We start from the raw sequence: 140,099 nt of genomic DNA on the forward strand, positions 1-140,099 counted from the left end.
TAAATTGAGTCCTCTTCTTGGGGTCTACCTGGTGGGTAAGTTGGCACATTCTGCTTTGGCGGCCCAGGGTTCACCAGTTTGGATCCAGGGTGTGGACCTATGTACCGCTTGGCAAGCCATGCTTTGGCAGGCACCTCACATATAAAGTAGAGGAGGATGGGCATGGATGTTAGCTCAGGGCCAGTCTTCCGCAGCAAAAAGAGGAGGATTGGTGGTGGATGTTAGCTCAGGGCTAATCTTCCTTAAAAAAAAAAAAAAGAGTCCTCTGCTTCAAGGAGGCATCAGTGCTCTCTGGCAGTGTGGAGGAGGAATCTGGGAGGCTCTCATCAGAGATCAGAACAAGCGGAATGGATGTTATTTACCAGGAAGACCTTGTAGAACAAGAAGACAGTTGGCTAAGGATATAGACTTAGGAATCAACATTTAAAAAACAGGAAAGTCAAGGGGGCTGGCCCCGTGGCCAAGTGATTAAGTTCGTGCGCTCCGCTGCAGGCAGCCCGGTGTTTCCTTGGTTCGAGTCCTGTGTGCAGACATGGCGCTGCTCATTGGGCCATGCTGAGGTGGCATCCCACATGCCACAACTAGAAGGACCCACAACAAAGCATATACAACTATGTAACGGGGGGCTTTGGGGAGAAAAAGGAAAAAAATAAAATCTTTAAAAAACAAAACAAAACAGGAAAGTCAAGATAAACCATGAAAGATATCAGCAATCTAGATGAGTATGGCATCACAGAAGTAAGAGAGGAGAGGCAAGGAGGGCAGAAGAGAGGAGAAAATGCGATAAAGATGATAAAAATGTGATAAAGTAGAGGAAGATGGGGGTGGATGTTAGCTCAGGGCCAGTCTTCCTCAGCAAAAAGAGGAAGACTGGCAGCAGATGTTAACTCAGGGCTAATCTTTCTCAAAAAAAAAAAAAAGAAAAAGAAAAAATGTGACAAAGAACGCAGTGCAGAACTTGGTCTCAGACTTCTTTTCATTGTAATGTGATAGCAAGTTTGTAAGATCAGAACTGAGAGTATCTTGTAGTTTTGTCAATGAATGATTTTACTGAAAGTAGTTTTAAAACCTGTAGTGGGGCTGGCTATAATATTGCAGTACAGAGACAGTGTAGGGGAGGTGAGAAAGTGGAAAAAGCAACTATAGTTCATATTTTTAGAAGTTTGGATGAAAATGAAATCAATACTTTATAAGGATGGAAAGACTTGATCATGTTCATGAATTGAAAACAAGGAGGCAGTATTGACGGTGGGGTTGAAGACACAGAAAAAGATATGTAAGCTGCTGGCTCAAGGTGTAAGGTTTTCTTAATTTGAGTAAAGGCTAAGTTTTCACTAAAAAAGAAAGGACCCTAAAATATAGTAGCTTAAATAAGACAGAAGTTTATTTCTCTGCCATGTAACAGTCTGGCCAGTTTAGACTGACACGCAGCTCTGCACCATGAAGTCTCTCGGGGGCTCATATTCCTTCCATATGTTGTGTCACCAGCACTACATGTTGAAGCTGGGTCAACGGCACAGCCCTGTTCCAGCACGTAGGAAAGAAAGGCAAGAACGAATTAGGTGGAAGTTGTACGCGTTACCTCTGCTCATGTTCTTTTGGTGAGAATTTAGTCATGGAACTACCCCTAAGTGTTAAAATTTTGGTAATTTAGTTTAAAATACTGTATTTCAGCATAGTTAATATGATATGAGGGGCTGGCCCAGTGGCGCAGCGGTTAAGTTCGCATGTTCCGCTTCTCGGCGGCCCGGGGTTCGCCGGTTCGGATTCCGGGTGTGGACATGGCACCGCTTGGCATGCCATGCTGTGGTAGGCGTCCCGTGTATAAAGTAGAGGAATATGGGCACGGATGTTAGCTCAGGGCCAGGCTTCCTCAGCAAAAAAAGAGGAGGACTGGCAGTAGTTAGCTCAGGGCTAATCTTCCTCAAAAAAAAAAAATGATATGATGTATGTGCCAAGAATGTAAGCTTTGATTCTATAAAGGGTCAACTAACATGCTAAAGGAACAAAGGCCAGTCCAGTTCAGCAGTCTTCAGCTAGCTTTAGATCAGAAAGCAACATACTTGGGGGCCAGCCCCATGGCTGAGTGGTTAAGTTCGCACACTTAGCTTCAGTGGCCCAGGGTTTCGCTGGTTTGGATCCTGGGCACAGACCTAGGAACGTTCATCAAGCCATGCTGAGGTGGCGACCCACATAGCAGAGCCAGAAGGACCTACAACTAGAATATACAACTATGTTCTGGGGGGCTTTGTGGAGAAGAAGAAGAAAAAAAGATTGGTGACAGACGTTAGCTCAGGGCCAATCTTTAACGAGGAAAAAAAAAAAGAAAAAGATGAGATATTAAAAAAAAAAGAAAAGAACATATTCCAAAGGTTGCTGGTAGCACAATTTTCTACTGTCACGATCTCCATAAACCCTTGCTAATTGTCATAATGAATATAAAAATGGATTTTGTATTGAGGAAGCTAGTGATTTGTTAAATAGTATGATGAACCTTAGAAACAGTGAAATTAAAGTTACTCAGGGTATGGGGATGTCTGCAGTAGTTAGGAGACTTTTCTTATGTTTGCACGAATAGCAAGTTTTGTTATCTGATAACTTAAGGATGCCTCCTGATTCCTAAGCTGACGTGTGTTAAGCCATTGGGATTTCTGATTCCATCTTGGTGACTAGAGGGCACAGAATCCTGTGTCTGAAATGTTTTTGTATGTCTTGAGCATATCTTTCATTCAGCATGTCAGCAGAGCACCTAAAAGGACAAAGAGAGCTAGAATTTCACTCAACTTCCAGAACTGGTCATATGTACATTTCTTTGGTAGCTACTGTTCTCTATCCAAAAGAATCCAACACTTGGATTGACCAAATATGCTTAGGTTTATTAGCTGAGTGTAAGGGCGCTTAAAGGAGGCTGGGAAATGTGGTCTCCAGCTGGGCAGCCACGTGCCCAAGAAGAAGAGGAGGAAAAAAATAGAACATATGTGGTCTCCCCCACCCCCTTTTTAGGACACGTAAGAGTTGGCCACAGTAGAAAGCTTAGCTTGCATAGGGAAAAAAAAAATGCGCGAGGATACAGATAAGTTTATAGATGTAGGGGCAGGACATTGAAGGACCTGAAGCCCTCCGATTTCTGGGAGATAGGAAACCATGTTTGTATGTTTGTTTATTTTACCTGCATTAATTAGGATATTGTTTTGGCTGGTTTAGAAGAGAGAAACTAGATAAAAGATTTCTTTCTCACTCATAAAAAGTCTGAGTTGTTAGTCCGTAGGGGTGAGTGGCATTGCAAAATGAGGTCATCTGGAAACCCAGGCTTGCTCTCTCTGTGGCTCTGTCATCCTAGGGTGTGGTCGTGGTATGTGTGGTTGAGGCTGGCTCACTCCCACCATCATGTCTGTGTCCCAGCCCACGCACAGGGCAGAGGAAGAGTGAGAGAAGAGAGGGCAAGCAGCTTCCTTAGGAAGATGTGATCTCTTGTGCTCACAACTCATCGGCCGGAACTTAGCCACATGGCCAAACCTAGCTTTACGTGTTGCTGGGAGGTCATGCGCTCAGCAGAAACACGTGGTGGGAGTGAGTGGGGAGACAGCTTAGCAGATTCTGCAAAACCAAAAACAAAACAACCCAACAAAAGTCACTTAAAAAAAATAGTTTGAAGTAATTTACCAATATGTACAAAGGACTACAAAGTAGATATAAAAGTAAATAATAAAATTAGGGAGAAAGGGAAGAGAAGGAAAAAAAGAGGATATGAATACGTTTAGTAGTCAAACAGATGCCATATATATTTCAGGTGAAAGAAGGGAGTGGGGGGCCTTTTCTTGGCTTGAAGCCAAGGTAATTCATCCAAACTGCTGATACACTTTTTCTTTTTCTTGAGGAAGATTAGCTCTGAACTAACTGCTGCCAATTCTTTTCGCTGAGGAAGCCTGGCCCTGAGCTAACATTATATGCCCATCTTCCTCCACTTTATATGTGGGACGCCTACCACAGCATGGTGTGCCAAGTTGTGCCATGTCTGCATCTGGGGTCTGAACTGGTGAATCCTGGGCTGGCGAAATGGAACGTGTGCACTTAACCGCTGCGCCACCCAGCCAGCCCAGGATACACTATTTTTATATTTCACCAATTAAATATTTTGTTTAGATTCTTTCCTGCCTTCTCAGAGATTTGAGGGATAAAGTACTAAGTGGTATTGTAACTTGTGTGCTACAATAACTAACCCATCAAATTCAACTTTAATAATTGACAGAGTTTTGAACGTTGCATTATTTGGTTAGCAAGTTAGACACAAAATATATGAAAGGACAAAAAATGTGGTGTTTATGTTATTCAACTTTCACATTTTACCTACCCTTTCATAGATAGTTTGTAGGAAAAGCATTTTACTAAATTCAAATGGGAAACTATTCAAAATACCAGACATGTGGACAATGTTCTTATTGTAGCAAGTTGCCAGCCAAAGCAGTTATGACTCAAAATGGCTATCCTTCCAGAAATTTTAACTCAAAAACTATCATCATTATTCGGTTGGGTTTTCGTTGGATTACAGTCTACAGATTGGGGAAGCTTTCATCAAACTTCTAGTTCTTTCCAGCTTACCTTTTTTAGATTCCAAGTCAATCAGAGAATGAGGTCATCAGGCTGCTATTGATCTTGCTCACTATGGCAGTATCAACACGCAGAATGAAGAACCTGAAACAAAGGTGGAAAACATGTGATAGCTGCGTATTTGAGAGAGATTTTCAGAAGTATGTCACGGGTGGCGTAGCAGGAATCTCAGCTTGAATCTAAGCTGAGTCTGTTGCTGGGGTTCAAGCATGTCTGGGCATGTCTAGCCAACTGGTGAGGCAGGGCTGAAAGAAACCTGCTGACATGGGGGCTGAGACTGCTTCCTAGAACAGGCTCATTTTAATGAAAGAGAGAATTAGACAGAGAAGCCCTATAAGAAAGACTTAGTCATTGGATGGGGAGTAATAAATACAGCTTGGGGTAGCTGTTACTCAAAGCTGTCGCCAATCTAGGCCCATGAAAGCATGTCTGGGTCCCTAAGAGAAACAGAGCTTTGAGTGAAAACATAAAGAGGTGTTTCATTGAAAACCATATATGATATTGGGCAAAGCAGTCTGCTTCGGGGTTTCCCTAAAAGAGGTCAACATAATGATCTCCATTTCTTCAGGCTACACAATGGCTTTGGCTGTTTAGTTTGTATCACAGGTCCTGGTAGGAGGCGGCAGTGCCCGGAAGAGCAGAGCAGGGGAGGGGGCACTGGGAGAGGAATGTGTGAGCAGAGGAGAGACCCTCACCCCGTGGCTCCCAGAAAGCTGGAGGTGTCCTACGTTAGTAGGCTTGGCAGGTAGAAGAATCAGAGAAATTCAAGTTAGTGTTGCTAATCTGACCCCATTAGTACTGTGGTGGATGAGTTTGAATATCTTTCCTAATCAAATAGCTCTTATGCAGTGGGGGGTTATAGGGTACCTTATAATTATGCATAGAATCACACATTCTCCAAGCAGGAAGGAGAACTATAGAACAGTGATTCTCAATCTATGAAGGACCTATATATATATATATATATAAATATTTTTTTTTACATTTCCAGTGGATTGATATTTTTGCAAAATACAGTAAAAGTGCATTACCAGAATAATAAAAGAAACTGATGGCATCAAAAGCAGAGCCCCAATTTTTTATTATTAGATTCAACAGACGTAAAATTACTCTGGCAAGTTGTTATAAAAGTTTCTAGAAGCTAAAGTTAGTACTTATCTAGCTGCAGATCAGTAAGAAACAGTTTGTGGATGGGCACTGGTCTGCAGATGATGCTTCTTGCAGTTTCATCCAACCTCTCACCTGAAGGAACTCCGTTACCCAGAGGTCCTGCCTCTAGTCACGCACTTCAGTGAGTGGGATAACGACACTATGATACTGTGCTGATGTGGGCGAGTGACCTTGCTCCAAGGGGATGCGTGCAGAGTCACGATGTCCACGACTAAACCAAGAGAGAAAGGGAGAGGTGGTAGAAGTAGGGGTAATAGGAGAGTGAGGGGGAGAAGGAGTGGCAGGGAAAGAGCGGAAGGAAAGAGACAGGGAGAAGAAGGACACAGCATTGGCAAATGTGGCAAAATATTATTAACTGATGAATCTAGGCAGGTGTATAGGTGTTTTTAAAAATTATTTTATTTATTTAGAGGAAGACTGGCCCTGAGCTAACATCCGTGCCCATCTTCCTCTACTTTATATGTGGGATGCCTGCCACAGCATGGCTTGCCAAGCGGTGTGGAGGTCCCCATCCAGGATCCAAACTGGAGAACCCTGGGCTGCCAAAGCAGAACATGAGAACTTAATCGCTATGCCTTCGGCCAGCCCCTGTACAGGTGTTTATTATTTAATTCTTTCAAATTTTCAGAAAATATTTCAGTTAAAAAAAAGAACTCTTCAGTGATGGAAAATGCACTATTTGTCCAAAAAGTCAATTCCAAGATAGCGCATTTTCGTCTTTAAGTATAAATACTGCAGCTAGAGCATTCATTTTTGGCTTTGATACCTGCCATTTCCATATGTCTAATCTCCATCAATTTTCACCCTATCTCCTATACATTAGATACCCTTACAATATATTTTTAATCATATCACACCTTTCAAAAAAATATCTGAGTCTATATCATTGTCTTTCAAAGTTAAACTTTTTATTCAAGATTTTCTGGAATCTAGGGGGCTGGCCACATGGTGTAGTGGTTAAGTTTGTGTGCTCTACTTTGGTGGCCTGGAGTTCACAGGTTTGGATCCTGGGCCTGGACCTACACCTCTCGTCAGCCATGCTGTGGTGGCAACCCACATCTAAAGTATAGGAAGATTGGTGCAGATGTTAGTTCAGGGCTAATCTTCCTCAGCAAAAAAGAAAAAAAAAAGAAAAAAGATTTTTTCTGCAATCTAATCTTTAACTCTTTTTGAGCTTTCTAGCTTTGCTTTCTCATGGCTAATTAACACTGCCATGAATAAATTTTTATGCTTTTCCATGTTATTGTGTCTCAGTTCTAGAATTCCCCCTTGTACAGAGTTCTAGTCTAGGCTTTCTTCAAGATGCAGCTGGAACTAATTAAATTTAGATATAGTTATATATCTTACTATACACATCTGTTCAAATCCTACATTCTTCATGAAGTTTTCTTTGATAAACCTAGCTAAATGTTAATCCTAATCTCCAGGGTTTAATACAGTTAAGCACATACACTTAATATGCATTTTTCAGTTAAACTCTGATAGTTCTTAATTTACAATACAGGATGCTAATACATTCCTTGTTTATTTCAAAGAGTGGCTTTGAGGTTAAAATGTTTGAGGTTAGTATTCTGCATTGTATGTGTGCGTGTGAAGGTATCTGTAAACCATAATGCCCCATACTATTATATATTGCTTTTGTTTCTGCTTTCCCTTGAGGCACCATAAGGAATATATGATAGCTACTCAAAGACCTAAGGCAGCAGACATAAAATACTGGGGTACTCATGGCAGATGAAGATTGTCCAAAATATGTATGAGCACAGACTCTGTTCTAAGGCAATCAGTTCTTTGATCCTCACTCCCCTTAGCAGCCATTCCTAAAATTGACCTGTCTGAAAACCTGCCCTGGGGTCATGTGGGCTTCTTTGCAGCCTGATTTATCCCAATGGTCCGTCCCCTACTTTACAAAAGAAAGGCATAATTCTTCCCCATCCCAAATCTTACTAGGGTGCAATACCCTGGGGATGCAAAAACCTCCACCACACCAGAAAAGGAACAATCGGCTGGTGAATGAGAATGGGTAACACATCCTTTTACAAGTCAGGTGGTTGTCAGTTACTTGCTTTCAACAAAGTTGAAAGAGAACCTAATCAGAGTTGTCAGCTGATAGATCATTAGAAGTATTTTTTCTTTGTTAGATCTCTATGTGATTTTTTGGCATATAATTTGGAAGGAGTTCAAAGAACTGAGTGGCATTACTCTAACAAAACTCCATTCATTCTCATCTACTTATTTATGCGAACAAGTTTTCTTCATGCTTATATCCATGGAATTGAAAACTTGGAATAGAATGCATTCTATTAATACTCATCCACTGATAAAACAAACTAGTTGAAAAAAATTCATCCAATTCCTTCTCTGAAAGATGCATTTCCAACAAAATTTTACTTTTGTGATTAATATCTATTTATAAATATTTGAAATATATTTGTTGGTGATCAGTTGAAATAATTTATGATCACAGGAAATTTAAAAATACTTAAATTTCAATTTATATACACATTTTTATTACAGTGAAATAGATGATCAAGAAGGCAGTTCAAATATAAAATATATTATTGGGATAAAATTCCAGAGGGGATCTGGAATGTAAATATGAGTTCCAGAAGATAAAGGAAGGATGTAAATTGTCCAAGTATAAAAAAGATTGTATTTTAAAAGGTGAATATCGGTGAGTATTAAATCCCAATGGTACTCTGAGTTCACTGGTTACATTTAAAAAAAGTGACAGTTACAAAGTATTTATAACAAGCGGGAAAAAAATGTAGATGGTACTTTAAACTGGATAAGAACATACAAAACTGAGAGCTTCTGAGCAAAAAAGTTTGAAGATCTTGAACGTAAGAGATGTTTGCTCTGAGACTGTCACTGAACCATTTTTGGGGGTATTCAAACGCAGGTTGGACGAAAACCTGTAGCTTTATGGTGCTTATATGGATTTAGGACCTTGCATTGTATTATTTATTTTCATTCATTTTCATCTCCTCTCCGCGGCGACTGCAAGCTCTCAGAAGACCAGGGACTTCGATTCCTGGCTCAGCGCCTGTACACAGGGGACACTCCCCAAACACCCCCGGGATGAATGACTTCATCGTGAGAACGCTACGGGTTAAAATCCCCGGCCCGCACTCTGCTTTTCGCTCGGCGTGGCTCGCCCGCCGCGAGGCCGGGGAAGGCGTGGGAAGCCCCCGAGGAAACTCTGAGCACTCGCTGCTGCGGGCGGGGCCGGGCGGGGGCCGGGGCGCGGAGCCCACGGCCCGGGGGAGGTGCCACCGCGTGCCGCCGCGCAGGCGCGCAGCCGTCTCCGCGTGAGTGCGCGCAGCGGCGCGCCTGTCCCCGCGCGGGCTCCGTAGCGCGTGTGCAGGCTGACGCAGCTCGCGGGCCCTCCTCCTGCTCTGCAGCGGCGTCGGAGGAGTTTTGGGCGTTCGGGAGGGGGCGAGGGAGCGAGAGTCGAGAGAGGGAGGCGGCGGCGGCCGGGAGGAGGAGGAGGAGGAGGAGGAGCAGGCGCCGCCATGGCCGCCGCTATCACCGACATGGCCGACCTGGAGGAGCTCTCCCGCCTGAGCCCCCTGCCCCCTGGCAGCCCCGGGCCGGCGGCGCGGGGCCGGGCTGAGCCCCCCGAGGAGGAGGAGGAAGAGGAGGAAGAGGAAGAGGAGGCGGAGGCCGAGGCGGTGGCGGCGCTGCTGCTGAACGGCGGCGGTAGTGGGGGCGGCGGCGGCGGCGGAGTGGGGGGCGGCGAGGCGGAGACGATGTCGGAGCCGAGCCCCGAGAGCGCCAGCCAGGCCGGGGAGGACGAGGACGAGGAGGAGGACGAGGAGGAGGAAGACGAGAGCAGCAGCAGCGGCGGGGGCGAGGAGGAGAGCAGCGCCGAGAGCCTGGTGGGCAGCAGCGGCGGGAGCAGCAGCGACGAGACGCGCTCGCTGAGCCCGGGCGCCGCCAGCAGCAGCAGCGGGGATGGGGACGGCAAGGAGGGCCTGGAGGAGCCCAAGGGACCGCGGGGCAGCCAGGGCGGCGGCGGGGGCGGCAGCAGTAGCAGCAGCGTCGTCTCCAGCGGCGGCGACGAGGGCTACGGGACCGGGGGAGGCGGAAGCAGCGCGACCTCGGGGGGCCGGCGAGGCAGCTTGGAGATGTCGTCGGATGGGGAACCCCTGAGCCGCATGGACTCGGAGGACAGGTCAGTGCACTGAAGCGTTTCCCCTTCCCTCCCTCCTCTGGCACTCCGGGGCCCCTCCGAGGGGACCAGGGGGACTTTTTGCTGAGATCCCCCTGCTCCCCGCATCCTCGGCCCCTCCCCCAAGCTCTCAACTCGGAAATCGCTCCCGGCCGCCGCGCCCCTCTCGCAGCGGATAGCGGCTTCCAACTCTCAAACCGTTTCCCCCCCAACTCTCCTTACCCCGCCCTCTTTCTCCTGGGCTCGGCACTCCTGGCGGACCTGAGGACAGCTCTAACTCGGAAACGATCCCCGAAGTAGGCCCACGTCCTCGGGCGGAGCGAAGAGGGCCTTGATGTACACGCCTCGGTACACAAGGTTAGCTTCCTCCCGCCGTGTTCGCGAACACTTGTCAGAGCTGTAATTGACAAGTGTTTTCCAACATGGCTGGTCTCGCCTGGATTTAAGAGAACTTCCTTGTTCAGGGAGGAGACCCCCAACTATCACTTTCCTCTGCTTAAAAAAGAAAAGACTTTTTAAAAATATTTAATCACTGCTTCCAAAATTCCTCTTGTAGTCATTAATGTGGTCTCCAGCGTGATTGGAATAGCTTCTCTTGTTTTGTGGTCGAATCTGGGAGAAAGTTTAAAACGTGTATAAATCATTGTAGAAAACAATCATGAATTGGTGTCCTTTACAATAACTTTGCGGAATCAAAGGGAGTTGGAATCGTGACAAAATACAGTCTAGAAGGTACAGTAGTATGCGGTTTAAAATCTATAGAGTAATGCTTCAACGTGAGAGTCATGATTTTAGGTGATAATATTTCAAGTCGTGTATTGGAGAGGTCTGAAGGAATTAGTAGCATTTTCCGAAAGCTTGTTAGAAATAACGTGGAGACTGGCAAAACTGCGCTTCGTTTTTTCGGGACGTTACAAAAAATTTATTGTGCTAGTATGTTTCAGTTGTTACTGTCATTACTTTTTATTTCTTTGGAAAGCTTCGTATTTTAACTAATTGGTTTTTAATGTACTTTTTTAAACAGAACCACGTTACGTATTTTCAACTGCTTCTAAAGTGTATTAGCGTTTATTTCGATCATTTGCTAATGCTTTGATGAACAGTAGAATTTTTTAACAGTCGATACTGACTTGGACTTAAAAGTTTAAGTATTCTGAAGTTCTAGGAATTCGGATTGTTCACTGATGAAGATAAGTACTTTGGTTTCTGTTTAATGGTATAAGAAGCGTAAAGCCCTAAATGTTTTGAAAACATAGCATTAGATTCTGTTTGATATTTACTTTGATATCTGGTTAAGAAAACATCTTGGATGGCATAAAATAGACTGTACAGACTTTAGAAAAATTGTCCTGAACTATAGCGTCATGGGCAGGAAAGAGAATGTCTACAAGAAAATTAAAAATTGATGTGAACTGCACAATGAAGCGTGTGCTGTTTATCATTTCACTGTATCCTCCTTTCTCGGCACCAGCAGATATTTGAAAGTTGACATTAGTTGGTACGATCAGCATCTACTACAGTTCTTCGTTTGTCTAGTACACACGCAGACACACACACTCTTGCCTACCACTGTACAATTTAAATGTCTCAGTCATTTCATTCTCACAACTCTGGTGGAAGATGGATATTATCTTGACTTCCATTTAGCAGATGAAGAAGCAAGTTGAGTGTCGTACTTAAAACAGTGAGCGTAGAACAGAAGTGGTGGAGCTGGATCTGAACAAAGGTTCTCCAGTGCCATGCTATTTCCACTTGACGAAAGTTAGAATAATTCACCTTAAATAATAGGTTGTATGTGTCAGAGGTTTTTTTTTTTAGTTACTATCTGTCCACTGCATCCCTTTAGAAGACAGTGAATTATTAAAGTAATTTTCATTCAGGACGTGGAGTTTTGGCTTCGTTTCATATTTATTAGATATTCACTTGAATATCTAATTTCTGCATCGTATTTCAGAGTAAGGAGTAAGATACTGGTGCAACAAGTCCAAATAAGATTAAACATACTTACTTTCCTTAATACTCTAATTAGAGACACAAAATATTGTAATCATTTTGCCATTTCAGTGTAATGTATGAAAAATCCCTGACGTACTAGTGAAACTGATTGTGGTCTTGATAATCTTAATCCTGAAATATCCCCTTGTTGCCTTTGAATTTTCTTTTGAGTTTGAAATTTGGAAAAGATGCATAATTCTTACAAACTGTCCTGCAGATTACCCCCGTCTTTGTGGATTTTATAGATTGATTTCATGGTAGGAAGTCTTTATTTTTGTAAAGGATGGAAGGATATGGTGGTTTTAAAGTGCTTTTAAAGAAACTTGAGGCATTCCTATTACAATGATTTTATTCTCATTAGATTTTACTCTTTCTGTGGGACTTCAGTTTTTTTAATCACTTTGAAATTAGACTGCACTTTTGAGTGATCTAAAATACTTTAGATTTTGTTGAACTCTCTTAAATGTTTTTAACTAAGTCCTTTTTTTTAGAGAAGAACTAAATATAAAAACTTAGATACTAAAGCTTGTGATCCAAAATGTCAGCTTACGAACATGTGTTGGAAGTGGTGTGTGGTGAAAGGTGACTAATTTATGAATGATTAAATGATACTTGGTACAAAAAACATTGATTATTTTCCCCAGGAGAAAATTATTTATTCAAAACCAGTGTAAGTGTATTAGTGTGTTTATTTTGGTAAATTTAGAAAACTTTAAAGTTGATATGTAATTTACTTTTCGTTTGGTTATAGAGATAATGGAATTTTCTTTGGGGGGAATATTTAGCTGTGCAAGACCACTAAAAACTAGTTTTTCTTTTACTTTGAACTTAAGTACTTTTTAATTAAAAAAAACTTTAAGATAAATCTTTTAGGTTAGTTTTAGAGGTTAAATTAACTTTAATAGGATTTTAGAATTTAAAAATGCCTCTAAAATTTTTTTAGTTTACGAATTAGTTCTAGCTATTGAATCAGATTGTACATGAAAGTACTTTTAGGTTCTTATCTGTATATAGGTGAATTGATAACTATAGCCTCTATTTTTGGTTGTTTCTTTAATATATGTGTGTGTGTGTGTATATCTCTGTCTCCCCAACTAGAGTGTAAACCATGACTTATTTTGAAAACGCCAAGACCACTTTTTATGAGCCTTTCTGGATAAGTCCAGGTGTCAAGTGAAAAGGGCATGTGTAAAGGTGGGGTGATAGTGCAAGCGAATATAGCATGAAAGTTAATGGTCAGCCAAGGCCACAAGCCCTTACCATTTTGTGGGTCAAAATTTGGACTCCCAGCCTCACGGGTTGCAAACTTTGAGATAGGATTAAGATTAGTTTGACACTGGAAAAACAGGCTTATATTGCCTAATTTCCCAGTAGTGTCATTGGGAAGATCTTTTTCCAGTATAGAGGCTAAACTTTTAAATCAGATTAATACTAAAAGGCTGCATGTTGAGGTTATCATCAAGATTTATTAAGGATCTTTTTGGTTGAGGCAATGTAGTACTTACTTTGTGAAGTAATATTTTGCTCAATACTTTGTGATGGAGTGCCCTTTCACTAGCTACCTCTTTCACCTCTGAAGCAGCTGTCAATAGTCTCCAGCATCCCTCTTTAAGCTACCCTTTTATTTTGATTAAATTTAGGGAGAAGAGCTCTAATAGGTCTCAGTTTTCATTGGTAGCGTATTGTAACTCTCAGTTAAGGAAGGTATGGCTCTGCTAAAACCTAAGCAGACAACAGTAAACTTTAGGATTGAATTTATATGGAGAGATTCTAAGGGATCATTTTACTTTTAAGAAACCTTAAGACTAGTTTCTTGGTTCAGTTAGGAAGTTCAGTGTATAAGCTAGTTTGCTACCAAACACAGGTATTTACTATGTTCAGGACTCTTTACTGGGTGTTATAGGAGATAGGAAGACAAAATCCCACTTCATTCATCTTGCATATTACTGTTAGACTTTTAATTCCAAGGTGTAGGTTTTGCCATAGCTCTTAGCACAAAATTTCATTGACTCTAAACAAAGTTAGAGGTTTCACACCTTGCCTCTTGTATTAGTTATTTATTGTTGTGCAACAGATTTCCCCCAAGTTTAGCAAAGATTTGTTATTACATGTGGTTTCTGAGAGTCAAGAATGAAGAGGCTTAGCTTGGTGGTTCTGGCTGAGGGTCTCATGAAGTTGCAGTGAAAATGTTGGCCAGCACTGCAGTCATCTGAAAGCTTGACTGAGGCTGGAAATCCAGTTCCAGGATGGCTCATTTATGTAGCTCTTGGCAGGAAGCCTCAGTCACTCCCCAAGTCAGTTTCTCCATAGGGTTTTTTGTGTGTCCTCATGACATAGCAGTTTCCCCCAGAGCAAGTGATCTGAGAGAGCATGCAAGGAAGAAGTCGCAATTCCATTTTACGACTTAAATGTACATGCTCACATTTTCTTCATATGTCTTCATTTAGCAGATAAGTTTTTCCTATTACTTGTTTTATCGTATGCTGATGCACAAGAATTGCTTCAAATTTATGTTGACTGAGACAACCTTTCAAAACCCATCAAAATGCCACAATTACTATGTGTGATAGATATTTATTCTACACAGGTACATAGAACTCCCATTATGTACCAGGTACTATTGGAGGTTCGTAGAACCCCCGTTATGTGCCAGGTCCTATTGGAGGTACTGAGTACACAGCAGTGAATAAATAAAGCCCTTGACCTCATGGGTGGAAGAGACAGACTGCACACATGAACTGATAGTAGGTAGTAATGATCTCTTACCTTTATTATGAAGTAATATAGGGTCTGAAATCCCCCAAAGTACTGTACCACCTGTTAAATAATGTGGCAAGTATCTCTAAATGAGTGCTCCAGAAACTTGTAAAAGAATGTGCCAGACCAAAATATTTTATTAGAAAATTTACATTTTAATTAATTATCTATTCTGTGGTTGACCTAAAAAACCTTGTAATACCTTTTATTTTTAATAGTTTTTAATATGTAAGCGAAGCTACTAGTGATTTATTAGTAAAAAGCTTTGGGGTATGTTTTTTCGGAATGGTAATGGATTTGTAGTGATCTTAATCACATGTTGAATTCATTTTTATGAGTAATAGTTTGCATTTGTGAAAATAATAGTTGTAACGACCTTAGAACTAAATGGGTAGTTTTGGGCATGCATAGGAGATCAGATGGATGTTTGGATTTTTAAACGAATCTTTTTTTGAGCATTACTGATGGTTAACATTGTGCCCTGTTTAGTGATTGGAAAGAACTGTGATGGTACCCCCCCCCCCCCCCCAGCTATTTAGTTTTTAAAGGGAAGACTAAAAAGATGATTGCATTATTTTCTAGTTTTTCTGTAAATTGTTTGTGACAGAGTACATTAAAATTAAAACTGGAGAGTATTGTAGTCACTGACTAAAGTTTAGATGGGAGAGGGAACTGGATTTTAAGGTTAGGTGAGTGATGAAGAGAAATTTCTAGAAGTCTAAATGAAACAGGAAGGAAAGAGCCTAGCATATTCAGGAGACTTCAGATCTAGGATCCTGCCTAGACCAGAGGATCTATTGGAACGGGGAAATAAGAATTAATGGCTGAAGTGGGGCCTTTCACGCTAGGTGAAAGTGTGCACATTTCTCAGCATAGGTTTATAAATCATGTTCTTTTGCCTCTCGCCAACTTCTGTCTTTGTAATTCCTGGTCATATTCAGGTGTTACCTTGAACATTTTTTCAGACAAACTATCCCTGATTCTTTGTTAGACACATTTCTAGCACCCCAGGTTCTTCATTGCTCTTCTCACAATTTGAGTAACCATTTACTGTTTTTCTCTCCTGCTAGATTGTGTGCTCCCTGGGAATAGGAACTATGTCTGTTTTGATTACTGCTCTATCCACAGCACCTGATAGAGTGTTTGACACATTTTAGGTATTCTTAAATATATTTTGGGTGAATGATGAAACTCGTGTGATACAGGAAAATTAATCGTATGTGGCAAAGGTAGAGCAGGAAAGTTTGGGAGCTGGGAGACCAATTAGGAGGTAGTAGGAATAGTGCAAGTGTGAAATGAAGACACTGCAGCTAGGGTCGAGCTGGAGGGAAGCCATGCTTGGGAAACTGAATCAAAGGAAAGAAAAGCTAATTTCCTGTTGGTCTATAAGAAAAATGTTGTTACTATTTTTGAGTAAAAAGTTTTTTTCTTGAGGATTTAATTGGAACAATAGCTTACCTTATTTTTCCAGACACATGTACCACTAAAATAACCAAAGGAACTTTGGGTAGTGAAAGAGCGTGAGCCTTAAGTCAGAAAGACTTGTGTTGTTATAATTTAACTTCTCAGAAGTTGTTTCTGTACCTGTAAAACAGGAGAAATATTTTAGTGTTATGATTAAGTGAGGTGGAATATGTAAAGGGCCTAGGGCTGTATTTAATTCAGAGTCATTTATCCTTTCATTTCTCATGCATAGAGTTGTGGAAAGAATACTCTAGTGAGTAAAAGTAATCAATATTGTAGTACTAGCTCTACTAGGGACTGCCTGCAGGAAATTTGGCAAATTATTTCGTTTCTCTGAACTTCAGATTGATTCTTTTTCTTAAAAATGAGAGTTTTTGACTAAACAGTGTAAGGTAATTTGGAGCACAAATGTGACGATTCTGCTGTAGACTTGGCAAGTACTCTAAATAGAAGTCAAACACAAAGATATATTCTGTCCTTTAGACAAATCCAGAATATTGCAAGTGTGGCTTTGCTACATCCAGGATCTCAAAGATTCTTTAGATAGATGCTTCTGGATTCAAAAGGCGCCATAATTCTATTTCATGTTTATGGTGGTGTATTGAAAAACCATTTGCGTTTGTCTTCTTTAGGCCGTAACATTCTTCAGATTATATCAGGTCTTATTTATCTTTGTACTTCCAGCGTTTACCTACCACACCAGCCTGTTACACTGCCTGTATCCCGTGACTCAGTCATTGGTTGACTTGAACTGACTGTGGAAGTACCTAATACATACTTCTTTGTCACTGTTACTAGTATAGCTGCATGAAACAAGAAAGAGCCATTCTGGATGTAGTGTCTTTCCCCTATTCTTTTTAATAGCAGATGTGGAAATAGGATTTGAAACAAGTTGTGATTATTTGATTAATTTGAAAAAGCAGACTTCCCCAACTTACATTTTGTTCCCCAGTGAAAGATAAATTTACATACTATTTTAGGAGAAAACTGCTGTCTAGTTTGCTTGAGGTTGGATACTCTTGAGCTTATTGACAGGATTTTGAGAAGTTCAGTTCCCTGCCTCCTCATGAACAACCTAGTGAGAGGAGGAAGGGTGCAGAGATGATAACCTGTCCAAAGTCACACAGCTCCTTGAGAAAGAAGCAGGCAGTCCTGGCTTCTCACATGGGCTTAGCTACGTACTGCCTTCTAGAACTGTTAACACAACCTTGACAGGGAAGCTTAAAGAAAATAGTATAAGTAAGTGGCTGTTTTAATTTTCAGCCTTTTTCTTTTGCGAAGAATAATTTATATGCTTGAGTTCATTTACATTTATGGGCCTTCTTTTCTTTTTTTTTTTTTTTAAAGATTTTATTTTTTCCTTTTTCTCCCCAAAGCCCCCCAGTACGTAGTTGTATATTCTTCGTTGTGGTCCTTTTAGTTGTGGCATGTGGGACGCTGCCTCAGCGTGGTCTGATGAGCAGTGCCATGTCCGCGCCCAGGATTCGAACCAACGAAACACTGGGCCGCCTGCGGCGGAGCGCGCGAACTCAACCACTCGGCCACGGGGCTAGCCCCTGGGCCTTATTTTTGTTTGTAATATTTATAATGTACAGACTATGTAGCTTAGAGTCCTCTTAAGGCTGTGAGATATAAAAGTTAATTTTTAAGTGTTGTAGCTATTCAGTCTTTAGGGGAATAAAGAGGCTTTATTGACATTTTACTTTAGTTTGAACACTTTTCAAGGACCTTGACTTGATTTCTGTTTTTCATTTATATTTCGAGTTTCTAGAAAGATGAACTGTTACCAATTAGAGAGAAAACAGAGATTTTAAAAGTGTTAGTATTTCTTAGTAACTATGTGTACTAGTTCATTCTAAATTATAAAGTTTTGTCATTACTTTTTATAAATAGTTGTTAAAATATGAGATTGGATCAGTCAGCATAGACTTTTTATTGCTTTAAATGTATGTCGGCAATTAGTCATTCAAATATCTCTTTTGAGGTGTTGAGAGCTACTGTAGTCATTCTTGTCAGAAATGTGTATACTGAAATTATCTGAAAATCATTTTTATGATTTAACACTAACTTTTTTTTAAAAAACACCAAATAAATACATGATTCTTTTCATATAAAATGGGTGGTGGTCTTCATAGCAGATGTTTTACATACCATCTTTGGGTATAGACATTTTTCTGGAAATCCTTTTTAAGAAAGTAAAAGATAACTCCTTATAGTGTAATTGTATTGTAGTAGAATGTTTCTAGTATTTCAGTCTTTTTGAAGCTACTTGCTTGCTGATCTCTTAAACTGGATGAAAAATGTGGGTGGAACAATCTTAAAGGGCAGTAGACTAGAGATGAGAAACAAATTTAAAATCGTGCACAGTACATAGTGATGATAGGGGGATGCAACCTACTTGTTTTCCGTCGGCTATATTTCATCATTGTTGCGTAGAGTCCCTTTTGGCCAATTTAGTGAGTGCTGCTGGGTCTTGGGGAAAAATCTTTTATCTTTATTCAGAGAAATAATTGTGGGGATAGAGTCATCTTTTTCTTGATTAGAAAAATCCATTTTAGCTTTTTAAATTACTGTGATAATAGCTTGTAATTACAGTAATAATAGTAATAATAATATCTTGGTTTTGGTAATGATTTTTAGTGTGCCTCCAATTAATTTTTATGATTATCTAAGTGTGTGACAAAGCCATATATTTTACTTGCCTTAAAGATCCCACTTAAATTTGTCAGTAAAAACTATGTGAGTTTTTACTGTGTGCAAGACACTAGCTATGTTTAGGAGTTTACTCTAAATGAGAGATTTATGGGTGCTTCGTAGTGCAGATCATAAGGAAGCAGAATTCCTTGCACTTTAGGTGAGTAGGAAGGGCCCTAGAGACATTTGACTTGAGCATATATAAAACGTATAATAAAAAGGGCACTTGTCTTTACTCTTTTTTCTAATTGTTTCTGAATTTAAAGATCTGAAAGCCTATAGCACCACAGCAGTTTGAAAATCTGATGTGGTCTAAATTCCTTAATCCTATTTAAGACTGATTTCATAACTTACTATTTGTTCTTGATAGATAAGAAGTAAAGTAACTGCCCCTTTGTCCCTGGAATAAATATTTGGAGTTGGATTTTCTGTTGACATTGTTAGGCTCATATCTGTTTCAGTGGCCTAAGTTCTAAATCTGGGACAAGTTCTACCTGAGATTGTGTTGCTTTCTATGACTGACCTTGAATCAATTTTTTTATGAAGCTAATTGTATGAATCAAATTTTATAGTTTATCTTGTTAATAAAACTGTCTGTGCAAATGAGTTAAATTATTTGTAAATGCTAAATCTTTTTTTTTGTGTGTGTGTGTGTTATAGATATACAAAAGCAAAGAAACAACTTCTTGTTATGTGCACACAAGATAAAACTGTGTCAGTTTTTTTGATGTACAAAAGAGGCTGCAATTCAGTATTTCTTCTCAGTAATTTACTCAGATTTTCTTTTTTGTATAAATGTGGCAAATTGTTTGGCATTACTGTTATGTACTTGAGTGACTTGGCAAGTCACATAATGTTTGTGTCTCAGTTTCTTACTGTAAGATGAGGGTACTAATAGTACTTACCTCATATGGTGGTTGTAAGCATTAAATGAGTTAATACATGTCAAGTATTGATCCAGTTACTATGACTGCACGACAACCAACTCCAACATTTAATGGTTTAAAACAATTATTTTGCTTAAGAAAAGCTACATCTTCGGTGTCAGTTTGGAACAGCAGTAAAGACTGGGGACTTCATTCAGCAGTAATCTCACTCACGATTCTGTCACATATCTGGTGCCTGGGCTGAGAAGACTCAAACAGCGGGAGCTGGAACGGCTGGGGCTCCCCAGCATCTCTCGCTAGCTCTGTGTACTTTCTTCACAGGATGTCTTCCACATGGTGGCTCCAAGGGAGCCAGATTTCTGTACATGCTAGTTCACGGCTCCCAAGCTGTGTGTCCCAGGAGAGAGAGACAGGCTGAAGCTGTATTGCCTTTTATGATCTAGCCTTGGAAGTCTGACAGCATCACTTCTGCCGTAGTCTCAGCCCTGCTCAAGATTCAAGGGAAGGTCATATAGACCCCCCCCCCCCACCTCTTGATGCCACATTGTAAGAAGACGATGTGGGAAAGTGTATATTGGTATGGCCATCTTTGGAGAATACAATCTGACACAAGCATGTAGAATGATGCACACTCGCACAGTAAGTGTTAGCTGTTATGATAAAGAATGGGAAGTCAGCTGTGAATAGTGCCTTACTTTTGTGATATAAATTTTGATATAATAAATTACATAATGCTTTTTTTTCCTTAAGAGAAAGTCATAAAATGGAACAGGCAGTTCATGGTTTTCTTGGAAGTACCTGTCTCTTTTAACTGGTTCAATTTTAGCTTTTAATCCCTTTGTCAATGCCTAGAATCAGGAGCAGGGCACAGTTACAGTCCATTCCAGCAAATGGAGGTGAGGAATGGTATGGATAACTCAAGTAAAGAGTTTTTCTCTTAAAGCTGTATAATACCAGGTATACAACTTAAGACTTTTCAAAAATATAGGATCTTTTTAAATGCTTTGCACTGTTTCAAATTTTAACCTTTAGTAATTTTGATTAGAAGTGTGGGAGAGCCAGAGTAATCTTTCTAGTAGTGAGTGGCTATTTTATTATAGATGAAAGGAATATCACCTGTTAGCCAGATAATAGTTTGTTATATGATCAGTTTAGGAATTCCCTGTGTATGGTTGTAATGTTGTTTATCTACAATTTGAGAAATACTTTGAAAACTGTATATACTTATTTCTATCCAAAGTTTATTACTAATTATAAATTTAAGCTAAGTTTATCATGTTTGCTCTGATACTGCTAAATATTTCTTACTCAGACTAGTAGAATTTTTGTCTCTTGTGTCTCATACTACTTTCTTCATTCTATATGGAGGACCATGTTCCATTTTTAAACAGTTAGAATTATAGAATATTTGTTTTATAATAATTAAGATGCCTTGATCATCCTGTTTTTTTTTAGAGTTAGGCATTTTGGTAGCTTTGAAGTTATTTAAGAATGGGGGAAGAAGAGAAGGACCCAAAATTATCAAGAAAAATCCACCAACACAAATGAATTTCCTCACATATAACTGAGAAGAAGGCTGCAGATAAGGCTGCCCCTACTCATTTGGCCTCAGACTGAATTTTAAATTCAGCAGTTAACCTCAGAATAAAATTAAAACATTTCAGGTCAGACACATACTCTTTCCAGTCTGTTTCAGAGGAACATTTAAGCTTTGTTTCAGACGTAATCCAGATCAGTGGTTCTCAAACACTTTGCTTCTAAGGACCTCTTTGCTTTTTAAACGTTGAAGAATATGAATTATATCTCAATAAAGCTGTTAAAAAAGATACTGAGGGGCCAGCCCGGAGGCACACTGCTTCAGTTCGTGGGCTCTGCCTAAGCGGCCCAGGGTTCACAGGTTTGGAATCTGGGCACGGATCTACACACCACTCATCGAGCCGTGCTGTGGCCGTGTCCCACATACAGAATAGAGGAAGACTGGCACAGGTCTTAGCTCAGGGACCATCTTCCTCAAGCAAAAAGAGGAAGATTGGCAACAGTCCATTTGCTCAGGGCCAGTCTTCCTCACACACACACACAAAACCAAAAACAAACTCCTATTGAAGAAACCAAAGAGCTTTTGTTTATGTGGGTTTTATTTATCACTATTACAGGATTAGAAATTAAAACCGAGAACTTTAAAAAACATTTATTAATGTAAAAATAAACCAATTATATGTAACATAAACAGTATGTTTTTAAATGCAAAATAACTTTCCAAGTTACAAAAACAGAAGGGTGACACTGGTTTCTATTTAATGTTTTAATGTCTGGCTTGCACCTAGGTTCTCACATCTGCTTCTGCGTTCAGTCTGCTGCAGTGCGTTGCTTTGGTTGAACTATGTGAAGAAAATCTGGCCTCATACAGATATTTGCTTGAAAAAGGAAGGAGTATTTTAGTAACCTTTTTAGATAATTGCATGCCTATTTGATAATACGCCAAACTTGACGAGTGATAGTGTTTTAAAGATTGTTTGCCATGTGGAGATCTGAAACCATATCCATGATCTTTTCTTACTCTCTTACAGTAAGACCAGGTTCTTGTCCTTCTCCATCGTGGTAATGTAGCATCTATGTTATTACTTCCTCTGCTCTTGTATCTTGTCACTTAGCAAGCTGATCTGTACTTCTCATTGTTGGCAACCCTGTCAGCCGTGGTCACATCCACCAAGCAGATATTTTGCTTTGAAGTAATTTGAGTTCTTGTATGTATCAGTGAGTTGGCCCTTGAATTCCCAAAGGAAACTGTGTTCATAAAATCCATGTAGTTAGTTACTGTAGATGTTGGAGTGGAAAACTCTGGTCTGCCAGATAGTTTCTTAACAAGGCCTGTGGAAAAAGGGGATGCTGTTATGTTGAAAATTTTCATGTCTCCCCCAGATACTGCATTGGAATTTCTAAGAATTTGTGTTTTTTTTTTTAAACTTAAGATTTTCTCTTGTCAATGTGTGTGTGTGTGTGTGTGTGTGTGTGTGTATGCTTTAGTTTATCATTCTACAGTATGAGATAGTTCCTTAGATAGTCTGGTATCTTAGGAGTCTGGTCAATCTCATAATAGTGAAAGAGATCCTTCAGAGTCTTGCCACTTAAAGTGTCGGAGCGGCATCATCAGCAGGTAGGCACTTGTTAAAAATGCAGTATCTCAGACCCTGCCCCAAACCCACTGAGTTCAGAATCTGCAGTTAATAAGATCTCAGGTGATTTATATACATATTAGCTTGAGAAGTGCTTCTTTAGATTATTGAAACAATCTGAATACTGTGAGTACTTTTTTCTGGCTTAGGTTTTCTTCCAAATAACAGGCTGCTTTTGTTCACATTTTACAGAATCACTGTGTTCGTTGGAAAGGAGAATTAACTGAGTGAAAAATTTTAGTATATGTATAATCCTAGAAGTATTATAAGATCAGGTGGAATGTCACCTTCTAGTTCTGGTCATCTTGTTATCTTACTATTATAGGAAGAAGGACACTGCTTTCTGTGAAATATGTATCTAGTTCAGGGTCCTGTCACAATCAGAAATTACCTGTAACTTGTCTCTTGTGCTCTCCTGCATCAGGATGGTTGCCTTCATCAGTCTTAAGAGTAGACCCAGTGACGCAGTGGTTAAGTGCGCACGTTCCGCTTCAGCGGCCCAGGGTTCGCAGGTTCGGATCCCGGGTGTGGACATGACACCACTTGGCAAGCCATGCTGTGGTAGGCATCCCACGTATAAAGTAGAGGAAGATGGGCACGGATGTTAGCTCAGGGCCAGTCTTCCTCAGCGAAAAGAGGAGGATTGGCAGCAGTTAGCTCGGGGCTAATCTTCCTCAAAAAAAAAAAAAAAAGAGTAGAGAGAACCACTGATTCTAGCATGAATCTGGGGCCAAAAGGGAGTCTGGAGGCTTAGAATTGGACACTTGTTGGAGGAGCCTAAGAGGAGCTGTGAAGCAGGACTCCAGTTGGCCCTGCAAGGCTACGGGAGGCTCTTTGGGGAAGCTGCGCATGTGGGGGGTATCTCTTGAGTCTTCCAGGGCGTCAGACCTGCCCTTCCTTTGCCATTGCATTGCAGCTTAGTTGCAATGGTAGACAAAGTTCATCCTCTTTCTTTGTTTTTTTTTTTGAGGAAGATTAGCCCTGAGCTAACTACCGCCAGTGCTCCTCTTTTTTGCTGAGAAAGACTGGCCCTGAGCTAACATCATGCCCATCTGCCTCTACTCTTTATGTGGGACGCCTACTACAGCATAGCTTTTTGCCAAGCGGTGCCATGTCCGCACCTGGGATCCGAACCAGCAAATTCCGTGCTGCTGAGAAGCGGAACCTGCAAGCTTAACTGGTGCGCTGTTGGGCCAGCCCCAAAGTTCATCCTCTTAACACAGCAGTATGCTGTCCTTTTGTGAAGATCTATATGCACATGAAGTACTGTTTTTCAAATGAATGATAGTGAACGTAGATTGATGAAACAACGTTTAGTATTCCTGGATATTTGGACTTGTAAGTTTCCCTTCTGTGATAAAGTTGATAAGCAAAAGTATGTTAAGCACTATGAAGATAGACTCTGTATTGCTAGTTGAATTTATCACAAGTATATGAGTCTCTTGAATTTGCTTTACTTTGTCCAATTTAAAGAAAACTGATTTGGTTTCAATTTCAACTAATTTTAGACTTTAAAATAAAAGCAGTACAGGTATGTGGTTAAAAGGATGCAAAAGGGCATAAACAGTGACAGTTTCTCTCCTGTTTCCCCCTCTCCCACAACATCTGCAGTGTTCTGTGGGTCCTTCAGAAAAGATTCTGCCTTTAGAGGGTAGCTATATCTGTGTCTGTCTCCTTTCGCCACGTAGGGATGCAAATTGGAACATGACGCCCTGCACTTTGTGTGTGCGTTTTACTTAACTGTACTTTGGAAGTTATACCACAATAGGTCATTGAGGTTTATCTCTTTTCCTGAGATTGTTTATAAATTGAGTGTGATTGGTTGTTCACTTAAAACTGTTATATTATTTGCTTTTGAGTTAATTAGTATGGTCTACCAAAGTATGAACTTTAGGGTTAAAATATATGAAGCAAGTGATAAAGAAAATAGGTAATCATTTCATGGTTAAGGGTCTCATGAAACTTGAAACTTTTAGGATTTAAATAAAATTCGTGTTTCAATATAGAGAAACCACCATCCCTACAATTTATTACTGCAAAAACAAACAATATATGAATAAATATTCAGAGTCAAGAGCTGATTTACATTTGAGAGTTTTGTAGAGATTCCAGAGTTTTAGAATGAGGTTTTAGAGTTGAAATTTAGAATCTATATATTGACAGATAGCCAGATAAACTTAAATACTTGAATATCCTTTAAAAGGAAATCTGAGACGTTTTTCATATCTGAAGCATCCTACAAAAACATTTCTGTTTGCTTTTTAAAATGGGCACATTTGATGTTAGACGCAAATCATTATTAAGCTTAATTAAGTTAAAATTCAGTTTAATTCCTAGGTGTGAGCAAATAAGGTTGTCGTGGTTATAGGTGAATGTTTTTATATTTAGAAAGCTTGTGCTGAAATAATTGTGGTTGAAGTATCCTGTTTGCAACTTGCAGATGATTCAGAAAAACAAATTACATATAGCATATTGGGCAAAATGTTAATTGTTGAGTGTAGATTTAGATACACTTTTCTGTGTCTTTCAAATTTTCCATAGTAAAAACTCAGGGATAGGGAGGTAACCTCTTAAAAGTTAATATAGTTTTCATAATTTACTGGTACTTAAATTGCAAGCAGATATATAACTTTTGATAGATTTAATCCAAAAACATTCTTACTGTTGACCCTTTGATTAAAACTACTCCCATATAGTTTCTCTGTTGGGGAGGTATTGAAAAAAGAAAATAGGGAATTTGCTTTTAAAATGAAGACAAAAGTGTATTATGTTTTATTAACGTGAAATTTTGAGCATTCAAAATTATTTAATTTTATTTTATTACTACTAATATGTATATTTTTTGGTAAATAAAAATGATATGTAATACTTCGGTGAAGAAAAGTGAAGGAGATTCATCAGCATTTTGTCTTTTTTGGTGGATAGAGGGTAGTTAAAAAAAAATTGAGGGCCAGGAAAGGACATTTTATTTGGACTTTGGTAAAATCAGAAAGCTTTTACTACAGCCAGTTCTCTCTCTTCTGCTTTTTTATTTAGAAGGGAAAATACAGCAAAATTTCCCAACTTCTTTGAAATGGAAAGGGGTGGGATGTGGCTGCAGTTGTATTCTCAGGGTGGTGAATAGAAGGAAAGATTTCAGATCAACAAGCCATTTGCAGAACTGTAAAGATAGTCTTTTGATTCTCAATTATTTACATCTGGAAACTATTACTTTATTACTTTATCATGCTTCTTAGAACTGTGGCAGGGACGAAATGTGGGGGGATGTGTGTGTGTGCGCGTGTGTGTGTTTGTTTTTTTGTAGGGTATAGGGGAGTTCATGTTTGCCAAAAGTTACTTAAATTATCCCATATCTGATTTTGAGGTACTAGTGTGTTTTTTTTTTTGTTTTGCCTTGATTTGTACTTTATTGCCAACTAAATAATTTCAAAGCAGTTTGTTTTCTTATGGAAAATATGGTTAGTATGCTTTGTTTGTATGGACAAGAATATCAAGTGGTAATCTTAATTAAATATTTATAAGATCATATTCATGTTAGTGAACTTCTAGGAATAACACAGCCTTTTTTCTTCTTTTGTAGCATAAGCAGTACTATAATGGATGTAGACAGCACAATTTCCAGTGGGCGTTCAACTCCAGCAATGATGAATGGACAAGGAAGCACTACTTCTTCAAGCAAAAATATTGCCTATAATTGTTGTTGGGACCAGTGCCAGGCTTGCTTCAACTCTAGTCCAGATCTGGCAGATCACATCCGTTCCATACATGTAGATGGTCAGCGAGGAGGGGTTGGTTTTGTCATTTCTTTTTTTCACTCCCTGTTTTTATTAGTTTTATTAATTTATAATTGCCAGTTAGTCTTTTTTTCTGAAGGTAATTTGGGATTGTTTTTACACAGGCTTTATTTTTTCAAAAAAAACCCACATTTTTTATTCCCATGTACTTGATGGAATCAAATTAAATAGAGCATATTATGTGTTGGATTTTAATTTGCTCTTAGGTATATTACTTTGAAGAAATTAGACTTTCTAAAATAGAGTGGGAATATTATAAATGAATACACTATATTTCAGAGTTCTAATGTTTTGAGTTGAGGACATTTAGGAATTGGCATTGTTTAGGATTTCTGTTGTTAGAGTGGTCCTAAATTATCCCTGATGCAGAAATTAACTGGAGATATTATCGGTACCACAATTAGTCTATACACTCCTATTGAACGACAGCCTGCACTCATTATTTGTGAGTGAGAATTGATCTTCTTTACCAGGTCTTGTCACAGCTGGCTTAGATAGAAAGTTCTGATTAGCCAGTATTGACCTATACCCTTTCAGGAATATGTTTAATTGTGTCGTTTCAAATAATTTTTATTGGGTAGTGAATAAAGAGCTAAGGAAATTAGTGAATCAAAGTGTAATGAACTGAAATATTATTTAGGATATTTGTAATTTTTTTTGACTTTATCTAGGTTTGTCTTGAATAGTTACCATACTTAGTACATTTTCCAGAAATTAAATTCTAAGTACAGGTAATTTATTAGAGCACACATTTTCTCTTAGCCTTCCATCACTATTGATATATGCTGTTAATAAAATGGTTAAAATCATCATGATTTAAGTGAGTTGGTAATTGTTTCTAAGGTTGTATTGATATATTTAGATTTTATTGATCTTTTTTTTTAAGATTAAACTATATAAGCACCCCAACATGTTAACCAGTGGTGTTGCCTTTGAGATTTCCTTTGAGAATATTTGCCCTTGTCACAATATGTTGTAATGTGTTAGTAATCTTTTGACTACTTGAGCTTGATAAGGAAACGTTTGTCTTCTTATTAGGTTTAATCTATATGGTGTCTGAGTAGACACCAGATGGTGTATTAATGAACTGTGCCCATTGTATGGTATTTTCAGTGCACAACCCAGCTCAGTGGTTAGGCTACTTTGATGGTAGTCTTTCTTTCCCCCTTCACATATGTCAGATTTTTAGTGGGAGCTGTCTTAACTAAGTTGGTTTCTTGGTCATTAGAGAGTTGCCTTTTGTGAGCCAGTGCTTGATGTCACTTGGTATCTATCACTAACGTAGTCTTTTGAGCCATGGAATGATGCTTTTTTAGTCACTTGGCTTAGCAACTCTATATGGGATCAGGAGCTATGTAGAAGATCACTGGGCTTTTCTTAGTAGGTGTGGGAGAATTTCACATTTCTAAGTCTTGGATCCTACAAGTTGAGTTGGCACACAGCCTTATGAGAGTGTTTTCAGCCCTTTACAGATTTGTAGAAAAGGTGCCATTGCATACTGAAATGTATCATGTAATCCCTGCAAATTTACATGTACCTTATTGATATTACAGAGCTAGTCATGAAGTCTTGGTACTTCTACAGTAAGTATAAACTTGGTGAAATGAAACCCCCCCATATCATTTCTTGGACCCTTATTCATAAAATTACTTTATTATAAATAATAAGATTCTCTGGCTAATTTTAAGGGTGATGCTGTTTTGACCACAGAAGGGAGTCCTGGTCTTTGAAGGACATTAATTGCTAAACTACAAATGTGAAGGATCAGAGAAATGTAGAAAAGGCATCCTGTTTATTTCTATATACCGTTGGTATGTAGATGAAGCTTTCTGGGTGATAAAGTATGAATGAGAATTTGGAAACTTAATACTACTGTATAAGGCAGGAAATCTTGATCTGGTTTTGTGCTTTAGAGTAGTGGTTGGTTGGAACATCTGATTTTTTTTGAAATGGGCTTCAAAGTACCCTTTGAAGGGTACTTTTTAAAGAAATCGTTTTAACTGTTTTTGAGAGTATGATTCAGTGGCGTTAAGAACATTTACATTGTTGTGCAACCATCACGACTATCCATCTTCAGGACTTTTCCATCATCCCAAACTGAAACCCGTACCCATGAAACACTGACTCTCTAATCCTCCCTTCCCCCAGCCGCTGGTAACCGCTGTTCTACTTTCTGTCTCTGTAAGTTTGACTATTCCAGATGCCTCATGTAAGTGGAACACATCTGATTTTGATGACATAGTTTTTTTTTTAGATTTCTTGTTTCTCTTCTTTCTACCCCAACTGTCATAATGGAACAGAAACAAAATAGGAAAAAATTGGTAACTCCAGAAGATTTTATGCTTCTAATTACTGAAAGATGACAATTTCACTGGAGCATTAAGTTATTAAGATCCAAATACTGTACTAATTCCTGTTCTTTTTCTCATCCCACTCTGGTCGTCATGCTGTGAAAAAACCATCATATATACAGCTTAGAAAGTTCTTTTCCTACCCATGTCATGTGGACTTTAATTATATTTGGAGACTGAAGTTAGGTAGAGTTTAGCTTTTTCTTTTCATATATCAAAGTGGGTGGATACTTTAAATGTATGTTTAAAGCTAAACTAACCATTTAAACACCAAATTATGAATATGTATATATTTTTTTCCTGAGTAAAATTAGTCCTGTTGCCAGTCTCCCTTTTTTTGTGTAAGGAGGAGTGGCCCTGAGCTAACCTCTGTGCCAGTCGTCTTCTGTTTTATATGTGGGTTGTCGCCACAGCATGGCTGACGAGTGGTCTAAGTCCGCATCCCGGATCTGAACCGGTGAACCCGGGCCGCCGGAGCAGAGCATTCCGAACTTAACCACTAGGCCATGGGGCAGGCCCCATGAATATATCTTTTTATTAAAAAAACAGGAGTTCTTTCTCCTGTTTAAAAAATAAAAACAGAGGCAAAAAAAATTTTTTTAACATTTTTTGTTAAATATAATAGAATTGTGTTCTTGGGTCCATACTTCCGTGCATGACTGGATTCAAAAACTAGACTGAGCTATTGTACTAATCAAATTTCAAATCCCAGTGTCCTCTTAATATATACCTCTAAGTCTCGGTAGGCGGGGAACTTCGTCTTGTAGGGTTTCAGTGGTTCAATAAGATCCATTAGTATTCTCTTCTTTCTATCTTAACTATTTCTCACTTTAAAAACAATTGCCAGAAAGAAATCTGTTCATGTTTCTGGATGCAGGAGTTATTTTACATGATATTTTATTAAGTTTTCTTTTGTATATTTTCTGTGGTGTGTTTGAGGGGAGAGGGCCAGAGGAAGATTTTGGAGGATGATAGGTTAATTCTTTGAAGACTTGAATGAGGCCGGTTACCTTTATTTTATATAAAATGACATTTGTAGAGTCTCAGGGTTAAAGTGGAATGCTGCTAGGAAGTGAAATCAGTCAGGGGGTCTGTTTGAGTTTTGATTGTCAATCTGATATCTCCTGAACACAACATGAAATTGGTCATATCTGTTGCAATAAATAAGGAATATTTTATTTTTGTAATTTGAGTGTCTTATTGAATATTTTTTTCCTCTTTTATTAAATGTCTTTTAACAGAGGAAATTGAAAATGTTAATACATTTAATATGGTTAAAAATAATAGGATTACAAAATTATAGCTGTCATTTTAGACCCTGAGAGTCACCTGATTTGAGACAGAATAATTAGATATAAAAAATATTTTACTTCTTTTGTATGTTCACATTTTGTAAAGGAAATGAGCTGGTTTTTTGTTTTTGTTTTTTTTTTTTTTGCTGAGGAAGATTTGCCCTGAGCTAACATTTGTGCCAATCTTCCTCTAATTTGTATGTGGATTGCCGCTTCAACATGGCTGCTGTCGAGTGGTGTAGGTCTGTGACCAGGAACCAAACCCGGGCTGCTGAAGTGGAGTGTGCTGAGTTTAACCAATAGACCACGAGGGACGTCCCTGCGCTGGTTTTTTCCTAAGAAATATTAGAGCTTAAAGGGATCCTAAAATTATCCAACCCCTTCCTAACTTTAGATGGTGTGTCTCTTTATATAAAATTTTTTTGTATCATTTTACTGTAGAAGGAATCTAATTTCTTAGTAAAACACGCGTGTGTGTTTGTGTCATATAAGTTACTGCTTACTGGCTCTGCATTTGGCTGATTTTCATTTACTTTACCAGTAATAACAGACTTAGGCATCCTTAGACTCTGTCAGATTACATTATATTCTTTTGCAGTGGAGTTTTAAATTTACTTAGAGAAATTTTTTTTTTTATTGCTTTTTCTCCCCAAATCCCCCCAGTACATAGTTGTATATTTTAGTTGTGGGTCCTTCTAGTTGTGGCATGTGCGATGCCCCCTCAACATGGCCTGATGAGCGGTACCATGTCTGTGCCCAGGATCTGAACCAGTGAAACCCTAGGCCGCCAAAGCGGAGCACACGAGCTTAACCACTTGGCTACGGGGCCGGCCCCTACTTACAGAAAATTTTGATGGATTCATTTACGCACTTCAGGTGTGAGATGTTAGTGACCAGATAAGTGTAAGTGCATTTATCTGTACTGTCATACAAGCTGTTGTGGATGTAGGTCATGCATGCATTGAGATAAATACACTGATACATTTCTTCAAGGCAATTGATCAAGGTGAAGACTAAGACTACCCTTGGTTTCCAGGTTTGTACCAGCCTTCTTTTTGGGAATTTTGGAGATCCTTGAAGGTAGAGCTGACCTATTCACGTGGTAGTGAGTAAGTTTTTCTAGAAGAGTTCTCAACAGAAGGCCCAAACCTCCCTGTAACACTGAACATTTAGACCTCTACATCTTATAAGTTAGGTCATTGTAAATTTGAAGATTATTTGGTAGTCCAGAAATAATTCTTTTAATGGCTGTGTGTTGTGTTTTTCTTTTTTTCTTGGATAGTCTGGCAGAAAAATCTGATGGCGGTTATTTTGAGAAGGCACCTCCAGTGTCTAATATCATCCAAGTTTTGTGTTAACTAGTCTTTCTGAGAGAATGTATTATCTTACGTCCTCATCGTGTTTTGGAGTTATCAGATGTGTGCTCATAGTGTCTATTTGATGAAAAAGGAAATAGGGACTTAAGACAAATGATTCTTTTAGGATTGCATAGCTACAAAGCGTGAAAGAGCTGGGTGGAATTCAGGCGATCTACTTGGGTTCTGTTTCTGTTACGCCTAACACAGCCTAATAGGCCATAAGTCTCTATGTATCATGAGAGCTTGGACTATAAACCTCTGTGCCTCAGTATTCTAATTAACATAGCTAGATCTTAATTCATTTAAGATGGTATAGTAGAACCATGACATTTTATTTTTGAATAATTCCTTCCAAATTTGGGTTGAATTCCTATAGTATTTGGTTTTCAGGGTTAACTTTTGCTATGTGAAAGTTTCTAAAAATAGGGTATAAAAATGTTTTTCAGATATTGTGCATCTACAGAGTCTTCAGGTTTGAAGAAAAAGACCCTTTTGTCAGATTTTAAACTATTTCATCAAAGGGTCTTCCTGATAAAGATTAGGAAAGGAAATTTTACTTAACAGTTTTGTGGTTTTTGTGGATCTTTCATGTGAATTTTTAGTGCCTGTTTTGGGTGTCGAGACCACCCTTGTGCAAGTTGAACGTCCTCCCCTAGAATTAGTTTTCAAATATTTCACCCAAATATAGCTAAACATAGTTAGCTTTGTTCTCTTTATACTTATTTCATTTCCTACAAAATTCGCTAGATTGAAGGTTATGGTTTTTCTTTGAACCTGAAGATGTTGCCCTAATAGTGATACTTGGCATTATTCCACTAGAGTCTAGAGCACACCTCCTCACTAATTAAGGCTCTGTATGACGGGATTACAGGGTCTGCTGTCACCTCCATACTCATGTTTATTCATAGAAAAAAAATTAGAAGGGTAGTAGTGGTTTGGTAATGTTAGGTGGGGCACGATTTGAGTATGTATTTGATTTGTTTCTTTGAGAGTACCTAAGCACAGGGCTCACTTAAGAGTTACATCAACAGAATTCTTCACTATTATAAAAATTATTACATAAGTGACATTAATTTTGTTCCCAAATACTTGCTTTAAGCCGTTTCTGTTTATTTGATATGACTTGTCAGAGAATTTTAAACCAACCTCTGATTCCCTTTTCTTACTTGGTTTGAATATTTATGACTCTGAGAGTCTAATAGTCTTGAGTCAGGAAATTGATAGGTAGTGCTGGTTATCTGGATGTGATTGTCAAACATCGAATTAATTTCCACAGTACATAGGTGTAGCTTTTCAAATTTTTTTTTCTCTTCTGGAGTTGTTTAAAAGTAGCTTTCAATTCTGGAAACTTCAGGAATCATTTTATAAACATATACTAGGGTCAGGAATTTTAAGTGTGAAAGAGGAGATGTTATTCTATATCTGTTTAACTAAAAGAAGCTAGCAGATGTGTTGTGGAATGAGAACATGCAAGAGCTTTGAGCAGTCTGTTAAATAGCAATGGTGATGTTGCCTTGTTAGACCTATCTGATGTAAAATGGTTTTGGTGTTTTCTTTTTTAAAGCCCCCCGGTACATAGTTGTGTATTTTTAGTTGTGGGTCCTCTAGCTGTGGCATGGAGGATGCTGACTCATCGTGGCCTGATAAGTGGTGCCATGTCCGCGCCCAGGATCCGAACTGGCGAAACCCTGGGCCGCTGAAGTGGAGGGTGCGAACTTAACTGCTCAGCCACCAGGCCGGGGCCTGGTTTTAGTTTTGAGTAAAAATTGAGCTCAGTTATTTTAGACTGCCGGTTTTTCTAGTCTTTTTTTTTTTGAGGAAGATTAGCCCTGAGCTAACATCCGTGCCCATCTTTCTGTTTTATGTGGGACGCCTGCCACAGCATGGCTTGACAAGCGGTGCATCCGCCCCCAGGATCTGAACCGGCGACGAATCCTGGGCTGCCAAGCAGAATGTGCGACTTAACTGCTGCGCCACCGGGCCGGCCCTAGTCTTTTAATTTTATTTTAAACCATTTAATGAATGTTTCTTCAGTTCTGTGTGTCTCTCTATTCTGTTCTAAATGTAGTACATTATAGTCTTTAAAGTGTGGCTCTATTTATAATTGTTCTTACCTTAGAAAAGAACATAAGTGCTTCTTTGAAGGTAGTCATTGTAATAGATCCGTACTTCTGCTGATGTTGGGGATCAGTTTTCAGTGTTCAGTTTGATGGAAGTATAATCAGGAAACTGGTCTCTGACTAGTAGGAAGATGATAAAGATGAGATTGTCACTTCTTAGATTGTGCGTTCCAAACCCAGTCATACTAAGTTGCCTGAATCCAAGAACATGGATCTAATATGATGATAGAGTTGTGCCCGTTGCTTTTGAAACTATACTAATTTAACATTTTGTGTTAAGTTTTGCTTTATAATCAAGATCATTGGAAATCATTTTTAATGAAAAGGACAACATAAAAATAAATAGTATGCTTGTGAGAATAGGCAGTCAAGAGCAGAAAAATTGTGACGTGGTAGTTTGTGTTACTCATTTTTGAAGATGAAACTATCAGTATCTACTAATTGACATTTTACTATTTTGATTTATTTTCATTGTTTCTTTGTATATTTTCCTGATATTTGCAAATTAATACATACTTTTTTCCCATGCACTAAGTACAAAAATGTAAATAATAGTCCATAGTCCCAGTGGCTAAGGATATATTGTTAATAATGTGTATATTTCCTTCTGAAGGGCACTTTGGGAATGGTGTGTCAGTTCCTTGTTGAGGGACCGGGCAGCAGCCTTAAGGGGGAAGGGTTAGAACTGTGCCTCCCATGCAGGACGTTTAGAAAGTTTAACTACCTACGTTAAGCATTTTGATTGGCTCAGACATTAAATGGCTCTTTTTGTCAATTGAAGACTTTCAGCATGTTCTTTGCGCTTACAAGGAATAAAACTCTTTGAAATAAGTGATGAAAATTATTATGGCTCTTCTTTTAACAGGTATTTGTTTGCTTATGGAAAGGTTGTAAAGTATATAACACTCCGTCAACCAGTCAGAGTTGGTTACAGAGGCACATGCTGACACACAGTGGAGACAAACCTTTTAAGGTAAGTTAAGTGTATGTAAGTTTTTTGTTTTTTAATTTCAACTTAAGTTGACATGTTTCTTAATGGGCGTACTTTTGCCCTTCTAAAAATTTTTAAAAGAGCCATTTGTTTTGACATTCCTGTAGATGCGTGCAGTTTCAAAAACAGATAGAGGTGAAGATAATTTAATTCACTTTTAAAATTTGGAGAATAGGAAAAAAGTCACCGTCAGGGGTCTTGAATATAGCTAGAGGCTAGACCATTTAAATGCATGTCTTTTAAATTGGTTGGCTGTTGTTTAATACCTTGTTGTCTGATTCTGTTCTCTCACTTTCAAATGTTTCAGCATTTTTATTAGCAAACAATACTAATTATATGAAAAAATGAAATTATGGATCATTGAGGGATTTAATTTCTTTTACTCAGTTTTGAGGTCATGTTACAGTGCTTTGTTGTAAATCACTGTGTCAAGTACATGTTTTCTGGGTAATTCGGATACAGAGCAAGTTTTCCACAAAAAGCATTTTTCTGTTTATCTTTGTTAAAGATTAAACAAAATATTTGGTTTGTAATTATGAGAAACATATACAATGGAGAGTAAAAGTTTGTGTTTTAAAGAAGTTTAATAGTTGTTAAACCCCTAATACCTACTGGTGGGTAAATACTATGCTGGAAACATCCCTTGCAATTCATTAGAGAATGAGATGATTCTTCTGGAGTTGCTTTTTAAAATCACTTAATTTTTCTTTTGAAAAGACAATCATTACCAAGTTAAGAAATTATAAAGAAGTACTTTACATCGAAATATCTTGCTCCTTGTTCCCTTATTCTCTCTCCCCCAAATATATAGCCATTGTCATTCATTTCTAGTAAATTGTTCTAGTATTTCTTTATGGAACTACAAGCAAATAAATATGTAGTCTCGTTCTCCTTCCCTTCTTACACAAAAATCTAGTAGACTATGTACTGTTTGTACCTTGCTTTTTTTTAATAAACTTTTTATTTTAGAGCAGTTGTAGACTTAGAAATATTACAAAGATTACGGAGTTTCCATATTCCCTATACTAAGTTTCCTCCATTATTAACGTCTTGTATTGTGTGTTATGTGCACCCTGCTTTTTTAACATTCTTTATACTGGAGATCTTTCCATATCTGTTCATAGAGAATATTCTTTTTTTTCTTTTCTTTCTTTCTTTTTTTTCTTGAAGATTAGCCCTGGGCTAACATCTGCCGCCAGCCCTCCTCTTTTTGCTGAGGAAGACTGGCCCTGAGCTAACATCGTGCCCATCTTCCTCTACTTTATGTGTGGGACGCCTGCCACAGCATGGCTTGCCAAGCAGTGCCATGTCCGCACCTGGGATCTGAACCAGCAAACCCTGGGCCGCTGAAGCGGAACGTGCTCACTTAACTGCTGTGCCACTGGGTGTGCCCCTCTCTTTTTTTAATAGCTTCATGGTATTCCATTGTGTTGCTGTAGCAGTTTATTTCACCAACCTTATATGGACACTTGGATTTTTTCTAGTCTTTTGCTGTTGCAGTCATGCATCACTTAACAATGGGTATATTCTGAGAAGTTCATCGTTAGGTGGTTTCATCATCATGTCCACACCTTAGAGTGTACTCACACAAGCCTTAGGTGGTATGGGCTACTACACACCGAGGCTATTTGGCACTAATTTTATGAGACTACTATTGTCTGTGCAGGCTGTCTTTGACTGAAACCTCGTTATGTAGCGCATGACTGTACACATAGTGCTGCGGTGAAGAGTCTTTGCATGTATGGCATCTTGTACATGTATAATTACGTATGTAGGAAAGATTTCCCACAGCTGTTAGGAGTGGGTGAACCAAAGGCTGTATAAGCATTGGTAATTTTGATAAACATTGTCAAGCTGCCCTTCTTAGGGATTGTGCTCTCTTCAGCAATATTAGAATGTCTACCTTCTCCACAGCCTTGCGAAGAGGGTATTGTCACACTTTTGGATTTTTCTCTATCCAGTAGGTGAGAAATTGCACCCTAATGTAGTTTTAATTTGCTTTTCTTTCATTATGAGTTAAGTTGGGCATCTTTTCATACATCTAACCGTTTGGATTTCTTTTTTCTTTCTTTGGTTTCGTTGACCTTTCTGTTGGCATGTGGATCCTATAACTTTAACACCTTAGTTTTTCCTGTAGTGATCCTGTAGATCCTGACTTCGACATTTGTTAGACACGTGTGACCTCAGACAGCTTTTTTAACTTCCTGTCTAATGTGTAATTGGTATTGCTAGTTACCTAACAGAATAGTACAGTATGTGTCCAGTAAATGTAAGATATTATTGTTGTTAAAGTAAAAGAATCATTTACTTTCTCATTGTGTGTATTTTCATATGTTTCTCTTTAAGGCAGCAGTTCTGGTTATAATATTATGATGTGCCAGTTAATTTCAGAGCCTGTACAAATGGGTGTTCCCCTCAAATCCTCTTTATAGAAGCTGTAGAAGATTTTCATTGGAGGAGAGGAAAGAAATTGTCTTTAAAAGACAAAAGTTAAGGGGTTTGGTTTAGTGAGTCATTTTTGTATAAGTGAGAGCAATCATTATATGAAGAAAACATTTATTGATGTCTGCAGTACGTGGCACTGTGCTTGGCATTTTGGAAGCAAGGTGCATAAGAAAGACAGGAAGCGTGCGTTCTTTAAGTTTATACGCATCTAAATAGATTTAAATAATGAAATGCTTTAAGTGCTTTAATAGTGACCTATAAAACGTTCTCTGGAAATGTAGATTAGGGATCAATTAAATTGGCTGTCATGGGGGCTGGGAAAGCGCAGTAGAAGGTGAGCGGGAGTTGACTATAGAGAGGAGGTGATGAGGTGATGTTTTGGGCAAGTTTCTTATTTTTTTTTTGAAAAAAAGAATTTTTTTAGATATAACAAAACATAATATCCGTAAAGTGTCCATAGTACACTTGTGTTCAACCCTTTAAAGATTTGTTTTATATGTGTGTGTGCACCTGTGTAACCACCACCCTGATGAGGAATGTTTTCAGTAAAACGAGATTTCCTAACGTTCCTTTCCAGTCTATCTCTTTTCTCATCCTCTAAGCTTTCCCCCAGGCCATCTTATGATTTTTATCATCCCAGTTTAGTTATGTGAACTCTTGTGTCTGGCTTTTTTCACTTAACAAAATATCAGTGAGATTTGTCCATGTTGTTGTATAAACCAATCATCTTTTAAAAATTGCTGAGGAGTATTCCATTGAACAAATAAACCACAGTTTATCCATTCTCATGCTGATGGGCATTTGGGTTGTTTCCAGTCTTTGGCTGTTACTAATCAAGCTGCGCTGTGTACATTCTTGTACATGTCTTCTGATTGCATGCATATAGTCATTTCTCTTGGCTGGGTATCTATGAGTGGAAATGCTGAGTCATACAGTAGGGCATACTTAGCTTTAGAAACTACCAGACTCTTCTTCAGATTGGTTGTATCATTTTATGTTCCACAAGCAGTAGATGAGAGTTTTAGTTGCTCTCTGTATTGATATTTTTAATTTTAGCCATTTTGGTGGATGTGTAGTATCTCATTGTGGCTTTTTTATTTCCCTGGTGAGTAATGACGTTGAGCACGTTTTCATGTGCTTATGGCTATTTGAATATCCTATTTTGAGTGAAGTGCCTATTCAAGTCTTTGCCTATTATTTTATTGAATGGTTTGTCTTTTATTATTACATCTATTTTTTAATATATTTTGGGTACAAGTCCTTTGTCAGATATATGTATTGCAAATACCTTCTTCCAGTCTGTCTTTGGTTATCCTTTTTACCTTTCCTAATGGGATCTTTTGAAGAATAGTTTCTAATTTGAGTGAGACCTAATTTATTAACTATTTTTTTTTATGGTTACTGCTTTTTGTATTCTGTCTAAAAAATGTTTGCCTGCCCTCAGTGTATGAAGATGAAGGGGGACTTACACAGAAGCTGAGAGTTTTGTCTTACAGTGACAGATCATTTCAGATACACACACGCACATATTTTAAGAGTCTCATGCTCTACCGACTGAGCTGACCGGGCAACCACCACACGCACATATTTTCAAATATAATTTACATACCATAAAATTCATCAAGTGTACAATTCAGTGTTTTTAGTATATTCACAGAGTTGTGCAACTATCACTGCTATCTAATTACGGAAAATAGGTACTTTTGAGAGAAAGAAAAGGAAGCATAAAAGAATGAGTGGACTATTTAGGGAATAACATGTAGTTTCATATACGTAGGCGATACTTTATGGTGGCAATTTGAAAATGTTTCTAAAAATATTTCTGACTAACAAGCTTGGACTATTTAGAAATTAAATGTAAGAGCAATTGGTTGCAAGAAGTTTCTTTTTGACTATTCTAGTATTTGTGTATTGAGCAGGGTGAAGTAGGGGTCAGAAATAATCTTGATAGCAAAGGCTTGAATAATGCTGTGGTGAAGAGTCTTTGCATGTACATATATACTTTATTGCATTAGATATTTTAACAAAAATTTTATCCTTACGACAAGTCTTTGGGGTAATTATAGTTGTTGCCATCATTTTATAGGTGAGGAAATGGGGGTAAGCAGAGATTAAATGTGCTCTCAGGTCCTGGGCAGTTAGTGGCAGATTGAGGATTTCAGAGGCGATGTGAACCCAGGCTCTGTGTCCTTAACCACTTGTGCTCTAGTGCCTCTCAATAAGTTGTAATGCAGAACGGCTCCTGTGTGATAGATGGACTGTGTGTTGTCTTTAGATTCCTGTTATTTCTTACTGTCTGTTAGTCTGGCAATTTGATTATTCTAATATTATTTGTATTTTGGTTTTTTTTTGCCTTTTCTATTATATTTACAATATTCTTCAAGCATTCCTTGAAGAGTTCAGTTTATTTCATATCTTAAAAAACATGATGCTGGCCTGGTGGCGGCCCACAGTTTGCAGGTTTGGATCCCAGGTGCAGACCTACACACCACTTACTCATCTAGCCATGCTGCGGCTGCGAACTTAACCACTCACCCACAGGGCTGGCCCTAACCATTCTTTTCTTGATGGATATTTAACTTTTCAGTTTTCCCCAACATAAAGAATAATGTAATCAATGAATACATTTTTATCGACGATTTTTTCGGCTAATATAAATTTCTAGAAGCTGTTTTGCTAGGTTAAAGGGTAAACGTATAGACTTGCTTTTGATAGGTGTCGTTAAATTCCTCCTCTGGAAAAACATACCAATTGATATTCTAACCAGCAGCGGTGGTATCTCCTTCTCCACAACATTGCTGAATCTTGGCATTAGTAGTCTGTTTTATCTTTGCCAATCTGCTAGGCAGTTTTTTTGACTGCTAGCAAGGTTTGAATATCTTTACATGTTTTGGCTATTTGGTTTTTTTCCCTGCATTGCTTGTTCATTTGTTTTGCCTTTTTTTCTATTGGATTTTTTCTTTCTGATTTTTAAAAACTCAATTTTAAATGTATGTATTTGCTATATCTAATAGATATTTTGCCTAGCTTGTCATTTCTCTTTAATTTTTCTTTGTTCTGCCATCTAGATGTTTCTGTGTATTGAGATTAGTATGCATTTCTGTGTATATACACTGTAGATATGTACAATGTAAATACAATGTAAATGTGTTTCTGTATATTCACATTACTGTTTTTTTCTCTTATTTTTGTATTTTTAGAATGGAAATCTTTTCGAACTCGTTCATTTTTGTAAAGTAGGAAAAAAAGTGCATCATTGCTGTGATAGGAGTTAAATATTTTCCCCATTTTGACATTTTTCTTCACTTTTTATGGTGCTTTTTCTAAAATGCAGATTTTTAAAACTGTTTAATTTTGAAATAATTTCATTTTACAGAAAAGATGCACTGACTCCCATGTATTTTCCCTCACACATACACGTATGAAGAACTCCCATTTACCCTTAACCTGGATTCACCAGTTAAGATTTTGCCACGTTTGCTCTTTGTGTATTTATCTATCCATCATCATCTCTCCATCTGTCTTTCTCCCTCTCCCCATCTCTCTCTCTCTCCTTCCCTACCTATCCACACCCCCAACGCACACATATTTTTGGGGAACCATTTGAGAGGAGCAATATCCCTAAATATTTCAGTATGTGTATTTTCTAAGCACTAGGACATTTATTTACATGACATTAGTACAGTTAACAAAATCCAGACATTATCATTGATGCTATTAGCTATGCATATTCTACTAATTGTCTCAATAATGTCCTTTATAGCTGTTTTTTCCCCCTTGGTTTACGATTGCATTTAGTTTTCCTCAGCCTTTCTTTATTTTTCACGGCACTGATATTTTTGAAGTGTGTAAACCTTTTATTTTGTACGCTCCTCATTTTGAGATTGTTTGGTGATCAGATTCACTTTATGCACTTGTGGAGAAAATAAAACAAAATGCTTACTGTATCAGTTCAGGGGACACTTGATTTGTTCCATCGTGGATGCAGTTACCTAGCATCACTTGATTAAAGTGAAATTTGCTAGGTTCTCCATTGTAAACTTATTTTTTGTGTCTTTACAATTAATAATTTTTGGAGAGATACTTTGAACCTACATCCCCATTAGAACTAGTTTTAGTATCCATTGATGATTCTCGCCTGAATCAATTATTACTATGAGGGTTACAAAATGAGTATTTTTCTGTCTTCCCATCTGAATTCGTTCGTTGGTATTCTACTTACAGTGCTTTCTGTTCTTTGTTCTATCAGTTAATCACTCATCTTTCTGTGGAATGGACACGTGTTCTTATTTTATTCTTTGGCTTATAATCCACGACTGTCATTTTTTTTTGGTGTTCATCTAATACAGATTTTTATATATTGGATTTATCAGTCTTTGCTCATGTGGCTTGTGGGGCAGCTGTCTTAAGATCTGAATCCTAAGAGTCTCCTTTGGGGTGCTGGTAATGGCAAGGGTGCCAGAAGCTGGAAGTCAGTGAGAGCTCATTGACTGGATATGGGAAATAAATTAAAGTCATAGTTGTGTCGTTTAGGTTTAAGCCTAATTTTATGTTCCCTAAACTTATCTGTCTTATGCCTGATAAGATAGTGTCATATGAAAATAATTGATCATGTCAGCTCATTATGAAATTTTAGTTTTTGTAAAATCAAATATACTCCTAAAACACAAATATAGTTTCTTTGCCTTGTGTTTTTATAATATTTATCTGTGGTAATTAAAGTGCAAAGATAATTCCTAGATAAGCTCCTCCCTCCCGTGTTCACTGTGTTGTGTGTCTCCCTGTGCTTTGTGTCTACATTTAGAGTTTGTGGGAAGGGGAGTTGCTGCTGCCATTTGGTTAAACCTAGTGAAACATTTTGATTATTAAAGGTTTGGAAAACATTTTTTATTCTTCCACCTATTCTTTTGGTCTTTTTTTCTTTAATTGTGATTCTGATTTTTGTTAGTGATCTCATGTTAAGCTTTGTCATACTTAAGTGGCTTCAACCACACCATGCTTGGAAATAGTTTTCTTTACTGAAGAAAATAAAAATTAGTTATATACAGTATGTTTCGTGATTATTTTGATTTCTTTTCCCTTACTTTATTACCATTGTGGCAATGGATACATTTGCATGTGTTAGAAGTCATGTAGTTGTACTTTTCAGATCAGCTCAATAGCTTTACTTTCTTTCCAGACTTGTGTCCCCCTATTCCGGTGTTTCTGTTTACTTTGGACACAGTATTTATAGTTACTTAGTTGTCTTGGGTTAATTTATTTATTGTAATTTTTCCTCAACAACTACTTTTCTAGAGCTCTGCATGAATGACCTTGTTCATAATATTGATGCATTTGGATAACTTCTCGTTGTGATAGAGCAGTGCTTGAAAAACTCAGACGTTCAAGCCTGATATTTAAAATAGCTGATCTCTTAGGTGTTTTGGAATCAAGAACCTAGCCTAAATTGCTGCTAAAGAAGAAAGAAATTTTATCAAATCACACTTAAGCTGTTATATCCTCACTACCGCAGGTGCCTTATAATTGTGCATACAGTCAAATTCTGGTAATTACAGGACACAGCGAGTGATACTAACACTACATCATTCACTGTGATGGGTGATGAAATAATTTCCTTCTTCAGTTCCTTTATGAGCTGTTTAATAATGATAGTTGATACTGATAATTTTAAAACCTTTTGCTCTTTTTTAAGCTTTATCCAAATATAATCAACAACATTTTAAGGTATTTAAAGTATATATCGTGGTGGTTTGATATACATGTTCATTGTGAAAGAATTCCCTCCATCTAGTTAATTAACACATCCCATCACCTCACATACATACATAATAAGAATCAAGAGGTAATTCTTCCTTTATTATATGAACTGTGCCACTGGGTATCCAAATCCTGGTTCCTGAGTCGCATTCATGGCCAATTAAATTAGAATCTCTGGGTAATCTCAGGCATTGCTATATTTTAGAAAAATCTTTTAAGTGATTTGGATGTGCACCCAGGCTTACGAACCTCTGTTCTACAAGATACTTCTCTTAATAGGAGACTCTCTAAGAGAAATATCACTTATTATAGCTGATAGATTAGCTGATACCAGAGAACATTTCTATGGTAAATGCAATTACCAGTTCACTGGTCTTTAAAAGGAAAAGAAAAGCATAAAGGAAGAAAGATCTGTGCTGTTTACTCTGTGCATGTGGCATCTTGCTTTTATTACACTTTCTTCTCTAGGCCTCCTTAATACCACTCTTGTCTGTTCTTCATCCCCGCTCTTCCTACCCCTACTCCCAGACTCATTGGCTGCTCCTTCCTAGTTACTAGCCTTGCTGGCCTCCACTCTCCTAGACTTCTAATTGTTGGAGAGTGCTCTCTTTTCTTAAAAGTTCTCACCCTAGGTGTTCTCATCTGGTCCTTTGGTTTTACATACTATTTATTTTCTGATTACTCCCAGGTGTTTATCTCTAGACCTACCTTTCCCTCTTGGATTCCAGAATAGAATATTTGGTTTGGATGTCTAATAGAACATTTCAAACTTAACGTGCAAAATCTTGAAGTTTTCCATCCCAAACATGGCTCTTTAGTAGTCTCAGTAAATGGTAAGATCGTCCATCCGTCACTCTGACTTTTAGGAGCCCTGCTTTATTCTTGATTTCTTTCTTAAGTTCTTCTATGCCTATCCCTAAATGTGTAGGAAATCTGTCAGTTTAACCCTCAGTGTATTTTGAATCTGACTATTACTTCTCACTTCCCTTTTTCCTTAGTTCATCTTCTGTGGTTCTATTGATCAGTCTGTTATTTGAAATCCTTGGTAAGTGCTCACTATCTACAAATTAAAATCCGAAGTTCTTAGCATGACACATGATAAGGTCTTCATCTCTGATCGTACCTACTTTTCCACTCACTTGTTCCCTTACTATACCCTTATAGGAAATTGTGTTCCAGCCATACCTATACTACTTGTAGTTTTCAAATAGATCACACTTTGTCCTCATTGTGGTTTTGTATAGGCTGTGCTTTCTACCTGGAATTTTAAAAAAAAGCTTTTTATTTTGGAAATATTTTATATTTGCAGAAAAGTTAAGAAGATAGTGCAGAGAGTACCCATGTACCGTCACCCAATTTGTTTCCCTTGATGTTATCATTTCACGTTACTGTGGTATATTTGTCAATGCTAAGAAATCAACATTTCTATGTGGAGTTTAGGTTTTCCTTTAGATCACCTGCTAATACTGTCATATCTTCTGTGAAACTGGTGCTTTCTGCTGTTTCAGTAGCCCTCTGTAGATTTGCATAGCACTTCTAGGAATATAAATATGAATAAGACTGTCTTTGTTAGTACTAAGACAGTCTTAGTATTGCTCCATTTTAACAGGTCTGCTTGAAAAAAACAGTAATTCCATGTTGCAAATTTTAGAACAGCTACTTGACCACAATGGTAGCCAGCATGTATAGCGTGTTTCAGTGGATTTGGGAGCTAGAACATTGAAAACAATGAGTGTCCAACGAGTTTTTTTTCCTACTGGTTGAAACAGGTTGCATTTTCATCAGAACACTGTGTGGTGGCTTGAGTTCAGGGGTCATTGTTGTATGTGTAGGTGACAATATAACATGAATATTTGAACACTAAAAATCACACTCAGCACGATGAAATGTTCATGTTAAGAGGAATGAAGGTACTAAGGCCATTTGAGGCAACGGCAGATTCGTCTCTCACTGCTTTTTCTGGGATATATACTTAGTAGAATGTTGATTAGATGTGGTTAAAATTTTTTCCCCTTTAAGGGTAAAAGAATTTGTATTTAAGTGAAATGTGTGTGATTCTATTACATTCCTTTTTAATAAAAGCACCCTTTCTCAAATTCTAAATTCTCTCTCTACTTTTCTGTTTTCTGTTTTTAGATTTGTTTATGATACTTGATTGATGAATGATCAAAATCTAAGATAAAACAATTTTATATTAGAATTCTCATTGCTGCTTAAAATAAACTTTGTTTTAAAAAAAAATTGTATTTAATTTAATTTATTTTTTTCTTCTTCTCCCCAAAGCCCCCCAGTACATAGTTGTATATTCTAGCCACAGGTCCTTCTAGTTGGGCTATATGGGATGCCACCTCAGCGTGGCTTGATGAGTGGTGCTAGGTATGTGCCCAGGATCCGAACTGGCAAAACCTGGCACCACTGAAGTGGGGCACGTGAACCCAACCACTCGGCCACGGGGCTGGCCCCTGAAATAAACTTTGGCTATTACTCTCTCAGTTCTCGATGCTGTCGGGGACTATTTTGTACAGTGTTGAACAATCCAGGAACAAAATGAGTCTAACTAGCCTACTGGGATCTTACAATTAAGGATAATCCTGGGGAGTCATATCACAAATCTCTCAGAATTTAAACCTGAAGGTAGATCTGAACTGTCATTGTCATGTGGAGTTTTTCAACAAATTTGTTTCAATAACTAATACTAAACCGTGAACCTGAGGGCAAAGATTGTCTTATTTGTATTGTATTCCTTCAAGTGTCTGACTCATGGGCCACAATAGGTGCTTATTTAATGTTCGTTTTTAGAGCGAGTGTTAGGAAATATGAGGGTGATATCTTCTAAAATTGAAAAGTGAGGAAAGTAAGTATTGTATGGTTTATTCTGTGACAGTACTGTATAATGGGAATATGGGTAAGCCAAATACGTTATTTAAAATTTTCAAATGCTGCATTAAAATAATTAAAAAGAATCAAGTGATAATTTAAATAATATCTTTTACATAACCCATTATATTATTATGTCAACATCTTATCAGTATGTAAAATTAATGAAATGTTTTACTGTTTTTGGTACTAAGTCTTCCAGATTTGGTGTGTATTTTACACTTAGAACATTTTTCAATTTGGAGTAGCCACGTTTCAAGTGCTTAGTACCTGTTATGTGTCTAATAGCTAAAATGTATTGGACGGTGCAAAAGTAACCCCTTAAGAATAACATACTTAAAGCTCTCTCGATTCAGACACTAAAAGATCTGTATTTAGATTTGCAGTTGGAGAAGTAGATTCACATACCCAGATTGTTCCAAACATACTTAAAAGTTTTTCAGTAGCTAAATTGAATATCAGGTTTCAACTTAAAAATTAAAGTGGTTAGTAAGGAAATACGAAGCAAAACCAGAGTGAGATACCATTTCATACTCACCTGGGATGGTTTTAGTGAAAATAAACGGAAGTCAACAAGTGTTGACAAGGATGTGGAGCTGGGTGGTTATACAACATTGTGAATACACTGAAGACCTCTGAATTATACACTTTAAAATAGTACGTTATGTGAATTTCACCCCAATAAATAATAATAAAAATTAATCCAGCTTCTTAGTTATAGTGGCATTACTTAGAGTAGCAACACTTGGCTAGTGTCTACTGTGGTGGGCTTTGTCATTCTCTGGCAATGTAGTAATTTAGAGAAGATGGAATCTTTAAACAGCAGTGTTCTGGGGCCGGCCCAGTGGCACAGTTAAGTTCGCACATTCAGCTTTGGCGGCCTGGGGTTTGCTGGTTTGGATCCTGGGTGCGGACCTGTGCACTGCTTGTCAAGCCATGCTGTGGCAGGCATCCCATATATAAAGTACAGGAAGATGGGCACAGATGTTAGCTCAGAGCCAGTCTTTCTCTGCAAAAAGAGGAGGATTGGTGGCAGATGTTAGCTCAGGGCTAATGTTCCTCATGGGGGGTTGAAAAACCCCAAACCCAGTATTGTTTGTATTCAAAAGATGTGTAGAATTGAGATTGTAAGAATTCAGTAGCCTAGATGCTTAACTTGTCATGCTCAGAACCTGTAGCTGAACATTCTTGATGCGAATTCTCTGAGGTCCACACTATTGATAGGGTCATTGTAAGATTTAAGTGAAATACTAATGTTAAAGTAGTGGTTATGGCTAATCGCTTCTTTTCAGGATTCCCATAGTACCCTGTGCTTTACCCCTCACTAGATCCTTTGAAGTTATCGCTTTATCTGTATGTCTTGCTGACCACGTATTAGCTCTTCCAAGGTGGGAACTGCATCTTATTCATCCTTACACTTTTAGCATCCTGCATAGTACTGGACATAGAGTAAATACATATTTGACTGAAATCTCAAATCATTCCTCTGCCTCTTAACTTAGCGTGTGCACCCTAGAATGGGCAAAGGTTTTTGTTAGCAATACTGAGATACTGCCATTACAGCGCATAAGAAGTCTCTTGTGTATCAAAATAAGTAGAGTAATGATTAATGGCACTCTGTAAGTAGCTTGCTGTGAAGTGTTTCAGCCAACTTTGATTTTATCAAAATCTACAAACAGCTTACTTCTGCTAATATATTTAATAAGTATCGATGATTTTGCACGATGCTTCTGGTAGTGCATATATTCAAAAAATTATGTTCCTGCCTTCAAAATGCATGGAAAGGATGAGTTGGGATAAGTATCTAGTATGAGGCTATCCTGAAAGGAGTGTGAGGCTCCTTTTCACTGGAGCAGCTTTAGAGAGACTTTGTGAATAAAGTTGTGATCTCTACTCGCAGAGGGTTGTATTGTGTTTTTAGAAGTTTAAAATGGTAGAGCTGCTTGCATTGAAAGAAAGAGCCTGGAAGCATGTAGATTTTTGATGGTGTTATCTAGACAAACTGTAATATAAGTTGAACCACCTAGTAGTAAAGTGATGGATATATTTGGTGTTAAACATGACAAATTTGCATGATTGGAATTTGATTTCAAGTGAGAAACTAACTGAGCTGAGTTTCTAATAGAAAAGTGAATTTTGCTGTTTGGGGATCATTTTATAAAATGGTGTTTGTTTTAATTAATAACATTCATTTGATAGAAGACCTGCAAATATTATTTCCCAAGATCTAACTAGAAATCATACACTTGTACTGTAGCTAAGTTGTGCATGGTAATTTTAGTGTTGTCCAAACATTTTGCATTCGTTGTTGGAATAGCAGATCCCCTAGGTGCCTGGGGTAGTCAACCTTTTCTCAATCTTGCAAGTACAGAAGACTAAAGAGGCAGTATTTAATGGAACTCGTGAAGGTTTCATAAGACCAACCCTGAGCATAAGTCTTCTTCTGAGAAGTTAGATCCAATAATTTAAAAGTCAGTGTGATTCTGCTTCTTTCCTACCTAACAGAGGAGAACAGTAGGGAGGCTGCTGATAGTTTTAAAGTAGCATGTATTTTAAGATAAAAATAGTTTTAAAAATTCAGGAATCCAAGTAGTTGTCAGGATATCTAATTCTTTGATATAAAGACAACTTCTCCTCTTAAAAAAGTGATTAATTCAAAACCAGATTTTTCTGGGAAGAAGAGCCCACTACTTTTGGCTTGCATATAGTGAAAAGAGCAGTATACGGGGGAGTCTGCCACTGTCCAATGTGTATTTATTGGGCAACTTAATAAAACAAAGAAATTGTACTAGTCCCTAATAATTCCTTTCTGGAATTAGTTCTGTAGCACTAATGAGTTCCTTCTGAAAATATGAAACATTCACTCGTTTGTGTTATGCTTGTGTCCTCACAGCATCCCTGACATCCTTTTTTATTTTCATTTAGTGTGTTGTTGGTGGCTGCAATGCCAGCTTTGCTTCTCAGGGAGGGCTAGCTCGCCATGTACCCACACACTTCAGTCAGCAGAACTCCTCAAAAGTTTCTAGCCAGCCAAAGGCCAAAGAAGAGTCTCCCTCTAAAGCTGGAATGAACAAAAGAAGGAAATTAAAGAACAAAAGACGACGCTCATTACGTAAGTGTTTTACTGAAAATCTGTATTAGATGGCTTTTGTTTATATCTTGGACTTTCATGCAGATCCAGTTTTTACCATTCTTAAACTCTGCCTGTTTTCGTTAACAATAATAGATAGAATTCCTGTGTGTCAGTGTGAGAATTCAGTGATGTATGTTTTATCTGTAGCAGCTAAGGGAGTGTAAGTATATATGTGGCCTTAGAATACAAGCCCTGTGCAGAATTAGATTTGGGGGGCTACTTTAATTCTATTCTAAAGTAATAAAATTTAACATGACACCATTGGTGTTTCCAGCAATATTTAAAAAAAAATTTGAACATGTTAAAGGAAAAAATCAAATAAAATTAAGTAATGTATGTACTCCAAAGTGGTGTGTGTGGATAGCAAAACTAGTTGTAGTCTGTCTCAGGGTTTAACAGTCTATATTGTAACATATGTACAATGTTTATGTGCTTAATTTCCAGATTATGAGATGTAGCCTTGATATTTAGGGAGAACATAATTTGATGATAAGTCTTGTAAACAATATTGGAACCAGGAATTGACTTTCAAACCCCAGAGCCTAGCACTGTGCGTGGTTCTTAGTGTCAGCTGGTTAATTAAATCTACCCTGAATGAAGATGTAGGATTGATTGAAGCTGCACTGAAAGGGAGTCCACCGTAAGAGTGAACTCGAAAGAAAAACAAAGATTGCATTTTACCCTTTCTCTTTGGATTTAATTAGACCAGGAGAGACTCCAGACACTTGTCCAGACTATTAAGCTTGTCTGTAAAACATTGAAATTTTTTTGCTACCGCAAAGCTACAGTGGACAAATGCACAAACCACAAGTGAAAAATAACCTTTCCTAAAACTCTTCAAATTTCTTATTGTTGAAATTAGCATGTTTAGTTTTCAAAGTTGGCTATTGAATTTAGGTTATGGATTCATTTTCCTTTTGACTTCCTTTCATAAAAGCAAATAACATCCTGGTTATTTTACTTGAGTCTTGGTTTGAGTAGCTTGCAGTCACACACAGAAAATTGCTGAATATGTATTATGGGACTCAGAATACTTTTCCCACCTGGTTCACCTAACCTCATTCTTATTTTCATCTCAGTGTATATACAGTAATCATTTAAACTTACTTTTTCACATTATTTGCTTGGTAATACCTGTACAGTTTGCCATCTATTCTTGTAAAGAGACTGTAGGTTCAGGAGTATCTAGTCTTTGTTTAGAATGGAGGACCAGTGACCACTTAAGTATGTGGCTGCTTTTGACATTGGTGTTTTTTCCAGTTAGCTTAGTAAGACAGGCTGTGTAAGTAGAGTGGGAGGGGAGAGATGGTGCGTGAAAACACGCTTTCTGTTTCCTGTTTTATTGGTGAGCTTGAGGACAGCCCTGAATCTGTGACTGTCTGAACTTGAAGAGATTCAAGACCTTTTACTGGGGGCAGCTGCCGTTAAGACACTGCTGATTTGACTTGGCAGAGTTGCCGCTGCTGCAGAACAGTCCTTTGAAAGTGTACCTATCCATGGCAGTGAACTAAAATGAGCACTTTGCTAGCACCTTCCTCATGTAATTCAGAAGGGTCATTTTTACTTAACTAGGTGAAAAGTACATTATAAATAATAGAACTGAAGCATAAGTAATTTTCCGTTTGATAGGGTTTTTAAAGAATTGAAAGTTTAAAAAAAATTTTTTTGACAGACTTGAAAATAAAGTGGAAGGAATAATACACTAACACTTGAATACCCTTCACTTAGAGATTTATCACTATGCCTCATTTGCTTACTCTTTGTATATACACACGTTTTTGTTCTCAGTCCAAGATACTTTAAGAATACATCTCCTAAGAATAAGGGTAGTCTTCTACATGACCATAATACCGTTCTTACACCTAAAGGGGGAAAAAATCAGATAACATGTATGATTTGGAACCACAGGAAAATTTTCGTGGTCTCCAGGGTTTTTGAGTATGTATCTAATCAATTAAAAAAAATGCCTGGGCACTCAATTCTAACATGCGTTTATACAGTGTATACAGGTAATAACCACTAACGCACGTTATAGATGATTACCAAGAAGGAATTTCGAAAAACATTGAGGTGAAAAAATAAACAAGTGATATTATTTCCTTCCCTTACTCTAATGGATCATGACACACACTTGCTTTGGAGACTGTTGTAGTTTAATATTCTTGATACTTTAAGAATGGACATTAACATGGTTAAGGTCTGAATGTATAGAATGTATAGAATCTGAAGTTTGAAGGCTCTTTTAATTATTGTGAATTTAATTCAAGTGATGACTGCTGTATTTCAATCTTGAGTGAGGAGTGACCGATTTGAATGATTTAGAGGAGTTATTTATTATTTTCTCTAAGTGCTTATCCTTCTCAGGAAAAAGCTTATTTGTAGAGCATGGAAGAAGTGCACATTTTTCCCCCAGTAGCCACAGATATAATAGGAAGGGGATTTGTTTCTCAGCGTTAGGTAAAATCCTGACTTTTTTCTCCCATAAATGTCAAATATGTTTTCGTATTGATTTCCCATTGTCATTGCATTCTTAGTCTTGTGCGTTCTACTAGTTTATTACTAGGTAGTGTTTTGCTTATTTCGTTTTGAGGAAAAATCCAATGAGAACGGGCTGTCTAGGTGTTTTATTGAGTATGCCTCCTGGTGAAATCATCCCCCACAAAAGCTCTGGATTTGTGTAAGTGCTCTGAGAATTCCGTGAATAGTGGAGGCGAATCCACGCCACATAGTGGTAAATCAGAATAGTGGGGTAGATCAGCGTGCATGTTCATTCAGAATATGCTATACCAGCAGATCAAGAAATTTCTTTTATTGTAAGTAAAATTGAATTTTCAGTTACAGATGATCTTGAAAACTTAAATATATTAGTAAAGCTCTTCAGTTGCAGAATAATCAACTTATTTTCTTTATCTTGAGCAATATTCTTATTAGGAATTAAAGTAGCACAATTTATAATAATATTAGCGGGATGAAAATTGAAATTTTAAAAATATTCTTACCAAGTTAAATCTTGAATGTATAACTTCATTGTGTTCACACTAAAAGATTGCTTATTCTAGGTTTGTGAGTTGATTATTTTTAAAAAGTGGTATAAGCTTATTAATATGAACTGTTTTATGACTTAGCAGGCATTTTTCATGTGAATTTGTTTTGCTTAATCATAATCTGTAGCTGCTGTATCTCTCTTTCACAAATATGGAAACAGGCTAAGGTAGATTAAGCAGTTTGCCCAAAGTTGTACAGCTGATAACTGGTGGAGTTGGGAGTTAGAAAGAATTTTGGTGGACTCATTGATATTCAAAAATGTATTTATAATTTTCTTAGATTATTATTACAAGAGTTATTCATAATCAAGAAAATACTTATCAAAACCCCCAAAATAATATTACCACTTTCTCAAATTTGGAAAAATTTTGTTTACATGTTGATGTACAGTGTTGATGAAATGTATTTCTCTGGTTGGCCATGGTGAGTTTGCGATCTCATTGTGATGTACAGATGGAGATGTTCATCACATTGTTGAAAATGCAGGCCTGGTGCTCAGGAGAGATGCTGGAGTAAAATATAAAATTATATGGACAAGATAGTAGCTGAAATGTGGAATCCTGAGGTTTGAGGTTAGAACCTTAGACACCAAGGGGCAGAATTAACCCACGTTCACTCATTAGTTGAAATTCTGCTTTTGTACATCTTTATCTTGTCAGCTAGATTGCGTTTTGAAAGCCAGGAAAATGTTACATTTAAACACTAGATAGATACTTGTTAATCGTTTCACTCTTTCTTACTTACTACATACTTTTGTGGAAAACAGACTGTCTGGCAGACCGAGATGTTCTTCTAAATATTCTTTCTCTCTTTTGTATTGATTTTTAGCACGACCGCATGATTTCTTCGATGCACAAACACTGGATGCGATAAGGCATCGAGCCATATGCTTTAACCTCTCAGCTCACATAGAAAGTTTAGGGAAGGGACACAGTGTTGTTTTTCATAGTACTGTAAGTATTTGATTTTTCTTTTTCTAATTATATATATAAGTTTGCAAGAATGTGTATTTTGAATTTCACAATCATATTTCTGAATTGCTCAAAATCTAAGAAAATACATTTTAACAAAATTCACAAAACCTTTTGCTTCAACAGTATTTAAAAATTTACTTGTGGTGTTGGTTATAAAGCAAATATTATGATTAAATTGGATATTTTAACCTGTAGTTTGAGCTACTTAGGAATATTGGGGTGGCATTTGGGCTACTGGGCATTTGAAGACCAGGCTCTGTCCTTGAGTAAGCTATAGGTGTGTTTTTTGACCTCTGGTTTCCTCATTTGTAAAATGAGAGCGTTCAGCTCTTTTTAGCTCATGTCCCTCTGTGCTGCGTGCCCCTCTCTTACCCCCCAAATATATACCTAAAGTTTGTGTTAAACAGAAAATAAGATAATGGCCATCAAATTAAAGCTTCGTGAACGAGGGAATTTTTATTTGTTTTGTTCCGCTGATGTGTCCCAAGTGTCTAGAATTATGCCTAACACGTAGTAGGCACTCAGTATATTTGTTGAATGACTGTGTTGTTCAACATAGAAAAAGAAAAGTACCAAATTTGAAAAAGCAATAAGTAGTTTATTTTTAGGTAACTAGGAGTTAATAGAGAGTTGTTATTTCTTGCCATGTTCCTTGCCATTTTGTTATCCAGTCATCTTTAAATTGTTGTAGTTTGGTGTCCATGAGTTACTACAGTCATGCGCTGCATAACAATGTTTCGGTCAACAGTGGACCACATATATGATGGTGGTCCCATAAGATTAGTACCATGTAGCTTAGGTGTATAGTAGGCTATACTACCTAGGTTTGTGTAAGTACACTCTGTGATGTTCACACAATGATGAAATAGCCTAATGATGCATTTCTCAGAACATAGCCTCATCGTTAAATGACACATGACTTTTGAGGTAAATTTTAGACCAGATTATGGTGATTTGAATCCCTGGAAAAGAGAGAGTGTTGAATTTTGGCTGTTGAAATATAAAATATACTAAATTTGTTTTTTTTTTATATTCAGTCAAAATACATGAGAATTTAAATATGAAAGTCCAGTGTTGATATCAGTGTTTCGTTTGGTTTGAATTTCTATTTTTCCCATCTTTTTTAAATTTTCTTATTTTTTGATTTTTTTGATTGTTTATTTTATTTTATTTTTTTGAGGAAGATTAGCCCTGAGCTAACTGCTGCCAATCCTCCTCTTTTTTCTGAGGAAGACTGGCCCTGAGCTAACATCTGTGCCCATCTTCCTCTACTTTATATGTGGGAAACGTGCCACAGCATGGCTTGCCAAACGGTGCCATGTCCACACCCGGGATCTGAACCGGCGAACCCCGGGCTGCTGAAGCGAAACATGCACACTTAACCTCTGTGCCACTGGGCCAGCCCCCCCATCTTTTATAATAATGAAGTTTTCTTGTGTTTTTGCTTTTTCTTCTATGTATACTTACCTCCAGTTATTTAGTATTTCTACCTATTTATTTAACATGCATCCTTACCTCCGTTGCTCTCCCTGATCCTTTTGATTTCTGATCTCTCTGGCTTACTTTCTTTATATAGTTTGATAGGTCACCTGTTAATTTTTTTTGCCTGTTTTTTAATTGTAAAACTTGACTGCCCACACAGCTATTATAACACTGTGCTGTGTTGGATCTGCCTGGTAGTTTTTCATTTTAAAGAAAGTAAATTTTCCAATGGTGTGTTTTTGTGCATAATCACTATAGGATTTGAAAGGTAAATAGCTACTTAGTAAAGAAGGTTGAAAGAGGATCTTGTATGATTGCATTGCTTCGCAACAAAATTTCAGTCCTGAATGAGATGAGAAAACAACCAATAGTGGATTTTCTTTATGGAGAAAATTTAAATGGAAGCGTACTTGACATCTAAGGCAAGTTATTGTTATCATAAAATTAAATTGAGAGAATTTTTAGTCACCACACAACCATCACTGCCCCCTAACTCAGATTTTTCACACAGTGAAACTAGGGACCAGAGAGGTTGTGTACCTTTTCCAGTGTGACAGTATAGTTGTGGTAGTTGAGTATTACCATTCCATAAGATTTGTGGACCTCTGCCCCCAGCCCAGTCATGGATTCTAGGGCAAGAGCTTTTGTGGTATTTAGACTGAAATGTGTGATATTAAAAGGACATTAAAGAAAATAGACCAATAGTTAGGGATCAGTAAATTCCAGGCAAGTTTTTTAATGTATAGGGTAGATAGGGCCGAAGTGTGGATGTTGAAATTAGACTGGTAAAGATACAAGGGAGAGAGTAAAGAATTGAATATATGGAAAAAAGAGATTGTTTAATTTGGGCTGTTGAAATATAAAATAGACTAAATTTTGGTTTTATTTTTTATATTTCAATAAAAATGCATGAAAATTTAAGAACAAAAGATCAGTGTTGATATCAGTATCTTTGCTGGTTTGAATCTCTGTTTTTCCCATGTCTATAATAATGAGATTGTCCTACATTTTCACTTTTTCTTCTGTGTACTTAACCTCCTGATTCAAAAATCCCAGTTTGATTTTGATTCCCAAGACTAAAGGCAAGAAAGCAGAATATTAGACACAAAGAAAAGGAAACTTTTTCTGAGCTGGGAACACATGAGGGCTGTAGTTTGGATTTGAGGAAAGATGTACTATACTTCTGCTCTTAAAGAACATTGGAAGTAGAGTTATCTAAGTATGGGTGAAAGAGTTGGAAGGAAAATTCGAGGGTCTGAAGACTAGAAAGTTAGAGTGGCTGCACTGGGAGTTTTGTTGGGATTCAGCTAGACCAGAGGCTAGCTCAGCAGTGACAGTTGAAGTCCTCCGTTGAAGTTTGATAACACAGGTTTATGATTTGGTAGGTCTGTGATTGATCTTTTTTGCAAAAGTCAGCAAGATATCTCCAGACCCAGAGTGTGGTGTCAGGGCTGATTTGTTCGGCCACTTAACTATTGAGCACCTACTGTGTGCCAGGTACTAATGATCCAGCTGTGAACAAAACAGGGTAAAACAAAACAATAGACCATGCCTACACTCTAGCGGAAGAGACATGATAAACAAGAGAAGTTAGTAAAATTGTAAAGCCTTAAAGTGAGGGTATGAGCCATTGTTATTAGAGGGAAAATCAGGTATAAAATCCTGAAGTGGGAATATGCTAAGTATGTTTGAGAATCAGTGAGTAGGCAGTGTGGCTGGAGGAAACGAGTGAGGCAGAGAGTAGGACTTAAGTCAGAGAGGTAATAGGGAGAACCTTTCTGGACTAAGACCTTGGCTTTTAGTCTGTGTGTGCTGGGAACCCATTGAGTAGGCTTTGAGTAGCCATTGTCTAATGTGATTTTTCGAAGTAATTTTCATTGAGGTATAGTTATGTGTTGCTTAGCGACAGGGATGCATTCTGAAAAATGCATTGTTAGGTGATTGCATCTTGCAGACATCCTAGCGTGTACTTAACAAACCTAGATGGTAGAGCCTACTACACACCTAGGCAATATGGTACTAATCTTATGGTACTGGTGTCAAATATGTGGTCTGTCATTGACCAAAATGTTATGTGACGCATGACTGTGATGATATATATATAAACTGCACCCATTTGAAGTACAGAGTTCTATAAGCTTTGACAGTTGTACTTACCTTTGAAACCACCATCACTGCAGTTAAAATATAGAACATTCCTGTTACTCAAGGTTTTCCTGGTGTAGCTTTGTAGTTCATGCCTGCCTTCACCTCCTGCCTAGAGAACCCACTGATCTCTTCTCTCATGTAGGTTTTAATGTGCTCACTTTGGTTTTTGTGTTGAGAACAGATCGTAGGTCAGGATGAGGGGAAAAGGGGATTAGTCTTTTCAGTATCTTAGGTGAGAAGAGATGGGAATGGTTGCAGTGCTAAGAAGGGTCAGATTCTGGATCTCTTATGAAAGTAGTGCAGGCATACCTCAGGGATAATGTGGGTTTGGTTGCAGACCACCACAGTAAAGCAAATATCACGATAAAGTGAATGATACAAATTTTTTGGTTTCCCAGTCCACATAAAAGTTATGTTTAGGCACTGGCCCTGTGGCTGAGTGGTTAACTTTGTATTCTCTGCTTCAGCTGCCCAGGGTTTCGCTGGTTCAGATCCTGGGCACGGACCTAGCACCGCTCGTCAAGCCATGCTGAGGCGGTGTCCCACATAGCACAGCCAGAATGACCTACAACTAGAGTGTACAACTATGGGGCTGGCTCCGTAGTTGAATGGTTAAGTGCGCATGCTCCGCTTCAGTGGCCCAGGGTTTCGCAGGTTCAAATCCTGGGCATGGACATGGCACTGCTCATCAAGCCACACTGAGGCGGTATCCCACATGCCACAACTAGAAGGACCCACAACTAAAAATATACAACTATGTACTGGGGGTGCTTTGGGGAGAAAAAGGAAAAATAAAATCTTAAAAAAAAATAAAAGGAATATACAATTAGGTACCAGGAGGCTTTGGGGAGAAGTAGTAGTAGTATAAAAAAGATTGGCATCAGATGTTAGTTCAGGTGCCAGTCTTTAGAAAAAAACTTATATTTACACTGTACTGTAGTCTTTTAGGTGTGCAGTAACATATGACTAAAAACAATGTACATACCTTAATTAAAAAACGCTTTTTTGCTAAAAAAAAAAAATGCTAACCATCATCTGAGCCTTCAACAAGTTGTAATGTTTTTGCTGATGGAGGGTCTTGTAAAAAACGCAGTATCTGTGAAGCACAGTAAGACAAAGTGTGCCTGTATTGACAAGAATTATGGATAGAACAGATGTTGGGTTTGATAACGTGAGGAAAGCACGACTCCAGTGTTTTTGCTCTGGGCAACTGGCCAAAAGGATGGACTTGCCATTTTATAGAGACTATGGCACTAGCAGATTGGGGGAGGGGAGTATCAAGAGCTGGAACCTTGACACATTTCATAGAGTAGTGCCTCCATCATGTAAGCAGATGGATGTAAGAGTGAGTTCAGAGGAGAGATGTGGCTACAAATGCAAACATGGAAGTTTTGAGCATATTAGTATTTAAAATATCAGACGGGATAAGATCACCTAGGAACTAAAAAAACAGAAAATAGGAAAGAAGAAGTCTCAGGTTTGGGATTCACCAACATTTAATGATTTGAAGGGCAATAAATCTGATGAAATAATGGCCAACTAATGAGCACGTCTCTCTTTGTATAAGGGAGCAGTGGTGATGATAATAAGGTTACAGTTAAAAAAGTAAAGCACCAACTTTCATGTGTTTTCCTTAGAACACCTCCTTGTGATGAAGTCTTAAGGCTCACCATGGGAGGAATAGAGGTGATCAGAAAATGAAGAAACTAAAAATAGTGGGGATGATACTGGGAATTTGGAAAGAAAATTTAGAAATTTACTCAGAGTCAAAATAGTCTATGAAGATGAAAGTAAGTTTTCTAAATGTAGAAAGCATCTGAGAGGATTAAGGACATGATACGTAGGTTTGTTGTAAATTAAGGAATAAGGGTGACGTGCACCTCCAAGTGACAGTGGCGAGGCAGAAGTCCCTTGGGGAGAAGTCACAAAGCTAGAGTGTGATCTAAGGAAGGCTTTTTCTTGGGAAACATGGAAGGAAGATCTGTAATGGAGAAAGGTCTTCGCTGGAGCTAGGTGATAGGTGAGCAAGTTCTCCGAGGTTCTGTGACGGGAAGGTTTTGGTGGAGGCAGTCTGTGTTAAACAGAATCACTTCTCTTAGTACCCAGAATGTACAATACTAGCTGCAAATTTAAGTTTCCTAGTTATCAACTTAACTTTCGTAGGAAATAACCATACAGTTAGTGAAACAATTGGCAGAAAAATGTCTGTGAAGTACTACGTTGTGGAATTAGTCTTCTTTAATTGGAACCTTTTCTTTCGCGCCTTCTCCAGAAGAGGTCAGCAGAATCCCAGTTACCAGTCAGTGGGCTTGCTGGGCTCGATGAGTTTGCATTGTTTTTATATCTTACTTCTTTGTAAAGTATTTTGTTTTAGCATCTACAGCTCTGTTTTTGGGCTTTTGAATTAGTCTTGTTGCTAAGCCTTGAGTTAGGGTACTTGACTATAGGTTTTTAAATAATGAAGATAGAAAGTGTTTTATTTTTGTTTAAAGTGCTGATTTTACTCAGTGCTAATATGTTTGGAAGATGACACATAACATTTCGTGTGGTTGTTTGGAACTTAAACTTGGTAGAAAATATGGAGATTTAAATTATTGAAACACTGAAGTGCCAATTTTGTTAATGTGGAAGTTGTAAGAGTTATAAAATAGCATTTTGATCTGTTTTTATTTTATTTAAACATTACCTTAATTTTCAGAATCTGGTAATGAATGACAAGTGTATTGTTTTTCTTACACTTCTATAGGTCTTTTTGTATAGGTTGATCCACCCTTTAGTTTAGATTCTTTAAAATTGAACCTGAACACTGATTCGCCAATGTTTCTTTTAAAGTAAAACCAACCAACCAACAAAACCCCCCCAAGCCAACAGCAAATACCTTAGTAGTGAATTAGAGACTTTTTCCCTTCCCAGCAGTATTTTTTCTTTACTGTTTATTTGTTCCTAAAAATATTCCAGCCAGAATGGATTCTTGGTCTGCAAGCTAGCTAAGCTGCAGATTTAGTCGATTGTAAACTAAATAGCATTTTGAGTCCTTTAATAAGGATAATATGGTTTTAGTATTTGGCCATACAAAGCTTCTTCAGTTCCTTTCTTCTTTTGCTTTTGTGAAAAAGTATGAGCAGAGGTGAAATTGCTACAAAGCAGGGCAGAACAAGATGTGGTGGTGATATCTGGTCCAGGATGTGAACGCTTAAAAGTTCTTGATTCGGATCAAAAGTACTTTTTTATGATACATTAAAATAATGTTTTACAAGTTGTTTTTATGATTGCTTTCATATCATTACTAGGTAATAGCTAAGAGAAAAGAAGATTCTGGAAAGATAAAACTTTTGCTTCATTGGATGCCTGAAGACATGTAAGTATTTGGAATACTATGTGTAATTAATAGACTAATGTCTTTTATAAAAATCTTATACTCAAAATACTTAAGTCATTGGATTCACATATAAAAGACTTACAAAAATTAAACTGCAAAACATTTTGAGGTTGTCAGGATTAAAGAGAATCTGTGAAAGCTCTAGTACCTGGCTCAAGGTATAAGCTTTAAAACTAGCTTTTGTATTGTTTTTGTTTTGTTTTGTTTTTTAAAGATTTTATTTTTCTCCTTTTTCTCCCAAAGCCCCCCGGTACATAGTTGTGTATTTTTTAGTTGTGGGTCCTTCTAGTTGTGGCATGTGGGATGACGCCTCAGCATGGCTTGATGATCGGTGCCATTTGCACACCCAGGATTCAAACTGGTGAAACCCTGGGCCGCCTGCAGCGGAGTGCGCGAACTTAACCACTCGGCCACAGGGCCAGCCCCTCCTGTATTGGTTTTAATAAAACTTTTTACAGCAGTGTTTAATCATTTTCAGGATGTGATTTTTAAAGGATTTTTAAAGACTCTCAAGTAGTATGCCAGCAGCTTTAGATATACCTTTGTTTGAATTTCTTTTCTTCTTTTGATTTTTTTTTTTTTTTGGAGGAAGATTAGCCCTGAGCTAACATCTGCTGCCAATCCCCCTCTTTTTGCTAAGGAAGACTGGCCCTGAGCTAACATCCCTGCCCATCTTCCTGTACTTTATATGTGGAAGGCCTACCACAGCATGGCTTGCCAGGCAATGCCGTGTCTGCACCTGGGATCCGAACCAGCAAACCCTGGGCCACTGAAGTGGAACATGTGAACTTAACTGCTGCGCCTCTTGGCCGGCCCCTGAATTATTTATTTAAAAAATTTCTAAACATTTTCTAGCACAAAGTTAATGATAACTTATATAGAAAAAGTAGTTGGCCAGTTTTCCAGCAGTGTTACATTTTTCCTTGCGTTCTAGTACCCTTTTAAAGCACTTTTGGCCCAAATGCTCCCTGATTTAGATATTTCATATTTAATTTTGCTTTTGTCCTTTAATTGAAAATTTTTTGTTATAAAAGGTAATGAAGTGTATCATAGAAATTTTGGAAAAAGTTGATAAGCATCAAGAATAGAATAAATAGGGGCCAGCCCGGTGGCTGAGTGGTTAAGTTCATACGTTCTACTTCGGCGGCCCAGGGTTTTGCCGGTTCAAATCCTGGGCGTGGACATGGCACCGCTCATCAAGCCATACTGAGGCAGCATCCCACATACCACAACTAGAAGGACCCACAACTAAAAATACACAACTGTGTACCTGGGGGCTTTGGGGAGAATAGGGAAAAATAAATTCTTAAAAAAAAAAAAAAAAAATAGAATAAATAGGGGCCGGCACTGTGGCCGAGTGGTTAAGTTCACATGCTCCACTTTGGTGGTCCAGGGTTTCACAGGTTTGGATTCTGGGTGCTGACATGGCACCGCTTGTCAAGCCATGCTGAGGCAGCGTCCCACGTAGCACAACCAGAAGGACATACCACTAGAATGTACAACTGTGCAGTGGGGGGCTTGGGGAGGAGAAGAGGAAGATGAAGGAGAAAATAAATAGATTGGCAACAGATGTTCGCTCAGGTGCCAGTCTTTAAAAAAAAAAAAAGAATAACTATAAATGAATAGAATCTCACTGTGTATACTTTCTTTTCCAAAAATTAACAATATGTGGTTAACGTTTGTCCTTGTTATTATTTTTCTATTATGTTGTTTCCCAAACTCTGTTCTAAGGTGATGTTAATGAATGTGATATAAATGAATAGTTGTGAAATAGATTTGGGAGTTTATAGTGCACATTAGCATATTGAAGTAAAGAAATCTATTTAGCTTTTTTTAATCCCATGACAATCAAACTTCATTACTATAGAACATATTTTCCATATCTTCCCTCTGCCCCTTTCAGGTTTTGTGGAAATGTTGCTATAAAATATTTTGAAATGGCTGTGTAAAATAAATATTTAATAAGCTCCTTTGTACTGAACATTAAAGTTACCTATTTTCCTCTACTGTTAAAAAAAATTAAAATCTATTAATATACAAACTGTGCCAAATGTTAATGGTTTTTAATAGGATTGCCTTCCTGAAAGTTTGTACCAATTTACAATCCCATCTGCTACGTTAGAAAGCTTATTTTTTTTGACTTATTAGCAATACTGGCTGTTATTACTCTTAGTTTTTGTATTTCTTTGATTACAAGTAAGATAATTTTTAAATTGTTCGTGTCTTTGGTGCATTGATGGTTTGTGTCCTTGTCCCCCCATCCCTTTTTCCCTCACGGGCGTTCATCGATTTCATACTGTTTTGTAAGAGCTTTTTTTATATTAAGGTTATAGATATGATTCCTTTAAAAATAACATATTCAAATGCCTGTGTATTTTGGTAATTGATCAATCCAAATATTAAAATGCTTTTATTTGAGTTTCCCTGTAGGATTCAGTTTCTTTGAATTTAGGAGTTTGGTCTCATGTGCGTTTCTTTTTAAGTGGAATTTAATCTGGTGGGGATTTTACTTTAATTTCTTCATAAAGAAACTTACTGTCAGATTTCCATCAAGTCAAGCTCAAGTATGAATTTCAGCCAGTTAAAAGATAGGCCGTGTGTTCTGATGTGTATTTCTAAGTTTGATGTGGCTTTGGCACCAAAAATTCAGAATTCATTTCCAAATTTATGCCTAAACTCTGACCCTGACATTTTGTTGCTAGGACTTCATATCCTGCTACTTAAATTGCTGTTTCCCTGGCTTCTGAGAAGCTTCTTAACCTAGGTGGCCCAGTCAAACCAGTGGAAAAGGCTGGATAATGCGAAGGTATATGAAAAGTAAATTTAAAATTAATGTTATTTTATTTATGACTTGTTTTTTAATTCATAGTCTGCCTGATGTGTGGGTGAATGAAAGTGAACGACATCAATTAAAAACTAAAGTAGTTCATTTATCAAAGCTACCCAAAGATACTGCCTTGCTTTTGGACCCAAACATATACAGGTAATTTAATTCTTGATTTGATGTTCTACTTTTTGAACTCTAATCTTAAACCTCCCTAAATTTTGGATGTAGTGTTAGGACTCATTTTGAAGTATGGCATGTCGGTACCAAGCATATCTTGCTTTCTGAAGTTTTGTATATGGAAATTACATCACAAAGATTTATACATCGTAGAATCCAGAAAGATAATGTTTTGGTAAAGTTTACATGCCAGCTTAATTCCAGATTTATCTTAAGTAGCTTAGATTGTAGTATACATAGTACTTTGAAAATAAGTGCCTCTTGTTTAAGTTTGTGATTCTTTTATAATAGACTTTTCTGGGCCTGGGAATGTTTTGCATGTGCCCTAAATACCATAAATGGCTGAATATTTTAAACTTATACTCTCTCCAAATTTTTTAAAAGAGTTTAAATATTACTGTGTTTGTTTTTAAGAGATAGCTCAGAGTGTTCGTATTTCTAATAGTTTTCTGATCTGACCTTTGTTTTAGTATTTTGAGCTTATCAAGGTATGGGGGGGCAAGGAGAAGAAACCAGCATTTCTATATGCTGAGTCACTTTGCTGGGTGTTGTACATAGACTTCATCCTCATGGCAGCCCTGTGAAGTAGGTGTCACTGTCTCTGTTTTACAGATTGGAAAACTGAGGTGAGAGGTTAAATAGCTTGCCCAAGGTTATACTGTGTCTGAGCTCTATGCTGCCTCTCTCCCAATGACATTCACTAAGGTGATGTAAAAAAGGGGTGAAAATGCTTAAAAGGCACTGTTAAGGAATGAAATTCTATATTTTTAAAAGAAATTTTAATAAGTATTTTATATAGGAATAGGTTGGGTAAGAATAAGATGACATACAATGATTATAGTCCCAAATGTGAATTTTAACTATCATAAGAGACGATGCCCTGTGCCAAATTTTGTAGCAGATAAACACTTTGAAGGTTCTGTTCATTCCATGACTCAACTTTTTAGAATGTTGTTCCATATAATGGGATTCCTATAATTTGAGACATCTTCTGAGAATGAAATTCTAACATAATGGGCCTTGCCATGTGGAAACAGAGACTCTTGAGTGTTCCTTACTTGAAAAAAAAATTATTTTAAACATCTTTTGGTGAAGGTGCTAAAATAAAAACTTGTTTTGAGGGAGATTAGCTAGGTTATCAAGAAATTAACTAGAATAGAGAACAGTAAAATGACCTTAAAAGAGAAGATTGAGGGAAATCTGCTACAAAAAATAGGGGAAAGTCACAATTTACCTTTCTCTTTATAGAGAAGAATTGAATGTTCTTTATTTACTGGTACCTAATTTAGGGTTTATTTCTGTTTACTCTTTGAAGGGAGTAATTAAAATTAGCATTCTAAAAGAGTGATATTTTGGGAGAGTCACCCTGCTATTAGAACTGGTTGTAAACATCCTTTAGGCAGAGAGTTGACAAAGGGGCATGAATCTTAATTATTAGGATTAAGAGTAACCTTTGTGTTTCTCCCCTGCATTCAACTCCCCCCTCTCTTAAGGGTCTTCCTTTTTCACAGAACCAGCTTAGTTTTGCTGTTCTTGTGCTATAGGAAGCAATTTAGATATTTTAGTGAACGTGACTTAAAAAAAATCCTTCAAGCTTAGAACTGATGTCCAGAAGTGCATAGGAATTGCATTGCATATTCTCAAAGTGTAATTCTACGATTCTTATTTCATTCTTAGGTAATGAAGATGTTCTTACCACGTTAGGTGCTTCTGTGGAGTTAATTTTTTTTAACTGTACCACTCTCATCTTAAAGTTTAATTTTGAGTCTAAACTTCAAGCTTCTCCTATTCCGGAAATTAGAGTTCAGTCTGCCCTAAAGTGGTACAGAGTGATAGAACCCCTACATTTGCCATAGTGTAATGTCTTAACAATGTCTGGATTTTGATTGGGAAAACTTGTGAAATTAAGTAAAAGGTGGAAAAGCAATTATCCTGACTTGTTTAGGAGAAATAATTTGTGGCTTATGCACGGCAAACTTTTATTTATTTAAACTTTCTATCATTTATTTGTTTTTATTTATTTATTATTTTATCATTATTTATTAACTTCAAAATGAGACTAAAAAGAACGTAATTATCTGAGGTTTTAACATCGATTTTAAAGTGCTAGTTGGTTAAAATGCATATGTTAGACATGAGATTCTTTTTTAGAAACACATTAGCAGGCTACATAGAAAGGATTTGTTAAAAAGCTATATTATATAACTAAAGTTGCATCCATTATGTGTGAATGCTTTGTAAATAAATTTTAATGATCAATAATCATCACGTTGCCTATATCTTATAAATATTTTTAGTCTCTTTTTTGGAGTACTTAATGTGTTTTTTGATTCAGTTGAATAAAAGAATATTCCTTTTTCTCTTTTTCTAGAACAATGCCGCAGAAGAGGTTGAAGAGGTAAAAAATAAATAAATACATAAAAAGCAAACAAGCGGGGACACCTGCAGTCTTAGTCACTGACAATGGGTTTAGTAAAAGTTGCACATTAGAGTCAACCCCCTTCCTTTTTGTTTTGTTTTGTTTTAAAATCCAGTATTTAGAATAATATTTATGCTTAGTGTAAACATTCTGTGAATGAAGTAGGCTCTTCTGTGGAATATATTAATATATTACTGTATATCCACATTTTCATGGAATGGTACTGTGGGAGACTGAGCAAACACTCTTTCTGGCAACGTAGTGGAACAGCTTCTTAAAGGCTTTGCATGCTTGCTGCTTTAAGCTGCTTTTTTTTTCCCCTTTAGTGATTACAGTAGTTCATATTGGAAAGAAAAACAGTTACAACACGTGCCCTTACAAATACCAAAAGCACTGTAAGGATGTTTGTCTTGACAGTGTCTATTGATTTGAAGTCATATTAGGAAATATTTAGACAATGAAAATTATCAAGAGATAATTTACCTTTCAATTATGATAAATAGATGTGATTGGTTGCCATTTGTGTTCTTTTGCAGAACTCTGATAAGAAAAGTGTTCAATTTGTATTTAAGCAAACAGTGAACGACATTTGCAATCAACTAAAAATTCGTCTATCGAATTAGGGCTGAAAATTTCTGTTAAAGAGTGTTGCAGTATGTCTGGTGGCTCCCTTTTCAGGACTAGGGTTTTCTCATGGAGTACAGTATGTTAATATTTACCTATATAACTAATCTGTAAACGGTTTTTGAAAAACCTCTATTTCAAATTATTTGAATAATCCTCATATTTTCATTTTAACCTATATAAGACTCCAATTTTTTTTCTGAGGAAAGCATTTGGTTTATGAGTTATTTTGTCTTAATGTAAAGAAAATTGTATTTTTTTTTTTAAAGTATCTTCAAACTGAATCCTTTATGCACCAAAGTTGGTTTTGAAAAGGAAAATAAAATCATTTTCTTGCTTGGTAAGCAAGAAGCCATATGGATTTTTTTTTAACAGAAATGGAAATATGTGTAACTTGTTAGTATTGTATCAAACAAATGTTGCATAGAGATAATAGAACATTGCTTGTAAATAATTCAGCAGATTTGTAATATATTTTTATATTATGAAATGTACTGTAGATGTTTTTCTAGAGGCATGAAAGTTAAATGTATATATTATGGGTAGAAATAATATTGAAGGATATTGTAATTCACTAGTGCTGCCAGAGGAATTGTTAATAAAGCACCTTCTTTAACAATAAATGTCTTTTTGCAGACTTAAGGGACTATGTACTACTGTTAATGTCTATAAGAACAAAACACACTGAACATCCTTCCAGAAAGTCTTTGAGGGAGGACCTGTACCCATAATAGAATTATGGCACTCATTTCTGACAGTGACTGTGAAATCAATTATTTCCTTACTGTTGGAAGGACATATTGTAAAGTATGTAGTATACGCAGTCAAACTGCAGAAAATACTCCTGATTGAGGAGTTTTCACTTTACTACAGTGATATAAAAAACCAGCAATTTTTACACTAAATTTTTTAAAGAAAGAATAGACAAAAATATAGACGTAAGCCTTTGGTTCCAAAATGGGAAAGGTTCCATGATACATAAATCATTTCTCATTTACTTTAAAAAAATTTTAAAAATAAAAATTATGGAAGACTTTATTCGTTAACAATGGGGGTAAAGAGCTATATACATGGAATGAGTCATAAAATTAAATGAAGTGCAAATAAAAGCACTGCTACCATAAGACATTCTGGAATGGTTGTTTAATAAGGGTGTTATCCATATGATCTGTAGCAAATGTGATTTTATTTTTAAAAAGAAAAGAAAAGCAGTGTGTTTTCTTACTATTTTGTTCTTTTGCTTAAGCACTTCATCAATTGCTTTATTCTGTATCTACGAAGTAATCTGCAATCTCCTTTGTTCTTTTTAAAGTTTGATTTGTTATAAAATTGCCAAATAGAAGTGTTTCAGATATATAGTTTGTACCTGTATTTTTTATTTTATTGCCTCATGTTCTTGTAACTCATTCTTAATTGACCGATGATTGTAGACCTTGCCTGAGTATTTTTTCTAATAAAACAAAGCAAATCACGTTTAGCTTCCAAATTGTAACAATTCAATTAAATTTTAAAACTACATCTGAAATATACTTCTAATCTTTTCTTTAGGGGCATAGTGAATAAATTAGTTGTTTCATTGTGTGGAAATATTTAGATGTCAAAACCAAATTTCCTGGTTATTGATTAGCCTCTGAGTATTCAGTCCCTCGTACTTTGCTGCTTATCTGACTTTGGTCTGATACTATTGTTAACACACCAAAAAGAATATGGAATTAAAATGAAATAGTTTTATAACTTGTATGTATACATATGTACACACTTGCGATTATGATTGGGAAATAAGTGTGAAAATTTTAATTTATGATGTTCATTCAGGGATGTCTGCTCGTCTATATTGTTCCTCCTAACGTTTATGTATGACATATTTGTGATAAGGCCCCTGAAATAATCAGTCTCTTATTCAAAATCCATCTTTTAGTTCAGCGGCGGGCAAACTGCAGCCCACAGGCACCCCCATTCACTGACGTTTGTCTGTGACTGCTTTCTCCCTATGGTGGCAGAGTTGAGTAGTGAGATCTTAGGGCCTGCAAACCTGAAAATTTACTATCTGACCTTTTAAGGAGAAATTTGCCAGTCCCTGATATATTTGATAAAATTTTTAGAAAAATAAACCTGGACCACACAACTTAAATTTTAATGTGACAGTGTTAATCTTGGTAATAAGCCAGTACGTTAAATTTCAGTGAAAGCTGTTTAATATACTTTACGGTAAATATTGCCATATTAGGTATCTGCAACAAATGGTGGTGGTTTTTAAAACTTTTATGTTAGATTTCTTAATAGTTTCATTTCACCATTTGTTTTTATATTTTGTTTTACTAAATAGGACTAAATGAGATTTTGTATATCAGATCATGTTTAAACCATAAGGCACATCTGCTCTATCTAAAAGAATCTTAAAAGTGGAAAATACTGTAAAATTTAAAGTTGTTTATTTTTCTAATAAACTTACTTTTTCATTTATAACAACGTAGATTACTTCTGAATTTCAGATGAAAGGAAATTAAAAGGGACAGTAATTAATTCTCAGTGCGTACTTTAAGATTTGTTTTACGCATTGATAATCGTGTCAGTAAATCTTTGTAAAACTTTTTTCCCTTTCACATCTTAATAAGATGTTTCAAATATGCAAGTACTCTTAAAAGGATAGAATTTGGCACAGTTACTTAAAACATCTTTTATTGTTTGCTATTTGAATTTTTTAAATAATATATGGTTAATGCAGGTGTTCGATATTTGAATAAAATATAAAAATGGGACTACATGGTTGAAGTCTTTAAAAGAGTGGGCAGGCTTTATAGTCTCAACTTTTTTTTAAAAAAAATCATCTTTAATACGTCTGCGTAAGTTCTCTAAAAGGCAAACAAAAATTCTTAGTTTAGGTAGATTTTTAACATGAAAATCTGATATATTTGTCTGTATAACAAGGCCTACGGTTGCGGACTTGCAAGGAGATGCTGATATATATAGTCTTTTTAAAAAAAAGTTAAATCATATATGTCATTTGAGTATTTTGGTTTTTTTGGAGAGAAGTGATACATTTTGGGGGGTTTCAATGAAAAATATTTTTCTATTCTAAAAAATATAGAAAGTATTTCTTAAAAGGATAAAATTTTGTTAGAAAATTTCTTACTTGTGTATTTTTCTTAATTCTTAAAGAATCTGACCTGTTGGAGGCTGTTTTGCAATTCCAACACTGCAGCTTAAATGAGATCTGCAGAGTTCTTTTTTTTTTAGGTTAGAGTATTTTGTCATTTCTAATGGTTATGAGCCTTAGTAGCCTTAAAAATGTAATGAAATGCTGTATTCTTATTTTTAATTAAAAAATTTTAAAAAAATATTTACATAGTCCAATTTATTCCCTGAATCAGGTTTGCATGGTATATAACACATAGGTCTATTGCTATGAAAATAAAAAGGACTTGTAAGTAGGTTACAGCAGGAATTGCAACCCATGTTTTTTTCTAGGTCAGTATTCTTTCCACTATACCAAACTGCTTTTCACAGTGTGAGAGAGGAAATACATGTACTTTGTAATACTGCTATGAAGTTGCTTTCAGTGTCCACCATAGCCAGTCCCTAGCATGATGTCTCTCAGATACTCATTGAATGAGAATTATAGGTGAGTACTTGTTATAGTAAGGTCTTTTGGAGAGTTACGGCCATTAGACACTAGTAGGGTTAAGCAACCTGGCTTAAACCACGTAATTGTTACATAACTTTTCATATGAACCTATAAAGGGAGCTATTCTACAGCCTGTCTAAACATTCTCAGTGTAAAGGATTATTGATGTTATATTTTTACGTACTCAATTGTAACCATTTTTGGTTTATTTAATTTTGTTAAAAATGTCCTCAATCTTGTTTATAGTAGAGCTGTATTTTTTAATGAGATCCCAGTTATGTTTATGATATGATGAACATTTTTAAGCAATAGCACTTTTAAGGAGTTACCCACTATTTGATTTATTTGACTGTTTTGTCATGGTCCCAGAGCATTGTCCCCCAAAGAACCTTTTTTCTTCTTCACTATTTATGTGCTTCTACTAAAGAAAAACCTATGTTTTACAAATCTTACAATTTTATTATGGAATTGTCAAGGATTTATTTATACATTCCTGTTAAAACAATTCCAGAAGTTCATTTATAGATGAATGCCTAATGGGTCTCGTGTAAGGTGATCACATGTTTTGGGTCTTTTTCCTTTTAGAAAAGCATGAAGTTTTGGGGAGAGTATGTAGCTAGGGAATAATAATTGATTGTAAAATTTGAGCATTTTACTCTTGATACCTGGGTCCAATGCAAGTAGTTCAGAATAAATGTTGAGTGTTGGAAAAGAGTGGGTTGGAAGATTCCCAGCTTATGTCTTCTTGAGTTTTATAAATTAAGAGAACCTAATTGTTATTTTCTTAATACTTGCATATCTGTTTAATACCTGTATGATATCTTTAAAAGATTGCAGTAAGTGTCCTAAATGTCATTCTTTGTAGAAGTTGAGTGCTTGAGTTTCTGTTTCTTCTTTTCCTTATATGTTCTCCTCTAAATAACCCAAACTATCTAATTTCTTTTTTAAATGTAGTTCAGAATAGTCAGCAGTTCGTTAAAAATTTGTCTTAAACATCAGTAATATTTTAAAAAATAGTTTCTTTGTTATTAAAATTATAATTGCCAAAATGAACAAATTAATAGTATAGAAAGTAGTGATAAAAGTGAAAATTCTCACTTTCAGCTGACTACACTTTCCTGGTCTCCAGACTAATACGTTGTTGAATCCTTCCAGAACTTTTTTCCTGTACTTATTTAAATTGTTATACATGCACCCAGTTCTAGGATTTGGCATTTACTCAACACATCCGTACAGATTTTTCTTATTACTGTTTTTATGGCCAAATGTGATGTACCGTAAATCATTTAACCATTCCCTGTTGGCTGACACTGAGATTGTTTACAGACTTTTTGTCATAATACAACAGCATTCTTGAAAATATCCTTGGAGACATATTTCTATACTGTAGTTTCCTGGAAGAGACTATTAGCCTACTTAAAGAGTTTGTGAGTTGTGTCTGTTGTAAAGTTTTGGTATTGCCAAAATGTGTCCCTAAAAAGATAGTGCCAACACAAACTCCTGTTAACTGGATACGAGTACGCTTTTCTTCACGCACCAATACTTAAATGGTATCAATCTTTAAATTATAGTCAAGCTAAGGTGGAAAAGTGTGTTAAGAGTATGCGTTGCCTGGATTTAATTCTCAGTTCAACTGAAAAGTGACTTTGTGGTTTTGGGGAAGTTACACTTAAACTCTATGTGCCTATTTTTTCATTGTAAAATGGCGTGGTATTATTTACCCGATAGTTTTTGTTCTGAGGTTAAAATGAGATGTATGATCAATCTTTTTGAATGAGCATGACTTGTGTGCAATCTTAATATTTATATCATATTATGATCGCTGCAGACCCCCTCTGGATGTGATCTTCTCTTGCCATTGGAAGAAATGATCCTCAGTTTTTCTGGTTATTCTTGGGTAATAAAAAGTCCTCCATTCAGGTGTAGTCACAAATAATCTCATTTTAGCATCTTTTTAATTTCAACAAGTATATATCTTTTAATTCACTTTAATCGTACAGTTAGATGAGGTTTGACGGATGCACATAACCATGAAGTCACCACCACAATGAAGATGCAGAACATTTCATTGCCTCCCATAAGTTTCCTCATGCTTGTTTGCAGTCCGTCCTTCCCTCCCGGCCCCAGACCCAGGCAGTCACTCATCTGCTCTCTCTTACTGTCGATTGGTTTGCATTTTCTAAAATTTTATATAAATGGAATCATGCAATATGTACTCTTGTGTCTGGCTTCTTTCATTCAACACAATGATTTTGAAATGGATCAATGAATACTATAAATACATTTTCTGCTTATCTAGTGATAATGAACATTTTTCTGTATTTTTTGGTTATTTGTATTTTAAGTAAGAATTGGGGACACTAAAAATCATTTGAACTCTTCTGACTTCAGATTATTTCAGATTTGCTAAATAAGTACAAAAGACTTCTGGGGTTGATTGGGCAGCATTAAAGGCATTATTTAAGGCAATTTTTAAATGAATTATTTGATCATAATTTCATAATTTATATCAATTTTTAAGGCATGGCTTAGGATGGAAGTTTTTAAGTATTTCTTTACACTGGAGATGTTAGAACAAGTATTTCTAGCAAAGAAATGTGCTTCTGTTGTATTAGGAATGTCATGAAGTTAACTGTCAGCCTACAAAATTAATAAAATATTAATTAGATATTAATGTTAATAGAAAGCAAAATCTTAGAACATCTGCAAAGTGCAAGGCACTGTTCTGGATGCTGGGGATTCAGTAGTGAACAAAATAAACATTCGTGATCTCATGGAATTTAAAAGTGTGTGGATGGGAAATGACAAGCACTATGCAATGAGTAAAATGTATAGTGGGTCACGTGCTGTAAGTGCTACAAAGAAAAACAAAGTAGGGGAAGAGAGAGTGAGTGAGTTTTTGATGCAATTAATTGGGGTAGCTGGTAAGGCCTTAGTGATAAGGTGACATTTGCGGGTATATGAGGGAAGAGCATTCCTGGCCGAGAGAACAGCAAATATAAACACCCTTGAGGCAAGAGCATTTGTTTAACTCTCTGTTAGGTTCTTACACTGTCCCAGAGTGATCCCAGGTGTTGGTGATGCTGCATTGAACAAAACATTAAAAAAAAAATTTCAGCTTCTTCGAGGTTCTGTTTCCTCTTGGTGTGTTGTAGGGCTGGGGTTAACGTGAAAGAACTTTATCTTTGAGGGGATGCGAAGCTGTTGGAGGTTTTTTTAAAAAAAAATATTGGCACCTGAGCTAACAACTTGCCAATCTTTTTTTTTTTCCTGCTTTTTCTCCCCAAAGCCCCCCAATACACAGTTGTGTATTTTAGTTATGGGTCCTTCCAGTTGTGGCATGTGGGAAGCTGCCTTAGGATGGTTTGATGAGCGGTGCCATGTCCAAGCCCAGGATCTGAACCGGCAAAACCCTGGGCCGCTGAAGGGGAACGTGGGAACTTAACCACTCGGCCATGCGGCCGGCCCCTGTTGGAGGGTTTTGAGCAGAGAAAAATTATGATCTGAATTATGTTTTACAAGGATCCCTCTGATGACTCATTTGACGAACTGATTGTAAGAGGGTAGGGCCAGAGGCAGGAAGAGCAGTTAGAAGGCTATTAAAATAGTCAGTGGCTTGAACCAGAATGGATGGTGGTGAAAAATTGGAACTTGGGTATTCATTTGAAGGTAGGTGTGTAGAGAATTTGGGTGTAGTATGAGAGTCAAGAATGACTCCAAGTTTTTTTGCCTTAAGCTACTGGTAGGGTGGAACTGCCATCCAGTCAGTAGTGACAGAAAGACTGCAAAGTGGAGAAGATTTGGGGAGGGGTGAATTAAGCTTTGAATGGTTTATTTTTGGGGTACTTAATGACATCCAGGTGGGGGTTCCATGAGTCAGAGGGGAATTTATAGTGGAAATGATTTAAAGTAGAAGACGGTGAATGCAATTTACATAGTTTTCTTGAGATTTAAGTTGCTGCACCTTCATAAAGATGAATTTATCATTTCACCTCCAGTGAAGAATTCATAAACTTCTTATGAGTGTGGGCTCGAGCAAGTGTAGGACCCTTGGCACTTTTTGAACAAGCAGTGAGCAGTAGGAATTCAACCTAGGACCTCCTAGAAATAGATACTTTTTGATAGGTTTATCAACTGCCAAATGGTAAAGAATGATCAATGGTTTGAGTTGTTTGTGATAAAAAATTTAGGAATAGAATGACAGCTGTGTATCCTTTATGTCTTGTGTATCATATACCAGTTTAAATGAGCCATCTTAAATCTTTTGTGCAATAATGTGGGATAAGTAGGCATTATCGCTTGGAATAATAGGAATGGTAAAAATTGATCAAACACCAAGTGCCAGACTCTGTTCTGAGTGCCTCAGATACATTGACTCATTTAATCCTCATAACAACTGTGAAGCTGCTATTGTTCCATTTTATGGTGGAAGGAACAGGCACGGAGAAGTTAAGTCACATTCCAAAAATCACATAGTAAGTATTTGGAAAAATCTTTTGGAGAGTTTGCAAATGATATCCCAGAGGAAATGACTTTTGAACTTGATATGGAAGGACAAGGTGAAATTTGCCCGAAGACATAGCATTTGCAAAAAAGACAAAAAGCTCAGTACAATTGTGTAAATATTTAGTACCCAGCATGTACTTGGTACTCTGAATAAAAATGAATACCGTGTCGTGTTCATACTTTGAGACTTGGGAGTAGGAAGAAGATTATGTTAACATAATTTCTCTAGTCGGAAGTGCCATGTTGGAGGTATGCCTGGAGTATCATGGAAGCACAGCATTTGGCCAGCACTGGAGCATCAGAGCGGGATCCCCTCAGAAGAGAACTCAGAGTTACCTTTTAAAGAATGCGTGGGGCTTAGTGCTGGAGAATGGAGGGGAAGATGGAATAGTTTAAGACAGAGGGATCTCCGTGTGCCATAGCGTGAAACAGCCCGTGTCCAGGAGAAGGGGGAAGCTCAGAGTGGTGGGAGGTAAGTGAAGAGCCAGGGAGGGCCCGCTGTCGAAGGCCTTGTTTCCGCTCGCCAGAGCTTGGCCTTTATGTGAAATATTGATGGGGCTGTTGAAGGGTTCAGGAAGGGGACTGACGGTCGGATTTGTTTGGGTCACTGTGCCTCGTAGTAGATGAGAAGCTGGGCCTGGTGGAGTGGTGTTGGGAAGACTAGTCGAAAGGCTGCTGTTCTGGCTTCTCCAGAGAGGAGAAAATACGAAAAGGAATAAGTCATAATTTTCAAAGATGTTTAAGTTTTACTGAAAGGTAATTCTCCAAGATTTGAAGACGTTAGAATTCGTTACTGGGGAAATTAATAGATTATATTTTCTTACAGTTCTCAATCAAATATATTATCAAATAAATTCGGGCTTGCTTTGGGCCGAGGGAGGAGGCTAGACTAAATGAGCTTTCAAGCTCTGTGTTGCTTTGATTGTACCATTACGTGGTTTCTTTTAAAATGGGATCTGGAAAATGTACTAGAGTAATAAGAGTGCGATACATTGCCCATTTTATCTTTGTGGGAAGTAAAAGCATCAGAATGTCCTAAAGCACTTAAAAATGGCCTTGTCTTTGTGGTATGTCATATTCAAACTGGCAGACAAGTCTTGCCTAGATGTATTTCCAGATAGGGAAAAACAGCCTCATTAATGTAGGACTGAGCTAAAAATTAATTGTTTTTTGCCTCCAGCATTATGGCTTATTTTGTGACATTGTGCAAATTGCTTACGAACTTAGCAGCAACCTAGGGAGTATTTCCTGAAATAGAGAATGATACTTGGTATAGAGAGGTTAGTGGTATTTATAGTTTATAGGGAAATTTGAACATGAGACAGGTATTCAAAGAAGGTTTAGTAAATATCAAATAATTGAAATTCTGTTGTCTTAAGTAGAAAAAAAAGGGAAAAAGCAAAATTTAAAAGTGAATCTTAGGGGCCGGCTGGGTGGTGTAGTGGTTAAGTTCACCCGCACAGCTGCAGTGGCCTGGGGTTCACAGGTTTGTATCCAAGGTGTGAACCTGCACACCACTCATCAAGCCACACTGTGGCAGCATCCCACATAAAATAGAGGAAGATGGGCATAAATGTTAGCTCAGCGACAATCTTACACACACACACACACACACACACACACAGAAAAGTGGATCATAGTGAGCAACAAATATATGTGTAGTAGGTATTTCCTGTGGCTGGGAATATGGGCTAGCAGGTCTGCCTTGGCCATATTATGAAGATTGAAGATTGAGGTACTTCTGCAAGGCGCTTTGTAGGATCATTTGTTTCATCCATCCCTTGGAGAAAATGTAAAACTGTTGATTTGGGCTCTGCCTTTTTATGTCCCCCCTTGGTTTCAAAAGGTTTCATGCTGTCATGAAGTACGGAGCACGATAGTATTTTTTAAAAGTAATAAATAGAAGACAGGAAAAATTCAAAAGTATGGTACAGCTGGGGTGATGTCCACAAAATGCATACTCTGAAATTTTAGACGGTTACTAGAGATTGGCCATGAACTTGTTAGCTCTAAGCTAATTGATGAAGCTAGTGTAAAGAGGAAGTTGCAAGATTCATAGTGTTTATAACTCAATCATTCAGCAGTTAGAATTAGCCCGACAGAGGGCTAGGTGAGTTTGCATCTCCTTCATGGTTAATCCTACAGTTAACATGAAATATGAGTTTCACTGTTTTTGTTTTATAAATGATTTACTCAGATAATTTTCCCAAGGCCATACAAGGTCGCTGAGCCTGGAGCTTGAACCAGTTCTGATTCTAAACCCAGAGATCTTACTACTATGCCTTTTTGATAAGTGATTTATTATTTGAATGTATTTTATTTCTTTTTTTGAGGAAGATTAGCCCTGAGCTAACTGCTGCCAATCCTCCTCTTTTTGCTGAGGAAGCCTGGCCTTGAGCTAACATCCATGCCCATCTTCCTCTACTTTACATGTGGGACGCCTACCACAGCATGGCTTGCCAAGTGGTGCCATGTCTGCACCTGGGATCCAAACCGCTGAACCCCAGGCCGCCGAAGCGGAACGTGCACACTTAACGGCTGCGCCACTGGGCTGGCCCCTGAATGTATTTTGCAAGGCCGTGTTAAAGGAATAAGCATCTCTGAAAGAAAACAATTAGTGTCAAGGAAATCTTAAACAAGTTTTGCTCACCTTTCTTTACTGCTTCCAAGCTATTTCTCTTTATTAGTGCAACTCTGCTTGCCTAGGGATTGAAATTACTTTTCATTTATGACAAACAGGTAAATACAGTACAAAACCATTGGAAGTATTTTATCTTTACTTCTTCCTTCTCTAATACTCTTTCTTATGCAGATCTGAATTTCTGACCTATATTGTTTCCTTCTGTCTGAAGAATTTCTCACAACATTTCTTGCAAAACAGGTCTCCTGGCAACAAATTCCCTCAATTTTTGTTTGGCTGAGAAGTCTATTTCTCCTTCACTTCTGAAGGATAATTTCACAGGATACAGAATTCTAGGTTGATTTTTTTTTTTTCTGTCAATGCCTAAAAATGGCTAAAGATTTGTGGTCTGCAGAGAAACCAGTCTCTCTCTCTCAGCACTTTAAATATATCTCACTCCACTTTCCTTTATTGCCTGGTTTCTTTCTTTTTTTTTTTTTAAAGATTTTATTTTTTCCTTTTTCTCCCCAAAGCCCCCCGGTACATAGTTGTATATTCTTCATTGGGGGTCCTTCTAGTTGTGGCATGTGGGATGCCACCTCAGCGTGGCTCGATGAGTAGCGCCATGTCCACGCCCAGGATTTGAATCGACGAAACACTGGGCTGCCTGCAGCAGAGTGCGCAAACTTAACCACTCGGCCAGGGGGCCAGCCCCTATTGCCTGGTTTCTGAAGAGAGCTGATGTTATTCTTATCCTTGCTCCTCCATGGATAAGGCATTCTTTTCCGCTTGATTCTTCCCAGTTTTTTCCTTTTTCTTTGATTTTCTGCAGTTTGAATATGATATACCTAGGTGTAGATTTTTTTGGCATTTATCCTGCTTGTTGTTCTCTGAGCTTCCTGTATCTGTGGTTTCCTGTCTGACATTGATTTCGGGAAATTCTCAGTCTTTATTACTTCAAATATTTCTTCTGTTCCTTTCTCTTTCTCTTCTTCTGGTATTTCCATTACATGTATGTTATACCTTTGTAGCTGTCCCACAGATCTTGGATATTCTGTTCTCCTTTTTTTCTTTTTTCTGTCTTTTTTCTCTTTGCTTTTTAGTTTTGGAAGTTTCTATTGCTGTATCTCCAGCATTTCTTTTTGATTCTTTTAGTTTTCATCTCTCTGCTTACATTGCCCATCTGTTCTTGAATGTTGTCTGTTTTTTACGTTAGCATGTTAATACTTATTCTCCTGGCATATTAATCTTAATTATTTTTAATTCCTGGTGTGATAATTCCGACATGCCTGCCACATCTGAGTCTGGTTCTGATGCCTGCTCTGTCTCTTTAAAGTGTGTTTTTTGCCTTTTAGTATCCATGTAATGTTGAAAACCAGACATGATGTACCTGGTGAGAAGAACAGTGGTAAATGGGCCTTTAGTGATGTCGTCGTGAGGTGTCGGGGAGGGGAACGCTCTATAGTCCTGTATTAGGTGAGCCTGTGCCCCTGGGCTGTGACCTTCCCAAGTGCGTCTCGGTCTTTTTCCTTCCTTATGTGGGGCGGGATGGTTGCAAGAGGGTGGTGTTGGGTGTTGCCCTTCTCCCATCTGGAAGACTCCCAGGTCAGTTAGGCATGGTAAAGCTCCAGTAGGGTTAGACTCTGGTGAGAGTTGTCCTTGAGGGCAGGCCTTGTTAAGACTTGCAGAATGCTTTGGGTGTATTTCAAAATGGTTACTTGTCCCCTCTTGCCAAAAGCAGGAGAGGACTTTACCTCCACTGTGAGAATCTGGTAGGACTCGTGGAGGTAAAACAAAAGTGTATATGTGTCGGGGGGTGCTAAGACTGGGTCCCCTTAGCGTTTTTAATTCTCAAATTGGTTCACACTGAGCCTCCAGCAACTTGCCAGTTATAGTTGAGGTTTTCCTCCCCCCGTTCTGGTTCCCAAGGAGGTTTCTGCTTCGTGAAGTTGTGATTCTCTGTCACTGCCTGTCTCTCTCTCCAGTTTTGGGGGCGGTGGTTTGCCCTATGACCTCGGTTCTCTGACGGATCTAAGAAGAGTTGTTGTCTCACAGTTCGGCTTTTTATTTGTTAGGACTGAGCGATGACTTCCAAGCTCTGTACACGCCAGACCAGAAACCAGAAGTTCAAAGCATTCGAAATAAATAGTAATCTGCTATCGCTTCGTCCATTGCCCTGGCTTCGTTACTGTCAATGAGAGTTAAGCATATGCCCGGATCAGGGATGTGTTTTCAGACTGTATGCTGTGTAATTTATATCATCTTACGTTAAACGTTCTCAGGTAAATTTAAAGTACTGTATTTCTGTCTTTGTAATTTTCAAGTTTTGTTTTTCCTCTACTCCACTCTATTCAAAATAGAGGAAGTCGACGAAAAAGGAGGAATCAAATGAGCGGAAAGGAGGGGTCAAATGGGATCGAGAAAATTCATTAATTCAGCACTTACTGAATTCCTACTACGTGCAGTGCTCTGAGGATACAAGAATGAATCAAACGAAAGGCCCTGTCCTCATGGAACTTACATTCTAGTGGGGAGGTAAGGGACGAGACAATCGACAAATATATGAAGTCAGTGATCAGGGCCATGAGGAAAAATAAAGCAGAGTGAGGACCTAGAGAAAGGTAGGGTGCTATTTCGATTAGCACAGTCAGGGAAGTTTTCTCTTGGATGGTAATGTTTGAGCAGAGAGAGACCTGACCAACATGAGGGACCAAGGCATGTGGATCTGTGGGAGAAGCATGTTCTGGGCAGATCGTATAAGTACAGGGGCCTGCAGTGGGAGCAGGCTTGGCTTGCTTCCTGAACAGAAAGCCAGCCAGCATGGCTGGAATACAGCGAGTGCGGGCACACTACAGCTACATCATGAAGGACAGGGATTGGCAAAGCGTCTCTGCAAAAATAGGTATTTTTTTATTTTGAGAGCTTTAAGGTTTCTGTCACAACTACTAATCTCTGCCGTTGTAGCAGAAAAGCAGCCATAGATGTTACGTAGACAAATGGGCATGGCTGACATAGTGGTGAGGTGCAATGGGCATGGCTGTGTTCCAGAAAATGTTTTTTACAAAAACAGGCAGTGGACCAGATTTTGCACATTGGCCATAGTTTCCTAACTGCTAATACAGGGTTTTGTAGGCCGTTGGAAAGCACTTTGGGTTTTATTCTAAATGTGATCAGAATCACTGGGGGGTTATGAGCAGGTGAATGAAGTGATAGGACTTATTTTAAAAGGATTACTGGTTGCTTTCTGGGGAAAAGAATGTATTTGCCACAAAAGAGTGGAAGCAGGGAGAGCTATTGGGGGTTTTGAATGAGTGGGAACAGAGATGGTGGCTTGAACTGAGGTGGTAGCAGCGGAGTTGGCAAGAAAGGGTGTTGGAGAGAGAGAGAGAGAGAGAGAGTGTGTGTGTGTGTGTGTGTGTGTAGGGGCTAGACAAGGATGACTCTAAGGCTGTTTGAACAACTCACTAAAATGTAGAGCATCTTCCTAGTTTGGGGAGCACTTCACAAGAATGAGATTTGGTGGAGGATTGGAATTTGGTAAATTTGAGATTCCTGTTAGACCTCTAAGTGCCGGAAATGAGTAGACAGTTGGAAGTCTTCCAGTTTTTCTTCCAGCGAGAGAGGAGGTGTGAAAATTGTCTGGGAGAGTGAGTGGAATAAAGAAATGTAGTAGAAATGCTACGCAACACTGAAATAACACAAGGTTTGTCATCGTAAATTTAAAGTGAGAGTAGATAACATTGTTGTGTACGTTTCCCCCAGCCATGATGAGTTGTGTGGGCACGGGTGTGGAGTTAGTTGAGGGTTGGATTTAAATAGAACTTGGATTTTATTAGGCAGGTAGAATGGAGAGAAGGGGTCCTAGGAAAATATGTGGTCTGTGAAATCCAGTTTGAGTGGGGAGTGAAAAATCAAGAAATCATAGGTCCTGATGAGGTTGAAGAATTGTGGAACTCGTCGTTACTAGAGGAAGTGAAATGGAAAGGCAGGAGTCTGGTCAGAGTGGGACGCTTGAAATTAAGGTTTGGCTCATGATACATGAATACATGATACATGAATTGCTACTGAAAAGATCCAACATACCATGAGGTGAGAGTGAGAGTGTGATCATTGGATGTAAGGAAGTCGAGTAACTGAGAGGCTAGAGTGTGCCATTAATCCCTTTCTTGCATTTTGGAATCAGAATGATCATAAGAGTAATAGTGGAGTCCAAGACAGTAAGCTTGGAAGCAAGTGCAAACTCTTCAATGAATGTGAGTGATGGGGAGTGAGCTGGAAGATAGTTGTAACTGCTAATTCTAATCAGCTTTGTGACTTTGGGCCGAGTCAGTTAACCACTCAGTTGTCTGTTTCCTTATGTTTATAACGATGGGTCCATGACCCATTTTTATAAACCTGAAAATCTGGACTATAGTAGATGTTGGAAGAAGCAAGAAAGAGCTGGGAAGGGAAAGAATGGAAATTTCCTTCTAGTGCATTGACTATTTTTGAGCATTATTCACTTCAGGCATCAGTTTAATGAATCCATTGATCCAGAATATTCTTCAGTGGCACAGTCACAAAGTTGTCACCAAAGTCAAAAGGCCAAAATCATAAATACTTTTCAATTATTATCACTGATTTTTCTATCTCGTGTTAGCATTTGTCTGTATTTTTTAGTCTCTACCATAATGTTTTATATTTTAAAAGATCTTCAGTAAATTGTTACTGAATGAATGTAAAAGACTTCCTAAAATTAACTATTTTTAAGAAGCAGTTTTTTACCCTTTATGCAAATATAGCATGATAAAAGTAAAAAGTAGTGGTTCTAATTCTGCATATTTTTCTGAAGTGTGGGGCATTTACAAATTTTTTGTATGTAAATAATTCTAAAGGGTGTAAACTCTTTCTGTTAAGAATCTTGTAATCTCTAATATTGACAACCAGTGTGTGTTGTAGCTAAAGTGTATTTGTGATAAGATATGATCAGAGTTATTTAAAGCTCAGATCAGAAGGAAGCAGGAAATCAATCCATTTCCAATAGGGTTTGCGATCGTAGTCTCAGATATAGGTATTTCTTTTTTCCTTTAAGTAGCTCCTAAAAAGCAATCTGTAAAGGAGTATTCTCTAAATCAGGGTGCTCACTTTTGATTATAAATGTAGACCTATCCATTCCCATAGAAGAAAAATCAGTCCAAGACGAGGGCAAGGCATGGGAGTGTTTAGAGAGATAGGGAGAGAATATTTAGAAGGCAGCAGGAAAAAAATCCCTCATCTACAAATAACCTCTCTCCTGATTGACAGTATGTGGCCCACAGCAAATGCTCCAGTGGTATTTGTTAAGTGAATGAATGATGACGCCATGATTTTAGACTTTGCCCCTGGAATTCTTTTAAAATTTACAAAGCTCCTAAGAACCATTATGGGCATTAGTGACAAAGAGTGGAGATGAGGTACCTGTGAAAACAGCACTGGCGTGCAGCCGGCTCTGGAAAGGCTAATGTTTTTGACAAATGTTATTTGCCTACTTGGCTTAGACAACAATAACTTTAGTCTACAGCCATAGTTTGTGCAAACTGCTTTGGTTTTGTGGTTGTATGTTTTCACTCTCAGTCTAATGAGAAATACTTGAACTAATTTTTACTAGGTGCCACACAACTGGCTGACAAATGTTCCTTTGGCCACGATCAGGAGGAGAAATTTGGGATAGCTTTAGCATTTCCCCCAGGTACAGCCAGATAGCAGTGAGGGGAAACTTAGGATAGTTTGGAAAATTGGAGAAGAAACCCATAAGTTGTTTCCAGTCTTCTATGTACAGAGTGTTGAATGGGGTGATTTCAGTCCTAAATCAGTTGTTTCAGTGACAGGAGCCAGGCAGATTGGTTGATCCCAGAGGAGATTGTATAGCCTATCTGAAGGAAGCTGTCCTTTTTGGTTTACAGTATTATCTAATTCATAAGGAGAAAATCTGTATAGAATCTGAATTTAACATGTATACACCTTCCTTTTTGGGGAAAAAAACAAGCCCAAATTTCAGAAGAAAATGTAGCACTCCAAAGAGTTAAATTTGTACTTAAAATAGCAACGGCTAATATATGAGAAAAAATGGTGACTTCATTTTTAGCAGCATCAGTTTGTAGTTCTTTTTATTTGAACCCCTTAGTAAAAGAACAAAAACTTAGAGTAATTCTGAGTCAATAAAATACATTTTCCACATAAAATACATTTTCAAAAGTATCGATTTCCTTGAAAATTTCCTAAATATGAAAGTAACATATATTCAATATAGGGAGTTAGGAAATACAGACAAAAATAACCAAAATTTATAATCTAATCATGCTTAAAAAATCACTGTTGATATATTAGCTATCAATGTATGAGAATGTTTTTTTCTATCTACACAAACACTGTTTTCCGGGTTGGGTTAATAAAGTATCATGTCTATGCTGAACATCTTCACATCACTGGACTGCTAGTACTGATGCCATATTCCGTTGTATGTGTGTGCCAAGCTTTAGTTAGCTGGTTCCTGCTGCTGACCATTTTATTTCTGATGTCTCACCAACATAAATAATGCTTTCATAAACATGCTAGAACTGAAAATTTGAGTGTGTATTTGATTACTTCCTTAGATTAAATTCCTATAATGGGAATTATTTTCTGAAAAAGTAGAAACATTTTTTAGTTCTTGGTGTCTTTTGTTATTTGCATTCTAGAAATGATATGTGGCGTTGTTTTTAACTGCCCTTCCAATTCTGAATATTATCATTAAAATTAAAAAATCAATAAATATAAAAGATAGCTCATTGTTTTAATTTACATTTATTTTATTACTTAAAAAATTATGCTTATTGGCCAGTTATATTGCTTACTTTATTTCTCATCTGTGTAAGAATATTAATCTATTTCTCTTGCATGTTGCAAAGTTAGTCTAACTTTTGGTATTTTTAATCAAATTTCTCAATCTTTTTCATTATGGATCCTTTCTTTGTTAATGTGTAAAAAGTCCTTTCTCATCCAATATCAGAGTAAGTTATTTTCTTCAGGCTTATTTCTTGGCTTCACTTTTTAAAACAATTATGTAAGATTTCAAGCATATTTAAGAATACAGAGAGGAGCGTAATGAGCCTGCAGCGCCCATCACCCAGCTTTAACAATTATCAAAACCTGGCCGAGCTCTTCCATTACTTATGCTGCAGATGCTCTTGGGATATTTTGAAGCAAATCTCAGACATTTGAGTATCGTTTAATCTGTTAATATTTACAGTTGCATCTCTAAAAGATAAGGATTTCACATTTTAAAACATAACCATAGTACAATTATCACAATTAAAGAATTTAACAGTAATCCATAATATCAATCATTCAGTGTCATTTTCCTGATTGCCTTATAATTGTTTTTAAAAGTTTGAAATTTGGAATCCAATAAGATCCATACATTGCTTTTGGTTGATAGATATTAAAGTTTCTATTAATTTGCAGGCACCCTCTCCTTATTTTCTCCTTCCTTCCTTCTTTCTTTCCTTCTTCCCCTCATTTTTTTGTTGAAGAAATGGCTTAAAATTTTTTTTGATGCTGTAATGCAATTGAAATTTTTTTTTATGTATATTTAGAAGCTGGGGTCTACCTCTTGCCCCCTGCTTCTTATAGTTAACCAGTACCATTGAAGATACAGTCTTAAATTCTCCATTTATTTTAAGTGCCACCTTTATCATATATGAAGTGTTATATAAGAATTATTGTATGATAAAAGTGACATTTCAAATTAATGGAGAAATACAGTATTCTTACCAAATCACTTGGTGTTTTGATTGTGATTGTAATAAATACGTTAATTTATAAAGAATTGACATCTTGACAATACTGAATTTTCCCACCCAGGAACATGTCGTACCTGTTTTATTTATTTAATTGTTCTTTTGTTTCTCACAAGAAAGTTTTATTTTTTGTTCCTATAGGCCCTGCATGTTTCTTGTAAAATTCACTTATTGAATCTCAAAACTACAAGTTTTCCAGTAGTCTATTTTCAAATATTTTCCTAACACTGTTCAGACAGACTGAAGGTAAAATGTATTTATACTTTGAGTCGAATGAGGTATTTGCGTGTGGTAGGCCACATGCCTTTTTTTTTTTTATTAAGTCAATAAGTGTTTTTAAAATCAATTCAGAAGAAATATGTTAATGAAAGGAAAATATTCAAAGAATACAGGAGCCTTTACAAAACAATGACTCCCTAACATCCTGACCCTCAGTTTCTCTCCTCATAGGTAAACGCTGTGAACAATTTCTTTTGTATTCAAAGAATACATGTATGTGCATTCTGGTCTGTACATAATATATGTGTATATCCCCCTTTTGTTATAAAAATGGTATATTACTTTCATTTTTGCTTATCAATAAACCTTCGAATGTTTCCGTATCACCACATACAGATCTATCTTATTTTTATTATTGGCTACAGAGCATCTTACTCTAAGGATGTACTACAGTTTAATTAATCTCTTACTGATGGGTAATCAGAGCCTTTCTTCTATTAAAATCGTGCTTGGAGGAAATTCTTGTATGTGTTTCTTTGCATGTGTGAGGAAATATTTTTGAAGAATACATATTAGAAGTAGAAAAACTGGGTCAAAATTGGTACATACAGTGCTGCCAAATTACCCTTCAAAGCAGCTACACCAGGTTGTAATCCCAGTAAGGATGTATGAGAATATTCACTTTTCTACACTTTCACCAATATTGGATATTATTAGTCTTCTTTGAGGGGAGGGGCAAATATGAGAGTCATATATTTTTACTTCTTTTTAATTTTTTTCCAGTTTCGTTGAGATATAATTAACTTATAAATAAGTCTTATTTATAAATGACTTATAAGTTTAAGGTATACAATGGGTTGATTTGATACGCTTCTATATATTGTATATATTGTACTATTCAAAATAGTATATATATTGTACTATTCAAAATAATTACCATAGTAGAGTTAGTTAACATTTCTATCCCCTCACGTAATTGCTATTTCTTTTTTGCCTTGAGAACATTTGAGATTTACTCGCTCAACACCTTTCAAGTATAGAATCCAGTCTTGTTAACTGTGGTCACCATGCTGTACATTAGATCCCCAGAACTTACTCATCTTATAACTAGAAGTTTGCATTCTTTAACCAACGTCTCTCCATTTCCCTCACTCCCCAGATCCTGGTTACCAGCATTCTAGTCTCTGTTTCTATGACTTTGCTTTTTTAGATTCCACATATAAGTGATATCATATAGTGTTTGTCTTTCTCTGACTAATTTCACTTAGCATATTGCCCTCGAGGTTCATCCGTGTTGCAAACAGCAGGGTATCCTTCTTTCTCATGGCTGAATAATATTCTATTATATATATGATTTTTACTTCTTAAAGTCTGTGAAAGAAAGACTCTATTTCTCAAGAACAGAGTCCCCATTGATGGGAGAATCATGATGATCAGCTGCGATCCTTACTACTGTTGAGGTTTTAAAAAAAATACTGCCCTGGTCATCTTTAGGTATTTATCCAGTTGGATCAAGTATGTTGTCATCTCCTTACCCCACCTGCTTCCCATAGATTATTAGAGATTCACTGAGTGCCCCACTCTTTTTTAGCTTCGTTCTGGGGAACGTCAGCTATCTTGATAGACCCCTTCACCCCCATCCACCACCTGGTGAAGTGCTGCTCTGTGGGAGGAGGGCTTGAAGGGGACTTTGTCCGCCTCCCTCCCATCGAGGCCAGGCCTATAGTCACCTTCAAAGCACAACTGACAGAAGTTTCTTGAAGACTTATGTTCCAGGCTCTGTGCTAGACCCTGGGGCTCTGGAAGTGAACATAACACACCAAGCTGCCTTCATAGAGCTTCCGGCCCAGCCAGAAGGACGTGCATGATGAAGTAGTAGTTACAAGTGGGATGAGTATAAGCAAAAGGGAAGGTAGTTTTCAAGTTACCAAGCAAGGACATTTAGCCTAGTCTCTGATGAGGGGCATAGCCACGCATCCAAACAGCACATGCAAAAGCCCTGAGATGGGAGAGAGCATGCCAAGAGGGAGGGAGGCACAAAGCAAGGTTGGAAAGTTAGGTGCTAGGTCATGCAGGGCCTCGCGCCTTCTGTTAAAGACTTCATCCTGAGAAAGCTGTTGCAGGGCACTTAGAGTGGATGGAACACGATCAGATTTTGCTTTATAGTGCTCCGCGAGACTAGATAGGAGGGCACTGTGTGGATGCTCAGAGACCTTTGGCGTGACTATGGCAGTGGGCCAGGTGAGCAAAGATGGTAACTCAGACTTAAGTAGTGGCAATAAGGATGAGAAGAAATGAATGGATTTGAGAAATACTTGGGAAATAGAGTCACCAGGATTGGATGAAGTGTCTGGCTTGAGCAACGAGGTAAAATTGGTCCCTTTTTCTTGTAATAGAGAAGCAAGCACTGAAGGACTCTTCTCTTGTTTTGGCCTACTTTGTTTATAAATGTGGGGATTCAGTATACCAAGGGACAGAGACTATTCAGACGGTTATTCCACTGTCCCTCTCATCTCTCCTGAGGGCAGTACCAATCAGCAGTTGAACTGCTTTCAGCTCTCTGACAAAGGTGGAGTCCTGTGTGTGTGACGTACTGGGAAGGCGTTTTTTTGTTTTTGACATTTTGCCCCATTTTCTTCTCTCTCTGACTGTCCCCCGCCCCCGCCATACACATTCATTTTGTTGAACCATTTGAGTACTAGCTGTAGACATCACCTCTAGATACTTCAGCATGTATCTTCTAAGAAGATACAATTATCACACTCAAGAAACTTAATATTATTGCAACACTGTTATCTAATAAGTGGTTCATGTTCAAATTTCCTAATGACCTTTAGAGCTGTTTTTAAAACAAGGACCCAAGCAAGGAGAAAGGGGTACATTTATTTGTTACGTCTCTTTAAATCTCCTTTAGGCTATCTAGTATAGTTTCAAAGCCTAATTTTTTTTTTTTGTCTTTCATTAGATTGACAGTTTTCTTTTTTGCTGAGGAAGATTGTCCCTGAGCTAACATCTATGCCAGTCTTCCTCCATTTTGTATGTGGGTGGCCGCTACAACATGGCTGGCAAGTGGTGTAGGTCCGGGCCTGGAATCCAAACCCACAAACTTGGGCCACCAAAGCAGAATGTGCTGAACTTAACCACTATGCCACAGAGCCAGCGCCAGAGAATGACAGTTTTTGATGTGTTGTGGAAAGTTGTTTTGCAGAACATCTCTCAACTTAGATTTGTTCAACGGCTTTCTCATGATTCAGCTTGAACATTTTGTCAGCAGTAATACGTCGGTGATGTTATGGCCATTTCAGTGCAGTACACGAGGGGGACATGACAGTAGTTTGTCCAATTATTGCTGATGTTAAATTTCATCATTTGGTAAGCTGTCTGCCATGTCTGCCATGTTTCTCTGTATCCTGTTTTCCATCAATCTTTCATCCAGTGGTTTTAGTATCCATTCATAATTATGGCTTGAATCCATTATTACTATGGTAGTTATAAAATGGTAGTTTTCTATTTTTGTCATCTTCCTATATTTATTTGGTGGCATTCTTCCATCTTCTCTTCTCCCTTTCTTTCTGACATGTCCCCATTAGTTTTTTGAGCACTTTCTTTCTGGCACAACAAGTTATTCTAGGCTCACCCTATACTTTCCTCATTCACCTTACACTTTCCCTGAGCATTTTTCCAAGGAGCTCTGGCTCCTTTTAAGGGAGAAAAGCATTTAAAACAAGATCGGGTCTGGGTGTAGGACATTTCCATTATCCCAAAAAGTTTTCTTATGTCCCATTCAAGTCTGTGCCCCTAACCCTCACCCCAGCCCCAAGAAACTACTTACCTGTTTCTGTCACCATAGATTAAATGAAATTCTTTTCTAGCGTTTCATATGATTGGAATCATGGTGTAAATACTGTTTTGTGTCAGGCTTCTTTTGCTCAGCATATTAACAGTTTGTCCCTTTTTATTATTGTGTACTATTCCACTGTATGGTTATACCACAATTAACCTGTAATGGACATTTGGATTGCTTCCATTTTTTGGTTATTAAGAATAAAGCTGCCATGAACATTTGTATGAGTGTTTGTGTGGACGTGTGTTTTTATTTCTGTAGGTTAAACACTTAGGCGTGGAATTGCTGGGTCATATGGTAAGTATAAGTATGTTTAATTTTTTAAGAAACTGCCAAACCATTTGTTTTCGAAAGTGGTTGTACCGTTTTCACCATCAGTGTTTGAAAGTTCACTTCCTCTATATCTTCATCAACGCTTGATGGTGTTTGCATTTTTAATTTAACCATTCTAACTGGTGTCTGGTGTGTAGTGTAGTGTTATCTCTTTGTGCTTTTATTTTGTATTTCCCTAATGATTAACAATGTTGAGCATCTTTACATATGCTTATTGGCCATTTGTATGTCTCTTTGAAGTTTATGTTCAAATCTTTGCCCATTTTTAAATCAACTTTTTTGGCTGTTTATTATTTTTGTAAGAATTCACTCTATATCCTGGATATACTTTCTTTTGGTCATACACACACACACACGCATTGTGGTTTGCTTTTTTATTTTCTTTACAATGTCTTTTGAAAAGCAGAAATTTTTAATTTTTTTAAAGTCCAATTTATTAGCTGCTTCTTAATGGTTTGTGTTTTTTGTGTCCTAGTTAAAAATATTTTTGCCTACCTCAGGGTAATAAAGATTTTCTCCTGGGGCCAGCCCAGTCGTGTAGTGGTTAAGTTCACACGCTCTGCTTTGGTGGCCTGGGGTTCATGGGTTTGGATCCCAGGTGGGGACATACACACTGCTCATCAAGCCACACTGTGGCGGCACCCCACATACAAAATAGAGGAAGGTTGGCACAGATATTAGTTCAGTGACAATCTTCCTTAAGCAAAAAAGGAAGATTGGTAACAGATGTTAGCTCAGGGCCACTCTTCCTCACCAAAAAAAAAAAGAGAGAGAGAGAGAGAAAAGAAAAAAATTTTCTTGGGGCTGGCCCCATGGCCGAGTGGTTAAGTTCACGCGCTCTGCTGCAGGTGGCCCAGTGTTTCGTTGGTTCTAATCCTGGGCGCGGACATGGCACTGCTCATCAAACCACGCTGAGGCAGCATCCCACATACCACACCTAGAAGGACCCACAACGAAGAACATACAACTCTGTACCAGGGGGCTTTGGGGAGAAAAAGGAAAAAAAAAAAATCTTGAAAACAAAACAAAAAACAGAGATTTTCTCCTATGTTTTCTTCTAAAGTTTTATAGTTTTAGCTTTTACACTTACGTCTATGATCCATTTCAAGTTAATTTTTGTGTGCGGCATGAATTCAGAGTTCATATTTTCTATTTTGTTTCCCAGTTGTTCTAGCACCATTTGTTCAAAGCACTATCCCTTCCCCCATTCGATTACCTTGACACCTTTGTCAAAAATGAGTTGATTGTCTATGTGTGGATCTATTTCTGTGCTCTCTATTCTATTGCATTGATCTCTCGGCTTATCCCTATCCCAATACCTCATTGTCTTGATTACTATAACTTTAAAATAAGTTCTCAAATCAGGTGGTGCAAGTCCTCCAATTTTGTTCTTCTTTTTCAAGATTGTTTTTGGCTCTTTCTTTCTTTCCTTTTTATTTTGCATTTCCATCTACATTTAAAATCAGCTTTTTAGTTTCTACAGATAGACTTGCTAGGATTTTGGTTGGGTTTGTCTTGAATCTATGGATCAATTTGGGGAAAATGACCAGTTAACCATATTGGCTTCCAATCCATGCGTATGTCATATCTCTTCATTTTTTTAGGTGTTTTTAAATATCCCTCAGTTATAATTTTCTTTGGCTAGATTATGTACATGTTTAAAGATCTTATTTTTTATTTTTACTTATTCTTTTTCTCCCCAAAGCCCCCCGGTACATAGCTGTATATTTTTAGTTGTGGGTCCTTCTAGTTGTAGCATGTAGGACGCCGCCTCAGCATGGCTTGATGAGCGGTGCCATGTCCACGCCTAGGATTCGAACTAGTGAAACCCTGGTCTGCTGCAGTGAAGCATGCAAACTTAACCACTCAGCCATGGGGCTGGTCCCAGATTATGTACATGTTTAAATTTATCCCTATTTCATGTTTTTTGATGCTATTGTAAGTCATATTTTAAAAAAATGATCATTTCCAGTTGTTTGGGTTTTTTTAATCTACTTTTATTTAATTTTACTATTTTGAATATATCAAACTTAACATCATTCAAAAGTCAAAAAACTGTATATTAAAAAAAAGTGTATTTAGTAGTCCCATGATGTCTCCTGTCCTTTCTAGCTGTTTCTGATCCACTGCCTACATAGAACAATTTTATTAGTTTTCTGTTTTAATCTTTGAAGGGAGAATTACTTTGAAAGTCCAAACACTATAGAAACGTTGGTCTGGCATGGCTCACTTGGTTTTGGAGGGCAGACACTTTGGACTCAACATGCAGCTTTTTAAAGAATAAAGAGGGGTTCTGACACCTTTCATGTCTCCCTGAGGGTGGAGGTGGTGAGCCACGGTGGCAGGTTCGAAGAATAAGCTCTCCCTTAGATATATATTATGTAGCAGGTGAGCATACTTTGTGGACAGAGAGATGTCGTACAGGACTTTTGCAAGCATCTTATGTTTTCATCCTTGTTGTAAATGATTTGTCCTTTAGGAAAATATTAGTAAAAATTGGATAAGATCAAAAGACAACAGTGGCAGTTTACCAGTCCTGTTTGTCAGCCGCAAGGAGATGTAGAAGGCATAAGGGTTACGCATCGTTCTTTCCAGTTTGGTAGACGTATGGGTTATGTCATCATTGTTTATGCTTCTCCTCTCCTCCTGAGTGTATGATGAATTGTACTTCGCCTCCTTGAATGTAGGTATAGCCATGTGATTTGCTTTGGCTAGTGAAATGTGAGTAGAAACGACACACTTTCAGATGGAAACGTTTAGGAACCAGAGCAAAATTTCCCTTTCTCTGTCTCTCTCTTTCCCACTGCTGCTATGACTAGCAGGTTTCAGATGATGGTGCCTCTCTGTCAGCCTGAGGAAACATGGAACAGAGGCCCCACTGGCATGCAATGAATATATAATTTACATAAGAAATAAACCTTCATTGTTTCGAGCTACTGACTAATATAGGAGAAATTTATTAATTTCGTGGTGAATGGTGGAGGTTGGAGGCTTCAGACTTGTGGAGAAATTGAACCAAGGGTCTCCGAGAACGAGAGGTGCGGAGATCATGAGTTCTGTTTTGGACCATAATTAGTAAGTAGCAACAGTCTGTCTAAAAAGTGGAAAAGATCTTATAACGTGGATTTACTGGTGTGGAGATGTAAATGAGTCTAAAGTTTGGTTTCTCATGGTGAGAAGGAGCCTATGGAGAGGACAAGGTTGAAGACAGAGAAATGAGGGAAAATAATAGATAATTCCATGTCCTGTAGACGTGCAGCCTCTTGTAGAGGCTGGAAAAGATGAGATCTCCAGAGCACAGTGGCTTCGATAGGAGGAGTGACATGGCTTTTCTTGTGGCAGGAGGAGGAAAGGAAAATTGATGGGTGCAGATGTAGGCAGGTTTATACATTTGCCGGAAGGAAGTTGAGAGAGAATAATTGTAATAGCTAACGTTTAATGCTTATTATCCCCTTCACTAGTCTAAGAGTTTTATGTATTATAGCTCATTTAATCCTCACAACACTCCTGTGTGGTGATGTTATCCCCATTTTACAGATGAGGAAACTAAAGTTCTTGATTGGTGAGTTCACTTCTGTCTTAGAAGTTGGAAGTGAGGTCACCTGCTGAGATTGAAAATGGAGGTGAAGTGGGAATAGCTTATTCAAAACCCATCTATCCTCACCTCCAAAATGACTTCAAATTAAAAAAAAGAATTTGACAAGGGAAATGGACCTTTTTTGAAACTTACGTAAAGTATAAGTGAAAATACCTTTCAACGGCTTTGTTATTTTAGTTGACATCTAAGTATGCAATCTAAGTACAAATTGTGTAATTGCTATGCAAACTCAGCTTGAGATCATTCTTTTAGCCTCTCTACCAATTACATTGCCGTTCCTAAGTCCCTCTTATAACAACTTCCTGAGCTGCTACTGGTGGAGAGAGTGTGGAAATTCGGAGAGATTGAGTGTGAGAGCTAACCAGGAGAAACCAGTTCTTCCTCTCACACGGGCCAGGAGGACCCAGTCCCTTTCTTTTTTTTTTTTTTTTTAAAGATTTTATTTTTTCCTTTTTCTCCCCAAAGCCCCCCGGTACATAGTTGTATATTCTTCGTTGTGGGTCCTTCTAGTTGTGGCATGTGGGACGCCGCCTCAGCGTGGTTTGATGAGCAGTGTCATGTCCGCGCCCAGGATTAGAACCAATGAAACACTGGGCCGCCTGCAGCGGAGCGCGCGAACTTAACCACTCGGCCACGGGGCCAGCCCCCCAAGTCCCTTTCTTTAAAGCTGTCTATCCCTAGAAGTTTTTGTAAAATTGCCCATCTTGGTGAGAAAAGCCACTCTCTTCTCAAAAATCTTTTTATTTCTGGTTAATCAAAGCTCCCATCTCTTGGCATCAACGTTTGTGGTTTTGAAGTACCTATGTTTCAGTTCTTCTCCTTCCACAGTTCTAAGTATTTCATCGTATAGGATTTTGGATTTTGATCTCCTGCCTCAGTGCTTACTTCTTTTTTTTTTTTTAAACATTTTATTTTTTCCTTTTTCTCCCAAAGCCCCCCGGGTACATAGTTGTGTATTTTTAGTTGTGGGTCTTTCTAGTTGTGATATGTGGGATGCCGCCTCAGCATGGCCTGATGAGCGGTGCCATGTCCGCGCCCAGGATTCGAACTGACAAAACCCTGGGCCGCCTGCAGTGGAGCGCCCGAACTTAACCATTCAGCTATGGGGCTGGCCCCAGTGCTTACTTCTTTAGAAATATGGGGGGGTCCCACTTCCCCTGAGTAAATGGGTCACACGTATCAGTTAAGGCAGTAAACAGAGAAAGAGAATTTTGGTTCCAGCAATGTGACAATTTAGACTGACCTGAATATCCTTCTTAGCGTAAGTTGCTGTTGCTCTGGAGAGTGACAGTAGGGGCGGTTTCTGTTGTGTGTCTGTGTGTGTGGGGACGAGGGCGCTGTGGAGTGTGATGGGATGGTGAGTCACCCTTGATGATTTAGACAGGAGACTTCCCCTCCACCATCCATGGAGGATATAAGAGATGAAGACAGCCTAGGATTAGTTAGGGAGAAATGAGATCCCTCTATCAAAACAGGACTCCAGAAGGGAGTTGGAGAGAAGTCGCAAAGGATTAATTTAATCTGCTCCAATGTGGCCTGAATGTGAAGAATGAATACAAACAGCCACGGACAGCTGAGATGGAGAGGGGATGAAAACGAGTTAATGTTTATGATGAACTCACATGTGACTGCATGTTTGTGGAAATAGTTCTTGGTTTGTAGAGAAATTTTTTTGTAGAGAGATTTTTGTAAATGCTTCTATCACAGCATTAAGCATTATTAAGAAAAAAGTCACTGATATTTGGGGTTCTAATTTTGCTGCTCTGTGTTTACCCAGGAAGCATAGAGTATCTCCTATTACCACTCCTACCCTGGAAGATGAGTGTTGTTTCTTAAAGGTCTGAGTGGTTCTACAATCTGCTTTTACCTCCCAGCCTCAGTGGGGAAAGTGTTGGCTTTTCTATTTCCGGCTCTTTGGTAGGGATCGGATTGGGTGACTCAGAGAATAAGAGGATGGAGGCAGGGTTGGTTGAAGGCTGATTCTAGGAAGAAACTCCCTTGATGTTGGGAAGAGTGTGGAGACTCCTATCCATTGGCTTGCAGCACCCATGACTATGTGTATGAAGATGACGGCAGGAAGCCTATGGAGACTGGACGTTGAGGGCCTTGGTGTTGAGATGGTTACCGAAGATCTCTTTAGTTTAGCCTGAGGTAAGAGGAAAGGACAGCTGGGGTTGTATCTCAGAGCCACCTTGAAGTGATGGTGACCAGTCCTTGTTAGCATTTTCAGGTGTAGAAAGAACCATGGTAACTGTGGCAACCACCAAAGAATAAAGCCCCTCCCTTCATTTTCCTAAGTACTATACTGTCTCTCAGAATTCTTGTCTGATCTTGTGGAAATAGATGGAAGAACTTCCCCTAAAGAACAGGAGGGAGAACCCCCTTCCTTCTAAACCATGTTACACTGAATCTTCTATTAATCCTCCTGGGTGAAGGTTGGTTGGGACCAAAACCAAATTAATTTTATTAAAATTTAAAAAATGTAACATTAAGTGTTCTTACTGAGCATCATGAAGCAAATTCATACCTACTCACCTTTTTATAATTAAAACCTGTGGGAGTCAAATGAAAAACTGCTTTTCAAACAATGCTTTGCAAAGCGCTGTGTTTTCGAAGTGTTATTTTTCAATGATTAGTTACTCTCTCTCACTCTCTCTCTAATTAAAAAAAAAATCCCACTCCCCCAAATATAACATAGTCACTAATTTCCAGCCTTATAGTGAAACCAGATTATTCTGGTCTCTTTGTTTTTTTCCTCTATCTTTGGATGAAGAGACTCCCTGTCGTGTTCATCTGCCAGGTGATCTCAAGTGCCAGCAATGCATTTGTGTATTTGGGTATTTATTTATTTACTTATTTGCACTTTTCTAGCCCTTACTTTTATAGCACTTACAATGTGCCATATATAGCTAATAAGCACTTCTAAACGAAAGCTTACTAAAAATCTCGACATGTTAAAAGCTTATTAAAGATCTTGGCATATGTGTTATGTGGGTATTCTTGCTTCTCCACCCTTTTGTCCTCCCTATGTGAATATTTAGTTGGTGGGGAGAAGCTGTATTGGACTTATTTCTGTTCTTCCTGCACCCCCTGCTCTCTTCTGCTTCAGTGTCTTTAAGCATGCCGTTCCTTCTACCTGGAGCATCCTCCATACCTTTCCTCCTAGATTCCTGGTCTCGATCATTTATCCCTCTGATCTTGGCTTGAACATCACTTCCTCAGTGCAGCCTTCCTTGGTGCCCCTCTATCTCAGATAGGCTCCCCTGTTTTAGATTAGGGTCCTGTGGCACCAAGGTACCAATCACGTTTGTGTCCCTCTGTGTCATCGAGTCTTCTTCACTACAGTGTAAGCTCCGTGGAGCCAAGAATACTATGTCTCTCTTCCTCTCTACTCGCGTTTGAGGTGCTTGTGTTGCCTGGCACCTAATGGACACAAAACAAACTGAAATGGAGTTGAAAATAAATGTGATTTTCATGTGTATTCTTGGCTTTTGTTATAGAGACATTCAAAACTCAGTTTCTAGTTACCACAAACAATGGCAGATATTTTCTTTTTTTTGAATATTTTTTTATTGTGTTAATAATAGTTTACACCAATGTGAGATTTCAGTTGTACATTATTTCTTGCCTGTGACCATGTAAGCACTCCCCTTCACCCCCGTGCCCACCCCCCACCCCCCTTCCCCTGGTAACCACTGAACTATTTTCTTTGTCCATGTATTTGTTTATATTCCATATATGAGTGAAATCATCTGGTGTTTGTCTTTCTCAGACTGGCTTATTTCGCTTGGCATAATTCCCTCCAGATCCTTCCATGTCATGGCAAATGGTATGAATTTGTCTTTTTTTCTGGCTGAGTAGTATTCAATTGTATACATATACCACATCTTCTTTATCCAATCATCAGTCAGTGGGCACTTGGATTGTTTCCATGTCTTGGCTATTGTAAACAGTGCTGCAATGAACATAGGGGTGCATGTGTTACTTTGGATTGTTGACTTCAGATTGTTTGGGTAGATACCCAGTAGTGGGATAGCTGGGTCATATGGTATTTCTATTTTTAGTTTTTTGAGGAATCTCTGTACTGTTTTCCATAGTGGCTGCACCAGTTTGCATTCCCACCAGCAGTGTATGAGGGTTCCCTTTTCTCCACACCCTCTCCAACATTTGTTATTTTTAGTCTTAGTGATTATAGCCATTTTAACAGGCATAAGGTGGTATCTTAGTGTAGTTTTGATTTGCATTTCCCTGATGATTAGTGATGTTGAACACCTTTTCATGTGTTTATTGCCCATCTGTATAACTTCTTTGGAAAAATGTCTGTTCATATCCTCAATGGCAGATATTTTCTGACGTAGAAGACAAAGCTAGACATAGGTGTGACCCAGCTCTTGTTAAGAAGCAAGGGCCACAATTTGATTCTTAGCTCGTTGCATGTGGTAAGTTCATTGATGAGGTAATTGGAACTCAACTCCCTGATCACATGAGCAAAGAAAATAGTACTGTTGAGAGTCTTATTGGTTGGTTGCAGTGATGGGAAAACCCGATTGTGTCTAAGTGGTGTTCGGTTTTTATTTGGATGGATTACATGTGAATATCTAAAGAACTGGTCAAATTCCTAACAGAATTATCTAGGAATTTAGGTAAAGTGTCAATATGGATTGGGAACTTGTTGGAAATGCAGAATTTCAGACTCCACTTCAGAATTCCTGACCCAGAATGTGCATTTTAACAAGATTCCTGGGTGACTGGTTTGTCCCTTAAGGTTTGAGAGGCATGGCTTTAGCATATTAACTACATCACAGGCAACTGAGGGGATCTAATGAAAACCATTTGTAAATATTCATTCATTCATTCATCCACAAAACAAATATCTATGAAGCATGTAATTTTTATTAGGCATTAGTAGTTTTGGCAATAATAGCAATAACGAGAATAATGTAAGAATGATAGAATGTCAGGCACTTTACATAAGGCATCATTTCTAATTCTCACAACAACCTTGAAAGGAAGGGGGTGTTAGTTCCATTTTACAGAGAAGCCACTGGAGTTTGGGTAGCAGGCCTGTGATAACTCAGTGAGTGTAAGAGTGAGCCACGATTTGAGCCCAGTTGCATCTGACAAGCCCTCTATCTTCCTACCACTTCTGTCCAAAAAATAAAGCGTGTAAAATCTTGTACTTTGAAATCTTTGATAATCTGAAAGCTCATTTTTGGTGTACATAGACAAAGGGAAACATGACCTGGTTACTTATGTGCAGGGCTAAGCCTTCTCCTGGAAAAAGGTGAGAGGAGAAGGCAGAAATTCCTAAATAAAAATGTTAACGCTTCTCTGTCCATACCAGATTTAATAAATGGAAGTGTGTCTCACCACTTTTGCCTCAGATTTGCCTCCCATTTGCCATTTGCCTCACAATCTTTTTGTGGAGGAGTAAAATGAATTTCAAAACACTGAGTCTGAAAAATCCCGGGGGAACCACATTTCTCAGTGTTTTGCGTCAAATCTTTTGTTTGACCTCAAACGCCCAGTAATGATTTCAGGTGAAGAGCAGGAAAGGGAGGATGTGTCTGCATGGCTGTGAGATGGCCAGTGATTTCTCTGGATCTCAGTGCATTTCATTAGCTAGGTGAATAGAAAGAGAACACCGCCCTGCATGCAGCTCTGTGGAGTGGGGTGAGATAATTTTTATTACTGATCGCAAATCACCATTCGCAGTCAACAGAATGCTGCCTGAGGTCCTGCCCTGTGTCTCCGCCTTCTCGTTTGCCTGGAAATAGAGACTCCAGCTGCAGGCAATTGACGTAATAAAGTGCCTCTGAGTTCCACTGCTGAGTATTGGGGCACACGTGTTTGCTGAGCAGTAAACACAGTTTTCCGTGTCATAGTCATATTTTCCAATGCTGCAAGAAAGACCACTTGATCTTAGCACAAAGAAGCAAAGAATATTGTTTCCTTATTACCTAAAAAAACCCCCAAAATATTGACTAATTCAGGGGAAGCCATGAAGATGGTTGAGGTAAATATTATTCAAGGTTCCTAAAGCTAGGGAATTGCGATACCCGAATGCAGCTTTGTTTAAGATTGCCATAGGTCCCACGAGCTTGCTTTCTGTTTGTGAGAGGAAAACTTGCCATTTGAAGAAATGTGGTGCACACGCTCTTCATGTAACGTGAAAGGAAAGGTTCTTCATGCCGAGAAATCCCTCACGTGGGGTGGAATCCTTTTAAACAAATCTGGCGGCAAGCTTTTCCTGAAAGCGCGAAGGAAGAAGGAAACAATCTAAAATTGTGTTCATGGCAGTCTCCCTAGCCTTCACACGGAGTTTGCAAAGCCTCTCTAAAAGCACGAACTCAGGCCTTGAAGCTCTTCTTTTATACAGCCAAACGGTATCAAAGATGGCTTTTCTGCCTAATTGGGATAGCTTCCAGGTGGTGGAGATGATTTTATGATTTATGGCAACTTCTAGATCTGCCCAGAGACGGCACATTTGAAAAAATGAGGTGACGTTACTCTGTGGTGGGAGTAACCCACCAATGCCTCTCATAAGCAAAGACTGAACTTTTTGCCCTTATGGCATTTGACTCCCTACATTTGTCTTAACTAGCGGCCTCATTTACACTGTTTTGCTCAGGCTGCCTTGATGCTGCTGGAAGCTCAGACACTTTCAGCCTTCAACGGCTGGGCCTCAGTCAAGCTCCACCCGTCTTCATATTTGCAAGATTTTCCCATCCTGTTAACATTCCTCTTTAAAATGGAAACACACTGTTTCCATCTCCGGCGTGCTTGCTTGACCTTCCATATCACTGATGATTTGTAGAAAGAAGAAAGGCTTCGCTGCCTCGGCGTCCTTTTCCCAGTTTGAGTCTTTCTCTGTTTGCAGAGATGGCTGCCTGTTGTTAGCAAGGCCCTTTTGACCCAAACCTTTGGAGAGAATTCAATAAAGGCAAGAACCCAGCCAAGAAATTAAGCTGGATCAAACATCCAAAGAATGTCCAAAACACAGTATTAGGGCTTTTATCATTCTGAATAAGGACCCAAATAACCATTAAAATTTACCTCCCTCAGTGACACAAGCATGATAAGAGAAATGGGCATGTGAACCACTTTTTTCTATCTTTTTACTAAGTAATATCCTAGAGTGAAAAAAGTCATTATTTCGTTCATATGGGAAATGGTAGCCATCAAAAATCCTTTTTTTTTTTTTCTGACCTAATAAAACACAACTTTAGTTGAAGTTTGTAGGCTTTTCCATCATAAAGGGCAGAATTTATCCCCCTACCTAAATATATGAGAATTCTTTTTAGATTTATGACAAATCCAAGACCTGTCTAGGGTAAAGAATGTATATTTATTTAAATATGAAAGGCAATCTCTTGAGAGCATTGTGTGGGAACCACACTACTTAAACATTCCAATATGGGAAAGGCTGTCTTTTTCAAATCTTTCTTGGCTTCCAGCCCTGGAGAGTGAAGCCTCCCCCCAGAGGGGCAGGAAGAAAATACTGGGTTAGAATCAAGAGACGTAAATGTCTTGGCTCATGTCTACTGTAAATTTGCTTTGTTATCCTGAGTGTCATTTTCTCTTTCTCTAGACCTTGGTGAACTGGTCAGTAAAATGATGTGGTTGAACTGAGGCAGTGAATATAAATTTTTGATACCTCTTAATCTCAAGTTGGTGTGCCTGATGCACAATAAGCCAACCATGGAGATGGAGAAAGGTTTATTTGAATTAGCCAAAACAGAAGACCGAGGATAGGTTCTCTCAGATCCACCTTCACAAGAGAAGAAAGGAGGGAGTTTTATAGAGCTAAGGGGCTTGGGAGGAGGAGTTTCAGAGAAACAAAGAGGAAATCATGTTTCTTTCACTCCAGATAAGCCCTTGGGCAATCTGATTTCTGAGCATCAAAGGCAGCTGGGGCCTGGTTATCTGATGATGGTAACTTCCTTGAAGGCATTCTTTTTCTTCTGCAAAACAAGTTCATAAATCCTTGTGAGCTGAGTCACCCCTCAGGTTAAACAAGCAAACAGCAAATTAACAAGATTAACTTCTTTTCATCTGTGTCTGTGCTGGGAACAAGGATGAAGGGTAATCATGTTCTTCTTGAATATTTACAGTTACCCTCAGGTGCCTGGCTTCACTTTCCTTTTTGATTTTGTGTTTTTCACTGCAGTGTCCTCTTTTCAAATGTAATCTTACATAAACTCTATTATATAATATAGGTGAACGCTTTATTTTATTAGATAATTTATGAATTCTAAATTATAACCTTTCTTAAAAAGTTAGGCAATGAGCACAGAGGCCATTTTGGGTTCATAAACAATTGAAATGGGAGTGGTATTAGTTTCCTAGGTTTGCCATAACAAACTACCACTAACTGGTGGCTTTAAACAAAGAAATTTATCCTCTTGCAGTTCTGGAGGTTCCAAGTCCAAGGTCAAAATGTCAGCAGGGTGATGCTCCCAGCAAAGTCTCTAGGGGAGGGAGGAGTCTTCCTGGCCTCTTGCAGTTTCTGGTAGCATCAAGCATTCCTTGGCTTGTGGCCACCCAACTCCCATTTGCCTCCTCTTCCCATGCCTGTCCTCCCTCTAGGTGTGTCTCTGTATCTTCACACTGTGTTCTCCTCCCTGTGTCTCTGTTTTCTCTTCTTATAAGGATAGCAGTCATTGGGTTAAGGGCCCACCCAAAAAGAGTACGACCTCATCTTTACTTGATTACCTCTGCAAAAACTATTCACAGAAACTAGGGGTAAGGATTTCAACACAATCCAATAGTAAGAGTTATAGATGACAGTTGTAGTGTTATATTAACAGCAGTATCTTATTTATTTTGTATTTTGTTTGGTAGCACAGTACAGAGAAAAATCCTGGTCCACATTGATAAGTAATTATAAATGATGGCCTTTTTTAAAAAAAACCTTAAACATGTCACTTTGCAATCTCAATCTCAATCTCTAATTGAACTGATCTGGAGGTCTGAAAGAGCCACATTAGGAAATTTACATATCAATGTTAAATTACTGACAATATCCCCAAAAAGACTCACCTTCCTTACTGGAGAGAGTTCACTTTTTCTTTTGGTGAGGAAGAGTAGCCCTGAGCTAACAGCTGTTGCCAATCTTCCTGTTTTTCCTTGAGGAAGGTTGTCGCTGAGGTAAAATCTGCATCAATCTTCCTCTGCTTTGTATGTGGGATACTGCCATAGCATGGCTTGATGAGTGGTGTGTAGGTCCCTGCCTGGGATCCCAACCTGGGAACCCTGGGCTGCCAAAGTGGAGCACGCAAACTTAACCACTACGCCACCAGGCCAGGGTTCATTTTTTAAAAGGAGTTGATAAGTGGACTCCTGAAGAAGCTTAAATCATCATTATATTTGGCTGACACTGTGTTTTCAAATGTCATAATACCTGAATTACTCAACGGTACCATTTTACAGCATCTTGTTAGTGGCATATTCTGTCTGACATTTCCCAACATTTAAAAAGAGTGAAAATAGTATTATTTTGTATTTTGAGTCTAAATTTGGTTTCAGTTCTGTTGCTGACACTTTCTGTGCTGTTGTGAGCAGTAATGTGGGGACCGTGAACTGCCGAAATGAGCCCATTCAGCTGGTTAAACATCACATCTAGTTGCTCCAGCTGGTATAACTAAGTTACATTTGAGACATGTTTAATTAATGGAGTTTTTTAAAAACACAAAAGTTATTTATATTTTCATCTTGTACCAGAACCTTGTCTTGGAACTACTAAAAACTTCAATGGAAAAGCATACATTCTGGAACTTACTACCCTTATCATTAAAATAACTCTGAAAAGGCCCCAGTTTAAAGACTGTGCCTTAATAAATTTGACAGTTTTTATGGCTTTGGCCAACTTCTTTCAAAGTGCTACGTAGACAACCAGTTAGCCCACAGAGAATGACCACAAACATGTTTCAGCAACTGCTTTTATCTGAGCAACTCTTCGTATCATCAGAATAGACACAGCTACATTTTTGACGTCTGTTCAATGGTATATCATAATCTAATCTAAAAACTTATTTTTTTTCTCCAGTTGTGTTTTATCTAATAAATCTTCCTTGTGTTCATTCGTGTGACTCTATATAAAAACAAGCAAAACATGGAGATCAGCAGATCCACATGAATGAAAATTCAGCGGAATCATAAACCTAAGCTTTAAAGGAATTCACCACATATGTATTTTGAATGTGTATTTTGGGGTTAGATCAGGGATGCTCATCAGCATGGTACGGGTCCTCAAAGATATTTGGAAATATTTGGGGATGTTTTATCTCAATACCTAAGCACATACCTGGCACTTACTTTCCTCAGGCCAAGGATGCTAAGTGACTTGCACTTGTCTTACCTGAAATGCCAGCAGAAAATGAGGGTTATTATATTTTTGTTGATGTCTGTTTATTTAACGTATCCCACACTTTAATAAGCTCCTTCTGATAGAATTTGTCTTTTCCTCACTTGTAACTTTGTGTGGTCCCGTTAAGGAGCTTTCATTGTAGGATTTAAATTTTGTTCACATAAAATTTTTATCGATGACACTAAGTAGTTCACTTAGGCCAGAACATCTGAGTTCCTTACTTTTGAAACGTTCGTGTTTTGCTGCAAAATCATGTAATTTAGGAGGCTTAAGATTGTAAGATTTTACTGCATGAAATACAAGAAGTTGAGCAGTTTGGGTCACACTAAAATGAGACTTGGTGACAGATAGTCCTCAGTGTACTTTCTTGCCTCCAAAAGATTTCAAGTGAAACTTACAGGCCTTACTTTCATTTCGTAGGTTGTCATTACATTGGTGTGGCTGACCATTAATTGAATATCACTCAGTGCCAGATTGGCACTTTTTATCATGAGGCACAATCTTATTTTACTTATCATCATATTTTCTCATGAAATTTAATTTTTTCACCAATAATTCATGTCTACTTTTAAAGGTCATTACATCATCTCGCTAGAAAATTTTTTTTTTAAAGATTTTACTTTTCCTTTTTCTCCCCAAAGCCCCCCAGTACATAGTTGTGTATTTTTAGTGTGGGTCCTTCCAGTCGTGGCATGTGGGATGCCGTCTCAGCATGGCCTGATGAATGGTGCCATGTCTGTGCCCAGGATTCGAACTGGCGAAACCCTGGGCCGGCAAAGCGGAGCACGTGAACTTAACCACTCAGCCATGGGGCCAGCCCAGAAAAAATTTTTTAATTTAAACAAAAAGTATCCTACGCTTACCGTAAGCCTTAAGTTTGAATAATGATCGTGACTTGTACTGCTTGTTCGCGGCACAGCTCTCCGCGGCTGTCTGACAAGGGCAAGCACGGAGCAGGAGCATCTGAGCTTCATCTGGCATTTAATGGGTTTGACCACCATGTGCTAGGGTGAGTCTACTCCCCCGTGTAATTTCATGGGAGAGGCCCTGGGCAAGTCTGAATTTAAAAAAGAACAAAGACTTGGGGCTGGCCCCGTGGCTGAGTGGTTAAGTTCGCGCGCTCCGCTGCAGGCGGCCCAGTGTTTCGTTAGTTCGAATCCTGGGCGCGGACATGGCACTGCTCTTCAGACCACGCTGAGGCAGCGTCCCACATGCCACAACTAGAAGAACCCACAACGAAGAATACACAACTATGTACCGGGGGACTTTGGGGAGAAAAAGGAAAAAATAAAATCTTTAAAAAAAAAAAAAAAGAACAAAGACTAGCGGAGAATTACTATATATTCAGCGTATTATATATATGCTAGAGGTGGCAAAAAAGCACTATAGTTCAAGATCTGCATAAAATTGAAGAAACCTGGGGCCAGCCCCATGGTGTAGTGGTTAAGTTTGGTGCACTCCACATCGGTGGCCCTGGTTCATAGGCCTGGATCCCCAGAGCAGACCTACACTGCTTGTCAGCCATGCTGTGCCAGGCATCCCACATACAATATAGAGGCAGATTGGCACAGATGTTAGCTCAGGGCTAGTCTTCTTCACTAAAAGAAAAAAAAAGACTGAAGAAACCTTAATGGAAAGAATGGAAGTTAACATGATGGTGGTCTCCGGTGTGTTCAAAGCTGGTGTTTTTAATGACATTTTAAAAATAGTTAAAATCTATAAGGGTGGATTTGTGACCAGGCTGAGCCTAATGGTATTCAGCTTGGTCTAGTCAGTTTCATCCTTTTCTTTTTCCTTAGTCCAATTTTGTCATTTCCGTGTCAGCTTCAGTTTAAACAATTCCAGTGCAGACATGGCCCCTTCTGAAGATTTTCTCCTTTTGCCTCATCCAGGTCCCAATTCTCAACTCCCAAGGGCTGACGCAACCCCCATGTGAGATCGCTGAGGAGCTGATGCTTCGTATCTTTCCTTGGCTTGTTTCAACCAGGAGGGAATGGCAAGTCTGCCTGCATTTATTTAAGTTATACCAAACAACTTGGCACAATTATGGCTCTTGAATTTAGCTGTACCCGATTTTACTTATGTCAGGAAGTCCATGCCGTAGCTTTGTAATGTGTGAATTTTTGCCCTGCAAATGGCTTCCTGGAAGGTGGACATCTATGCCTACCCACATGAGGCCCATGGAAACCCCTGGGTCTCCTCCATTCCCTGCAGGGAAACTCAGGAGGTTGTTTCTGGCTCCTCTCTGGTATGGATACTCCTTGTTGCCTTCTCTACTGTCTTGCCTCCTTATAACCCAGAGAACTTCGTATGGCTGTGGCTTTCAAAATACTCCAAATTTGGACCTTAACACATGTCCTCTTTACTTTGGGATTTCCCAACTAAAGGTTTTCCAACTAGTCTTCTCTCCTCTGGTGCCTGGTCACTGTGATGCTGCTATGCTATTTCCTTCCCCAAAACTCTCCTTTTTCTTTCTGCTGCTGAGAGCTTTTTTGGTCAATTTGGGGTGAGGGTTGGGGGAGCAGAGAGATCTGTTCTCCCAGTTTGTATCTACTTTTGGCAATATTCTATTGTCTCATCTGGGCAGGGGTTGGGGAGGCAATTTCCTTTTGACCTTAGAGATTAAGAATGTGGCATCTGGGCTGGGCTAGTGGTGCAGGGGTTCGGTTAGCATGTTCCACTTCGGTGGTCCAGAATTCACTGGTTTGGATCCTTGGTGCGAACCCACACACTGCTTGTCAAGCCATGCTGTGGCAGACATCCCACATATAAAGTAGAGGAAGATGGGCATGGATGTTAGCTCAGGGCCAGTCTTCCTCAGCAAAAAAGAGGAGGATTGGTGGCAGATGTTAGCTCAGGGCTAATCTTCCTCAAAAAAAAAAAAAAAAAGAATGTGGCATGTTTTTCTCTCTCTGCTTTACAGTAAAAGATATGTTGCCAAGTTGTAGGAGGATCAACCATTTTACTGAGCAGGTGAGAAACAGCACATCATTAGTACTTTGAAATACCATCAGGCCACAAAAATTAAACAAACACAATGAAACAAAAAATTTGCACCTTAAAATCAACCATTTCTTCTTCCTTGAAATTCACTTGAAAACAGTTTAGCTAGAAGATATCTAAAGTTCCTTCAAAGAAATTCTTCAGTTTTCCAGTTGCTGAGTGATGATGACAATTGTACTTTGATTTCTCAAGGATTAACATAGCAGGATAGTCACTCGTCATCTGCTGAAACACTGGCAATAGGGAGGAGATTTTCTTTGTAGAGAAAATGCCAGTTGGTGGTCTGAAGGAAGAAAGAAGAGAAATTATAGAAAGCTTAGAGTAAGGGAAGCAGGATCCCTGTTAAAAGGAAAAAACTTTTCCCTACCCACAGGATACTTCTGACACCAAATGTGGGGGGCCTTCTACACCAACCAGTTCTCCAACTCTGTTGATCCCTGTTGGGTGTCCTACGGTTCAGTTCTGACCTAACTACCTGGACTTAGCAGAAACCTCAGTTTGGGAGCTTAGTTCCACGAGACTGCCCCTACTTCAGATGCCAGTGGCAAGTCCCAGGTTGTCACCCGTACTTCTGACCAACTGGCTATAAATCAGTGGTTCCCAAAGCCCCCTCCTCTGATTCAATAATTTGCTATAACAGCTCACAACTCAGGAAAACACTTATGTTTACTGTTTTATTATGAAGGACATAATAAAGGATACAGATGAACAGCCAGATAAAGGGGTACATAGGGCGAAGACTGGAAGGGTCCCGAGCACAGGGGCTTCTTTCCCCTTGGAGTTGGGATTGGACCACCCCCCCTGCATATGGATGTGTTCGCCAACCCAGAAGCTCTCTGAACTCCGTAGTTTTGGGATTTTTATGAAGGCTTCTTCACATAGGCATGATTGATTATTAACTTAATCTTCAGACCCTCTCCCCTCCCCGGAGGATGGGGATGGGGCTGAAAATTCCAATCTTCTAATCATGGCTTGGTCTTTTGGGTGACCAGCCCCCCTCATGAATTTATCCAGGGAGCCCACCCAGAATTGCCTCATTATAACAAAAGATGCTCCTATCACTCAGGAAATTCCAGGGGTTTTGGGAGCTTTGTGTCAGGAACCCGGAGCAGAGACCAAGTATATATTTCATGTTGTGTCACACCTGTGTTAGGTGAGATGAACTTGACCTGATGGATGTAACATTCAGTATAACACAGAGGGAAAAGGCAATGGCTAGTGGGACTTGGGGAAATTTTAGGAAACATCCATCTAATCTTTTTCTTAGGCAACAAGGAAAAGCTACTCTGGCTAATTTGTTGTTAGTGCCCTCAAGTCAATTCCATTTCCCAGAGACCCCGTGTTCAGCAGAGTTGAACCCTGCCTGGTCTTTTTGCACCATCCTCTCAGCTTCTACAGGATTTTCATGGCCAAGTTTTCCAGAAATGGGTGGCCAGGTCCTCCTTCATAGACTGTCTTAATCAGGAAGCTCTCCTGAAACCTGTCCACCATGGATGACCCTGCTGATATTTGAAATACCGGTGGCATAGCTTTCAGCATCATAGCAGCACGCAGCCATCACAGTATGACAACTGACAGGCAGGTGGTGTGGTTTCCTGACTAGGAAATGAATCTGTGCTGTGGCAGTGACAGTGCATAATCTTAACCACTAGACCAGCAAGGCTGGCCAATAATTCAGGTAAAAAGTTAACTAGACAGGTGAGTCTCGATCTCTGACTAAAAGAGGAATTGGGAGATTTTCAGAAAGGAAAGGGTCCTCAAGAGGGGACAGATTCCTTAGTGAAAACCTCTTTATAAACTTGTGCTGTTTTTTGAAGGCCCAGAGCTTGAATCAGAATCAGGTTGATGTGGGTACTGTTTCTCTGTCCTCAGAAGTAAAGAAATATCTCCTATGATACATTCAAGGGAAACTAGCTGAAGTTTCAAATAAGAGAGAAGTGCTCTTGGTGAGACCCTAGAGGATCCTACATCCATCCAAATCTACCAACCTACCTTCATCTGTACCCCCGCTTTCTGCCCTTCCTCACTTTTTAATGTTCTTGCTTCCGTCACTGCCAACTCCTCCACCTGTATTCTGGATTCCAGTCCCTCTCATCTTCTCATGGACTCTCCTGCGTCATCATTTCCCCCTCTTCCCAGGACCATTCTGTCAACACAGAAACTGCTTAAGTATCTCCCATCAGTTGACCCCTTGCTCTCTCTCCTCTATTGCCTCATTTCTGAATTCATTTTGTCTAACCTTCTTGAAAGAGTTGTCTATATTCATTGTATACACTTTCTCTCCTCCCATTCTCTCCTTAAATATCTCCAGGAAGCCATCTGCCCATGTACCCCACTGAGTGTGCCTTTGCCAAGGTCAGCAATGACATGCAAGGAGCTAATCCACAGGTCACTTTTTGGGCCACATGGACATCTCTGTAGCATTTGAGGCAGTTGCTTACTCCCTCCTTTTCACTCCTCTACACTTGCCTGGCTACGATCATAGCCCATATCACAATCATCTCACCTGGATTATTGCAAAAGCCTTTTAATTGCTATTTCTAATAGCTTCCACTCTTGCTATATAGTAATACATTTCTCACATGAGCTTTTTGTAGCGTTAATCAGATGTCATTCTTTTTTTGAAGAAGAAGAAGATTAGCCCTGGGCTAACTACTGCCAATCCTCCTCTTTTTGCTGAGGAAGCCTGGCCCTGAGCTAACATCCATGCCCATCTTCTTCTACACTCTATGTGGGACGCCCACCACAGCATGGCTTCTGCCAAGCAGTGCCACATCCACACCTGGGATCTGAACCGGTGAACCCCGGGCTGCCGAGAAGCAGAACGTGCAAACTTAACTCTGCGCCACCGGGCTGGCCCAGATGTCATTCTTATATTTAGAAATTTCTAATGGATTTCCATTAAACTTAGAATACAATCCAAACTCTTTACTACATTCTGTAGGTTCTGTATAATCTGGCCACTGCCTCCCTCTCACCTGCTAGGAAGCTCTCCCTTGCTTATCATGTGCTCCAGCAACACCAGCCTTCTTTTTAGCCATTCTTCTCTCTTTTCCTTGAACACACCAAACTCAATTTCACTTGCCCTTTATTCTGCCAAGGATGCCCTTCCTTAGATCTGCATACTTCTTACAGCTATTCCTGACTCAATCTAAATGTCACCTTCTCAGAAAGTCTTTCCAGAACATCCAGTCTAAAGTAACTTATCTTCCATCATTATCTCCACCCCATCCTATTTTATTTTCTTAATAGCATTTTTTTGTTCTTAATATTATCTGAAATAATCATATTCAGTTGTTTGCTTCTTTATTTTCTGTATCATTCTTCTAGAATTTAAATGTCTTAAAAATAAGGTCTTTTTTTTTTTTTTTTGCCTCAATCTACGTTGTATCCTGAGTTTCTAGAACAATGTCTAGCATATAGTTGGCATTCAATAAGTGTTGAATGGAAATAGAATATCAGATAGTTCTTGGAAGTCACACTTTGAGTTCCAGAACCTAATCTTTACTGGGCCAGAATGTTGCCTGGTCATCCTTCTATTCCCTCATTGGCAATATTACCTTTTCCCACAATGACTATTTTAAAACTTCCCGATCTCTCTAGAACCCTAAGTACTTCTAGCTCCAGCTCACAGTCAGAAAATATTTTACACTCTATGAATCAAAAAGAAGCTCTTCCTTGGCCATCATGTCTGAAGAGGAGGAAGTGATCTATGTGGGTTTTTTCTTTTTAATTTATCTGTACTTGTTACAACTTTTTTTTTCCTTTTTTCTCCCCAAAGTCCTCTGGTACATAGCTGTGTATTTTTAGTTGTGGCTCCTTCTAGTTGTGGTGTGTGGGATGCTGCCTCAGAGTGGTTTGATGAGCAGTGCCATGTCCGTGCCCAGGATTCAAACCGACGAAACCCTGGGCCGCCTGCAGTGGAGTGCGCGAACTTAACCACTCGGTCACGGGGCCAGCCCCAATGTTACAACTTTTTAAAGCAGACTTGAATGTGACTTAAAAGTGACTTTTTTTTGAGAAAGATTGGCCCTGAGCTAACATCTGTGCCCATCTTCCTCTATTTTATATGTGGGACGCCACCACAGCATGGTTTGATGAGTGGTGCATAGGTCCACACCTGAGATCCGAACCAGTGAACCCCTGGCTGTGGAAGTGGAGCATGTGAACTTAACTGCTATGCCACTGGGCCAGCCCCCTTAAAAGTGACTTTTTGAGCTTGAATGTGACTTAAGCACTACATTTTCATTCATAAAACTTGCTCTGGGTTATTTTTCAAATGGCTTTACATCATGTCTAGGTAGACTTGTAATTTTGCTACGCTCAATAGTACTTTTCTTTGGAAAACAAGCCCTATGGATATTTATTCCCATCTAGTTGGTTCAGTTGAACGTACTAATTTCTAGAGGTCTGGGACATGCAGTTGATAACTACAGGGGGGAGTATACAAATAGAACACAGAATATAAAATTCCTTTTATAATATTGTCTACATTGGTGAAACTTTGGTAGATTAAGATGCTAACAACGTTCTGTCTGTCCTTGGTTTTGCCCAAACTTCCTTCCTGTTGAGAATGATAAAAGGAAAGCAGTGAATTGGGCAAATGGCCAAAAAACTTCCTTCTTCATTACTTCAAGCTGCCCCTCTCTGTTGGCTCCTTTTTGTTAAGAGCTAGTGTCTCTTATCTTTATAAAAATCTGTTTATCCATGTACTGCTCTCCTTTATACCCTTCATGGCCAAAGTTCATGAAACAGTTAAGAGTTAACTTCATTCGTTGTTTCCGCTTACTTTCTTTCCCTCGCTCCTCAGCTGATTCCGGTTGAACTTCTTGCCCACTACTACACTGAATCTGTGCCTACCAGGGAACTCCATGTTGCCCAATCCCAAAATTTATCAATCTTTATCCGTAGCCCTTTCAGCAGTATTTGACACTGTAGCACACTTCCTTCTTCAATTATTCCAATTCATTTTTATGACTCTCCCCTCTGCTAGGTTTCCTCCTGTCTTTGTAGCCCATCTGTCTTAGCTTTCTTTGTGGGCTTGTCTTTCTTTGTCTATCCTTTGAATATTGTTAATTTTTAGGTTTCTATCTGGGGCTCTCTTCCTGTCACACTCAACATGTTTTCCCTCAATAATCTCATCCACTTCCATGGCTTCAAGTGTTATCTATATGTCAATAACTCTATCCCCTTTTCTCCTGAGCTTCAGACCTATATATCCAACTAATTTCTTAACATTTTCATTTGGTTATCCATCCAAGATTAAACCCATTTTCTTCCCCACTAGACCTGCTTTTCCCTCTGACTTTCTTATCTCCATGAATAGTACTTTGACCGTTCAACTGGCCTAGCTTAAATACTAAGCAAGTTTTTATTCCAATATCTTGAAGAACATCAAGATTCACTAACACCTCTTCTGTGTTCTAGCCCTGCACATTATCTCTAAGCAGGTGAGGCAGAATAGAGCAGAGGCTTAACTTATCTTTACTAGTTTACAAATTACAGTCTCGAGTTAAATATTTTTAAGACCCAGCTGTTAACCTAACAAGAATAATAGAAGGTCAGCAAGACTAATGTATTGTGAATTGAGTTATTTTATTCTTTATAGCCAAAGTTCTAATTGTCTATACATTGTTTGGAAATGTGTTAATCCACCTTTCAAAGGATTCAAAAGATGTGACCTAAAGATTTGTTATGGTGATTGCTGGGGAGATTTTGAGTCTAAGCCCAAAGTACCCAGGCAATAGTCAGCTCCACTAAAATTCCAATGAAATAACCTGTAAGAAAGAAGAGTTTTTTATGCTAGAGTGAAATGATGTTAAATGGCACTTTTCCTTTTGTCTTGAGTTTTGGCTGAGGTTCAGGGCTGGGTACTATCGTTATGAAAAGCCCACACTAAAGAGATATGCTGGACCCATTTATCAAAATTCATTGGCAGGGGAAAGAAGTTTACTCATAAGGATTTTGTAGTTGAGAGTTTAATGGAATTTCTTCTCCCTGGTCCTTACAGAGGGGTGTCTTTATTTATGGGTCCCTTAAGCCGTACGATGGGAGGATTTGGAACCATTGCCACAGGGACTGAACCAAAGTGTGATCACATCACACTTAGAGGAATGTGACGTGATTTTCCTGGAGTCCTTCTCCCTAGGAGAGAGACTAGTGCTGGGGTTGGGAAGTTGGGTTGGATGAATAAATTTTAAATTGGATATAAGATAGAATGTTTTAAAATAAACATTTTATTTTAGAATAGTTTTAGTTTTAGAGAAGAATTGTGAAGAGAGTTCCCATATACTCCTCAGCCAGTTTCCCCTATTATTAACATCTTACATTACATTCACAATCAATGAACCAATAGCAATACATTATTATTACTGAAGTCCATAGTTTATTCAGATCTTCTTAGATATTTTTCCTAATGTCCCTTTTTTGTTTCAGGAATCCATCTAGGATATCACATTACGTTTAATTGTCATGTCTCCTGAGGCTTCTATTGGCTATGACAGTTTCTGAGATTTCCTTGTTTTTGATGAACTTGACAGCTCGGGGGGCTACTGGTCAGGAATTTCATAGAATGTCCCTCACTTGGTTTTTTTCTGATGTTTGTCTCATGATTAGATTGGTGTTATGTGTTTTGGGAGGGAGACCAAGAGGTAAATTGCCATTTCATTACATCATTTTCATAGTACGTACTATCAACGTGACTTATTGTTGATGTTAACCTTGATCACCTGGCTGAGGCAGTGTTTGTCAGATTTGCCCACTGTAAAGTTCCTCTATTTCCCGCCCTTTTCTATACTGTAATCTTTGGAAGGAATCTACTATGCGCTGCTCACTTTTAAGGAGTGGGGAATTATGCCCCACCCCCTTGAAGATAGAGTTTGGACTGGACTAGAAACCTCATGAGATATTTCTAAAATTGTGAATGGCCAGATAAAGGAAATTAAAACAGAGTGTATAAAGACAGAAGTAAGGAGAGATTAAAGCTATGTTTTCTATCAAGACCAAATCACAGAATAAGTCCATCTTATGATCACATAATAAATCAGCAAGATAAATTCAAAGCAAACATGCTAAAAATGTGTGTCCCAATCAATGAAAAATTTGTAGCTCAAAAGGACTACAAAACAACAAGAGCCCAGATCCTTTTTCTCCCTCTCTCCCCCAAGATAGAGAATTTACAATCTGAAATCAGGGATGTATAAAACCTATTACTAACAAGGCAGAAAGAAAACACTCAGAATCTTGAGAAAAAAATAACTGGAGATGAAATAGTCCTTACTTTCATGTATAACTTTAAGCATATTCCTGGAAATAGGAGGAAGACAAAAAATTGCAGCACTGAAATTATAAGGAAATCAAACATAAAATTAAAATATACTAAACAAATAAGATAATGAGGAAAAGATTGATGATACTACTTTCAGAAATGCCAGATAGACTATTTTGTTAAGAATAACTGGAAAATCCAGGGAACTGTATGAACAAAATATGTTTGAAAGTAAGGGAGAGCTAATGAGGCATAAGAGAATTATGGGACCAAGATCCTGGAGAAGGAAATTCAGAGAGCTGAGCCCAGCATTGGGGAATGCTTCTCCCTCACCCCATAGTATTGATGGATGCCAGAAAGGACAGCTGAGAGACTAAGCAGAGACTTGACAGTCTTTGTGGTTAGTGTGACAATGATTAGAGCCCAAGTCCACTAAGAGGGAACCCTGTTGAATGTCCTCCAAACTTTGAGTTAGGACCCTAAAGAGCTATACCATTAGACTAAGGCTAAATCAGAAATACAGCAATTTGCATAGAGAATGAAGCCCAGCTTTTAATAATTTCAATTCTTGATTAGATTAATGTGATTAGGTACTGCTGTTATCTGTAGCCGTATGCCTGAGGCAATGCAAAATCCTCTCTGGAGGAAGAGAACATTCTAAACCTTAAATAATTTTTACATTACTTTTCATATATAATGTCAGAAACTCAATCGCAAATAACTGTGTTAGACACACAGGAGGCAAGACAATGTGACTGAAAACCAAGAGAAGCCAGAGACAACAGCAATCGTCTCACAGGAGATTCATATAATGGTGTTAATACACATATTTTAAAGTAACTGTGCTAGTTATGCTTAAAAGAAATAAAAGACAAGATCAAGAACTTTGACAGAAAGCTGGAAAATATAAAAAGAGAACAAAATAGAAATTCTTGAAATGAAAAAAGAATAACTGAATAAAGAACTTTATGGATGGATTTAATGGCAACTTAGTCATGGCTGATGAGAGAATTAGTGAACTGGAAGATGTCAGAAGAAACTATCCAGAATGATGTACAGAAAAAAAAGATATATAAGAACAAAAGATGAATAAGAGATACAATGAGAAGATATAACATGAACATTCTCTTTCTCTTTTCCATCCCAATATTACACACAATTTGTCCTGCTGCTGGGAACTTATCCTAGGACAAAGCTTATCCCAGGGCAAAACTTATCGTAGGACAAAACTTATCCTTGGACAAAAGATTAGAGAATGCTTCCCCAACATAATTGAAAGAATTGCCTAGTAAGAACTAGGTTAGTTAACATCTGTGTTAAACCATTGTTTTAATAGGCCACCCATTAGATTAGAGTGGTAAATATTTAAAGAAACTTCATAAAAATTAGAGCGGTGTACTTATCATAATATGAGATTCTTTTTCCTTTTAGGTGCACAGGAAAAAACCTCTGCGGAATGAAAGCAAAAGGAACAAAATGACAGATATATATGATAAGTGATTGATTAAAGCCTAATATAAAAAATATTTTTAAAGAAAGCATTTAGCCTTCAATGGAAAAATGGACAATGATTATGGTAGTAGAGAAAGATTGCATAAAATAATATAGAAATAGTAATCTAACATTTAAAAATTGGCGAAATGAAAGCAAACTAAGAATAATATAAACAAAAATAAAAACACTCAAGATTGTGACCACCCCCCGTAGCCTAGTGGTTAGGTTTGGCATGCTTTGCTCCGGCAGCCTGGGTTCAGTTCCCAGGTGTGGACCTACACCACTTGTCAGGGGCCATGCTGTGGTGGGGCTCACATACAAAATAGAGGAAGATTGGCATAGATGTTAGCTTGAGGTGAATCTTCTTCAGCAAAAAGCAAATAAAATAAAAATTCAATATCTATAAGACTTTGGAGAAACTGACAAATCACTGTTTCCTGGAGGCACTATAAATTGGCTTAATCTTTTTGAAGAACAATTTGGTAGTAAATAATAAGCCACAGAAATTTTAGACTTTATTTCCCCAGTAATCATAAATCTGAGAATTTGTTCTTCAGAAATAAGTCCAATGAATAAGTGAACTATGTTTAGAGAGATTATCTTAACCTCTCTATTTATTATAGAAATAAACCATGCCAAAAAAGGGAAAATTAAGCAATTTGTATTCTGTTAACTTAATGGAATATTTTGCAATGATTAGAAATGATGGTTATGAAAACTGTGTGTGTATATATACACACACATACATATATGAGTTTTGTATATATATGAAAAAATTTTAAGTAAAAAAATTAAAAGATAATTTTTATCAATAAAGATTAAGTTTATGTAAAAACAATATCTACATTTTGAAAAGATCATAGAAATGTAAACAGTAGGGCTTACATAAGTTGGTTGTCAGGATAATTTCTTGAAAGAAATTTTTATAATAAAACTGTCGTTAAAAACTTATTCCTTTATATTAATGCATATTTAAAGAAATAAGTTGGAGACATTTTCTTCCTGAGAAGAACCAATAGATCCTATGATGTCAATAGATATGATAGTATCTTAAATAGCTATCCAAATGGTTAACAAAGCCTAAAATGCTTTTATTTAATTCTTCTCCCTTTTGTTTAATCCATACACATTTCAAAGAAAAGTTCATCCAAACATCAGATTTAATCTTTTAGTTCATAACAACGCTGACTTGGAAGATTTAGTGTTCTGTGTCCAAATGTCTTGTTTATTAGTATTCAGTGTTCTCATGCTTTGCTGAGAAAAATCACAATGAAACTTTAAGTTATAGTTGAGAAACCATGCCCCTTATCATGGTGATAAAAATGTTGTGACATATTGTAAAGGCGCAATGTTCTAGTTACAAGTTTATTGAATTTTTATGAAGAGAAAAGGTATAGAGAAAGTTGTATAAGTAGGTCTGATGTGAATAGAGAGTCCAAAATCTGGAAACCAAGAAAGATAGAAGTTATAGAACACAACTCACAAAAGCCAATGGAGAATGAAGGAGGAGGTCTTTCAAGATCATGTAAAGTGGTGAACTGAGACTTAATTTTGGCTTAATTGGCAATTAACACAGAATATTTACTGTTTTTCCAAGGCAAGGGGCCAAGGCAAAAAATGCAATTTGTTCAAAGGCCATAGTCTTTTTACTCTGCTGCAAATAACGGTCATATGATTACGAAAAATAGATATATCATCCTTTTAAACATTTACATTTTTCCTCAAAATTTTGATATTTTGGCTGGCATCACTGAACAAGTAAATTGAATACTTGTATAATATGACACATGGTATCATTTAAACTGAAAATATTGAATTTTGTTAGGTTTGTTTAAGAACTTGCAGTGGTAATACAGTGAAAAGGTCACTTTTTCCCCTTTTATGTCATGTTTGTTCAACACTTAGGATAAAATCACACTTTGGTTGCCAAATGCTTTTTCTCCAGAGATTTTAATGTGTATTCATTGTAAAAGACAACAGTTCAATTTAAAAGACTACAGATCCTATGGCTTATGCTTCCAAAGAACAAGACAGTTATCAGAGCATTCAAAGATGAGCAGATGAGGTCATGCTTGAGAATGAATCATCAACAAGTTTTGAAAAAAGAATACCTGTTTCAGGGTCTTTCAAAGGGTAAGAGAGTGATCGTTTAGACACTTCCATTTTGGGTAGCTTTAATTTGGATTCCATTCACAGTATAGCTGTTCTAAGCCTTCACTTCCCGTAAGCGTTTTTCTCACCTTGAATAGTAACATATGGTCTCCAGATCTCCTTGCGACCTGAAAAATGACTATGAACAACAGCCAAATCTTTCCTGTTCTTCATAAAATATTTTTTAGTGAATATTTTTTCTCCTCCATCAGTGTTTTCTCTTTTGAAGTTTTATATGAAGAGAGACATTCTCTAAATCATTCATCTGGATAAAGTTATCAAATATGGCTTCATACATACCGCATAGTCATACAAGATGTCTTCTCAGAAACTCTACATTGATATCTAAGAAATTGCTGCCACGATCTTTTTCAAAAGACTAAGACAGCATTTTCTATCACGTTCAAGAGTAATTCTGAAATGTAATTGTGATATAGAGAACAACACAGATCTGTTCAATAATTTTGCTTGAAGGCCTCAACAGATTGGTAAGGTAATAGAGATGGGTCTAGAATTGTCTCTTCATGAACTCACTCTGTGGCCTACATTTTGTCTCCTGGAGTGAAAAACACCTTGGTCTAAAATAGATGATCTTGGGGCCAGCCCGGTGGCATAGTGGTTAAGTTCACGTGCTCCACTTTGGAGGCCTGGGGTTCACAGGTTCGGATCCTGGTGGCGAACCTAGCACTGCTCATCAGACCATGCTATGGCAGTGTCTCACATAAAATAGAGGAAGATTAGCACAGATGTTACCTCAGAAACAATCTTCCTCAAGCAAAAAGGGGGAGATTGGTAGTAGAAGATTAGCTCAGGGTCTATCTTCCTCACATACACACACACACACACACACACACACACACACACAAAATGCTATAAAATAGATGATCTTAATGGTGTTTCCAGTTGTATGCCCTGACTTCATTTTCTACACTGTCATCAAGTACTATGTTCATACTTTTTGCCACCTGAGATTTCATTTATTGCTGCAGAACAAACCACCTTAGTGGCTTAAAAAAAAACCAAACATTTTATCACTTGTGATTCTTTGGCTTGACTAAGATCAGCTGGGGTGATTCTTCTGCTCCATGTGATGGCGGCTGCGTCTATAGGCATCTAAAGGCCCAAATGGGCTAGATTATCCAAGATGTCTTCTCCTTTGATGCTACCTGTTGGCGTGGAGCTCAGCTGGGTTTGTGGACCTTGATTCTCCTCAATTTGGCCTCTCCATGTATTTGAGCTTTTTACATCATGGTTCCTGTGTTTCAACTAAAGAAAGTACGAGTAGCCAGTTCTTTTCAGATTTGGGCTTGTAAGTCCCCAAACATCACCTCTCCATGTTCTACAGGTACAAACAGATCGGCCCAGATTCAGTGGGAGGGGAAATTTTGTGCTGCCTCTTGGAGAGATGTGACATATACACCCAGGGATGGAAGGAATTGATGGTGGCCATATTTGGAAATTATCTACCAGCGTCAACCCTCTGGAACAAAAATTCACATCTCTCCCACATACAGATACAGTCAGCCCTCCCTCAAAGTTCTCATCTTACTACAGCATGGGTTCAAATTTTAGTGTTTCTTTATCTAAGATTAGGTTCAGGTATGTTATGGACTGAATGTTTGTGTGACCCCCAAGTTTCTATGTTGAAATCTAACCTCTGATGTGATGGTATTTGGAGGTGGGGCATTTGGGAGGTAATTAAGTTATGAGGCTGGAGCCCTCATGAATGGGATTAGTGCCTTCATAAGAAGAGGTCAGAGAGCTAGCTCACTCTCCTTCTGCCGTGTGAGGATACAGTGAGAAATCAGCCCTCTGCAACCCAGAAGAGGGCGCTCACCAGAATCCCACCCTGCTGGCACCATGATCTTGGACTTTCAGCCTCTGGAACTGTAAGAAAGAAACTTCTGTTGTTGATAAACCACTTAATTTATGGTATTTTGTTAAAGGATTCTGAGCCAAGACAAACTGTGGCTGGATTCTTTGGTGTGGTTCCTTAGGAGCAGAGCCCTGTAAACAAAAAAGACAAGTTTTCTGACACTCCCATATCCAGCATATAATGATGGAAGAGGAAGGATAGCTTAGCCAAAAGGGCAACTGTGTTCAAAAAGGGGGAAGGAAGGAGGCATTGCAGGTATTAGGGAATCCACCGAAATTTTGAAATCAGGCTGGGCACACGTCACCATTTCTGTTGACTCTAGGAACACAAAATGTTCTTTAATTAGAGCTGAGTCCTGCTCCTTGAAAGTGGTTCTCTGTGGTTCTTGGTTCTGCCTTCTGGGTTCTGGGTCAACCCCCTGAGGCATACTTCCTTTTCCATAAGAAATGGCATATGTCTGCAACTGAGTAGCATTCTCAGCTTGATTTCTGCCGAGAGGCCTCTTTTCATATTGAACTGTCTTTGACCCATTGAGTCCAAGCTTTTAAAAACTTTATAGGCTTCCTACGGACTTCCTACATAACTTGTGCTCCTACATAATTTGGGTATCAAGTTGTGATCTGGTCCTTTAGATGAAAACCACACTTAGAAATCCCCTCCGACCTTACTGAGACACAGGGTGTTGTGGAAGCAATGGTCTTAAGATTCTCAGTAGTCCTTTGCTCCATCTGAGGCGATGTATAGGGCACCAACTTAAATATTTCTGACGCTTAACAAAGGGTCTCACTCTTAAGGCTACACTCTTAATCTGAATTTTACCCTGAGATTGCATTTTACTGGCAATATTATTATCATCTCCATTTTACAGAAGAGGAAATTGAGATTTAGAAGGTTAAATGACTTCCAAATATGCATACTGCTAATTTCCTCCCTTCCTGAAATTCAAAATCTAATGGGGGAACCAGAAATATATATATAAGAAAATAGAAAAATAAGGAAGACTCTAACTCTAATACAAGTTCAAAATGCTGAAGAGTCTGAGGGAGAAAGCAGATCAGACAGACTTCCTGGAAAAAGTGTCATTGGACTTGGACAAATGTGAAGAGGGAGAGAGGCATTTAAGGCAGAGAAAGCAGAAGGGAGAGGACCGAACATGATGAGAAAGTCTGTTACTGGATGGTAGGAGGCCTTTCTGGGGTAGATAGTGGTGACGGTGATGATAGAGAAGTATAGTGAGAGATATGACTGGAAATGCAGGGTTGGGTGAATTTTGGAAGATTTGAAATCCTAGACTTTGGATTTAATTGAACAAGAATCCAGGCTTTTTCAGCATGATTTGCTGGTTCTACTTGTCTACATAATCATTTACACATCTTTGTATTTCCATTCTCCGGGAGATTGTTGTTCTTTTGTATTTCAAGCTGAATAACATAGAGGAAAATTTAACATGGAAGCTGTGTGACGTCGTAGCTGAGAGCTTGGATTTTAGAGTCAGGCAGAACTGGATTAAGACCAACTTTCCATCTACCATTTTTTTCTCTTTGGGCAAGTGTCTTAACTTTTCTAAGCCTCAGTTATTTCACCTTTAATGGGAATAACCATCTCAGAAGGTTGCTGTGAATATCAAATGAGATACTATATATAAACCACTTAGTACAGATTAGGGCATATGGTAAATTATCAGCAAGTATTGTTATAAATAATTATTATTGACATTTAAAAATTACTATTATGGACTGAATTGTGTCCCCCAAAATTCATATGTTGAAGTGTTAACCACCAATGTGACTGCATTTGGAGAAGGAGCCTTTAAGTAGGTAATTAAGGTTAAATGAGGTCAGAAAGGTTGGGGCCCTAATCCAACAGGACTGATGTCATTAAAAGGAGAGAAAGAGATACCAGAGACTTCTCTTTCTCTGCACCTGCTCACAGAGGAAAGGCCATGTGAGGGCACAGGGAGAAAGTGGCCATCTACAGGCCAGAAGGAGAGGCCGCACCAAAAACCAACCCTGCCAGCACCTTGATCGTGGACTGCCAGCCTCCAGAACTGTGAGAAGATAAATTTCTGTTGTTTAAGTCACCCAGTCTGTGGTATTTTGTTACGCAAGCCCTAGCAAACTAATATATCATTTAATGAAAACGAAATCAACAATAATAAACAAAAAATTAAAAATCTTATTTTTTTGTATGCCAACAGTGTCAATATCATAGAACTTTCCTTTTAGCAAGAGAGTGAAGACTTTTTTCCAGCAGCCTAGACAATGATAGTTGAAACACAAATATTTAGTTGCAGCTTTATAAATTCTTCATAAGATCAGTTGATGAGTTGGCTGTCTATCTGAGGGGACTCGGTCACATGTCTTTTATCCTCCAGCAAAATATCCAGGTTTGTTCACTTGGTGGCAGAGTCCAGGAACAGCACAGGGCAAACACCAGTGTGAAAGTGCTTTTTTAAGCTTCTGCTTGCATCACATTGGCCAAAGTGTCACATGACCCACCCAGACTCAAGAGTGAAGACAATTCTACCATGGAGGCTGGAGGGGAAGAGTTTGAGGCCACTTTTGCAATTTATCACATCTTTGATGCTGCCTACAGAGCAAGAGCTCCTAAAATCTAAGCTGAATTACGTGCGTCCAATGGTCACAGAGCTATGTAAATCCCATCAGGTCTTACTAGAACTGCATATTGTTATGAATCTTATTTGAAGCCTGTCCTCAAATTCTCTTTTTACCTGTCACTAATGCTGCAAATACTTGCTTGATCCTATTTCTGGTTTGTTCGGGGACTGGTAGGAAAGACCTTGAATCAACTTCCAAAAAATCGTTATTTGTTATTACTCGTGGGAATTAGATGCTAGTTTCACCAGTAAAGATTTTAGTAGAATCATGAACATTCAGGGACTCCTAGAGCTGATATATTGTCCAGTTTTATGGACAACAGAACACTCTTTTGGTTTTCTTTATTAAGAAGAAAGTCAGCTGGTTCTTTTGGTTTCAGGCATTTCAATATAACACCATAGAGTTCCAGAATGCTGTCTTCTCCTGTGTTCAATGGATGGGGGCGTAGATGGGCTCTCTGCCAGGAAATAATAAATTCAGTTCCAAGAATCCTCTTCCTTCCAATTCCAGGGTAACCAAGGCCTTCCTGGTTATCTGTGCAGGTGACCTGCATTTTGAGGGATTTTAAGACCTTAGGGGATTAATCCTCTCCTTTGAGTCTGGTGCATTCTCTGAGGGCAACAAATGGTCTAAATGTGGTCATTGAGTCACTGAACTTGCTGGAATTATTGGATTTTGGATTATACAGCGTGTAGAAAGAAACTTCTTGACGCAAATAGTTTGTAAGCCTAGAATCTTTTTTTCCTCCTTCTAAAAGCTTTATTGTTTCCATCTGGTCCACAGACTGAGCAAGGGCTCCAGCTGCCTAGTGGCTGCAGGGAGAGGCTCAGGTAGAAGCTCTGACACCACAGGTAATGCCAGCAGGGCCCCTCAAAGGCCGCTGGGTTCAGAGGCTCCTACTCATGTTTGAAGGTGAGTCTTTCCAAGACAGACTTGCTGGGGCCAGCCTGGGGGCTGGCCACCCTGAGGAGGTGAGTCAGGTGGTCGCCACCTTCTCCATGAGTTTCACCTTCTCACCTAGGAAGTGGCTCTCCAGGAAGCCACAGAGATGGGCGTCTGTGCGAGTGGAACCCAAGGCATGCAGCTCCAAAAGGGCCTGGTTCTGGTTCTTCTCCATGACCATGGTGGCTTCCAGGGCGTCCAGGGTTTTACCCCAATCATCTTGGGATGGCTTCTGTGCGTCCTGGAAGAGAGCGCAGCTACTGTGCTGGTTTTGGATCAAGAGATGCTCGGTCAACTTGCGGAAGAAGTGGCCCAAACTCTCCAGAGTTACAATGCCATGGTGGAAATATAAGCTTAGAGAGAGGTAGGTGCAGGAGGCCCGCAGATGAACGCCCACCAGGCGGTGGACGGTGGCCTCTACCTCAGTGGAACCATTGTAATGAATCTGTGAGCTCACGGTTGATGGGCAATAAGTAGCTAAGCACAGAAAAATGGTGTGGGCTGCTCCCGGAAGCAGGAAGACAGAGAAGATGGTCCTGGAGGCTGCAACTAGAAAAGAGGTTAGAGGGTTGTGGGAAGCTGGAAGAGGGGCATCCCCCGGTCTTTCCATCCAAACGCTCTTGAAGCAAGAGACAGATCTAGGACCACAGGGCACACTGCCAGCTAGAATCATTTTTGAGAAACTTTCTCAAGACTGACTGATCTCACTTATAGAACAGGAGGTATTATATATATACATCCAACCATGTATATTTGGATAGCTTTCTGTTCTCTCCAGTTGTAGAAGATATACTCTTAACTATCTAATTTAATCGTTTCTTAAACACTTTCAGAAACTATTTCTGCAGTGACTTTCAGAATAGCCTGATGTAGTAAACACTTATTCTTTCACCTGCTGTGAAAAGTGCTTCCACCTGCTTTTGGAGAATTGTTAATGCTTCCCTAAGTCAAATATGTGGTTTGGTGAGACTGAATTTCTTTACCATGGGATCAGCATACCCCATTTTCCTAGCCAGAGTGCTTTATCAGGGATGGGAGAAATTAGTTGGGCCAAACAGAGACTTTCCCCAGCTTATATGTAATGAGAGGGGCATGAGCTCACTTTTTTCTATGGTCGAATAAGGATACTGCTGGATTACCGGTGTACAGCCCACATAATATCTAGAAACAATAATCTTTGTGCTGTTTGCTCCCCACTTCCTTATGTTACTTCCCCATGTTACTCAGAGGCTTCTTTATTGCCTTGAGAAGAAAAAAGCAAGAAATAATGAATCTTAGGGGGTTTTTTTCTTATTTTCTCCAAACTGGGTTTTGAGAATCAAAAAAGAGGACCTGAAGGAATCTAGACACAGAATTTTTACTATAGATATACTATTGGCAAGAAACTTGAGGGAGAATGAGATGACCTCATTTGTACCCTTGCGGAGACCCGAGGAGGACACCTGGGCTGGGGAGATGGGGCGTTGCTTATAGGGGGTCAGAGTTTGTGGGTGGGAAGTTCTCACCTGGGGGAATCTGGGTGGTGAGGAGTTGGATAAGCATTGGGAGCCTGATGAGTTTCACTGGTGGTTATCTTGAGGAATCCAATGGGAGCCAAGCTGATGCTTGTAGATCATTTGTCACCTTTCAAGAGTGGGTCACCTACCATGTGTGGATTGTACATCAGAAGGGTGCCTGCTCACACTCTGAGACTTTGAAAAGCTCTCTTGAAATTGTCCAGTCTATACATTTCAAGGGTCTCGTGTCCTACTCTCCCTGTTTTTCCCTCTTCTCTCCAAAAATACAGGGAAGAGGAATCTCAAGATCCAGAAGAATGATTTGCTTTTGCCCATACAGTGAGCAGTTTTCTCAACTCCATCTAAGAAGCAATCTACTCTTTTCTCATTATTCAGTTGATATCATCTATAAAATTTACATATATAAATGAGCCTGTCTCTGGCAGGCCACCATTTAAAAGAAGAGGCCTAAAACTTTCCCACATTTTCCCTGAAAGGTGAAAGATAGAAGGAAAGGGAAGAGCTGTGGAACATACCCACACTCTGTCAACGGCCTGAAGTGGGGCAGGCAGTCCTGGAACTGCAAAATTCATCAGCTGAGCCTATATAGGTTTTTACTATCTGGTGGCTTGCAAATGAAACTTTGTAAATTTGAGGGGAGAAGGCTGGAGAATCTGGCAAAGCAGGATTATGTCCATACTACTCAGTTATAAAAGGAAAAACAAGCTGGGGGAATGGGAACAGAGCAGATGAGTTACATAGAAATTTCTGGAATATTCTGAGAATGTTCTGGGTTAAATAGGATTTTATGAACTTGCCTGGGAAGCTAATGATTGTTTTTATAAGATAATATATTCCAGTTTTCAACTCAGGATATCTGGGTCACACCTCCATGTGTCACAACTCCAGAAGGATTCCCCGGAATTTCACTTTCCCTTCACTCTGATCTCAGAGATGGGAACTATACCCTCTTTAAGCTAAGACTCCACAGATTGAAACAGGAACAAGCCTGCCCAAAACATACACGGTGGGTGGGAGTGTTGACTTTTATCTCCATGGAGAAAGGGAATTTTACAGCAATGAGAGTAGAGTCTCATTGGATGAGACCATATGGATATGCCAGGGTTATATCCACACATATCTTTATGAAAAGTAAAAAAGCTTGCAAAAAGTGGGAACAGAGGCCAGAGTCCAGGACTTGGTGGGAAAGTAGACCAGAGCTCCCCTTCCTTAATGTGAGCCCTTGCCTTCTTCATGTGCTCTTCAGGGTGCAAATGACTGATAATGTCACTGAAGCCTGGACTGTCTTCCGAGCCTGCCTGGCATGAAATGTGATATTGATGTTGTATCTCTTTCCTTATTGTTCTGGGGACAAGTGGGCCAGGCTTGACGCCTGGGCATACCCCGTGACCTTGTGGAATGGGATGGGGCGAAGCTTGGCCAGCCCCTGGCAGATTCTGTCTGTGGGGCTAGGGAACATTGTTTCTCACTGACTTAATTGGCTAGAACGTGAGACGAAGATAACATTTGATCTGTCTTGTACAGATTTGGTTTAGAAAAATCTTAAAAATATACTGAAAGCGGCTAAAATTTTCTCTATACCTGTTGCCTAGATGCAATAACTTTATGCTGGAAATATATATCGATATCTAAGCACATAGAATGGGAAGTATTAGGTAGTATGGAAAAACAGGTGGACAACCTCTCTTTTTTTTCCCCTTACCCCTTCTCTCTTTCTCTTTTCCCCCATCTTCTCCTTTTTGAAACTTAATTTAATAGATAAAGAATATCTTTAAATGACTGTAAAAATAAGGTTTATGTTTAGACAATTTTTCCCAGCTGGAACGCTCTGTTTAAAACACTCTGTTTTCATGGCCTGCTCTGTTTATTGTACATTCAGAGATGTGGGCACGTGGGAACTATTTGCAGAAAATATCTCTGTTTGCTTCTACGATTGATATAATACAGAAGCAGAGGGTAGAGTTTCAACAAGCTGCCTTTCTAAAGCCAGATGGACAATCTTGCCTTTTATTACTACTGGCAAGTATGTTTATGAGAAAAAAAAAAAAAAAAGGAAGTTATGGAAAGTAATGAAGAGATAAATCCATTCTGTCTCTGAAAGTGTATTAACACCCAAGATCTGCAGAAATAAGAAAGTTCTCAGTGATCATTTGGGATTGAATTGTGGTGGAAACGCTCAGGACCGTTTCACCTACTTGCATTGAAAAATCATAATTGATTATAAAGAAAAGTATTGTGTCTTAGTTTACACTCTCAGCACATCTGCTATCAACGGTTGATCGCAAGAGCCTTCAAACTGATCTATGTTTAATTCAATTTCTCCTTCCCCAGTCAAGCCACTCTCTCTCCAGCCACCAGAGCCATCTTCAAAACTGCAGATCCGACCAAGGCTCCTCCCCACTTTAATGGCTGTTCCCTATAGCTTCTAGAAGAAGAAAACTTGCGGTCTGCTGCCTGAACCCAGCTTTCAAACATATATATATAATTTCTTTTTTTTTTTTGGCCCACACACGGTCAGCCTGAAAAAACATGTAATAGTTGCCAACATTTAAAGAGTGGAGAATTTGACGGAAAAATCGGGATATTCTGCTATAATTAAAAAACGGGAAGCTCTGGCAACACTGGCGCTTACATTTTGTGTAAAAACCATTGAACTGTTCCATTTGGAGGGGCGTGACTTCCCCAGTTCCCCACAGGGTCCTTCACTTCCTGTCTTTTTTTCTCATTTACATGATCTCATTTTGCTCATTTACACGATCTGTTTGACATTTACAGGCATTTACATTTTCAACTCCTGGACTGTGGGCTCAAGTCCAGCTCCTTACCCTTGTGTATAAAGACCATCTGACTCTTATTAACTTTTTTAGGCTCATTTCTTGTATTTTCTCTTCTTGAACTTTATACTCCCAAAATACAGTTCCCCCTAAGACGCTGTGTGATTTTACCATTTGTAGGCCTTTCCATCTATCTGAAAAGCCTTCCCCTCTTACCAAAATATTTTTTCCTTCTGGAAAATGTTTTCCTCATTTCTTTAGAGTTAACGGTTCCTTCTGGTTTTTTTTTTTCCCTGAGCATTGAACATACTTCCATGCTTGACTATCTTACTACTCTATATTTTACTTATTTGTGTAAAATAAGGAGAAACTTTCTTTTATGAGCGGCAGGTATAAAATTCCTTGTGGGGAGACCCAAGCCTTTGAAGAAGGGTGGATGAGCTTTCTCAGCTGAGCCCCCAGGGCTGAGAAGGGAGTTGTCCCAGGACTCAGAGAACTAGACACTCTGCTCACATTCCTCTTAGGGAACGGGGTGGCATCTATGCAGTGGGTAAAACTCAGGAGACTCGAAAGGGGCAGAGAAATTTCAAATGGAGGATTTTTCAAGTAAAAACCACCAGAAGAACCGAATATAGAATTAGCTGAAGAGAATTAACAGGTTGACCCCGGAGAATGGACTGAGGGTAGGGCGAGGCAGTTGCTTTTCACCACAAGCCTTCTGTAGTTTTTGAGTTTTAAAAATAAATGCACATCATAGTTTGATGAATTATTTAAGGGTGATGTTTAGGAAAACATAAGTGTAACAATTGATTACGTGTGATGTGATCCTCTTCCACGGTCCGTAAATCTTCATAAAGGATTTAAACAATCACCACATTTAAAGTGATTCTTTTGCTGTGTAAATCAGTGAAAAAGCTGGATTCTAATGACAAATAAAAATGGCAAGCAATAGGATATATTGGAGTATATGAGGAAGCCATTTGGTATAAACCTAATTCGGCCTGACTTTTTTTTTTTTCAAAAGGGCCTGACTGTGGCTATTGAGCATGCATTGCATATCTACTTAGACATTTCCTATGGCCAGAACAAAGGCCCTTGAGATAAAGGTGCAACTTTCCCCCACATTAGCATTTCCTTAGGGATAAGCATTTTTCCTTAGGCTAGGAACTGATTGCTGCACTCACCTCCCAGCTCACCTGTGACCACCCAGCTGGAGACAACAGACTGCCACCCTGCTGTGTTCACCGAGACAGCAGACCTACCTGCTATTTCCATCAATCGCTGTGCCGACAGAGCAGTCTCGTGACTATTGTAAAAGGGACATTTCAATCCTACGTGAAACATCCTCTTTGAGGGTATATAACCACCCTTATACCCCGACTTCTTTGGAGTGCTCTGTTCCTTTGTGGAAAGACTCTCCCGGGTTATAATCCTCAGATTTAAGCTCAGAATAAACTCACCCAAATTTTCATTTATAGATTGGTTATGGATTATTTTCGTCGGCACTAAGTACTGGCTGATGTGAGACCAGAAGTGTCAGCTTGTGACGGTCAGAGAACAGCTGATATCTTAGCTACATTTATGCAATAGTCCTTCTTATCCGCCGTTTCCCTTTCTGTGGTTTCAGTTACCGGCAGTCAACCGCGATCCGAAAATATTAAATGGAAAATTTCAGGAACAAACAATTGATGAGTTTTAAATTGCGTGCTTTTCTGAGTAGTGTGATGAAAACTCGCCCTGTCCCGCTCTGGACACTATGTCACAATGCCTACGTCATTCACCTCACTTCATCTCACCACGCAGGCGTGTTATCATCTCACATCATTACAAGACGGGTGAGTGCAGACAGTAAGATATTTTGAGAGAGAGAAGCCACATTCACATAACTTTTATTAGAGTGTATTGTTGTGACAAATAAAAATGGCAAGCAATAGGATATATTGGAGTATATGAGGAAGCCATTTGGTATAAACCTAATTCGGCCTGACTTTGTTTTTTTTTTCCAAAAGGGCCTGACTGTGGCTATTGAGCACGCATTGCATATCTGCTTAGATGTTTCCTATGGCCAGAACAAAGGCCCTTGAGATAAAGGTGCAACTTCCCCCAACATTAGCATTTTTCCTTAGGCTAGGAACTGATTGCTGCACTCACCTTTGACCACCCAGCTCACCTGTGACCGCTCAGCTGGAGACAACAGACTGCCAGCCTGCTGCGTTCACTGAGACAGAAGACCTACCTGCTGTTTCCATCAATCGCTGGGGGTATATAACCAGTCTGTGCACCCCACTTCTTTGGTGCCCTTTCTTCCTTTGGGAAGAAAGGCCCCGAGTTATAATCCTCAGATTTAAGCTCAGAATAAACTCACCCAAATTTTTGTTTATAGATTGGTTATGGATTATTTTCATCGCCAGTTGTAATTATTCTATTTTATTATTTGTTCTTGTTATTAATCTCTTACTGCGCCTAATTTATAAATTAAACTTTATCATAAGAGTGTAGGAATAGGAAAGAAACGTAGTAAATGTAGGGTTTGGTACTAGTGGTGGTTTCAGGGGTCCACTGGGGGTCTTGAAACGTATCCCCAACAGGTAAAGGGGGACTACTGTGTTTTTCTAAATGCACTATTAAAGCAATTTATCAAGCTAGTACATGAACTTAATTAAAAAATATTATAGAAAGCTTGAGATGAAAAATCATAGTCCCCACCCTACTATTTTTCAGCCCCCGTCCCATCCTCCAGGGTCAATCTCTCTTAATTCTTTTAAACTGATTCTGTATTTAGCTCTTCTGGTAGTTATCCTCATTTCCCCAAATACTATGCTAAGGACACTGCAGCAGATTCTATTGTCTAGATGTGATCAAGACAATGTCTCCTATTTCATGTAGCTTTCAAAAAATAAATTTTATTTTATTATGGAAAGAACACATAATGTGAGATCTACCCTCTTCACAAATTTTAAACTATACGATCTACCCTTGTTGATTTTAGGTGCAATGCTGTACAGCAGATCTCTAAAGCTTAGTCATTTTGCTTGACTGAAACTTTATGCCTGTCAATCAGTGACTCCTCATTTCCTCCTCCCACCAGCCTCTGCCAACCACCCTTGCACTCTTTGATTCTATGAATGTGACTATTTTAGATGCCTCATATAAATGAAATCATGTGGTTTTTGTCTTTCTGTAACTGGCATATTTCACTTAGTATTTCCTCAAGTCACATAGCTTTCTAGAAACTTGCCGTTCTCCTATTAAGAGATAGAGTTTTTGTCTCCTCCCCTTGAACCTTAGAGGGTCTTTTTTTTATTGCAAATCAAAATTTTTTTTTAACATTATAATGGAAACTTCCATCTGGATGTAGGCATGACTGTCATAAACTGATGTCACTAACAATTTAATATGCAAACAAGTCTTCCTCAAATACCAATGGGTATGTTATCATTCTCATAACTTTATATCTGAGAAAATGAAGAATGTAGTTAGTGTGTTAACCTGAGAGCAATTCTCTCGAAGTTCAGACTTGACCCTGCCTCCCACCCACTCTAGCAAACTGGGGTCCCAGCAAGCTCTTCTCTAGCTCCCTACCAGCTCCTGCTTCCAGAGGGCAGAGTCAGACAGGTGAAACAAGGAGAATCGCTTGAGCTTTGCAGCACGGGCCTCCAGACATCTGTAGTTCAATTATCTTGGGAATTTAAATGTGGTACAGAAAAACTCATGAACTGGAAGGTGCTAAAGTGGACTCTGCCAATCAAAGTGATGGCACCTTTGGCTTAAGCCTACCGAGGCCCAATTTCCCCTCTCAGAATGGACTTGCAGAGCCTGGCTGCTCTCATTTACTGTGCTGTCCCTTGAGCCAAGTCATGAGAAAAGGCTCCCTCCGTAGGGGTGATGCTAACAAAGTAGGTAAAAGAAGAGAGAACACAGTGCCCTGTGCAATCTTATACACATCAGATGCTTAACAAATGTTTGCTTATAGATCTACATGTAGAGAAGAACACAACTAATAAGCTCAATAAATTACCCCAGAGTAAAGACATCCTAGTAGCCACAATTCAGATCAAGAAACAGAACATTATCAGCAACCCAGAAGCCTCTCCAGAGCCCCCTGCAGTCACTACCCCCTTTTCTCCCAAAGGTAAACGCTGTCCTAATTTCTGACTCCATAGTTTATTCACTTCTAGTCCTGGTGTCTCACGCATGGGAAACAATAAATGATTATTCTAACACCATAATTTAGATTTGCCTGTTCTTTTAACTTTGTATAAATGCAATTGTATGGTATATGTGTTTGTGAGATTCATCTATATCGAACCAAGTAGTTGTGTAGTTGACTCATTTTCCATCCCTGTGTTCAATTGCATGCATATATCATGATACATACACATACCTTTTCTACTGTTGAAAGATATTTGGGTTGTTTCCAGCTTTGGGTATTACAAATAATGCAGCAATGAGCATTCTCTGGCATGTCTTTTGGGGTACATATGTATGCAATTCTGTTGAGTATATATGTAGGAGTAAATTGCTAGGTTCTAGGGTATATGCAAATTTTTTTCTTAATTTTTCCAACTTTATTGAGATATAATTGACATATAAGATTAGGTAAGTTTAAGGTATACAACACGATGTTTTGATACTCATGTATATTGCAAAATGATTACCACAGTAGGTTTAGTTGGCCTCCAGCGTGTCACGTGATCACCTTTTTTTTTGTGGTAAGAACATTTAAGATCTATTATCTTAGCAACTTTCAGTTATATAGTACAGTACTATTAGCTGTACTCACCATGCTTTACATTAGATCTCCAGAATTTACTTATAATTGGAAGTTTGTACCCTTTGACTAACATCTCCCCATTTTCTCTGCCCCTAGCCCCTGGCAACCACAATTTTACTCTGTTTCTGTGAGTTTGGCTTTTTTATGTTCCACATATAAGTGAGAACATACAGTATGTATTTTCTCTTTCTCTATCTGACTTATTTCATTTAGCATAATGCCCTCAAGGTCCATCCATATTGTCGCAAATGGCAGGACTTCCTTCTTTCTCATGGTTGAATAATATTCTATTGTGTATATATATATACTACATCTTCTTTATCCATGCATCCATTGATGGACACTTAGATTTCCATATCTTGGCTATTGTGAAAAATGCTGCAGTGAACATGGGACTGCAGATATCTCTTTGAGATCCTGATTTCATTTCCTTTGGCTATATACCCAGAAGTGGGGTTGCTGGATCATATAGTAGCTCTATTTTTAATTTTTTGAGGAACCTCAATACAGTTTCCCATAGTGGCTATGACAGTTTACATTCCCACTCACAATGCACAAGTTTCCCTTTTCTCCACATTGAAACCAACGTTTGTTATCTCTTTTTGATAATGGCCATTATAACAGGTGTGAGATGATATCTCATTGTGATTTGATTTGCATTTCTCTGATAATTATTGATGTTGAGCATATTTTCATGCACCTGTTGGCTATATGTGTGTCTTCTTTGAGGAGACCCCTTTTGACTGCCTTGACCAATGGAGTATTGTGGATGTGATGTTATGTGACTTCCCAGGTTGAGTCATAAAAATGTCATGAACTTTTGCCTTGTTCACATGTGATGGAAGCAAATGTAGACAGAAGGAAACAGAATCAGAGAGAGAAGATACTACCTATAAGCTTTGAAGATGGAGGGAGAGCCAGGAGTCAAGCAATGTGAGGAATACAGCTCTGGAAGAAGGAAAAGGCAAGGAAGGAATTCTCCCCTAGTGCCTTCCAAGGGAGCACAGCCCTGCTGAACTTTAATTTTGGCTCAGTGATACTGATTTTGCACTTCTGGCCTCCAGAACTAAAAGAGAATAAAATTCTGTTGTTTTAAGCCACTGTGTTTGTGGTAATGCATTACAGCAGCCATAGGAGACTGATAGATGGCAAAAAGTACAAGAAAAGATGCTCAACATCATTAGTCATGAGGGAAGTGCAAATTAAAACCACAATAAGATAGCACTACACATCTTTAGAATGGCTAATATTGAGAAAAATAATAAATAAACTGACCAGTGTGTATTGTATACTAATTTTAGTGAAAAATGGAATATACAAATATATTTTCTTGTTTGCGTGAAAACTCTAGAAGGATATCCAAGAAACTAATGAGAGAGGTTACCTTTGGTGTGGGAGTGGGTGGGACCTGGGTAAGCAGAGAAAAACGAGGAATATTTTGACTGTATTCTTTTTGTATTATTTGACTTCTGATTCTGAACATGTGACTGTATTCAATATTTTAAAAGTGAAGAATTGTGCATTAGAAAATTAGATCTTGATGGGTGGTAGTGAGGCTTATTGACTGGCAGGTTTTATATTAAAGTCTGTGGCCAGGGAGCCTACTGTTAAGCTGGGGATCCCCAAGTTCCAGAAGAATTTGTGTGGGGCAACAACATTGCCACTGGCTATTCTGGTTCACCCCAGATGGTTTGTCCTATTTCACTGAAAGTAAATTATTTTTGGTTTTCCTGGGGGTGGGGGATGGGGATTGTCTGGCTGCGAGCACTCAGCTCAAGGAGGTGGAAATGGAGAGGAGGCCAATCTATGCACAATTATTCCAGCTCAGCCTGATTCCTCACTCTTGCCCTCCCTGGTAATCAGTTTCTCTTGAGTTCCTAAGTCCTTCTGGGGCTCTGCTGGGCCGACTGTCTCCATCCTTATCCATAGCCCTCTCTATCTGTATTCCAGACTGTGGTTTCCTCTGCCCTGCTTCACCAGTTACAAGTCTTCTACCTTCTAACTTCCAGAAATTTGTTGAAATGCTCTGCAGATGTGTTTCCCTTCTCCCCTATTCTTCTGTTATTTGGAGTTTATAGCTTTGAATTCCTTTGCTATCATTTCATTAAGGTCTTGGGAGGGAGAGGAAAGAAAGATGGACAGTCCATCATCTGGAGGAGAAACCAGTACAGTTATTGGCTATCTTCATCTCCCAACTAGTCTGTGAGTTCCTGGAGGACAGGAAGTTTGTCATTCATTTTTATACAAAGTATATTAGTCTCTGTCTAGTGACAAAAACAGAAATCATAATAAAGATTTCAACAGGAGGAATTTAATACAGGGAATTGTTTACCCTGGTGTGTGAGGATAGAAAAAATAAGAGTGCACTGAGCTAATGTGGAGATAATTACTTAGGAGGCTGTTCCCAATCCTAGTCCTAGGGAAACAACAGGGAAGAGGTTGGGATTGTCAAAAACTGGAACTCAGAGTAGGGGACCTGCATGGCTGGGGCTTAGGCCTCTGAGGAGTGGTTCTGACCGGGTTGCAGCTGGTAACTCTGATGGCCTGAGATGAAGTGGGTGATGGGTGCCAAAAGTGCTCAAGGCAGGAACCAGCTTCTGCCACTGGGGCTAAGAGCCACTGAAAGGAACAGTAAGGAAAAGGGAAGAGGGAAGGTGAAAATTGCTTCTCTCTTCAACCAGCCTTCCAATCGCTTTCTAGGGCAAAACTTAACAGGAAGCCAGCAGGCAAAAGAGTCTGGGAAGTGTAGTTTGCAAAATCTCTGTCCTGGCATCACAAAGCACAGCACAGAATACTTGGATTTGCAGTTGAGAGATAACAGCTAAGAAATGGCACAAAGGGGATATATATATATATGTATGTATAGATATATATACGCACACACAATCTATATATACAGGCATGCCTCATTTTATCACACTTTGCCTTATTGTGCTTCGTAGATATTGTTTTTTTTTTTTTTTACAAATTGAAGGTTTGTGGCAACCCTGTGTTGAGCAAGTCCCTTGGCACCATTTTTCCGACAGTATTTGCTCACTTCTTGTCTTTGTGTTGCATTCTGGTAATTCTTGCAATATTTCAAACTTTTTTATTATTATTATATTTGTTATGGCAATCTGTGATCAGTGATCTTTGTTGTTACTATTGTCACTGTTTTGGGGGAGCCACAAACCGTGCCTTTATAAGACAGTGAACTTAATTGATAAAGGTTGTGTGTGTTTTGCCTACTCAACCGACTGGTCATTACCCATCTCTCTCCCTCTCCTTGAGCTTCCCTATTCCCTGAGACACAACAATATTGAAATTGGGCCAAATAACAGCCCTACAATGGCCTCTAAGTGTTCAAGTGAAAGGAAGAGTCACCCATCTCTCACTTTAAATCAAAAGCTAGAATGGATTAAGCTTAGTGAGCAAGACATGTTGAAAGCTGAGATAGGCCAAAAGCTAGCCCTTTGGCACCAAACAGTTATCCAAGTTGTGAATGCAAGGAAAAGTTCTTGAAGGAAATTAAAAGTGCTTCTCCAGTGAACTCATGAATGATAAGAAAACGAAATAGCCTTATTGCTGATATGGAGAAAGTTTTAGTGGTCTGGATAGAAGATCAAACCAGCCATGACACTCCCTCAACCCAAAGCCTAATCCAGGGCAAGGCCCTACCTCTTTTCAATTCTATGAAGGCCGAGAGAGGTGAGGAAGCTGCAGAAGAAAAGTCTGAAGCTAGCAGAGGTTGGTTTGTGAGGTTTAAGGAAAGAAGCCGTCTCCATAACATAGAAGTACAGGGTGAAGCAGCAAATGCTGATGTAGAGGCTGCAGCAAGTTATCCAGAAGATCTAGCTAAGATAATTAATGAAGGTGGCTACGCCAAACAACAGATTTTCAAAGATTTTGATGATTTGTTTTTTAATTTTTCCTTCTTCTCCCCAAAGCCCCCCGGTACATAGTTGTATATTTTAGTTGTGGATCCTTCTAATTGTGGCATGTGGGATGCTGCCTCACCCTGGCTTGATGAGCGGTGCCGTGTCCATGCCCAGGATCCAAACTGGTGAAACCCTGTGCTACCAAAGCGGAGCACGCGGACTTAACCCCTCAGCCACGGGATGGCCCCTCAACTGATTTTCAGTGTAGACAAAACAGCCTTATATTGGGAGAAGATGCCATCTAGGACTTTCATAGACAGAGAGGAGAAGTCAGTGCCTGGCTGCAAAGCTTCAAAGGACAGGCTGACTCCTATTAGAGGCTAATGTAGCTGGTGACTTTAAGTTGAAGCCAGTGCTCATTTACCATTCCAAAAATTGTAGGGCTCTTAAGAACTATGCTAAACCTCCTCTGCCTGTGCTCCATAACTAGAACTACAAAGCCTTGATGACGTCTGCTTACTATATGGTTTACTGAATATTTTAAGCCCACTATTGAGACCTGCTCAGAAAAAATATTCCTTTCAAAATATTACTGCTCATTGACAATGCACCTGGTCACCCAAGAGCTTTGATGGAGATGTACAGCAAGACTAATGTTGTTTTCATGCCTGCTAACACAATATCCATTCTGCAGCCCATGGATCAAGGAGTAATTTCAACTTTCAGGTCTTATTTAAGAAGTACATTTTGTAAGACTATAGCTGCCATAGATAGTGATTCCTCTGATGGATCTGGGCAAAGTCAATCAAAAACCTTCTGGAAAGGAGTCACCATTCCAGGTGACTTTAAGAACATTTGTGACTCATGGGAAGAGGTCAAAATATCAACATTAACAGGATTTTGGAAGAAGTTGATACCAACCCTCATGGATGACTTTGAGGGGTTCAAAACTTCAGTGGAGGAAGTAACTGCGGATGTGGTGGAAAGAACAAGAGAACTAGAATTAGAAGTGGAGCCTGAAGATGTGTCTGAATTGCTGCAATCTCATGATGAAACTTTAACAAGCGAGGAGTTACTGCTTATGGATGAGCAAAGAAAGTGATTTCTTGAGTTGGAATCTATTCCTGGTGAAGATGCCGTGAAGATTGTTGAAATGACAACAAAGGATTTATAATAATACATAAACTTAGCTGATAAAGCAGTGGTGAGGTTTGAGAGGATTCACTCCAATTTTAAAAGAAGTTCTGCTGTCAAGACATGGAAGCAACCTAAGTGTCCATCAACAGACGAATGGATAAAGAAGATGTGGTACATATATACAATGGAATACTACTCAGCTGCAAAACAGAACAAAATCATTCCATTTGCAATAACATGGATGGACCTTGAGGGAATTATGTTAAGTGAAATAAGCCAGCGAGAGAAGGATAATCTGTGTATGACTCCACTCATATGAGGAATTGAAAATTATGGACTAAGAACAGTTTAGTGGATACCAGGGGAAATGTGGGGTGGGGGGGGTGGGCACAAAGGGTGAAGTGGTGCACCTACAACATGACTGACAAACATTAATGTACAACTGAAATTTCACAAGATTGTAACCTATCATTAACTCAATTGAAAAAAAAAAAAAAAGAGAAGTTCTGCTGTGGGTAAAATGCTGTCAAATAGCAGTGCATGCTACAGAGAAATCGTTCTCAAAAGGACGAGTCAACCGATGCAGCGAAGTTCTTTGTTGTCTTACTTTAACAAATTGCCACAGCCACCCCAGCCTTCAGCAGCCACCACCCTGATCAGTCAACAGTCATCAACATCCAGGTAAGACCCTCCACCAGCAAAAGATTATGACTTGCTGAAGGCTTGGATGATGGTTAGTATTTTTTAGCAATAAAGTATTTTTTAATTAAGGTATGCACGTTGTTTTTTTAGACATAATGCTATTGCACACTTAATAGACTACACTATAGTATAAATGTAACTTTTATATGTACTGGGAAACCAGAAAATTCATGTGACTTGCTTTATTGTGATATTTGCTTTATTGCAGTGGTTTGGAACTGAACCTGCAATATCAGCAAGATATGCCTGTATTTTAAATGTATATATATATATTAGGTATATATATATACATACACAAAAATATATATTTGTAGCCCAGATCTCTCTTGAGAGTTCCAGACTTGTATTTCTAACTATCTATCAGTCCTCAATATTTGGTTGTTCCATGGGGATATCAAAGGCAAACACAGAAAATTAACTTCTAAGCACAAATCGATTTCTCCACATCCATCTCACTGTACCTAGAAAGTGCTACATGTCAACTTTGAATTGAATGAAAACAGAAACAAAGGGTTCTTTTCCAGAAGGAGGATATTTACCCAAACTGAATGAATCACATTTTCACCAAAACTTGCTCTTCTTCATGTTCTCTTATCTCATAAAGGGCAGCATCGCCCAGCTCCCAAAGACCAACTTAGGAGTCATTCTCTGCAATGTGTTCCACCCCCACATCCCAGACACTGAGTCTTGTCATTTTTACTTCTTGGTGTCTTCTAACTCCATCTTCTCTCTTATGCGGCTTCTGCTGTTGCCTCAGTTGGGCCTGATAATGTTTTCTGTGCCACTGCAATTACCCCCAAATTGGTCTGGCAACTACTATCTTATCATTCTACTCATTTTACTGATACCAGATTGATTAAAAAAAAATACACACATCTTACCAGATCAATGTCCTGATTATAGTGAAGGTTATATCCTTCAATAGATAAAGGTGTTAGTAGTGTATAATTCTTCAAGACCGGTCTAAGTTGGGGAGGGGAGAGCAGTGTTCAGTGTCAGTGACTGACAGAAGGTAGAAAGAGAAGATGGCTGAGCATGACCATGAACATGTTTGAAATTACTGCAGTCCTGTTTTGTGCAAGGATTAGAGGGTGGTATGAAGAAATAGAGGAAAAAGATTGATCTTGAGGCTTAGAAATTGAAAAGGTGAGATAAAAGTGACATGAGGTAAGGTTTGGAAAGAGAAGAGAGAAAAATCAAATTGGAATCATAATTTTGTTTGTATCGAGTTGAGAACTAACAGGATTTTTGCATTAAGGTGAAGGAAATTATTTTATAAATCCCAGAAGTGTCTGTAACAATTTCCTAAAAAGATGTAAAGAAAGAGACCCCAATTGATATTGTAAAGGAAGGGGGGAAAATGTAAAACAGGGGATAAAGATGTGGTTCCTTTTTGAAGTTCAAGAGGAGACCAAAGAAAGTTATAAAAAATTTTACAGAGTTGCTTTTTTTTTTTTTGTGGATTTAATATTAAGAGAGTCACCACCATTTTTATGAGCTTGAAATGGCAGTTTCTGACATCTGTTAAATTATCCTGAAAGAAAATGGTGCAGGCCTGGCATGGCATAAAGTGTAGTTTATGGATTAGCTTTGCCTTCTAAGTGATTAACTCTGGTACATCCTCAATTTGAAGACAAGAGAATTAAAAATAAAATTTAAAAAATTACGGAAAATTGACAGCTAATGAAAGACACTGTGCTCACACTCTATTAGAAATAGCCGTGGATTGACTTATTGAAAAACAAAACAGAGGGGCTGGCCCTGTGGCTGAGTGGTTAAGTTCGTGTGCTCCAAATAGGTGGCCCAAGTTTCACTGGTTCGGATCCTGGGCGCGGACGTGGCACTGCTCGTCAGGCCATGCTGGGGCGGCATCCCACATGCCACCACTAGAAGGACCCACAACTAAAAATACACAACTATGTACTGGGGGGCTTTGGGGAAAAAAAGGGAAAAAATAAAATCTTAAAAAAAAATTAATCACCTCTTCCAAAAAAAAAAAAGAAACCAAAACAGAACAACAGAGGCAAAGCAGGGAAATTTACCTTTTCAAGAAAGATGGGAGATTTATGGGAAAGAGATTGTAAATTTTTTTCAAAATTGTCTTGCACAGGCCAACCCGGTGGCGCAGTGGTTAAGTGTGCATGGTCCACTTCTGCGGCCCAGGGTTTGCTGGTTCGGATCCCAGGTGAGGACATGGCACCACTTGGCAAGCCATGCTGAGGTAGGCGTCCCACATATAAAGTAGAGGAAGATGGGCACAGATGTTAGCTCAGGGCCAGTCTTCCTCAGCAAAAAAACCCAGGAGGATTGGCAGCAGATGTTAGGTCAGGGCTAATCTTCCTCAAAAAAAAAAAAAAGTCTCGCGCAGTGCTGTAAGCATTTCAAGATGATAGGGATAGAAAGGATAAGAAAGTAGCTAACTAGAGTTGCTATTTCATTGTGATGTGGATAAAAATATTGCTGCCATTAATGCTTTGAATTTAAACACGTTATAAAAGGTCAAAAACAAACAAAACCAGGAAAAGCATTCTTACAGTATAAATATGTCTTAGAATGAATAAAAAAAGCTCCTTTGTAATTAAAAAAGGAGTCAAAACGAATCCCTATAAGTTTGCTACAGATGGGCTGTGACAAATCGTGCTGTATGTATGCCCGTGTATGATTGGGTGGGTGGGTTTTGCACAGAATCTTCTGGCCAAGGTAGCCTGTGTTTTGGTGGGGCTGCCCTAGCCAGGAGGAAGGAGGCTCTTTTTCTGATTTATTTACTCAGAGAAAAGAGCTTGTGATTCATCCACGTAGAGGGGGTGCTTTTTCCTAATTCATTAAAAGTCTTGCGCAGAGTTAGTGCAAATACAGACCAGGAGGAGTCCTCGGATAGGTGCGATAGGACATTGGCTGGGAAATATGTAGGCCTGAGTTTAAGTTCCTTCTGCATCACTAACCGTGAGCATAGCCTTGACTT

General features: G+C 38.5%; 1 protein-coding gene, 1 long non-coding RNA gene and 2 pseudogenes across 3 annotated transcripts; 2 read left to right on the forward strand and 2 right to left on the reverse strand.

Annotated features, from left to right (window-relative positions):
- Positions 1 to 1,385: 1,385 nt before the first annotated feature.
- Positions 1,386 to 10,310, reverse strand: LOC123287824 (uncharacterized). The gene is made up of 3 exons (XR_006531182.2): positions 10,175 to 10,310; positions 4,600 to 4,692; positions 1,386 to 1,522 (listed from the first exon to the last, which is right to left on the reverse strand). It is a non-coding gene; the product is annotated as an uncharacterized lncRNA (long non-coding RNA).
- Positions 9,183 to 67,586, forward strand: AEBP2 (AE binding protein 2). 2 transcript variants are annotated; one of them, XM_070494820.1, is made up of 9 exons: positions 9,183 to 9,955; positions 26,503 to 26,710; positions 34,703 to 34,810; positions 48,833 to 49,019; positions 52,914 to 53,038; positions 59,980 to 60,047; positions 62,938 to 63,051; positions 65,444 to 65,470; positions 66,028 to 67,586. In XM_070494820.1, exons 1-9 carry the CDS (start codon positions 9,294 to 9,296, stop codon positions 66,071 to 66,073), a joined length of 1,545 nt encoding a protein of 514 aa, XP_070350921.1. In that variant the 5' UTR covers positions 9,183 to 9,293; the 3' UTR covers positions 66,074 to 67,586. The 2 variants fall into 2 exon arrangements, with proteins under 2 accessions (XP_070350921.1, XP_070350922.1); XM_070494821.1 differs by lacking the exons at positions 62,938 to 63,051; positions 65,444 to 65,470; positions 66,028 to 67,586 and adding an exon at positions 62,771 to 62,869.
- Positions 67,587 to 114,413: 46,827 nt separating this feature from the next.
- LOC106825537 (ferritin light chain pseudogene) lies at positions 114,414 to 131,655 on the reverse strand (annotated as a pseudogene).
- A 1,242-nt stretch (positions 131,656 to 132,897) lies between these two features.
- Positions 132,898 to 137,183, forward strand: LOC139041649 (tigger transposable element-derived protein 1-like; annotated as a pseudogene).
- Positions 137,184 to 140,099: the final 2,916 nt, after the last annotated feature.

Source organism: Equus asinus, chromosome 22 (genome assembly GCF_041296235.1).
Source record: "Equus asinus isolate D_3611 breed Donkey chromosome 22, EquAss-T2T_v2, whole genome shotgun sequence".
Lineage (NCBI taxonomy): Eukaryota > Metazoa > Chordata > Mammalia > Perissodactyla > Equidae > Equus > Equus asinus.

What these genes read in the sequence shown, in the direction of transcription:
- AEBP2 (XM_070494820.1), top strand. Translation starts at nt 9,294, where the DNA reads ATGGCCGCCGCTATCACCGACATGGCCGACCTGGAGGAGCTCTCCCGC. An exon ending in CGCATGGACTCGGAGGACAG is followed by an intron (nt 9,956 to 26,502) that starts GTCAGTGCACTG and finishes CTTCTTTTGTAG; the next exon opens with CATAAGCAGTACTATAATGG. An exon ending in TTGGACCCAAACATATACAG is followed by an intron (nt 63,052 to 65,443) that starts GTAATTTAATTC and finishes CTCTTTTTCTAG; the next exon opens with AACAATGCCGCAGAAGAGGT.